Below are 144,179 nucleotides of genomic sequence, written 5' to 3'. Positions count from 1 at the left end.
TTGGCAGGCATCGCCAAGAGTGTGTGCCCTGGCCTCACTCCTAGAACAGTGTTCACTTCCTAGTTTATCCTGGGAGGATAACAGCAAATGATGGCTTTTTTTTTGTCCTCTTAATTGTATATATCATTATAATTTCACAGGAGGGTGCTACCTCTTTTCAAATCCAGGTCTGTTTTTACATATACCTTCCAGAGATGGCTGTTTATATATATATATAGAGAGAGAGAGAGAAAGAGAGAGAGAGAGAGAGAGAGAAAGAGATGTAAAAAGCTAAAAAAAATGGTATGGGATTTGTGTTGCAAACAGTACGAGGAGAGACTTGCCAACCTGAACATGTATACCTTGGAGGAAAGGAGAAACAGGGGAGATATGATACAGACGTTCAAATACTGGAAAGGCATTAATCTGCAAACAAACCCTTTCCGGAGACGGGAAGGCGGTAGAACTAGTGGACATGAATTGAGGTTGAAGCGGGGCAGACTCAGGACTAATGTCAGGAAGTATTTTTTCACAGAGAGGGTGGTGGATATGTGGAATGCCCTCCCACGGGAGGTAATGGAATTCAAACATGCGTGGGATAAACACAAAGGAATCCTGTTAGAAGGAATGGTTCCGTGGAATCTGAGCGGAGATTGGGTGGCAACGTCGGTAATTGGTATGCATATGTATGTGTGGGCATATGCATTTGTGTGTGTGTGTGCGCATGTGTGGGCTTGTGCATGTCTGTGTGTATGCATGTATGCACACATATGTTTTGTGTTAATGTGTGTGCCTGTGTGTGTGTGTATTATATGTGTGCCTGTGTGAATATTTATATGCATGTGTGTGCGTGCATGTTGTGCATTTGTTTCTGTATGTGTGGGCTTGTGCATGTGTGTGTTTTGTGTGAATGTCTGGTGCACATATGTGCAAGTGTGTGCATGTCTGCAGACATGTACATGTATGAGCCTGTGCATGTGTGTGCTCATATGTTTTGTGTGCATGTATGTGTGTATGTGCATACATGTGCATTTGTGTGTGTGTGCATGTGTACCTATGTATGTGTGTATGCATATGTGTATGTGCATGTTGTGCATTTGTGTTTGTGCGTGTGTGGGCTTGTGCATGTATATGCACATTTGTATGTGCATGTCTGTGTGTATGCATGTATGTGCCTGTGTATGTGCATATGTATTGTGCATTTGTGTGTGCATATGCATGTGTGGCCCCTAGGATCAGGCCAAGGATCATCCATTCAGTCCATGTCATCTGGGTGTGCCCTATTGCATGAATGAATCTGGATTTTTGCATATATGTGTGCATGCATGTGTTCATGTGTGCATATGTATGTGTGCATGTGTGTGTATCTTGTAAATTTGGTAATATGTGTGTGCATTTGTATGTGTATGAGACAGCATGAGTGTTGTGCATTTGTGTGTACGTGTTGTGTATTTCTCTGTATGTGCCTGTGTGTATGTGCATATGTGCCTATGTGTATATGCATGTGTGTGCATGCATGCTGCACATTTGTGCATGTGCATGCATGCATGCATGCATGTATACATGGTGTATGTGTGGCCCCTCGGATCAGGCCAAGGATCATCCATTCAGTCCATGCCATCTGGGTGTGCCCTATTGCATGAATTAATCTGGATTTTTTGCATATATGTGTGCATGCATGTGTTCATGTGTGCATATGTATGTGTGCATGTGTGTGTATCTTGTAAATTTGTGTGTACATGTGTGCATTTGTATGTGTATGAGACAGCATGTGTGTTGTGCATTTGTGTATATGTGTTGTGCTTTTCTCTGTATGTGCCTGTGTGTATGTGCATACGTGTTGTGCAATTGTGTGTGCATATGTGCCTATGTGTATATGCATGTGTTTGCATGCATGTTGCACATTTGTGTATGTGTATGTGTGCGCGCATGCATGGTGTATGTGTGGCTCCTGGGATCAGGCCCAGGATCATCCATTCAGTCCATGCCACTTGTGTGTGCTCCTATGAATGAATCTGGATTTTTGTATACGTGTGTGCATGTGCACATTCGTATGTGCATACATGTGTTCATGTGTGCGCATGTGTGTGACCGTGTGTGTATATGCATATGCATGTGTGTCTTGTATATTTGTGTGTATGTGTGTGCATTTGTGCGTGTGTATGTGATAGCATCTGTGTGCGTCTGTGTGTGTACAAAAGAACTGGGCCTTCAAGATGGTGACAAACGGGAGTCCTTTATTCTTCAAGTCCCGACACGGGTTGTGTTTCGGCACAACAGCGCCTGCCTCAGGGGTCTAATGATAAAACATAATGTGAAACACACATAAAGCACATATAAAATCATCTACATCGAAAAACTACAGAAATAATTGTATACATACAAAAATGAGTACAAGTGCTGGTATCCATAACCATCATATGCAATTGTGTATACCACATGAAAGTACCTAACAATATACTCAAAAAGAAAATTGTAAAGCAAAACACATTAGAAAAAAAAATCATACACATATTTGACAATGATAACTGCATTCAATGCAGTTATGTTAACAATAAGTGACATGTGTACATGTGTATTGATATATGAACATATATTATTATATGATAGTGATACACAATACATGATGTGCATTTGATACATAATATACATGTTGTGTTGTTGATAAATAATATGACTACAATATCGTCAAAGAGGTCTTAAGATAATAATAATAGTATGCAAACAACTGATAAGGAATTGAAAGTGTGAAGTTAAACCATATGCTGTGCAGAGGATATTAAAAGGGTAGATATAAGAATTATCGATTCTGTCTTGCCCAAAATAAAAGCAGTTCTTGAAGGTAAAAACTAAACCTACAAAATATCCTTACGCAATATTGCTGTGGGCAGATGAAATCAGAGTTATGAATCTAATAACTCATTGTGTTTAGTGAAGTGAAAGAACATTCTACACATTAAAGGATGATTCAGAAAGCAAACGTAGTTATAAAATAAATATAAAATCTATGTACTGTAGCTAATCTGTTAAGCATTTTAAGATATCAGACTGGTACGGAAGATGGGGGGGGGGGGGGGATATCTATTTAAAACTTCCAGATGCAAAAATGTACAATTAGTGAGAAAACAATGTATATATAGAAATTAATGTAAAAGCATTTAAAATATCAATCCTTATTTATTCACAGGGCAAAGTGCATGAAAAAAGATACAATTATATCTCTGTAACAAACTTTGTTATTAATCAAAAATTCCTAAAGACGCTTAGATGGGGGAGGGGGTGAACAAAAAGAAACCATAATATCCAGCAAAAATTGTATGGTGAGCTTTTCAAAGAATGGTAATCAGGATAAAATGAGCGAGAAAATCCCTCCAAACACACAGACCTGTAGACTTTTGGGATACTCATGCAATAAATTAAAAGCACGATCACTATATTTTAGCAAATAAAAAACGCAAATGTTTGCGTTAAAGAGTCAACTTCTGTGGAAATGTACTAAACTCAGATGATTGCAGTAGCACGATATTGCGTTAATGCAGTCATCCAGGTCCTGACTCCCGGCACGGACAGAAGCAGGAGAGGACAGACCATGGGAACAGGAAGCAGCTTGCTGGCGCCGGATCCGAGCCCCCTCTTAGAGGCAAACACAGAAGGGTAAGGGGACGAGCGGGTGGGAGCGGTGATGCTCAGGTGGTCTTCCAAAGCCATACAGGAAGTGGCCTTGTTACTGAGTCATGGAAGGATGCCATTCTCTGCAACTTTTCTCACATCCTTTTCTGTGTGTATAACATGGCCTGCTTCCTGAAGTCATTCATCCTGATTGAATGGCAGGAATGTCAGGTATGGTAGACAGGTGTGCCTGTGTCAGAGGTACATCTGCAACTCTACTGAAACAAGGGACATAACTTCATAAGTATTGCCATACTGGGACAGACCAAAGGTCCATCAAGCCCAGCATCCTACTACTACTACAGTGGTGGAAATAAGTATTTGATCCCTTGCTGATTTTGTAAGTTTGCCCACTGACAAAGACATGAGCAGCCCATAATTGAAGGGTAGGTTATTGGTAACAGTGAGAGATAGCACATCACAAATTAAATCCGGAAAATCACATTGTGGAAAGTATATGAATTTATTTGCATTCTGCAGAGGGAAATAAGTATTTAATCCCTCTGGCAAACAAGACCTAATACTTGGTGGCAAAACCCTTGTTGGCAAGCACAGTGGTCAGACGTCTTCTGTAGTTGATGATGAGGTTTGCACACATGTCAGGAGGAATTTTGGTCCACTCCTCTTTGCAGATCACCTCTAAATCATTAAGAGTTCTGGGCTGTCGCTTGGCAACTCGCAGCTTCAGCTCCCTCCATAAGTTTTCAATGGGATTAAGGTCTGGTGACTGGCTAGGCCACTCCATGACCCTAATGTGCTTCTTCCTGAGCCACTCCTTTGTTGCCTTGGCTGTATGTTTTGGGTCATTGTCGTGCTGGAAGACCCAGCCACGACCCATTTTTAAGGCCCTGGCGGAGGGAAGGAGGTTGTCACTCAGAATTGTACGGTACATGGCCCCATCCATTCTCCCATTGATGCGGTGAAGTAGTCCTGTGCCCTTAGCAGAGAAACACCCCCAAAACATAACATTTCCACCTCCATGCTTGACAGTGGGGACGGTGTTCTTTGGGTCATAGGCAGCATTTCTCTTCCTCCAAACACGGCGAGTTGAGTTCATGCCAAAGAGCTCAATTTTTGTCTCATCTGACCACAGCACCTTCTCCCAATCACTCTCGGCATCATCCAGGTGTTCACTGGCAAACTTCAGACGGGCCGTCACATGTGCCTTCCGGAGCAGGGGGACCTTGCGGGCACTGCAGGATTGCAATCCGTTATGTCGTAATGTGTTACCAATGGTTTTCGTGGTGACAGTGGTCCCAGCTGCCTTGAGATCATTGACAAGTTCCCCCCTTGTAGTTGTAGGCTGATTTCTAACCTTCCTCATGATCAAGGATACCCCACGAGGTGAGATTTTGAGTGGAGCCCCAGATCTTTGTCGATTGACAGTCATTTTGTACTTCTTCCATTTTCTTACTATGGCACCAACAGTTGTCTCCTTCTCGCCCAGCGTCTTACTGATGGTTTTGTAGCCCATTCCAGCCTTGTGCAGGTGTATGATCTTGTCCCTGACATCCTTAGACAGCTCCTTGCTCTTGGCCATTTTGTAGAGGTTAGAGTCTGACTGATTCACTGAGTCTGTGGACAGGTGTCTTTCATACAGGTGACCATTGCCGACAGCTGTCTGTCATGCAGGTAACGAGTTGATTTGGAGCATCTACCTGGTCTGTAGGGGCCAGATCTCTTACTGTTTGGTGGGGGATCAAATACTTATTTCCCTCTGCAGAATGCAAATAAATTCATATACTTTCCACAATGTGATTTTCCGGATTTAATTTGTGATGTGCTATCTCTCACTGTTACCAATAACCTACCCTTCAATTATGGGCTGCTCATGTCTTTGTCAGTGGGCAAACTTACAAAATCAGCAAGGGATCAAATACTTATTTCCACCACTGTACTTAACATTTCTAGAACGTACTACAGTTGCCAATCCAGGTCACAAATACCTGGCAAGATCCCAAAAAAGTACAAAACATTTTATGCTGTTTATCCCAGAAATAAGCAGTGGATTTTCCCCAAGCTTTATGAACTTTTCCTTTAGGAAGCTGTCCAAACCTTTTTTAAACCCTGCTAATCTAACTGCCTTTACCACGTTCTCTGGCAACGAATTCCAGAGTTTAATTACACATTGAGTGAAGAAAAATTTTCTCTGACTCATTTTAATCTTTCTACTTTGTAGCTTCATTGAAGCTAGTCCTAGTCCTGTGCCTGATGTGAATAGGTTAATCCTTTTTCTCCCCAGGGTCAGTCCCTTCTGGTGGCATAACAGTATGCAAATTTCTAGGAGAACTTTGTAGTCCCTCCTGGGGAAACCTGGAGTCTTTGCAGGCCGTGAAACCTGTCGTTTGGCTAACAGAAGAGTTCTCCACCGAGGTATCAGGATTTCCAGATCAGGTCGGTGTGAGGAAGGGACCAGTGCACCCCCTACATCTCTCAAGAATTCTTAACGTTTTCAGGTGTCTTAGGTGAACCTTCAGGCTTATGCCCCCCCCCCCCCCATTGAGATTATGATAATTAATTAGACCTACCAAAATTACTCCAAGGGTGCACCTACAACTCATCTAGGAAGTCTACAAAACCTGAGTGGTGTAGAATAGAATTAAATCAATATTTTACTCGTTCCAAAAGTACAAAGACTAGGGGACACTTGAAGAAGTTACATGGAAATACCTTTAAAACAAATAAGAGGAATTATTTTTTCACTCAACGAATAAGTAAGCTCTGGAACTCTTTGCTGGAGGATGTGGTAACAGCGATGAGTATATCTGGGTTTAAAAAAAGGTTTGGACAAATTCCTGGAGGAAAAATCCATAGTCTGCTACTGAGACAGACATGAGAAGCAACTGCTTGCCCTGGGATTTGTAGTATTGGATTCCGGAATCTTGTTACTCTTTGGGGTTCTGGAATGTTGCCACAATTTGGGTTTCTGCCAGGTACTTGTGACCTGGCTTGGACACTGTTTGGAAAACAGGATACTGGACTAGATGGACCATTGGCCTGATCTAGTATGGCTACTCATATGTTCTTAAACTCAACAAAATGCATAATCAGACATTATTCTTTTAAATATAAACTTTTGCTTTTTGCTCACTCTCCCTCTAGATTAAAAAAAAAATGTTTATTTATTTATTTGTTACATTAGTATCCCACATTTTTCCACCTATTTGTAGGCTCAATGTGGCTTACATAGTGCCAGAGTGCTGTTTTCATCAGGACCTATCGTTTTGCTTTGACTGCTACTGTTTTTGACACCCCTCAGAAGCTGCCACCCTAGATACCCTGCCTAGTCTCGCCTAACGGTTAAGCCAGCCCTGTTCTACTCTCATCCCAATACGGGGGCCAGAACTGAAAAGACTCTGGGATTCTCCAAGTCTAAGATGGCCACAGGAGTTACATCGTCCATGTTATGTACTTTTTGCTGATAGGTTGCCACCTCACCCAGGTCAACCCAAACAGGTCGATCTAGTCCCAGTTTAGAGCTGCAGTTCTGATTTACCTTTGAAAAGTAGGAATTACATTTCTCTCCATGCACTGAGCTCATTGGCAATGCTACTCACATAGAGTGTACTGTAGACTCCATGTCATTCAGTAGCATAGCCAGACTTCAATTTTTGGATGGGTCTAGGGGTGGACTAGGTGGGCATGACCCACACATTTCTTCTCTGCCCTCACCCCCCCCCCCCCCCGAAGCAGTAAAGATGAATACCTTGGCTGGTGGGAATCCCCAGCCCCTGCCAGCTGAAGAGTCCTTTCTGGAGTCCCCCAAAGCCCGAGCAGTCTCATCCCCACAGCAGTCAGCAGTGCGTTTCCAGCCACCGACATTGGCACTGCCCCCCCCCCCCCATGCATGTTCAGTTCAACCAGCATCCCCCGTGTACATATGCACAGGATACCAATTGAACTGAGCATGTACGGGAGGTAGGGAGGAGTGTTGGCATCGGCAGCTGGAAACGCGTTGCTGACTGCCGCAGGGATGAGACTGCTCAGGGGATTCCAGAAAGTACTTTCCAGCTGGAGGGGCCTGGGAATTCCCGCCAGCTACACCAACAATGTGTGCATCGCCACTGGGTGGGTCTGAAATGACCCTGCCCACCTATGGCTACGCCACTGCTGAACCAGTCCTAGCTTTTTATCACTGTATGCATGGAGTTCAAGCCTGACAGCTACATCTCCTAGCATGCAATGGGGTCAAAGCCAGGACAAGTTCAGTCTGTCTTATGTAATGAGTCATCATTTTCTAGATCTATCTGTTCCTGGAACTCGTATGCTTAACACAGTTATGGTGTTCTAGATGTTTTCATCCAAGAATTTGATTACCCAACCTTACTCATCCACAACCTCTTGAACCTCATCCTCTCCAATGGCCTTACGAAGTCGGGCCCAGAATAGGGGTTGCTCTTGCACATCCTCTGTCCATTCTAGGTAGGTCTTCTTCTTGACAAGCCGGGCCATCTGGTGGTAGCGGGAGAGTCTCCTCGTGGATATTTTCTCTAGAAAGACTATGATTAGCGTATTCTCCCTCTCAGCAATGAGGCGGTAGGTGGCCATGCGCATCTCCATGGAACACCAGTGGCTTCGGAGAAAGTGGTGGCTGACCAGGCAGATGGTCCGGCGGCTACGGTAAATGCTGTCCACGATGTTATCTAGAATGTCCTTTCCTAGTTCAAAGTCCCTGCCGTGTAGACAGACCTTGAAGAACGGTGGCCCCTGCTCTTCCAGGTTGGGTAGGAACTCATTAACCACCCAGCATTCATCGTGGCTGCTATAGGAAACAAAGGCATCAAAGTCATAGCACTGGCGTCCATCCCGCCTGCCTCGATAGTTCCACCAAGTTCTCAGCATATGCAGCAGGTAGCGGAGGTACAAGCGGACTTTATGGTACAGGAGGGCAGCCAGGATGAAGATAGCATGGAAAGAGAATGTTCCAATGAATAAGTAGTACTGATACTGGGGGCTGCAGTGCTTCTCAAGGAAGTTCAGCCAATTCATCTTCAAGGAGCCAAGGGAGCAGTTAATGGCATTTGTTTTAGGACTTCTGACTTTGGTGTGGGTGGCCAACCAGCCACTAATCCATGCTTGGTCACAACTACAATCCAGATGGACATCCGTCAGGTAGAGGTATTTCAGCCTATCCATACCATCAAACAATCCCTCCTGCAAGGTCTTCATCTCCTGGGATTTGATGATCAAGAGCTCGAGGGAGCTAAGGTCTGAAAAGATGGAGGATGAGAAGTGTTCAATGCCAGAGTCCTCCAAGATAAGGCTTGAAAGGCTTGTAAGGTTATGAAAGAGCAGGTCTGGGATGAGGAAACCATTCTCAAAGTCCTTTCTCAGGTTTATGAGGTGGAGGTGGCGGAGGTTGGGGAGATAAGATAGGGTGTCTTTCAAGGGGCTGGATACCTTGGTGAGGGGCAATTCTGCAGAGGAGCTGTAAAGTACCCTCTGCACATTAGGAAAAGATCGGAGTCCCTTTGTATAGCAGTCAGTGGTTCCCAATGGTAAGCAAATAACTTCATGGTTGTCTTCTAGATGAAGCTCCATCACTGATACAAAGGGAGATGATTTGCAGGTGCTGATATGTACCAGGGGAGCCTTTATTTCTACCTTCTTCATTGTGCTACAGTTCTGCAAGCATCCAGTTTCAATGTTGTAGCCCTCTAGTTGGAGCTTGGTCAAGTGAGGGTGTGGAGCATAAAATGTCCCCATGTCTTCAAAGCTTAAGGAGAGTTCTTCTAACTGGGTCAGAACATTAAAGGACTGGTTGTGGTTCTTTAGCTGGTTACCTTTCAGGCCCAGGACCTTGAGGGTTGGAAGATGCTCAAAGTAGAAGTTCTCTAGTATGAAAAGCCCATTGGATTCCAGATTTAGGACTTCTAATCTGTCTAGACCCAGGAACGCACTGTTTTTGAGGTCCACAATGTGATTTGAGCTTAGGTCCAAGGAGAGCAGGGCAGGGACACAGGAGAGCTGCTGGGTGCCAAGGTCAGTAATCCGATTGAGGGAGAGATCCAGGTGGATGAGGTTTCTGAGAAGGACAGAGCCTGATCCAGACTGACACAGATCCAGAGTCTTTATCTTGTTGTGAGACAGAAGTAGAAACATAATGCTTGGCAGTTTCTGCACCAGGTGGCCAGAGAAACTTCGCAAAATATTGTCTGACAAGTTGAGGGATAGCAGGCCAGAGCATCCTTCCAAGGACTTGGGGTCAATTTGCCCAATGAAATTTTGGGCTGCAGTCAGGTTCCTCACCTTGAGATGTTCCACCACCTTGCAGACATTCAGCATGCTGATATAATCAATATTTTTCATGGCATTCAGAGACAGGGCCTCAACCTCTTCAATCCCAGACTGGAGAAGCTCCTCCACTTTCAGAAAAGTGGCATCTACCTTGAAGACTTTGAGGTGCTTGAAGTTGCATAAGGAGCCATACTCCACTTTATGTAGGCCATTGCTGGTTAAGTCTAGGGTGGAAATGACTGGGGAGAACCCCATAGGTTGTGAAGGAGTCTGGGACTCAATACAATCTCCCTCTCTGGTGGCAAGGATGCCATTCCTATTCACTACTAGGATCTCCAGTGCTGTGAGGGATGCCAAAGTTCTGGTTAAAAAGTACAACCTATGGATTTCATTCTGAAAGAAGAATGCAGCTTGGAGAGCCTTCAGTGGCTTGAATACATTGGGCTGAATGGTGACATCAATAAAGACCTTATCCAGTTTGAGGTGGGTCAAAGCCTCCAGCCCTTGAAAGACTCCATTGTCCAGTTTTACATAGTTATAGATGTTCCATCCTCCCATAATCACCAAATACCTCAGACTAATGAGTTCACGGAAAGCTCCTCCCCAAACAAAGAAGCTGCCTTGTAGGTACAGGGCTGTGAGATTGTCCAAACCCAAAAAGATGCCTTCAGAGATGTTCTTCACCGACAACCCAATGAAACACAATGTTTCTACGTTTCTTGGCACCTCCTTTAGAGCAATTTCCAAGTGATTTACATTAGTGCATCTAGCCAGGAGCCCTGAGCCTATGGTAGGGAGGCTGGGGCAGGAGGTGTGCAGAGCTCCATCCAAGCCTGGCAGGTCCTGCTGGAAGATGTCACAGCTGGTGGTCACCAAAGCACTGGAGAATGCCATGAAACAGCCAAGAAAGACACAAAGTGAAGCAGTAACCTCCACAGCCATATCATGAAGAATGAGCTGTCAGCTTCAGTTACCTCAGTCTTCATGCTATGTTTAATTCCACTATTTCTTCATTGTTTGTGCTAGTGGGTAAATACAGAAGTGAGAGAAGAAATGGATTGAACAAGGAAGGAAATGGGTTTGTGTCATTAGACTAACTACAAGGATGCTGAGATCTGGGGAGGGGAATGATGCAGGGCTTTGCAGGCTAGTAAGCTATGTTAAGATGTGTGTATGTGTCTATTGATCTGGGAGTGTGTTTAGGGAGAGATGAGACCAGAGGCAGCATCCAGGTCTATGAAATACCGAGTGGAGTGGGACAGGTAGATGTGAATCGCTTGCTTTTTCCAACAATCCAAGGACTAGGGTGCACCCAATGATGCTACTAAGTAGTAACTTTAAAATAAATCATAGAAAATACTTCTTCACCCAATGTGACTCTGGAAATTGTTGCCCGAGAATGTGGTAAAAGTGGTTAGCTTAGCAGGGTTTATGAAAGGTTTAGGGCCCTGTTTACTAAGGTGTGCTAGCGTTTTTAGTGCACAGGGCCGGTGGAACGCGATAAGCAGGGTATGCATGGCAGGGAGGCACCAGAGACTGCCTTGCTTACCCTCCCCCCACCGCCACAGCAATGCTGCCATCCCCCTCCCACGTACTACTACCTTGCCATCTGCCCTGGTGGTGTAGTGGTCTCTGTGGCTGCAGGGGCAGGAAAGAATCCTACTCTTTCCTGCCCACTGCCGCTACTCCGTCTCCGGCGCTCTCCACTTTTCTGTGCCGTGGATGGCCCCGCCATATTTTAAAAATGGCTACCGAAAGTCTCAGCAGCCATTTTAGGAAAACACTGCTGCAGCGCCCGCAGCACAGGAGAGAAAAGTGGAGAGCGCCGGAGACAGAGTAGCGGCAGCGGACAGGAAAGAATAGGATTCTTTCCTGCAGCTGCAGAAGCCACCATACCAGGGTGGGTGGCAAGGTAGAACTCTAGTAGGCTGGAAGGGGGGTGGTGGCATTACAGTGTGGGGGGGGGGGCAGGTTCTGGTAATGTATAAGTCATCACAAGGACAAAATGTAAGGAAACCAATGGACTGCATTAGGGGCTTAAAGCCCATTTAGTTATGTTAAAACAAATGAGAGATCTACATGAAAGAAAATATATTTTTTTATTATTTTGACGTATGAAAACCACTTGTCCCTGAAACACGCTCAAAACAGAATAATGCATTTGTACAAAAGAAATGAGATGAACATGCATGTGCCCCAATGAAAGAAGAATTTAATTTTACTTCCAATCTTTCTAACACCAGGCTTCCCAAGGCAGATTACAACAACAGTTAAGATGAACCCATCAGTAAACAGGACATCCTCACTGAAATTTGGCCATGTGGTACTGTATTGCACAGAACAGTGTAGAAAAATGAGCACAAAATACAGCCTTTATTAGTGCTGTTTTCACCAGCTACAATCATATTTTTAAAGCAGTTTTAGTGATATTCAGTTTTGTTTAATGATATTTATATCTACATATGGGAAGCTTTCAAATAAATTAAAAAGCTGTCAAGTAAAAAAATTTAAAAAAAAACACCTTTTTTTCTTCACCTTTTAAGGCACTGGGCTGAAAAAGGGGGAAGGGAGGAGAAAGAAAGGAGATGCTGGACCGGGGGGGGGGGGGGGGGTGCCAATTGATAGTTTGCAGGGGGCACCAGAGACCCTACCATCAACCCTGTTAGTGCATGCTAAAAATTAGTGTTGAGCATGAAGAAGTACTTCCTCGGCGCTGTTGTGGCGGTAAAACTCCAGTGCTGTTTTATACAGCGCTGGAGTTTTGAGCATCTGGCTGTGGGAGGGAGTTTCCTGTCTGGCCCTGATGCTCAGAAGCAAACAGGGGTGCTAGGAGACCATTAACGCTGGACTAACAGCCACGTTTGCAGGCTCAGAGGGCCCTAGTGCAGCAAATAACAAGCTTGCCTCAGATCAGCGCCAATACCATTTAAAACAAGCATCACATTTTGTTTATAAACTAGTGGAACCATGCCCGTTTCCTCAACAATGAAACGGGCCCTAGGAAGGCTGTCATGTAAACTTTCTTTTCTCTTTCCCCCCTGCCCTCCCCTCCATGTCCAGCGGTTCTTCCCTCCCCTCCATGTCCAGCGATTCTCCTCTTCCCTGCCCTCCCATCCCTGTCCCGTGATTCTCTCCTTTACTGTCCTCCCATCCCATCCATGTCCATCAATTCTCCTCTGCCCTGCCCTGCCCTCCCCTTCCCTTTCCTTCTTCCCTCCCCTCGATGTCCCGTGATTAACTCCTCTACTGTCCTCCCATCCCATTCCATCCATTCTCCTCTCCTCTGCCCTGCCCTCCCCTCTCCTTCCCTTCCCTTCCCTCCCTCCCTTCCCTTGCGATTCTCTCCTCCCCTCGATTTGTACCTGAACGTTCTCTGGCTGGCTGGCGCTGGCTTCCCTTCCCTCTAACTGTTCCGCCCTCTGACGTCATTACATTTTGACGCAAGGGCGGGGCAATGAGTGCTTATGGATGTTACGAACCTAGGCATCCAGATGTACAACAGTGAAAGTGCAAATTATTATATAGGATTACTTTTCTGCAGGCTTGTAAAGCACGATGCAAAATACAGTATATCAAATACAAAGATGATACTTATTTGCACTGTTATGATTATATTAAGTTAGTAATACCGTATATACTTGAATATAAAACAAGGTTTTTGGGCCAACAAAGGGCCCAAAAATGGAGGTATCAGTTTATTATTTATCAATTCCTACCCTAGCTGAGATAATATTTAACCATCTCTCTGACCTCGTGCAACTTTCTTTAAATCAGTCTCACCTTACTTTCTAACTCTTCTTACTCTCTTACCTAGCTATATGTTCCATCTTTGCTTTACCCTTCACTATCAATTATAATGTTCTATTACATATTATGTTGACATTGTAAGTAGTATACTATTGGGCTCATTTTCAAAAGAGAAGGACGCCCATCTTTTGACATAAATCAGAAGATGGACGTCCTTCTCACAGGGTCGTCCAAATCACTATAATAGAAAGTCGATTTTGGACATCCCCAACTGCTTTCCGTCACAGGGACGGCCAAAGTTCAAGGGGGCATGTCGGAGGCGTAGCGAAGGCGGGACTTGGGCGTGCCTAACACTAACACATGGACGTCCTCAATCCATAATGGAAACAAAAGGGTGTCCTTGACGAGCACTTGGACGACTTTACCTGCTCCTGTTTTTCTTACGACCAAGGCACAAAAAGGTGCCCAAAATGACCAGATCACCACCGGAGAGAATCGGGGATGACCTCCCCTTACTCCTCCTGTGGTCACTAACTCCCTCCCACCCTCAAAAAACATCTTTAAAAATATTGATTGCCAGCCTCTATACCAGCCTCAGATGTCATACTCAGGTCCATCACAGCAGTATGCAGGTACCTGGAGCAGTTTTAATGGGTGTAGTGTACTTCAGGCAGGCGGACCCAGGCCCATCCCCCCTACCTGTTACGTTTGTGGAGGAAACAGCGAGCCTTCCAAAACCCACCAGAAACACACTGTACCCATATCTAGGTGCCCCCCTTCACCCATAAGGGCTATGGTAATGGTGTACAGTTGGGGGTAGTGGTTTTTTTTTGGGGGGGGGGTTCAGCACACAAGTTAAGGGAGCTATGTACCTGGGAGCAATTTCTGAAGTCCACTGCAGTGCCCCCTAGGGTGCCCAGTTGGTGTCCTGGCATGTCAGGGGGACCAGTGCACTACAAATGCTGGCTCCTCCCACAACCAAATGGCTTGCATTTGGTTGTTTCTGAGATGGATGTTCTTGGTTTCCATTATCGCCGAAAATCAGAAACGACCAATTCTAGAGATGACCATCTCTAAGGACGACCAAATTTCAGGATTTGGGCGTCCCTGACAGTATTTTTGAAACAAAAGATGGACGTCCATCTTGTTTTGAAAATACGGGTTTCCCCGCCCCTGGGTTGGGACGTTTTGCGATGACGGCCATATCAAAACATGGACATCCCTTTCGAAATTGCCCCTCCACGCCATACTTTGTATTGCTATTTGAATGTTTTTACTGCTGTAATTGTCAATGTCATGTTTGATTTATTCGTACTGTACACCGCCTTGAGTGAATTCCTTCAAAAAGGCGGTAAATAAATCCTAATAAATAAATAAATGCTAGAGAAAACCCATATATTTGTATGAGTGTCTCTAGTGTTTAGCACATGCTAAAAACTTTACTGCGTCTCTAGCATGGCTTAGTAAACAAGGCCCTAAGACAAGTTCTTAAAAGTCCATAAACCATTATTAAGATGGACTTGGGGAAAATCCACAGCTTCTTTCTGGGATCAACAGCATAAAATCTGTTTTACTCATTTGGGATCTCGCCAGGTACTTGTGACCCGGATTGGCCACTGCTGTTACTGGGCTTGATGGACCTCTGGTCTGTCCCAAAATGGTGATGCTTATGTTCTGAACTCTGAAGTAATCTTCAGTGTTGTTCAAAGTACTAGGTCAAAGTACTTAAGTAAAAGTAAAAATCAATGTATATTTCAATACTTAAGTAAAAGTACAGTGAAGAACGCATCACAACATTTACTGAAGTGAAAGTAAAAAAGTTATTGCCTAATATGGTACTTTTTTTTCTCGTTTAAATCTTATTGGTTTTTTTTTTTAAGTAAAGTAACAAAAACATGTATATAAAATTATGTTTCATCAGAGAAATGCATTACATGTTCAATGAATAGAACTATAAAAACAATTATGAAAAAAACAATACTAAAATTCAAATTAGTGCTTGTATACCGCTGATATCCCCTTATCAAGGTTCAGTACGGTTTACATTCTAGATGTAACAGAAGCAAAAAATGTTAAAGTATATGCATGAGACAAAAGGACATTTTAGGACATTCTATTGGATGATATGAGGAGGCAGACTTCAAGAAGGTTTGGGAACAGTCTTTGGGAAGGTTTTTAGCCTCTTCCGGAAGCTAAGGTAGCTGTTATCTGTTCTGATGTCAAAAGGCATGGCAGAAATTTATGGAAAAGAAAAATTATTAGCCACTTGCGAAATAGATCACTCAGGAGTTTACAGACAATTGTCATATCCACGTGGGTGTTGTCTACAGACCCCCGACACAACTGGAGGAACTAGATAGGGATCTAATCGCGGATATTCAAAAGTTAGGAAAGAAGAGAGAGGTGCTGTTGCTGGGAGATTTCAATCTGCTGGATGTAGATTGGAAGGTTCCGTCTGCGGAATCGGAAAGAAGTAGAGGGATCGTGGATGCTTTCCAAAGTGTTTTGCTCAGACAAATGGTGACGGAACCCATGAGGGAGGGAGTGACTCTGGATCTGGTGCTCACAAATGGGGATAGCGTGTCAAATGTCCGAGTGGGTGCCCACCTGGGCAGCAGTGACCATCAAACGGTTTGGTTTGATATAACAGCTAAAGTGGAGAGCGGCCACTCAAAACTCAAAGTCCTGGATTTCAAGCGTGCTGATTTTAGTAAAATGGGGGAATACCTGAGGAAGGAGATGATGGGCTGGGAGGAAGTACGAGAAGTGGAAGCACAGTGGCCCAGGCTGAAAGAAGCTATAAATAGGGCCACGAACCTTTATGTAAGGAAAGTAAATAAAAGCAAGAGAAAAAGGAAACCGATTTGGCTCTCCAAGCAAGTGGCTGAGAAAATAAAGGCTAAAGAGTTGGTGTTCCAGAAACACAGAAAAACTCAAGAAAAGGAACACATGGAGGAATACCGGATGAAACTGAAAGAAGCCAAGAGAGAGATACGACTGGCAAAAGCGCAAGCGGAAGAACAAATGGCTAGAAATGTAAGGAGGGGTGATAAAATTTCTTCAGGTATATTAGTGAAAGGAGAATGACTAAAAAGGGAATTGTGAGACTAAAAGATACTGTGAACCGCTATGTGGAAAATGATGAAGAAAAAGCAAATTTGCTAAATAGATACTTTTGTTCTGTTTTCACAGAAGAAAATCCTGGAGCAGGACTGTGATGGACTGGAAAAAGTACAAATGAAATGGAGCGGATACAGCATCATTAACAGAAGAGAATGTGTATGAACAACTTGTAAAGCTAAAGGTAAACAAAGCCATGGGACCGGACGGGATCCACCCCAGGATATTGAGGAAGCTCAGAGAGTTCTGGCGGGTCCTCTTAAAGATTTGCTTAATAAATCCTTGGAGACGGGAGAGGTTCCGAGGGATTGGAGAACGGCGGAGGTGGTCCCTCTTCACAAAAGTGGTGATAGGGAAGAAGCTGGAAACTACAGGCCGGTAAGCCTCACTTCGGTTATTGGAAAAGTAATGGAAGCGATGCTGAAGGAAAGGATAGTGAATTTCCTGGAAGCCAATAAGTTGCAAGATCCGAGACAACATGGTTTTACCAAAGGGAAATCGTGCCAAACGAATCTAATTGAGTTCTTTGATTGGGTGATAGGAGAATTGAATCAGGGACGAGCTATGGACGTAATCTACTTAGATTTCAGCAAAGCTTTTGACACGGTTCCCCACAGAAGGCTTTTAAATAAACTGGATGGGCTGCAGATGGGACCCGAAGTGGTGAACTGGATTAGGAACTGGTTGACGGACAGACGCCAGAGGGTGGTGGTGAATGGAGTTCGCTCGGAGGAGGGAAAGGTGAGTAGTGGAGTGCCTCAAGGATCGGTGCTGGGGCCGATTCTGTTCAATATATTTGTGAGTGACCTTGCCGAAGGGCTAGAAGGTAAAGTTTGCCTATTTGCGGATGATACTAAGATCTGTAACAGAGTGGACACCCCGAAGGGAGTGGAAAACATGAAAAAGGATCTGAAGAAACTAGAAGACTGGTCTAAGGTATGGCAATTAAAATTCAATGCCAAGAAATGCAAAGTGATGCACTTAGGGAATAGAAATCCATGGGAGATGTATGTGTTAGGCGGCGAGAGTCTGATAGGTACGGACGGGGAGAGGGATCTTGGGGTGATAGTATCTGAGGATTTGAAAGTGACGAAACAGTGTGACAAGGCGGTGGCCGTGGCTAGAAGGTTGTTGGGCTGTATAGAGAGAGGTGTGACCAGCAGAAGAAAGGGAGTGTTGATGCCCCTGTATAAAAATCCAAAATTCCAGGAATAACATGTATAGAATGTTTGTACATTTGGGAAGCTTGCCAGGTGCCCTTGGCCTGGATTGGCCGCTGTCGTGGACAGGATGCTGGGCTCGATGGACCTTTGGTCTTTTCCCAGTATGGCATTACTTATGTACTTATAAGTTGTTGGTGAGGCCCCATCTGGAGTATTGTGTTCAGTTTTGGAGGCTGTATCTTGCTAAGGATGTAAAAAGAATCGAAGCGGTGCAAAGAAAAACTACGAGAATACAAGACGTATGAGGAGAGACTTGCTGAGCTGAACATGTATACCCTGGAGGAAAGGAGAAACAGGGGTGATATGATACAGACGTTCAAATATTTGAAAGGTATTAATCCGCAAACGAACCTTTTCCGGAGATATGAAGGCGGTAGAACGAGAGGACATGAAATGAGATTGAAGGGGGCAGACTGAAGAAAAATGTCAGGAAGTATTTTCTCACGGAGAGAGTGGTGGATGCTTGGAATGCCCTCCCGCGGGAGGTGGTGGAGATGAAAACGGTAACGGAATTCAAACATGCGTGAGATAAACATAAAGGAATCCTGTTCAGAAGAAATGGATCCTCAGGAGCTTAGCCGAGATTGGATAACAGAGCCGGTAGTGGGAGGCGGGGCTGGTGGTTGGGAGGCGGGGATAGTGCTGGGCAGACTTATACGGTCTGTGCCAGAGCCGATGGTGGGAGGCGGGAATAGTGCTGGGCAGACTTGTACGGTCTGTGCCCTGAAAAAGACAGGTACAAATCAAGGTAAGGTATACACAAAAAAGTGGCACATTTCTTGGGCAGACTGGATGGACCGTGCAGGTCTTTTTCTGCCGTCATCTACTATGTTACTATATCACTCATCAGCCATCTCTTCTCCAAGCTTCAACTCTTGGCAGCCATTTTGAATCGGCGGCGGGACCATCAGCATTGCAAGAGGAACAGAATGCAGGGCTCTTTCCTGCCCCGAAGAGGTCGCTAGACCACCAGGGCAGTAGAGTAAGGGTAGGGGAGGATAGGACACCCTTAGGGGGGTGTGACGGGGGGGGGTGAAAGGGGTGGGATGATATATGACGGGGCAGGGTGAGGTGTGTGAAAGGGGGCAGGGGTGTGGCAGGGGCGAGCCGGGCCCGGGGCCCTGCCCCTGCCACCCTCGCCGCCCCGCCCCACGAGGTTGCTGCTGCCACTCCGCCCCCCACCCCGAGGTCACCACCGCTCCCCCCCGAGATCGTCGCCGCCACCGCTCCCCCCTCCACCCCCCCTGAGGTCGCCGCCACCACTCCCCCCCTCCGTCTGCCACCTGGCCGGGCCCCCTGCATTGAAATTGCAGTCTCACCTCAGTGAAGGCAGCGCTGCAGGCAGCAGAACGCCTCCCTTCGGCCCTCCTTCCCTCCTTGTTTCCCGCCCTCACAGAAGTTACATCAGACGAGGGCGGGACACAGGGAGGGAAGGAGGACCAAAAGGAGGCATTCTGCTGCCTGCAGTGCTGCTTTCATGGAGGTGAGACTGCGATTTCAATGCAGGGGGCAGACGGTCGATGACGGAAGGCGGGTGGGACTGCGGCGCCGGGCCCCCCTTGGAGGCCCGGGGAATTTTGTCCCCCCTGCCCCCCTTCTCAGCAGCTATGGGGGCGAGGCATGTGTCCTCTTTTTGGGGGGACCAAATATGATAACCCCATGTGGCGACCAGAATTGTGCACAATATTTAAGGTACAGTAGCACCAAGGAACAATTCTGAGGCACTATGATATTTTTTGCTCTATTCTCTATCCCTTTGCTGATAATTCCTAATGTTCTCTTTGCTGTTTTGGCCACTGCTGCAGACATAATTCTAAAATACTAAAATAAATAAATAAGACAAAAAAATACTAAAAAAAAAAAAAAGAGGAGAAATGCGATATAGAATCATAGGGGGCCTTTTACAAAGCAGCGGTAAGGGATAGGGAGAAGAACATTTCACCCTGGAAACTCAAACCATAAGGCAGGCCAGCATGGTTAAAAGGTGAGTCAAAAGAACTTCTTTCAAAAAATGGAACGAGGATCTGAAAGAAGAAAACAGGAAGTAGCATAAGCACTGGGAAGTTAGATGGAGAGTATTGGGAGAGTATTGATAAAGAAGGGTAAAAGAGAATTTGCAAAGAGGTTTCCTGTAGAGAAAGAAAACCTCCATAGTTAAAAATATTTTCAGGTACATTAGAAGCAGGAAGCCTATGAGGGAGTAAGTGGGATCATCAGAGTCAAAGTATTCAGGGAGGACAAGGCCATAGGGGAGAGAGTGAGGGGTCTTTTTACTAAGCCACGGTAAAAAGAGCCCTGCGCTAGCAGCAGCTGCCCATCTTTGCCAGGCGTTGTGGCCCTTTTGACCGCAGCGGGTAAAAATGCCTGAAAATAGCCATGGCAATGCGGTAAGATTGATTTTCAAAGTATACACAGAAGAAACAAAATCTCCGCAAAAGTAAGTAATGTAGAACAAAACAGCAAAGATGACTCAAATGTAATGGACGATGCACCAGAAGAAAAAAATGTTTATTAAGGATGATAAAGACGCAACACAGCTGCGTTTCGGCAGACTAGGCCTGCATCAGGAGTCTCTTGTGTTCGCTAAGATCATCCATTAAGAATATTTGTCGCCGTCAGTGTAATAAAGCAACAAATTGTACAAACTTAGATTGTGAGCCCTCCTGGGACAGAGAAATATCCAGTGTACCTGAATGTAACTCACCTTGAGCTACTACTGAAAAAGGTGTGAGCAAAATCTAAATGGGAAAATGTGGGATACAAATGTAACAAACAAATATATATATATTTGAGATTCTACATGGAATGTTGCTAGTGGAGGAGTAGCCTAGTGGTTAGAACACCGCTCTTGCAATCCAGAGGTGGCTGGTTCAAATCCCACTGCTGCTCCTTGTGATCTTGGGCAAGTCACTTAACTCTCTATTGCCTCAGGTACAAACTTAGATTGTGAGCTCTCCTGGGACAGAGAAATATCCAGTGTACCTGAATGTAACTCACCTTGAGCTACTACTGAAAAAGGTGTGAGCAAAATCTAAATAAAAATTGGTGTGCTCTGTGGCTGGCTCTTCCTCTCTGCTGGCTGAGAGTTTTTGCAATGATCAGACTACATATGTAGAGGGGATTAAGGCAAAAAATCAGTGGGTATCACTAGTTCTGGTGGAGTCGAAAAAAACAGGAGAAAGATGGAAGGTATACACTCCAGGGGCAGAGAAATGCCAACTCACCTGAATGTATCCCACTTCGATGACTTGCAGGCAGTATATTAGAAATTAAAATACAATAAAAAATTAATTTAAAAAACTGCAGCTTGATCTGCCCAGGGTGATGTGGAGTGATCATAATTGTTGAATGTAATTATCAAAGTCTGGTGGGGAGAGGGGGCTGTGGGTGAGGTGATGCAGGCACGCTGAAAAATGGACCTGCACGCCCCCAATACATGCATCTACACCAGCGCAAGCCATTTTTCGGCGCACCTTAGTAAAAGGACCCCTTAATTGGTTACTGGTCTTCAGCCAAACTGAATAGTGATGGGTCAGCTTGAAGTGGAGATGAAGCTGAAGCTGGTTACTATTCTTGGTGAACAGACATATGTGTCTATCACAACAGACTTCTGGTCATCCCATGGCAAATTCTACATTGGGGTAACTGTCCACTGGTCTGATAGAGTCTTTAGAGAGGAGGGTCTGCTCGTCTGGCCTTCAGACTGAAGGGTTCCCATACATCAGTGGCGTTCCTGGCCTGGATGGCACCCGGGGCGGAGCGCCAATGCGCCCCCCCCCTGGGTGCAGCACCCCCCCGCTAGATGACACCTCCCCCCTCCGGCGAAATGACACCCCCCCCGGGTGCACGCCACTGGGGGGGGTGCCGCGGCGCACGCCTGCTCCTCCGAGTTTGCTAAACTTTGTTCATTCGCTGCAGCTCCCTCTGCCCCGGAACAGGAACCTGATCCGGGGCAGAGGGAGCTGCAGCGAACGAACTAAGTTTAGCGAACTCGGAGTAGCAGGCGTGCGCCGCGGCACCCCCCCCCAGCGGCGTGCACTCGGGGCGGACCACCCCCACCGCCTCCCCCTTGGTACACCACTGCCATACATTTGACATTCTTGCATCAGTTCTCAAAGATATTCAAACAGAGTTTCCCATCAGACGAAAAATTGTGAGAACAGCAATGATTTCAACTTTGTGAAAGCCTTCTCTGTAATTGGACAGTGTGACGATGATAACGAAGATGAAGAGGTAAGTGATGAGTTACACCGTACTACTTCTATTTCAGATAATGGCCATGATGATGATAATATATTCGCTCTACGGATGTCAAGTGTTTCGCACAGAGATTCCCTTGATCAACGCCTGCAAACCCTGTCAGAAGACATCAGTAGTTTTTTCAGCCTGGTCTGATTTGAAGGAACTCACAGTACAGCTGTTGAACACCTTTAAAGCAGTGCTGGATTAATGACTCACAAGTGCATTCATGTGAGTAACAGTCATTTTCAAAATTTAGTTTTACTAAAAGCAAAGTGGACTGAGTTGTAGATCAGTAAAGTTATTGGGATAAAAACGCTAACAATAGTTGAATTCAATGAAGTTGCGGTACTGTACTTTTACTTTTTACTCTAAAAGTATTATAGGCAGTACCTCTTTTACTTTCACTTAAGTACATTTTTTAATGTGTTCTTCACTGTACTTTTACTTAAGTATTAAAATATACATTTATTTTTACTTTTACTTACAGTAAGTACTTTGACCTAGTACTTTGAACAACACTAGGTAGGTTCATCTAACCAGTGAGAGATGCCAGCTCTTATCTCATAAGATACATCCCTCGGAGGACCTATTTTCTTTATAGAATGCATATGACCCACCAGTCTGAGAAGAGACATCTTATACAATAAGTGATACCATTAGAAAGAGCCTGTGTACTTCAACCTCACATCATTACCCTTGGTGTCATGAAGTCAATGTTCTCTCACTGAAGCCTTGGGGACAGAACTTAGAAATGAATTATTTACAGCACCATCTGCTGTACTGCCTCGAGTTATGGAGAATTTGGATTAGTTAAACAGTGGCTCAGGGTGGGCACAAGGATATTGAACATATCACTATTATAGCACTAGAGATGGAGGGCTCAGAGGATGGGCACAGAGACAGAGAGACCCTTACCTCTAAGACACTGGGGACTTGGAGACTCAGGGGATGGACATAGGGATACAGAGTCTTTCACCCGTAAGACACTGGGGAATGGAGGGACATGGGATGGACACGGAGATACAGAGCCTGTCACCTCTAGGACACTAGGATCTGGAGGATTCAGGGGATGGACACGGAGGTACAGAGCCTGTCACCTCTAGGACTCTGGGGACTGGAGGGTTCATGGGATGGACACAGAGATACAGAAACAGAAGTGCTCAGGGAATGGGGACAGGGTCAAAGATGCATCATCTCAAGGACAGTGGGGACTGGAGGGCTCAGTTGATAGCAGCCTATCACCTCTAATGTCACCACCAGCAGGCTGGTAGAGGCTGGACGCTGTCCCCACTCCTCTGATCTGCCATTACTTTGATACTGTATCTACATATTTTCTGCAGTTCATTGACTACTGCGGAATGCAACTGATCTGACACTGTGACCTCCAGTGCTAACAACTGGACCTCATGATTACAATTTGGAGAAACAGGCTTTTTATTAAAAAGTGCTGAAATCTGGGCTTAATGTGCTCCAAGACAGGATTTTCCTGCACCCTAAGCCCAGAGTTAATGCAACACTCTATTTGGCTTTTTTTAAATTTGCAGGTTGTGTGCTAATGCTTTCATCAGCGCAAGACCTACATAAAATTAAGGCGGGAACATTTACTGCCTCCGATTTAGGGGCGCTAATTGCTCCGATGTTAATTCTACGTTATCTGGTTAGCGCAGACTAACCATAATGTGCTAACACAGATAATACAGAAACGCCCACTCTCCACCCATGACACCCCCCCTCAAAAATGTTAATATTTAGAGTGTGGAAACAGTCACAATGTATTAAAATGTTTTGTGGTAGTCTGTTTTCTTTTGCTAACACTGAAAACGTGGGCCTAGAAGCCGGAGTGGCCTAGTGGTTAGAGCGAGCACCAGTTTTGCAATCCAGAGGTGGCTGGTTCAAATCCCACTGCTGCTCCTTGTGATCTTGGGCAAGTCACTTAACCCTCCATTGCCTCAGGTACAAACTTAGATTGTGAGCCCTCCTGGGACATAGAAATATCCAGAGTACCTGAATGTAGCTCACCTTGAGCTACTACTGAAAAAGGTGTGAGCAAAATCCAAATAAATTAGCACTTCACCAGCACCCACATCCACCTGCACAGAATGCTCTGAGGGGTCTTGCACAGCAGATGAGAAGTGTGCCAGGCCTTAGCATAGAGAGCATGCAAATGCAGTCAAGCCAGGTCAGAGCAGGAGTTAGGGTGTTGGGAGAGAGGATGTCCCATGATTCTCAAGCTTCTCATGATTCTTTCTGCAAAATTTACCGGTTTTGACTGCTTTTGGAAGCAGAAGGAAGCCCCTGCAACCCCCTTAAGCGCTAGTGTCTGTTTCCTGTGTTTAAATTTAAAGTGTCCATGCTAAAATAAAAAAAATTTAAAATGCTTATATTTAGGCCACAGAAAACAGACGCCAATGCGTGCTTCACGCTTAGGTTTTACCAGGTGTATGTGCACAGGAGCCGAGCTTACCACGGAATTCTTTTGCACATGCGCCAAGCTTCTGTGTTTGCTGCCTGTGGTGTCAGTTCTGTTTTACGAAAAGCACCAGTCACCATAAAAATCCATCTACGTTGCACGTTTTCCAGCCGGCGTGAATGGGATGAAGGAAGAAATAGATTGTTTTAGAAAGGACAAAGTTTCTGCAAATAGTTCAGCGATTGTTGTTTGCTTTTAATCTTTTTTTTATTGTTGTTTTAATTCAACAAGGTTTTTTTTTTATTGAAAAACAACAGAGCAATACAAGGGAAAAGCATTCAACTGACAAATCACACAAAAACAGCAGCATATAATCACAAAGCAGAAAAATACAGTCCACTAGAGAAAATGACAGAATAAAACAGAACAATCTTTTACTTTTATTAAAAAAAAAAAAGAAGAAACCCTCCCATCTCAAACCCTCCCCTCCCCCAGGAAAGGGAAAAGGGAAATGGTTGATACCAAGAAAGAAGGTAGTAATCACTAAAACGAGAAGTAGGAAAGGAGAAAACCCCACAATACAGGAACATTAGGAGCCTAATGAGGCAAAGGGCTTCCACATTGTAATATTTTTATAAACGTTTTAATTTCACCATTTTAAATGTCACCATTTGAACGTAAAGTGCCTGTTAATTAGTTAAAGAATTGCAGTTTTGATTTCCTTTGCCAACAAGAAAAGTATCCGATGTCAATCGTGCCTTTACAAAGGCACAGTAGGGTTACCGCAGGGGTACATAAGTATTACCATACTAGGACAGACCGAAGGTCCATCCAGCCCAGCATCCTGTTTCTAACCATGGCCAATCCAGGTTACAAATACCTAGCAAGATCCCCAAAAAGTACAATACATTTTATGCTGCTTATCTCAGAACTAAGCAGTGGATTTTCCCCAAGTCCACCTTAATAATGGTCTTCGGACTATCCCTTTAGGAAGCCATCCAAACCTTTTTTAAACCCTGCTAAGCTAACTGCTTTTACTACATTCTCTGGCAACGAATTCCAGAGTTTAATTACACATTGAATGAAGAAAGATTTTCTCTGATTCATTTTAAATTTACTACTTTGTAGCTTCATCGCATGGCCCCTAGTCCTGGTATTTTTAGAAAGAGTAAACGATTGATTCACGTCTACCTGCTCCACTCCACTCATTATTTTAAAGATCCCTATCACATCTCTCCTCAGCTGTCTTTTTCTCCAAGCTGAAGAACCCTAGCTGCTTCAGTCTTTCCTCATAGGGAAATCTTCCCAACCCCTTTATCATTTTTGTTGCTCTTCTCTGTACCTTTTCTAATTCCGCTATATCGTTTTTTTGAGATACGGCACTAAACTGGCCCTACCGCTGGGGTAGCGCAGGAGCTTGCGGTAGTTCCGAAGTTGGCGTGTGTAGTTTCCTAGGTAGAAAATAATTTTATATTTTCAACTACGGGGGATGTTCCCAGCGGTAATCGGCAGTGAGGCCACAATGCTGTGCGCTGCCCGATTACCGCGGGGTTAGCGCGTAAGCCCTTACTGCCAAGTAAATAGCAGGTGTATGTAGATGCCATGTATCATTTGATAGAGCCAGGTAATTGGTCTCTTTTTTTCCTGATGTCATATTAATAGTTGCAACTAGGACAACTTTATAAAATGTATTGTTTTTACAATAAGTTTTCTTTGTAAAAAAAAATAATTATCTCTTCCATTCGGGGGTCCTGCCAGGGTTGAGGGAAGGGACTGCAAAGGCAGCATTGATTACCCTTGTGGGGGTTGTGCGGGGATGGGGGAGTTATGATCATGTCTCAGGTGTGACACCTAGTGGCCGAATTAAGGACCTTCTGGTCCAGCATAGTTGCTGCAAACACCAGGAACGTTGGACTTCTGATTGAGTTGAAGGTCCAAACGGGCAGGAGGAAACTTCCTGAGGTATCTGAAAAATAAATGATCTCCTCTCTCCTTCACCTGCTTCATCCTGGGATAACGTCTCAGATCCACTCCTATCTTTTCATTTCTCCAGGCCCCCTTGTGACTTTTCTGTCTCCCTGCATGGGGGCGATGTCGGATAGGAACAGGAAGCAAAGCTGATAACAGCAAACAACATTTTATTTTCCAGCCTAGGTACAGAGCTTGCAAGTTACCCAGTTCTAGGAGGGAGATTCTGGGCCAGTACTGGATTTCTGACAACCCTATCCTTTTGCATTATAGAACCTGAAGTGCTGATTTCAATGGATAGAATCAGGGACTACAACTACCATCCTGCTTCAGGATGTAAATTCAAAACCAGGCCTGGCCTAAAAGTCTCCCTGCTGGAACTGGGTTACTTAGCAGCTTTGTAGGTAAATCTATAGAGGGCACCTTGATGTTACTGTCCTGCTCCTTGGTCTCTCTCTCTCTCTCTCTCTCTGTTTTCTGGTTTAGATTCAGAAATGTTCTTGATCAAAGAGAGTTCAGAGATTATCCAGTTTAGCAGAGAAGGGCAGGTATCCTTTAATCCCAAACAATACTGCTTCTAGCCTGAGGAAAGAGAAGGTCTCTTTTGACCCTCTCACACATACTGATTCCATCACGGGTTTTCCAGAAAGTTGTTCTTGCATTGCAGAGTTGTTCTTCACTTGAGAAGATACAGGCGTTCTACACAACCAAGGATTACATAAGAACGTAAGAGTAGCCAGGGCCGTGCCTAGGGTCTCCGGCGCCCCCTGCAGTTGGCCTCTCCGGCGCCCCCCCTCCCCGAAAACGAGCGCTACACTACCCGCGCTCTTCTCCCCAGATCCTTTTTTTGTTTAAATTTACCTCTCCGGCGCTTGCAGCGTAGGCAGCGTTAATGAGAAGGAGGCGGCGCTCCCCCGCCTCTTGCCTTCGCTGTGTCCCGCCTTCTTCTGACGTCAGAAATGACGTCAGAAGAAGGCGGAACCGAGCGAAGGGAAGACACGTCGGGGCGGCCGGGGGAGCGCCGCCTCCTTCTCACTTACGCTGCCGCGCGCCGGAGAGGTAAATTTAAACCAAAAAAAAAAGGATCTGGGGAGAAGAGGGCGAGGTAAGCATGGTGCGGCGGGGCGCCCCCCAGAGGATGGCGCCCTCCTGCCATGCTTACCTCGCTTACCGCATCGGCACGGCCCTGAGAGTAGCCATACTGGGTCAGACCAATGGTCCAGCTAGCCAAGTATCCTGCTTCCAGCAGTGGCCAATCCAGGTCACAAGTACCTGGCAGAAACCTGCGTGGAAATAAAATTTAGGCATTCTTTAGAGAATACGCCTATGCATATTATTTTTATCGCGTGGATTTTTCAGGCGCCATATAGATGAATCTAGCCCTATATGCCAGTTAAAAGTATTCATGAGCAATAAAATAGTAGCTCACCTTAATAACTCTACTTGTAAAGCAAGAAATCTACATCAAATAACCAGATGCATTTGAGCAGTAGGACAGAACCATCTTTACTAAAGTTTGCTGAAGTGTCTCAGACTGGAAGATGCTGGACTGAGCCTCTGAGTCACTGCTTAAGAAAATCTGGCCTAAAATGCAATCCAGAGGGTTCTTGTGTTTATCATCGTATCCTGAGGGAGGTACATTTAGCTTTGTCATGTCATAGAACCAAGCTTTGTGAAAGAGAATGAAGGAACACTTCTAGAGTACATAAATTAAACCATTATCTTGGATAGGTTAAGTTAAACTGCTCCCAAGATAATAGCATGACACATCTCTTTTGAGAAAAGCCTCTTTTCTCCTCCATGTAACAGGCTTGTTTGACCCCCTGAGGTAGGCTTTTGTGCTGAAACACGGCCGTGTCGGGTCGTTTCTATGACTTTTTACAATTAAGATTTTGACATCCTTAATGAGCCGTTTCTACGACTTTTCACAATAAAGTTTGTATTTTTTTAACACATTTTGACATCCTCCTTGGATTTCCCTCACTCTTTTGTTTTGCGAAACCCTAATTAAGGCCATTTAGCAGCCAAGCTGATTGGTTTATAAAGAAATTAAGCTGTGCGTGCAAATCGACTACACGCACTGGTTTGAGCATGCAACTTTGGTCGCCACTGATAGAGTCCGGGGGTAATTGTGCGCCTGGGTCATAAAATAGTAGTGATTGGTGTTGGCCATAAGTCTTTGGTGTTATTTTATGTTTAAATCTTTTTTATTGGTAATCCAATACATATATTGCAGGTACATATCTCAACATAGAAATAACACGTGTGTGCTTCAAGATGTCACATGTTTAAGGATTATAACAAATTTCGCATTCCCCATTTTCTCCCCCCCCCCCCCTCCTGTACCAGCAACCTGACAAACTAAACAAGTAGAACTTTAAGAAAACCATTTACACTTTATAAGTCAAGGACTAGTGTCCGCACGTAAGACCAGAGGCTTTGGTTCTTATAGCCTCCAGCCCACTTCCCCGACCACTTAACATGGGGGGTAGGACCCTCACAAACGATCTAACCAGATGTATACGCCCCCAATATCGGGCCAAACTCCCCTGACCCACTGTCAATGAGTAGAGCCGACTGCTCTGGCGTTCCAGTTATCTCCTCCCTCTCCCCTTCACTAATCTAGTATAGCACAGAAACCCACTCCCTCTATCCCATCCCACCCAACTCCCCCCCTCCTACCCACCCTCCCTTCATGTGTGCTGTTTAAATGTTTAAGATGTAACTTCTCCCTTTAGGTGGCAAGGTGGTCCACACAGGTTCCCACATCTCTCTAAACCTTGTGCCCAGAACACTATCCATGTTATGCACCCCACACCTATCTATTCTCATTTGATGGATTAACTGAGATCTCCACCTCCAGATGTGGGGGCCCTGTGGCATCATCCAAGCTGTCAAGATGGCGTGGATGCCGCAAAAAATTGCTAGTTGCACGAATCTCTTACACCCCGCCGGAGGTTGTGTTGTAAATTTAAAGCTATTAAATAGCAACAAGGGGTCACAAGTAAGAGTACATCCCCACCACAAATCTATAGTCTGTAGCACTGCTCCCCAGAAACTCTGTACCTCCGGGCAAAGCCAGAACATGTGCCCTAAGGAGGCCATAACCGCCCCACATTTTGGGCAGACCCCCGAACTGGAAATTTTTGCCTTAAATGCCCGCAGGGGAGAGATGTGCAGTCTTAACAAAAATCTATATAGTTTTTCGCGCTGTACTACTGACAAACGCCGCGCATATAATTGTTTTAAGTATGCTTTGCACATCTCAGTCACCTCACAGTTTAAATCTTTGGACCAGTCTGCTGCCAAGGACGCATAATGTAGCTCTACGGTCGTGTCCTTTAATTGCTGGTGATGAAATCTTAATGGCACACACAGCTGAGCACCCAACGTATAAGCCTCAGAGAGAATGTCGGACACATCCTCCGTCAGGTCCGTCCAGGGTAAAGTCTTGGCATAATGTCTTAATTGGAGATACGCAAAAAAATGTCTCGCTGGGATCCCATACTGTTGTTGCAAGGTGGCAAAAGGCCGGATCTTACCCTCCTCGTCTATGATGTGCACCAAATATATTATACCCTTCTTTTCCCATTGTTGGAACACACTGGTTCCCTGACCCGGTGGGAAATCCGGATTGTTGCAGATTGAGAGGTATGGCGTCACTTTAGCGGAAAGCTGATGACGACGGCAAAGCCACCTCCAGGTCGCTCGTAGGGATCCCAGCAATGGGTGGCGTTTCAACGCCGCCTGTGGTAAGTTACCCCCAGTATGTAACAGGTGACTGAACTGGATCTCCGGAAAAATAGAGGTCTCTATAGCCGTCAGGGAGAAATCCGAAGAGCCTCGGAACCAATCACTTATGTGGCGCATAGAACATGCTACTGTTAACGAGCGAAGGTTTAACATTCCCATACCCCCATATTCTCTAGGTGTCGAGATCATAGAGAGTTTTAGTCTGGGGCGTTTCCCTTTCCATAAATATGTTTGCAACATTTTCCCCAGTTTATTCTCATCCCTTTTTTTTAGAAAGAGCGGGAGCTGCTGAAAAACATATACCCAATTCGGCACTACCAGCATATTGAACAGCGCTATCCTTCCCCACAGAGATAATGGCAGGGCCTGCCAGAGCAGCAACTGTTTTTTCGTCATCTCCATAAGTGTTCTGATGTTTTGTTCGTATAAAAGTGTTAAATCTCTAGGTATAAAAATCCCTAAGTATTTTAGCGCTACATCTTCCCGACGTAGCGGAAATTGACCTCTCCACTCTTGGAACGTATCATCATCCGGTGCCATCGCACATGACTTTTGAAGATTAAGGGAAAACCCGGACACCGCACCATATTGTTCCACTACCTTTAAAACATATTCTAAAGAGGCTTGGGGATCCGCGAGCAAAAGCATGATGTCATCCGCGTACGCCAGTGCACGAAGCTCCTCCCCCCCTACATTAATGCCCTGAATCTTACGTGTATTATTAAGTATCCGCAGCAAGGGCTCTAAAGAAAGGTCAAATAGAAGCGGGGACAATGGGCAGCCCTGCCGCGTGCCGCGTTGCACTTCAAAAGGTGCCGACCTACTCCCATTCGCTGCAATCTGCGCCAACATGCCTGAGTAGAGCGCCTTAACTGCTCTCAAAAACCCCTCAGGGAGCCCCACCCATTCCAAGACATGGAACAAATATTTCCAGTCCACCTGGTCAAAAGCCCTAGCAGCATCTAGGCTTGCCACTAGTAACGGTGACTGTGTATATTTGCTCTGTGCCATAGCCAGTAGGATTCTGCGGACATGCAATACTGATTGTCTGCGAGGAATGAAGCCCACTTGTGCCACATCCACCAACTCTGCAATCCGGGCAGCCAGTCTATTGGCCATTACCTTTGCAAGGAGTTTGATGTCCACATTAATCAATGAGATAGGCCTATACGATGCCGGATCTTCGGGTGGCCTACCCGGTTTTAATATGAGTGAAATGAGGGCTGTATTTTCCCTACCCGGAATCGCGCCCTCCTGTACGATTGCCTGCAGATAATCAAGCAATGCTCCCCCCATAGGAGCCTGCATCAATTTAAAGAACTCTCCCGAGAAGCCGTCTTCACCTGGAGCTGTTAACGGCCGCAATCCCTTAATTGCTTTCTGTAACTCTCTCATCTGTAGCGGCATGTCCAACTCCATTACCCCTTGATCTGACAATCTGGGTATATCCGCCCGATTTAAAAGGTCATTCATTGAATTCCTATCTGCCCGATATCCCCCTCTGTAAACTGCCTGGAAGTGATCTTGTAATATCTGCAGCAAACGCTCCGGTCGGTTTACCACCACTCCTGTACTATCTTTCAAAGCCGTGATAGTCCGCGTACCCCGTTTGCTCTTAACCAAACGAGCTAATAGCCAGCCTGTGCAGTTCCAGAATCTATGAAAGCGGAACTTTTGAAATAACCACCTACGCTGTGTGTGCTCATGCAGCAAAGTATTAATAGACACTTGCAATGCTACATATGCGTCCTTATTAGCTTGGGTCGGGGAGTGAAGACTTAAGAGTTTAGCCTTTCTCAATTGTCTTTGTAAATTTACAAGGCTCGCGGCCGTCTTCTTTCGACGAGCCGCCGTATATGATATTATCTCCCCTCTCAGTACAGCCTTCGCAGCACACCAAAATAATTGGGGGTTAGTTTGATGCTGCTCATTGTGGGACACATACTCCTCACATCGACCCCTCAGAAATTCCTGAAAATCTTTATCCTTAATTAAATATCCTGGGAATCTCCAGGTCGAGACAGGTTTAAAGCTCCCCGGCGGTTCCAATTCTATCCAAACAGGTGCATGGTCTGCAACTACCACCTCCTCTATATGGGATGCTAGTACACAGGGGAAGAGCACTGATGATACAAATATATAATCTAGTCTGGACCAGGATCCATGGGCCCGGGACCTGTGAGAAAAGTCTCGCTCCCCAAGATGTAATACCCTCCAAGTGTCTACCAAATCCAGTGAGATTGTAAACTCCTCCAGCACCCCCTGCGCTGTTCTTCCTGCATTCCCGTCACTACGGAATCCTGTGCAGTCAATCTCAGGATCTATTAAGAGGTTCATATCACCTGCAAGAATAAGGTTTTTACCTTGATATGGTACCAAAGCCCTTAATAGCTCAGGGAAAAAACTCCTATCATAGGGCGTGGGGGTGTATATTGATAATAGATATATCTCTCTACCTTGCAGCAACATCTTTATCAATATATATCTGCCTAAAGGGTCCTGTAAGAGTACCTCGGAAGTGGCCATCAACCTCTTGTGAAGCAAAATAGCCACACCGCTCCGTCTCCCTTCCGATGATACCGAATAAACCTGGCCCACCCAGGATTTGCACAGCTTTGCATGCTCTTCCTCTGACAATCTTGTCTCCTGAAGACATGCTATATCTGCCTTAAGGCGCCTCAGGTGAGCCAAGATTTTTGTTCTTTTGATCGGGGATGTGATTCCCCCCACATTCCAAGTTACCAATCTACAATTAGACATCCCATCCCAAAGTATGTCGCAAACCAAGGTTTCCCGCTGCTGTGAATCCAGGGGCCCAGCCTCCCCCCGGATCCCATATGTAGCACACTTGCCTACCAAAGCTGCCACAAGAATTGACATATATAACATCCCCTTGAGAAGCACAATACACACATGATTCTCCCCCCTCCCCCCAACCCCGCATATCAATCTCCCACATCCTCAATGTTAAGATACCATTATTCCCTACCCCAAGTTCCCCTCTCCCCCCTCCCATCCACCCTTCTTCCCTTCCACCCCCTCCCCCCAGCTTCCCCCTGTTGTTACCCTTAACTTGAGTGGAACTTTGTCCTTCTCAGAGGTAGTCACTAGATGCTGAGGCCCCCACTCCACCGTCCATCACTCTGTTCTCCAGCCGGTATCAAATGCTCAACAGTTAAACTTAATGCAGTCAGTGTGTTTCCCACCATCTGCACAAAACAGCAAATCCTCTAGAACAATCTTCTGCCTCACTTATCTGCTGAGAGCGCCACCTTCCCATTGCGATTCAGGAACTCCGTTGCCCCTTGTATCGAATCAAATGAAAACCATGTTCCCTCATGCAATACCTTCAGCGTGGCAGGATACAATAGCATGAATCGTATTTTCTTTTCTACTAGAGACGTGCAGAGCGGGTGAAAACGGCGTCTCCTCTCTTGTACCCCCGCAGAGTAGTCTTGGAAAATCCGAATCTGCGCACCATCATATTTTAGGGTGTCTCTCTTTGCGCGGTACCCAAGCAATATTTCCTCTTTGTGGGAATAATTATGAATTTTAATAATGACAACACGTGGCTTTTGGTTCTCCGGTTTCAGCCGGCCCAGCCTGTGAGCCCGTTCAATGCACAGGGGGCCATAGCTATCAGACAAGGCAAATTCCGTATTAAACCACTGCTCAAGCAGGAAACTTAAGTTCTTTTCCGGCAACTTTTCCGGCAGGCCTACAATACGTAGATTACTCCTGCGTGCCCGGTTCTCTAGATCTTCAATCTTGTCTTGTTGTACTCGCACAGTCTCTTTTAGTTGGTCGAGCTCTGGTGCCACGTGGTTCCACGTGTCTTCCATGTCTGAAACTCTCCGCTCTGTCTCTGTCAGCTGCTTGTTGGAATCCAGCAGTAAGGCATCTAATTTTTCAAACCGCCCATTCAATTCAATAAATTTGGGCTCCAGTGCCGCTCCCATCGCGGCTGTAATCTGATTCATTTGCTTGGCGGAGAATTCTTCATCCGCGCTCGGCGCTCCGCCCGCCATCTTGGATTCACCGCTCGTCGGCGTCACCTTTTCCTTCTCCGCTTTCGCAGTCTTTTTGGAGCTCCCTGCCGGCATCGAGATAAGATATTGTTCCATACACTGTTCCCACAACGTATCACAGGTAAATTTCCTGCCGATATGGCTGGTAGACTGTCACAATTAACGGTATGTAAAGCAGGGGCCTCGGAGCGACGCTGCAACGCACCCTTCACTCACAGCGCATCACGTGACTCCTTTGGTGTTATTTTATATTCCAGTACATCTCGACCTGGTCCTCGGGGCACTCCAAGCAGTCGGGTTTTCAGGATATCCACAATGAATATCCAAGAGATAGATTTGCATGCCGAGGAGGCAGTGCATGCAAATCTATCTCATGCATATTCATTGTGGATATCCTGAACACATGACACATCAGGCTATGTCCGAGCTTTGGCATTGAATTTACAGGTTTGCAGAGCTGGTTAAGTGTGATCTTCAGCATTTAACTGGCTATGGAGCATAAAGATAGGACTGACTTTTATGTGGTCCTTTTTATGCGGTTACCCTGGCTGGTTAAATGCTGTGTATCGGACAACTGCACCCCCAGGACACCCCCCAAAATAGCTGGTTTTCAGTTCGACGCTGACTGGTTATTTCCAGCGGTACTAACCGGTTAAGTGCTACTGAAAATTAATGGTTAGCCCTGAGCAGGTGATCTAACCAGCCTGGAGTCATTTCTGGCCAGTTAAATCACTTTGAATAGTGACCCAAGTGTGCCTAAGTTATTTAATGGGCAACTGTCAGGGGACACATGGGTGTGTTGCATAGCAATGTGTCTAATTTATAGAACACTCTCAGTTGTCTAGCTTTCACCAGTCGTAAGTAGGCTTAACTTTGGGCTCCCCAATGTGACTTTGTGTTAATCAGGGGCGTAGCCAGACCTCGGCGGGGGGGGGGGGGGGGGGGTCCAGAGCCTGAGGTGGGGCACCACATTTTAGCCCGCCTCCCCCAGCTGCCTCCCCCCACACACTTTTGACTCCCCCTTCCGCCGCCGCTGACCCTCCCCGTTTCCGCCACCGCCAAGTACCTTTGCTGGCGGGGTCCCCAACCCCCGCTAGCTGAAGTCTTCTTCAGCGCCGGTCTCCGGCACGTTTGCTGATCTGTTTCTGTGGTGGCAGTGGCAGGGGAGGGTCAAAAGTAGAGGGGGCCAGGGCTAAATCTGTGGGCCCATGCCCCTGTGGCCCCACCTAGCTACGCCCCTGGTGCTAATATTCCTATAACCCTGGATTCTATATATGGCACCTAAAATCTTTGTGGAAACTGAAGTGTATTCTATAACAATACATAACTTAATTGGTTAACTAGCTAATCAGTGGTGTTAATTGGATGTTAACAAGCAATGCATGCTTATTAGATATTTCATTAGTATTATGCAAACATTGTATTATATTTCTGGTATTTGAATTCCAGTGCGGTTAAATGTGTATATTTTTGATCTTGTTTCACGGTAGTTCTATTATTAGGTTTCAATTTACTGTTTTCAAGTTTACCTCATTTATTGTATTTATGTTTATTCTTGGTTATTTTACTATTGTTATGCTGTTAACAACTATTCTTATGCTGTTAACAAAATTGTATTAAACTGTACCTTCTGGGTGAATCTCTTCATAAAGGCGATGAATAAATCCAAATAAATAATTTATCAGCACTAAATGGCATTGAGATTTACACGCACAACTCGCTAAGTGTATTCTATAATGTGGTGCGTCTAGATTCTAAGTCGCATAGTTGAAAAGGGGGTGTGGCCATGGGCGGGGCATGGGCATTTCTAACATCTATGTGCGTTACTATAGAATACACCCGATCTGCACCTAATTTAGGTGTCTGGATTTATAACAAATAAAATGTGACCTAAATGGACGTGACCAAATGTAGTTGTGTGGTGAGCCACTTTGTGTATTCTGTATACTGCACAGAAACTGAAGTCTATTCTATAAAATACAGACGTACTTTAGAGAATAAGCCTAGGTGTAATTTTTTTCCACACGGATTTTTCAGGCAGGCACCATATATACAGTCAAGCCCATTATGACTTAAGAATGCAATACCCTTACAACATTATAGAACTGCCACCTAAGTGGGTCCCTAAGCCAGTAGGCACTACAGCTGCTTACCCAAGCCCACAGGGCCCATTGGTGACAGAAGCAACCTGTATTTTATCATTCGCACTTTTGTTATTCCCTCATCTCTTATTTGTCCTCTTTGTCCTAATTATATTGTAAGCTCTGTCGAGCAGGGACTTTCTCTTCATGTTCAAGTGTACAGTGCTGTGTACGTCTTGTAGCACTATAGAAATGATAAGTAGTAGTAGTAGTCTTTGGGATTCCAGAATCTTGCTACTCCTTGGGATTCCACACAGAATCTTGCTACAATGGGATTCCGGAATCTTGCTACTCTTGGGGATTCTGCATGGAATCTTGCTACTCTTTGTCCTTATCCCTTGTTTGTCCTGTTTTTGTCTGTGTTGATTAGATTGTAAGGTCTGTCGAGCAGGGATTGTCTCTTCATGTTCAAGTGTACAGCACTGCGTACGTCTAGTAGCGCTATAGAAATGAAAAGTAGTAGTAGTAGTCTTTGGGATTCCAGAATCTTGCTACTCTTTGGGATTCCGGAATTTTGCGACTCTTTGGGATTCCGGAATCTTGCGACTCTTTGTCCTTATCCCTTATTTGTCCTGTTTGTCCTGATTAGATTGTAAGCTCTGTTGAGCAAGGATTGTCTCTTCATGTTTAAGTGTACAGGCTGTGTACGTCTTGTAGCGCTATAGAAATGATAAGTAATAGTAGTAGCAACTTATCAAATGCCAATAAATAAACCTGTGTGTACATCTGAGGCCCCCCTCCCCCCCCAGCCTGAGCTTGAGTTCCAGAACCAAATGGTTCTCCAGGCTCTGCCCTCCACCTCTGCAAGGGATCACTTTTCAGGACCACACCACGGCACCAGTGACCTTAGAATGAGGATGCGTAAAAGGACATTCAAAAGAATTGGGGAACTCGGAGGCTTTAAAGTTAAAATGGAACTGACAAAAGAGCAAACAAAGACTGGAACTTCCCAACTCATCATGGGGGTCCTTTTACTAAGATGTGCTAACAGATTTAGGGGTATGTTTACTAAGGTGTGTTAGTGTTTCTAATGCACCTACTGTATACATTTCTATGGGCACATTAGGGTTTAACATGTGTAAACCTTTTATGTGCGTTAAAAACGCTAACACACTTTAGTAAACATAGGTGTTAGTTTGCACACTAAGTGATAAGACGCCCATGGGAATATAATGGGCCTCTTATCATTTAGTGCACACTAAAGCCGTTTTATTTATTTAGATTTTGCTCACACCTTTTTCAATAGTAGCTCAAGGTGAGTTATATTCAGGTACTCCTGATATTTCTCTGTCCCAGGAGGGCTCACAATCTAAGTTTGTACCTGAGGCAATGGAGGGTTAAGTGACTTGACCAAGATCACAAGGAGCAGCAGCAGGATTTGAACTGGCCTCCTCTGGATTGCAAGACCAGTGCTCTAACCACTAGGCCACTCCTCCACTAATGAGATATCGCACTCTCCAGTCACCCAGCTCTGAGCTACTTCTACCTGTTCAACTATTTTCTCACCTCTGCAATAAAGCTGCCTTTCTTCAGATTTCTGCCTCAAACCACTGATACAGCTCTCAGAATTATGGAGTCTCTGTGCCCTGGGGCAACACTTCTGAACATCTGACTGTGAGTAAATTATCTGTGTTTATTCAATAAAGGAAACTTCAGAAAATAAAGAGACTTCAGGTGTGTGCTGGTGTACCAAGGTTATACTTCAAGATATTGAGACTTTACAGTTAACAAGTCTTAAGAGGCTTGACAGTAGCTTAGTAAAAGGACCCCCATGAGGCATAAATTTCCACTGCCTGTCACCTTCTGATCTCTCTAAGTCATCAAACCCACCCCCTCCTTCCCCTTTCGCTTTTAGACTATTACTGGAAAGCATCTCATGATTCATTTATATTTTTTCACAACATCATCTTGAACTCTTCAAGTTCCAGTTTTGCTTTGAAACTTTTTTTCCAAGATTTGCAAAACAATAAATCATAACAAACCTGAAACGTGCCTTGAAAGCAATAATCCCACCAAGATATGCAAACCTCACTCTTCCTAGTGGGTCCTTTTACCAAGCTGCGGTAAAAAAATGGCCGCACTGCAGCCTTACCTGTGTCCTTTCCACCCACAGGCCATTTTTACCGCTGCCAGAAAATGGCTGGTTTTCCATTTTCTGAATTAGGGGCCACACATTAGAAGTAGTGAGGTATAACTCATCACGTCTTCATCTTCATTATCATCGTCTCGCTGTCCAATTACAGAGAAGGCTTTCACAAGGTTGAAATCATTGCTGTTCTCACAATTTTTCATCTGATGGGAAACTCTGTTTGAACATCTTCGAGAACTGATGCAAGAACGTCAAATGTATGGGAGCCCTTCAGTCTGAAGGCCAGACGAGCAGACCCTCCTCTCTAAAGAATCTATCAAACCAGTGGACAGTTACCCCAATGTAGAATTTTCCACGGGATGACCAGCAGTCTGTTGTGATAGACACATTTGTCTGTTCATCAAGAATTGTAACCAGCTTCAGCTTCATCTCTAAAGTGACCCCATCACGGTTCAGTTTGGCGGAAGACAAGTATCCAAGTCGACAAACACAAGCAATTCCACTGTTCTCCGAGGCTTGATTCACTAAACAGCTAAATTTAAGATGAGATGATCCACTGTTTGCGTGACGAGGTTGCCATTAGGGAGCAGCCAATACAAAAAATAGGGGTTCTTTTACTAAGCTGCGATAAAATGGGGCCTGCGTGGCACTGCCTGATTACCACTGGGTAAGCACTGGCACTACAAAAATTGAAAATATTTTTGTAACGCCGAAAAAGGCTCACGCTGGGGGTGGGAACTTGCATTAGCCTGGCAGTAGTCCCGGATTGGCACACGGCAATCTGTGGCCGTGCTCTAACCCTTCAATAAAAGGACTCCTCAGCACGTGATCCCTCACCACCACCTATTTTGTAGGCGATAAGGACTCGTGCACTAATCACATCAGTTGGTGCAGAAAAATGTAGCTGCGCTAACTGATTTGCGCGGTCACGCCCGCTCTCCACCCCCAGACATTGACCCCTCTGAGATAAAACTCCCCAAACTGATTTAGCGTGAAATAACTAACTTCCGCAAATCTCTGAAGACATATCTGTTCCACAAGGCCTACAAAGAGAACCCATAGCCTTACATACTAAACCATAGCCTTACAAAACTTCCTTACCAATCCACACAGTTATTACAGTCCACCTTCTATCCTGCCTAACACCTTCTTTCTTTCTTCCCTTACCTAATCTCTGAACATTACTAATTGTATCTGACTCACAACCAAACTCTGTAAGCCACATTGAGCCTGCAAATAGGTGGGAAAATGTGGGATACAAATGCAATAAATAAATAATAATAATTCAGAACTTACCGCAGGATGCCTCAGCGTATCCCGCAGTAAGCTCTTTTAAGCTGCGGTAAGCACGTGCCAGCGGTGACCGCAGCTTGGTAAAACAAGCCCTAAGGGTTAGATTCTATATTTGACATCTAAAAATTCCACGCAGAAAAAAAAATACGCCTAGGCAATTTGAGAATCCAGAATTTATGCATCCTATACGACTGTGGTTACGTACTTCCATAGCTAAAGTGGTTTTAAATATCAACCTTCAGGTATTTACTTCAGAGGCAAAACACTCAAGGAGGGTTAGCACAGATAGCTATTCTCCATAAACACAGCTAGGCCCAAGCTCCACCTCTCCTTCCCTTCATGTTCTAATCAAACCCCAGGTGGTGCACAGGACATTTTCAAAAGCACCATTGCAGAGCTGCCAAGGTATCCATTCCCGGAGGGAGACTTTTTAGCCAGTCCTGGATTTCTGCCAACCTCATCCCGGTGCATTATGGGACCTGCAGCACTGATTTCAATGGATAGAATCATGGACCAGAAATACTACAGTGCTTTGGGATGTAAAGTTTAAAGCCAGGACTGACCAAAAAGTCTCCCTCCTGGAATGGGTAACTTGACAGCTCTGCCATTGGCTCTGTAGCTTTTCTGACTGAGGAAGGGGGTGCCAGCTCCCAAAAGCTAGTCAAGAAATGTATTAAATTAGTCTAATAAAAAGGTATCACTTTTTAAAGTTAGTTTACCCTTTATTTTTAAGCTTCTTGACAACCCCAAAATCATATTGTAGATATAGGCATCCAATTCTATAAGTGAAAGCATGTCCTACTCTTTTATGTGGCTCTGTACAAGATGTAACTATTATGGAAAAAAAATGGGTGTGGAATTACAAATCTAGCAACAACACACAGTAATCCACAAACTATCACAGTATGAAACTTCAACATAGCAAACTTGTAAAGAAAACAAGGAAGGAAAAGCCTCAAAGTAGCTCAAGACCAGAAAAAAAAAAGGTTTTACAGATGCCAAGTTGCCCCGGGGGGGGGGGGGGGGGGGGGGGGGGGGGGGTGGAGGGTAACTTTGCATCTTTAAATTTTCACCAAATGTGGTTTGGGTGCTTCATTTAAGCCATGAGATAAGTGATTTTTCTTTGAGCACTGACATTATGCACAGATTGTATTTTAAATGAAGTCACTTTAGGGGTGATTTACGTAGGCGCGCTGGCGTTATTAGCGCGTGTTAAAAATGGACGCGTGCTCAACGCTAAAGACGCCAATGTATTCCTATGGGCGCCTTTAGCGTTTACCGGGCACCTGTTTTTCATGCGCACTAAAAACGCCAGTGCGCCTACGTAAAAGGCCACCCTTTATTTTTGGGAAGGTGTTTGCGATGATGAAATAAGGATCTATCTAGATCGATATAGCTCTGTAAAACCTTTTTTTTCTGGTCTTGAGCTACTTTGAGGCTTTTCCTTCCTTGTTTTCTTTACAAGTTTGCTATATTGAAGTTTCATACTGTGATATTTTGTGGGTTACTGTGTGTTGTTACAAGATGTTACTATCACAATATGAGCTGAAACCATCGGTCCCCCATTTTGCATCCTTTTCCCTGTACATAATACCTAACCTTGATCACACATGCAAAGCATAGATGGATCCTGACCAAAGGCAGAACACGTGACCCACAGACTAGAAAAAGAATGAGACAAACAAAATCTGAAGTGGAAACCCCAGAATCCAGACTCTAATGCAATAGTGACAGAAATACATTTCCTGTTGCACTGCGGAAAATGCAAAGACCTCAGAGGTGCACATTTCCCAGAACTACGAGAAAATCGAAGACTTCCCACAAAAGAAAAAGCAGGAAAAATCTCTAAAGTCCTGGGGGAAAGAGAGGAGAAACAGCAGCTTCAACAGCAAAATCTATAGTATCCTGCCACCAGGCGAGAAATGTGACTTGTCCAGGGATAATATGGACCAGCACCAGAACCTGGGAATTGTTCTTTCTATTGCCCCTCTCTATACACTGAAATTTTATTTAACTGTTATTTTGTTAAATTATCTCCTTCAATCTTTTTTTCTTTCTCTTTATATACCAGTAAATGTATTACTTTGGCGACGCATGTCAGAATTGTCCTGCCACTAAAGTTATCTGAGTCTTTCCCTTTCTCCATCTCTCACCCTTTCCACCATTTTACCATATCCCCCCCCCCCCCCTTTATTTCCCTGCCTCCATCTGCCAGCTTCTGCTTCTCCTCCGCAGTTGGCAGCTGGCAAGGATTAAGGAGTCTTGTGCCAACCCTGCTGCCCTGCCAGCAGCTTCTTCCTCCTCTGTTCAGTTCAGGGGGGGAGGGGAAGACCGGGGCAGCCATGCCAGCCCCAAAGCACCATCTGCCAGCTCCTGCCAGTGTTCATTGGCTCCCCCACTGCTGCTCTATCACTAGTGTCTACTGCCACCTTGTGGCTCCCATGGGTATTTCTGCACCTGATTTCACATGTCCCCAAGTATGGTAAGATAGAACAGGGAGCTGTAAGTAGAGGGTGATGGGAAGCAGCCCAGGGTGCTAAGCCATGTGTTGGGGGGGGGGGGGGAGGGGGAAGTTGTGGAAGAAATGACAGAATTGCAGGTCTAGGCAAGCAGAAGATGAGAAGCCAGGAAAGCTGCTGCTTTCCTCCTACTATCTGAGTTGTGAGCAGGGGTGAACTTCTTCATGGCCAGAACTAGCTGAGCAGGAAGTGGCTTTGTGGTTAGAACAATGGGTCCCAGAATTGGGGAAGGTAGGGTTCAAATCCTGTTTCTGCCACTAACACACCTTGAGGGTTGTTCTATAGTAGAGGAGTGGCCTAGTGGTTAGAGCACCAGTGTTGCAATCCAGAGGTGGCCGGTTCAAATCCCACTGCTGCTCCTTGTGATCTTGGGCAACTCACTTAACCCTCCCCCCCCCCCTATTGCCTCAGGTACAAAATTAGATTGTGAGCCCTCCTGGGACAGAGAAATACCCAGAGTACCTGAACATAACTCACCTTGAGCTACTATTGAAAAAGGTGTGAGCAAAATCCAAATTAATAAAATATAACTAGGGTAAAGTGGGGTCCAAATCCTGCTTCTGCCACTAACACAACTTAAGGGCAGTTCTATAACTAGGGTTCAAATCTTGCCTTTGCCACTAGCGCACTTTAAGGGCAGTTCAATAATTAGGTGTGCACAGGTATACACTCTTTTGCACTTGTAAGTGTGAAGAAAATTAGCACTTATGAACCTAAGGGCACATGTGTGAAAATGCAAGGGGTGTACTCATGGGTGAGGCTCCAAGTTACGTAGGTAATTTAACAGAGTACTGAAAGTTTTGCATGCTCTTGCCACATTTAAGTGTCTGCAGTTCTGCCAGGCCCTTGGCCGATGCAAGTGTGCACTGCTCACCTCAACGTAAGACACGCTGATGCAGGGTTACTCTAGTATTCTCTAGAGCAGTGATGGCGAATCTTTCAGAGACCGAGTGCCCAAACAGCAACCCAAAATCTAATTATTTATCACAAAGTGCTGGTACTCATTATGGGCGGGGGTCACCACATATGACTCAACCCCTATGATAGCCACACCCCTTACACCAGCCATGGCGCATATAAACAGACATCATTGAAAATATTATACTAGTATAGGAGAAAAAAATAACATGATTTATAAATCATTTCTGTAAGCTGCTACAGCTCCAGTATACCCAGTGCAAAATAAGCCAGCAGATGTAAATTCTCAAATTGGACATATTCCAAACACTAAAATGAAAATAAAATGATTTTTTTCTACCTTTGTTGTCTGGTGATTTTGTTTTTCTATCCATATTGGTCCTAGTCGCTGATTCTGTTGCTCTCTATCTGTTCTCTTAACTCCATTTCCAGGGCTTCTTTTCCATGTATTTCTTTACTTTCCTCCTTTCTTCTTCATTTCTTGCCCTCTATCCATGTCCAGCAACCCTCCTCTCCCCTCCAGCCACAAATGTCTAGCCACCCTCCTCTCCCCCCTGCCCTCCCCTCCAGCCACCCTCCTCCCCCCCTGCCCTCCCTCCCAGCACCAGGCATCCCTCCCTTCCACCAAGCATCAGCCCTCCCTCCCACCCAGCATCAGGCCTCCCTCCCTCCCACCCAGCACCAAGCACCAGGCCTCCCTCCCACCTAGCACCCAGCATCAGGCAGGCATCCCTCCCACCCAGCACCAGGCCTGCCTCCCTCCCTCTTCCAACCAACCAAACAAGCATCAGGCTGCCTACCCATCCTCCCTCCCTCCCAGCACCAGGGCCCCCCCCCTCCTCCTCCTCTGAAATTTAAAAGGCGTACCTCGGGGTTAAGATGGTGTCAGCAGCGGCAGCGAAAAGCGTGTTCTTTGCTCGGTGCGCCTTCGGCCTTCCGTTCTGTCTCTCAAGCTCTGGTCCCACCTATGAGAGTGGGACCAGAGCTTGAGAGACAGAAGGGAAGGCCAAAGGCGCGCTGACAAAAGAACACGCTTTTCGCTGCTGCTGCCAACACCACCTTAACCCCGAGGTACGCCTTTTAAATTTTGGAGGAGGGGGGGCCCTGGTGCCGGGAGGGAGGGAGGGCAGGTGGCCTGGTGCTTGGTGGGAGGGATGGAGGCCGGCCTGGTGCTCAGAGGGAGGGAGAGTGGGCGGACCAGGGACGTCGTGCGTGCCAAAGGAGAGGGCTCTGCGTGCCCTCTCTGGCACACGTGCCATAGGTTCGCCATCACTGCTCTAGAGTATGTTGGTTATAGAGTAGATGATTGCAGCGCTGCATTGGAGCACCTAAAAGGCAGCGTTCGCCCCCCTTGTGACCTTGGGCACATTACTTTATCTTCTCTGCCTCAAGTTCATATTTTATTCAGCTGTGCATTTGGTATATTTCCTTGCCAGGCTTTGCTACATGAAATGCACCATGTGCTTTCCCAGCTGCTCTTCTCTGCCTTGTGCTGAGCCCCTGAACATGTGTCATGGGGAGGGGGGAGAGCAAAGGGGCTGCAGAGGAGAGGAGACACTGGAGGGAGAGCAATCCCTAACCCAGCTGAAGCCCTCACAGCTTCAGGAGAAAGAGAAATCTCTTGAGCCCTGCAGAGGCGTCAGATACTAGGCTGGTGTGTATTTGGGTGTTGTTCATTTGTTCATATGTGTATCTGTATGTGTGTGTGTGCCTAGATCCATGTTTCCTTGTGCCTGTGTGTGTGTTCTTGCGTGTGGAGATATTAGAAGACCTTCTCCCTCCCCCCTCACGTTATTAATGGTGACAGAAGGCCCAGGGCTGAGGATCTCAGCTGTTAGACACCCTGCCCCTGCCACTCACTGCTGAATTATTCACAGGGCAGCCTCACTGTTCCATACACCAGAGCCCCTCATCCCCTGAATAATTAACAGCTTTCACACCATTAAGACAGAAGGGAAAGAGTGAGAGGAGGGGGGAGAGGCAGAGGGAGAGATTCAGCCCATGAGAATTCTGCAGGATACGTGTGGTCAAAGTCATTGGCAGTATTCATGTGGTTAAGATAAAAAGAAAATTGAAAATAAAACCCAAACAGAAATAACGTACAATTTTATAGTAAAACAAAATTCAGAAACTCTCCATGTCTAAAATGCAAACAGAAATCATTTACACAATAGCAAATTATAACATTCAAAAACTCTCCAGGTCCAACAGTTTGTCCATGTCTTGCCCAAGAAATATAAAAATCGGTAAAAGGAAAAAAAAAATGACAGCACAGAAAATGGAGTCTCTAGTTCCCACTGTTATGGTTTCGATTTTGCTGCTCTAGTTGCTGTTTCTGCTCCTTCCCCCAGGATTACAGATTTCTTCCTGCTGACTCTTTTATGGGAAGGCCTTGATTTTTCTCTCTTTCGCTTTTTCGAAATGGGCATCTCTGAAAGAAAATGCATTTTTGTTTCTATTTTTCAGTGCTGCACTGCACACGGAGTTGGGCTTTTATGGGGTTTCCAGTTTGAATAATTTGTGATCCCTTATTCCGTATTTGGTAATCCAGGTGTGTTATTCTGCTAGCGTTTAGGAATCTGTGTAGGAATCTGAAGCAGTCCAGTTCTGGTTTTCCAGTGGGAGGTGTTCTGGGGTTCTAGGGCCCAGTGTAATGTTTGCAGTGCTGCCCTTTTTTAAGGTAGGGTTGTTGTTGTTGTTTGGGTTCTGGGTGTTAATGTTGGTTTGGTAGGGCAGGTTTGCTGTGTATGTGTTAACTGTTTTGTTTTTGTTTTTTTTTAACAGGGTTTTGTGTTGCATCACGTGAAGGGTACTTCAATAACAGGGCCATGCCACTCATGCACTTTCATGGGTAAGTGGAAACATACATGTGTAAGTCTTAGCTGGATGCTTAAGCTCTATTTTGTAAGGGCTAAATTCAGTAAATGTTGCTAAAATTTGGGCGCTGTAAGAAATGAATGCTAACCCCAGATTCTATATAGCGCGCCCAGAGATCCACGCCAAAATCCAAGTGGATTCTATAACAGTGCACGTAACTTAATTGGCTTAACAAGGTAACAAGGTAACAAGATAACAGCACTTAAGCAATAATGAGCACTAATTGGTAATAATTAGAATTTACATGCACAGCTTGCTAAGCGTATTCTGTAATGCACTGCACCTAATTTCTAACGCGCGCAGACAAAAAGGGGTGTGGTTATGGGTGGGGAAATGGGCATTTCGTGGGCATTCTGAAATTTACGTGTGCAGTTATAGAATGTGGCCCTCTGCGCCTAAACCTATGTGCCAGGATTTATGCCATGTTTTCATCGGTGTAAATGGATGCGCGTAGATTTAGGTGCTATAATTGCTGCCTAAGTGTATTCTATATACCACGCCTAAATCTAGGCGCAGCTTAGGGAATACGCTTAGGCAGAAATGTTTTCTGCATGGATTTTTTAGGTGCCTTATATAGAATACCCCCTAAGCACTATTCAATAAACAATCCTCCAAGTTGGTTCACCGTTTACAGAATAGCGCTCAGTGCCAGGATCCACGCCCAATTTTGGGTGTGAGGATTCAGACCAATTGAAACCTGCTGTATTCTGTAATACTGCATGCAAATTCTAGGAACGCCATTGACCCGCCCATACGCCTCCTGTGGCCATGCCCCCTCTTTGGAGCCAAGCTGAAATATTTAGGTGTGCATCTTTATCCAATACCAACTAAAAAGATGTGTGCGTAAATTCAAACTGTTGCCAATTATTGACGCTAATTGGCTCATTCTTCAATTAAATTATGCACGCAAATTGTGCATGCCCAAATTTGCATGCACAGTTTTAACCGCCATCTATAAATTTTGGGGGTGTGAGGGAGTGGATGGTATAGGGAAGAGCACTCCCTCACTGAGGATACAGTTCAGTCACCTTGCAGCAGGTGGTGCTAGTCTGCCAAGGCGGAGGCTGAGGCAGAGGGGCGGGGCTCAGGCCAGGAGGCCCTTAAATGCCCTGAGTCAGTCAGAGAGAGGGAGGTCCAGAGAGGAGAGGACTCCACTGCAAGCTGAGCTGTAGTACCTGAGGAGACAACCAGGGAAATGGTGAGGCTCAGGCTTCTTTGACTGGCAAGGTAGGTGACACCTTGATTTACGTTCAGAAAGTACTGTTTTGATGTGAATAGACAATGGGTTGGGCTAGGCTGGGAGTAGCCCTAATTGGAGACTGGACTTGTGCTGGATGAAAAAGCCTGTGAAGTAACAGGGGCACATGATGTGTCAAGTAATACAATATTTTCCCTTTTTCTTGCAAACCCTGTGTGTGCCCAATCCAAGCCCACCCATGACCACACTGTCACAGGGGGCTAATGTGTTAATGCAAGGGGGCATTTACATGGATGGAACATGGGTAGGTCTCTCACTTACTTGCATAATTTACACAATACTGTAAGTTTTCACGTGTCCTCGCCGTATTTATGTGACTACAGTTTCACCAGACCTATGCCTGCTGTGACGGCAGGGGGGGGGGGGGTTCATAGATGTGTGGCATGATGATACTGAGTTCTGCTAATACTTTAAAACAAAATTCAGACACCCAGATGCTGTTATCAAAAAGGTTTTCACCACACAACATTGGTGCATCACTTACAGAGTTGCCTCATAGCGCCTGACGGTGGAGGGAGGTTTTGTTGCTGTTACTGAAATGACACTAAAATGTGTGTATTCTCTTTTGTATTATGAGTCGTTCTCTTCGGCGTCCTTATTGAGAGTTTTTGGGTGGATGCGGAGTAGTGAGGTTCAGGATTTCTACTGGGGGTCTGCCCCAATCGGTAACATTTGGGTTTATGATAGATCCTGCACTTTGCTCCTGTCTAAAAGGATGGGTTGGAGACAGGATAAGTACATAAGTACGTAAGTGTTGCCACACTGGGACAGACCAAAGGTCCATCAAACCCAGCATCCTGTTTCCAACAGTGGCCAATCCAGGTCACAAATACCTGGCAAGATCCCGAAAAAGTTCAATACATTTTATGCTGCTTATCCCAGAAATAAGCAGTGGATTTTCCCCAAGTCAATTTAATAATGGTCTATGGACTTTTCCTTTAGGAAGTTGCCCAGACCATTTTAAAACCCCGCTAAGCTAACCGCCTTTACCACATTCTCTGGCAACGAATTCCAGAGTTTAATTACACGTTGAGTGAAGAAATATTTTCTCAGATTCGTTTTAAATGTACTACATTGTAGCTTCATCCCATGCCCTCTAGTCCTAGTATTTTTGGAACGTGTAAACAGACGCTTCACATCTACCCTTTCAACTCCACTCATTATTTTATAGACCTCTATCATATCTCCCCTCAGCCGCCTTTTCTCCAAGCTGAAGAGCCATAGACGCTTCAGCCATTCCTCATGCTACTTAACAACTATCTTAATAGTTTTACTGGAGAAACTGAGCAGGCCCAGGCTTGTTTTACTGAAAGCATAAAATGCTCTGTCTTTCTCAGGCTGAGATGATTTTTTTGGAACTGGTCTCTCCTGAATCCTGCACTGATGTTGTGAAAACAGAAATGTCTATACTTGTCCTTAACCAGACATTTTATGTAACGCTGGATCTGTGTTACTCTGAGCAATATACAAACACACTCCCAAATACAGATTAAGGCAGTGTTTCCCAAGTCCAGTCCTCGAATACCCCTTGCCAGTCAAGTTTTCAGGATATCCACAATGAATATTCATGAACTTGATTTGCATACACTGCCTCCATTAAATACAAATCTCTTTCATGCATATTCATTTCTACCCTTATCCTACTCTGTATTGCTCACTAGAAACTGTAGTCCCATCCCCGGAGACTTAGCCTCATTGGGATTATTTCTCTCTATATGCTACTATATATTCGTCCCAGAGCTGTATTCTCTTTTCCGGAACCTTATCAGCTTCCTTGCACCTACTGTTACTCTATTTTCCACTCTGTATATATTCCCGGAGTTGGTACTCTCCTCTCAGGAACCTGTAAACCACATTGAGCCTACTGCTAAGCGGGAAAATGTGGGATACAAATGTAATAAACAAACAAACAAACACTGGTTTAAAGGATCCTTACCCTCATGTCACTAGGGGCTGGCACAGAGGACAAACCCCATCACCTATAGGGTCCCAGTCACTTGAGGGCTAAGGGGATAGATGCAGGGGCACTGACCCTGTCATATCTAGGACACTGGGGATTGGAGGGTTTAGGGGATGGGCATAGGGATACAGAGTTTCTCATCTCTGAGGAACTCTGTATAAGAAAGCTAGGGGGATGGGCACAGACACAGAGCCTATACAGAAGCCTGGATTTGGGGCCATAGGAACAACTGATCTTCTCTCTCACACTGACCTGTGGCATTTCATACCATGCAGCAAGATCTAACAGACCAATACTGACTGCTGAGTGCAAATCCCAGGGCAGGCCAAGAGATTGTGACCCTTCAGGGGCAAGGAAATATCTACTGTACCTGAATGTAACTCACCCTGAGCTAGTACTGAAAAAGGGTGAGCTAAGGATGAATAAATGTAAAAGTCAGCCCGACCCACACAGTCCTGGCAGGGTGTGTTACAAGGACACTCAGCCCCCTTGCACAGTCCCTGCTGCTATTCCTTGGCAAGGTGTGTTACAGGGACACTCAGCCCCCCCCCCCCCCCCCCGCACAGTCCCTGCTGCTGATTCCTGGCAGGGTGTGTTACAGTGACCCTCTGCCCCCTTGCACAGTTCCTGCTGCTTTTTCATGGTAGGGTGTGTTACAGGGACACTCAGGGGCTGATGCACTAAAGTCCCCGGAATGGACTGCCTGCTATCTCCACCCTGGTAAAAATTACCGACGTGGAAAGAGCGAGCGATGCACTAAAGACCCGGATAACCGCAGCAATCACTTCTGGCAATCTCATCTAAAGCAGGTTGTGTTTCGACAGGGGATGGCCATTAGAAGATATTTCTCCCGTTCCTGCCGTCAACTTCCATAGCGAATGAAACACATTCTCTGCCAAAATGCAGTCCACGTTGAATGACGTTGCCATGTGCGCTTGTGGTTCATGGCTCCTGGTGGATGCAGGGAGGGAAAAGGATGCTTTGTCTTCAGGTCCATTTTAGGAAGTCTGTTTTTTTTTTGAGTTAAGATTATAACTTACAATTGACAGCCATCTTTGGTTAGTCTGTCTTGTCAGTTGTATCTTTCTAGTTAATTCTTTTACACTTTTCGGATTTTTCTTTAAATAAACCAATTGCAAGGATAGTGCTTTGGCAGAAAGGGGCTTTTTTCTAGAAATGTACACCAGAAAACTTTTTCCCTGACGAAATTTCAGGGCACAAAAAAATGTGCACAAGCATAAAATGTCTGCAAAACATTTCGCTTTCATGATGAAGGTTCCCCCCCCCCCCCCCCCATGTTTCCACCTGGGTGGAGAGGAGAAGGATTTCTGCTTCCCTCAATGGGAAGCCTTTGTTTTCAGCACCCTGTAAGGCAGCCCCTGCAGAAAACTGAAATCTTTGTGGGCTTAGGCTTCAGTTCCTGTGCTTAAGTCCTTTGCTGTACTAGTTTTGTAAACACTCATCAGTTCCTGCCTGTTAATGGCGACAGGGGGATGATGGTTTCCAACTCTTCCTTGGTTAGGAATCCTGAAGCGAGCTGGGGCTTGCTGTGATTAGCTTGTGTTTCATTCAGTGGTCCGGTGGGAAGACTCTGGTACTTCTCTCCTGGGTGCGTTAGGCCACTGAGTGTATGCCAGGAGCCCAGATGGGCATAGGGAGGGTAGAAGGGATGGGATCTCAGGCATGGACCGCTGGTGCTGTTTGGACCTGCGCTACTTGCAGACAATTACAGCAGTGACGAGCTCAGATCCAGCCTCATGAAGAGAACCAGGGCCAGGCCATCCCATTCTCTGAAGCTAATGATGGGCTCCTGAGATGTATCAAGCTGTAACTGTGGCAGTGTTATAATAGCAAAGAGGAAATGGAAGTGCTGGTGGAGGGCTCTTAAAAGACTACATTTTATGAGCTCCATTGTCTGTCAGTACATCCTCTGTGCAACTACTGATTGACCCCTGATGAAGGTTTTTTTAAAAACCGAAACACGGACCGTGTTGGGTCCCTAATAAAGTTTTTCTGGAGCATCTCACCCCTTGTCTTGGATTGATCTCTTGAAGTTGTTCTTCCACCTGTTTCTTTTTTGTGTTGGACTTTTGTGGAAATTTTTGGACCTCTTTTGTTTTCCACAGTATCATTTGAGCATAATATCACAAAAGTTTATATGTCGAATATGATGATGGTTTCATAGGCTGTTTTAAATTCTGCCCAGTGAGACACTGAGCCAGTATATTATAGAAGCTTTATCCCCACTTCCCCCTCCCCTCCCCCTCCCCCAGCTGTTTTTCTTTTTTTTTTTTTAAATGGTATGTTGGTAGAAATGTTTTAATCTTTATTTATAGTGAGATAAACATAAAGGAATCCTGTTCAGAAGGAAAGGATCCTCAGAAGCTTAGCTGAGATTGGGTGGCAGTATAGCGCTGCGTGAATCTGGTAGCACTTTGGAAATGTTGAGTAGTAGAGCCAGTGGGGGGAGGCGGGGCTGGTGGTTGGGAGGCAGGGCTAGTGTTGGGCAGACTTATATGGTCTGTGCCCTGACAATGGCAGATAAAAATCAAGGTAAGGTATACACAAAACGTAGCACATATGAGTTTATCTTGTTGGGCAGACTGGATGGACCGTGCAGGTATTTTTCTGCCGTCATCTACTACGTTACTATCCGCCTTATTTTCGAAAGCGAAAGACGCCCATATTTCGACCCAAATCGGGAGATGGGCGTCTTTCTCCCGTGGGCGGCCAAATTGGCATAATTGAAAGCCGTCTTCAACTGCACTCCGTTGCGGAAACGGCCAAAGTTGACGGGGGCGTGTCAGAGGCGTGGTGAAGGCGGGACTGGGGCGTGGTTATCGGCCAAACAGAAATGGGCGGCTTTCGCCGATAATGGAAAAAAAATAGCCGTTTTTAGCGAGAATTTAGGTCACTTTTTTTGGACCTTTTTTTGTCACGAACAAGTCCCAAAAAAGTGCCCTAAATGATCAGATGACCACCGGAGGGAATCGGGGATGACCTCCCCTGACTCCCCCAGTGGTCACTAACCCCCTCCCACCAAAACAAAAGAACTTTAACAACTTTTTTTCCCAGCCTGTATGCCAGTCTCAAGTGTCATACCCAGCTCCATCACAGCAGTATGCAGGTTTCTGGAGCAGTTGTTAGTGGGTGCAGTGGACTTCAGGCAGGCGGACCCAGGCCCACCCCCCCCTACCTGTTACACTTGTGCTGGTTAATGCTGAGCCCTCCAAAAAAAACCAAAACCCACTGTACCCACATGTAGGTGCCCCCCTTCACCCCTTAGGGCTATGGTAATGGTGTAGACTTATGGGCAGTGGGTTTTGGGGGATTTGGGGGGCTCAGTATACAAGGGAAGGGTGCTATGCACCTGGGAGCTCTTTTACTGTTTTTGTTAATTTGTAAAAGTGTCCCCTAGGGTGCCCAGTTGGTGTCGTGGCATGTAAGGGGGACCAGTGCACTACGAATCCTGGCCCCTCCCACGACCCAATGCCTTGGATTTGTTCGTTTTTGAGATGGACGCCTTCGTTTTCCATTATCGCTGAAAACCGATAGCGCCCAGCTGAAAAACGGCCAACTCCTAGGCATTTGCCCCACACAACCCGTATTATCGGGAAAAAGATGGGCGCCCATCTTTTTTTGAAAATACGGGTTGTCCCGTTCACGGAAATAGGCAACCACGGATATAGGCGCCCATGGAGATGGGCGTTCGCGTTCGATTATGCCCCTCCACGTAAATATTAAGGCCTCCTGTAACTTAACCATTTTCAGAAACACACACTGTCTTCTCATGCCAGGTCTGTCCCTGCCCTAGAGAGCTTAGAACCTGACCCTGACTTGTCTGTACATTGTTGTAATTCCAAAGTGCAGGTTCCTTCTGGGACTTCCCTTACAGTCCCCTCCTTCCCTGTTCCCAGCCTGAAATGCTCCTGTGTCTAAGGAGATATGGAGGGGAAGAAATAAATGATTAACTCACTGGCTGGCCTGAAACAATGAGCTGATCCTGCTGTTATCAGCTGGGAGGTTTAATCAATAATTAAACTTCTTTCTTTGCTGTGACTCTCCTTCCCCATGGTTCTAACTTTCTGTGGCAGTCACTTGGGGTCTGGGTTCATTTCTACAGACCTAGGGAGACTGTATCAGTGGTGGAACTGGAACCTGGATCTGCAGGTATCCTAACACTAGGCTGTCTCGCTCTGGAGTCCTGTTACTAAGCCGTGTAAGCATCTACGCGCGCCAAAATGGAGTTACCGCCCGGCTACTGCGTGGCTCTTGCGGTAATTTCATTTTTGTTGCGCGTCTGGAAAATATTTTTCATTCCCACCTACGCGTAGCGAACGCGTGCAAAGCAGCATTTGACGCACGTAGGTCATTACCGCCCGGTTACCGTGTGAGACTTTACCGCTAGATCAATAGCTGGCGATAAGGTCTCAGACCCAAAATGGATGCGCGGCAATTTTCATTTTGCCATACGTCCATTTTACAGGCGCGCTGAAAAATTGATCGGCATGCGCCCAAAACCCGCGCCTACACTACCGCAAGCCAATTTTCAGCACGCCTTTGGAAAAGGAGAGCTGGTTATCAGGGGCGTGGCCAGACTTTGGCGGGAGGGGGATCCAGAGCCCGAGGTGAGGGGGCACATTTTAGCCCCCTCCAGTGCCGCCAACCCCCCAGCCATTTTTGACCCCCCCCAACCGCCGCCGCTGCCACCACCACTACCAACTTTGACCCCCCCCCCGCTGATGACCCTCTCGACCCCCCTCCCACTGCCAACCCTTCCCCTCCCCTGCCGGCGTCGGCTACCTTTGCTGGCGGGGGACCCCAACCCCCGCCAACTGAGGTCCTCTTCTTCCGGCGCAAGGCTTCGTTCTGTTTCTGTGAGTCTGATGTCCTACAGAAACAGAATGAAGCCTTGCGCCGGAAGAAGAGGACCTCGGCTGGCGGGGGTTGGGGTTCCCCGCCAGCAAAGGTAGCCGATGGCAGCGGAGGAGGGTTGGTGGCGGGAGGGGGGGTCGAGAGGGTCGTCGGCAGGGGGGGGTCTAGGGCCAAATCTACAGGGGTCCAGGCCCCCGTGGCCACACGTAGCTATGCCACTGTTGGTTATAATGATGGGACCGTAGCCAGGGTCTGCAGGCGTCACAGCTCTGGGCTGTCAGCACTGTGTTATTAAGCATAGTCAGAGCTTTTGGACGTTGTGATGCCAGGATCTATCTGTAAGTAACACAGCTCTGGGCTTATGCCAGCAACAGTAGGGTTGACGCTTAGGGGCTGCAGGTGTCACAGCCCAGCGCTCTCTCAACACAGGACAGTAGGAACAGAGCAGCTGAATTTCCATGCAGCAGTCTCTTGGGAGACAGCTGAAAGCCTGTGGGTAGACTTAGGCTGGCTGGCTCCAGAAACAGGGAAAGGTTGAAGAGACAAGGGGAGGCGGGGCTATGGCCAGCCATTACCCAGCAGCCTCTGCTGCATTCATTATGCAAATGAAGGGGAGAGTGTCTGGGAAGCAGCTCAGTACCAGAGCAGGTCTGTCCAAGCCCTGTAGTCAGCTGGTCTCGCTTCTTATTTCATTTTTCCCCTGGTGTCTTTTCCTCGCTTTGGGACTTCGGGGCGAGCTGCGACTCCACCTTACAAAAGTTAAGAGGTTTTTCCAAACTTTGCGAGCTGGTCCTGGATCTATTGACACTACCCTAACTTTAAAATCAGTCGGGATTACCTTGGTTCCTGTGGCTCTTTGGACTTTGTAGGTAAGTGTTAATGGCTTCTCTTTGCATTTTCAAGTGTTCCTATTTTAATTTTGTGTGGTTTTCCATTTCGATTGAGTGTAGCTGGCAGCGCTGTTGATTTGGAGATAAACTTTTTTCGGAGGTTTTGTCCTTTCTTTCCCCCTCCCGCTGGGAATAGGGACTCATTGTTAAAAGTCTTTTCATACGCTTCCCTGACTCCAAAACAGGGATTAAAAAGAGAAGGAAGGGCAGCTCTGAAACCGTTGCTGTTAAAATACACTTATTGTTACTATAAATTCAAATGTATGTAGCTTCTTTTACAAAGCAGCCCCTGCTCTACCCTTAGTTCTCACCACCCTCTCATCAGTTCTTGTATTCGGGGTCTTGCCCCCTACTTGTCCCCTCACAGTTCCTGTATCTGTTTGTTGGCCCTGCTTTTCCCCTTCCATCTCCCCTGAAAGTTCCTATGTCTGGGTCATACCCCTGGGAGATCTGTACAGGTTTTCAGGTTATTGCCCCTGCTCTCCCCCTCCTGCCCCCTCTCTCTTTCCTGCAAAGTTTGGTTATTGCCCCAACGACCCTTCTCTGCCTGCCCCCTTCCCCCTCTCTCTGGCTGGGAAGGGGTGCTGAAGGGGGTTGTGGTAGTAGGGTAGGAGCATTAGGAAGGGATTAATGGGGTGTCCAGACGTGTATATTAAAAGGGTGGTAAGGGGTATCAGAATTTAAGGGTTTTAAGGAGAAGGTAAAGTCATCTGAGACCCCCCCCCCCATGTAATTTGCTTTCTCTCCTCCTGATGCCGTAGTGTAAGGACAGGCGCCAATTTTGATAGCAGCTTGAAGCTGTGCAATTTCTGAAATTAAAACATTTTAATTCTACCCAAGGCGTTGGAATAATTACAGGAAACTTGAGTCTTAGTACTTGAAATGGGCTGTTGCAGCATGTCCCCTGCTCCGGGCAGGTAACTATTTACGCGTTTGAAACCGTAGCCACCAATGTTTCAAATTTTTTGAGGGTGCCAAACACAACACAAGTCACCCCTCTCTGGGTCCAGTGAAGGAGCTTGCCAATATTGGGGTGCTTAGCTCCCACAGAGCTGGCATCTCTGGCTGAATGTACAATGTTTCAACTACAAAATTGCTTCCCTCTCCCAAGGTGCTCTTTTGCAGATTCTTCTAACTGTTGTGCCCTCCTCCTGGTGACAGAATCCATGTCCTTGCCCCAGCATGTTGGAAAACTTTTTTTTTTTTTATTCTGTGTGGCACTGGCAGAATGGGAGGTCAGGGTGGTAGGATTTTTTTTTGTTTTTAAACCAACAGCATGTTTGGACAATGGCGGGGTTGGATGCCAGTGATGCTGGTTGACAGGCACAATGGTGTTGGCATCAGAACACAGCTTGAGCTTTGTGCTCCAGTGCCGCTCTGCAGTAACTGAGCGTCATCTGTAGCAAAATCTGAGCTGGGGCATCCAGGATCAGCCACATTCAAACCCAGGCAGCAGCTGAATGGATCATTTACACACCGGGACATTAGCTCCAGAGGAAAAACTCATCTTGAGCTGTTTACTCCAGTGTCACTCCACAGCAACTAAGCACTTTAATAATGGGTATCTTCAGCTCACCAAAGGTTCCCAAAACTGAATGACAGAATTTATTAAAATATGTTTCTTAGGCTTTTCCTATGGTGTTCTAGGACCAATCCGTTACAATGAGACCTTCTGGTTTTCAGTGATTTTACTTTAAATTCATGTAGTCTAAGGCAGGCAAGCGAGCTCCAATCTGCTGACATTACTGATTTCTTGTGGCTGCCAATGCAGTGGTGCCCATGATTCTTGCAAAGTAGCCAAAAACACAAGGAGCCTTCAAGAATAGGGGGGGGGGGGCATCAGATAAATACTTTATTGAACAGACCCTCCGTGTCGTTGCTACAGATCTTAGCAGCTAGAAGAAATTGGTTCTACCTGCAGCTTCTCCCACCCCCCCAGGCCCTGTGGACTATGAAATTAAAAATCCCTGAAAATGGGAGAAGTTTTGGATCACTCGGCTCCCTACAGGGTCTCTTCCCCCCCCCCCTCCCTAAACTGGTCCCTCCAAATACTCAACCCCCAACACTTTGTCTCCTCTGCATGCTCATCCTCTTCTAAAATCCTTCCCCATCCACCCAAATTTTACCCTCCTCCCCAACTATTGGTGTGTATAGGGATACAATCTGGTCCCCATCCCCCACCTGTTCCCAGTTAATTCTTTTCCATCTCATCATATGTATTTATTTTATTTATTTGGATTTATTTACTGCCTTTTGAAGGAATTCACTCAAGGCAGTGTACAGTAAGAATAAATCAAAACATAAGCAATAGACAAAGCAGTAAAAATATTCAAATAACAATACAAAGTAGGGCCTAGTATACTACTTCCAAAGTCAACACAATACGTAATAGAACATTTTCATATTTGTACCATCCCCTCAGTTTTCTTTCCCATCCCTGTATCCAACCTGCATTTAAATGATCTTGTAAGTTCAACAAAGCATATTATTAACATTTTATGATAAGCAAGTAAGTAACAACCTTAAGCAAACAAGTAACTACTGGTAAGTAAGCTGTTTTCTTAAATATCAAAGTTCATAATTTTCTCGCTGTTCCACAGAGTTGACACCAGAGGCATGCATGGAGACATAATTTGGTTCCCATCCACACACACCCCCCAGTCAGTTTGGATTTATCCCCACCCCATTCCCAGTCGATTCTTTTTCCTCTCCACACTATCCCCTGCATAAACAGATCTTTTGTCAACAATACTGCAGGTTCCCCTTTGGTCCTCACCCCTGTCCTCACCTCTACCCCCAGAAAATGGCCGCCTCCTTCCTCCAACTCATCTTGCCGCAAAATTCTGCTCTCCCCCCCCCCTCCCCGCTTTTCCTGTCCAACACACTCCTCTCCCTTACCTCCAGCTGCGCCCGCCCCAGCCAATCTGTACCTTCACCTCCCACCTGTCAGGTCCCCCACCCCCCCTCCCTTTATAACTGGTGATTTTCAGCCATGTCACATCAGGTCCCTGACCTGGATCCCATTTTCGACCTGCTCTTTTTCCATCATTGAAACGGGAAGTGAGGGATGTCGCGGACTGCCACTGGCCATTGGTTTTTCAAGTATGTGAAATTTGGGGGGAAACACAAATGCAGAAAAAGTCATAGGAAATGAGGGAGTGAAGATTTGGTAGAACTTCAGACAGACTTCACATTTAGAAGATAATAAACAATAACGGGGGAAAAAAAGGTTTGTATGGTTCTCAGAATGTTCTATTACGTATTGTGTTGACATTGCAAATAGTATATACCGTGCCATACATTGTATTGTTTTTGAATATTTTTACTGCTGTAATTGACTATTGCTCGTTTGATCTATTCTTACTGTACACCGCCTTGAGTGAATTCCTTCAAAATGGCGGTAAATAAATCCTAATAAATAAATAATAAACTACTGATTACCGCCAGGAACGCCCCCGAGATAGAAAATTATTTTGTACTGCGGGATTTGGCGCATGCCAAACTCAGAATTACCAGCAGGCGAAGGTGCTAGCCCGGCAGCAGTGACGATTTGGCGAATGCTACTCGCACGTTAACTGTCCCACACCTTAGTGAAAGGGACCCTTAACCAGCTACGTTGCACTGCATAAAGATAGGACTGACTTTCATGAGGTCGGCCAGTTAAGTGCTGGATAATATCAGCACTTCTGGCCAAGTGCTTACCCCACCTCCGGAATGACCCCAAAATAACTGGTTTTGAGTTCGCCACTTAAGCACTGTCAAAAAATGACCAGTTAGACCCAAGCAGGCGACTTAACCGGCCAGGAGCCATTTCTGGCCAATTAAATCGTTCTGAATATCAACTTCTAAATAGAGTTACAAACTCCACAGTGTACAAAAATAAATACTTTTGTTTTCAAAACTGTGTATGGCTTAACCCCTGATTATATGCAACCTTTAATTGATCTCCTCCTTTTTAATGCTCTCCCTGGTTCAAGAGATTATCTAACCCTCCACTGTCCCACTTGCAAAAATGTCATCTACAAGTCAACCTACATGTCAGGATTCCCCTACCTCTGTACCAAATGGTGGAATTCCCTCCCGAAATTCATCAGATGTGAACCTAATTACTTGATATTCCGGAAATATGTTGAGTATAGAGGTGTGGTAGCTGTGTTAGTCCCCAGCTTAGGCTGCCCCCAACAACTCGCCGCCAGCGAACTGAGGCAGCCCGTGAGTGACTAGGGCACCGGTGGCTTACCCACTCCTGCCGGGAGGAAGGGGCGAGGGATGAAACCTGGACACTGGCCCTACTACGCTCGGACAGCAGATCCCACAGCGACTGTCCCGCCTCCGGCAGCATCTCAGCTGACAGTTTACCCCTGAATATGCACCCATGAGAAAGTACCCAGAAACTGAGGATACAGGGCTCTAACTCCCTACAATCAGGGAAATCCTGGGCTGCTCAGCAGCCTGATCACAGCTCAAAAAAACCCAAACATAACATTGCATTTTTGTTCAGAAATGCATTTAAAAAATACCAGCATCAGCATTTAAAATAATAATCAACAGGGTGGCCAGCAATTAAGCTTAAAATTATCCTGCAAATGGGGCTACAGTTTCAAAAGCAGAAAACATGTGAACATTCAACAAACTCCCCAAACAGTCCCAAACCTTTCACCACCACATGACACAATATCTCTGCCTTACAATAATATTCCTCAGAGTCCTGCAGAGGGGAGATTCCTGGGAAGGACAAGTCAGTGGAATTCTCAGTCTAATGCCACATACACAGAAGCAGAGTGTTTTGGTTTAGGTGACCCAAATGACATCACACACACAGACAATGTGTCTTGGTCTCACACGCTCTCTGTGTCTGAACGACACACAATCACTTTCTCTGTCTCACCAACACACACACTCTTTCTCTCACACACACACAGTTTCAAACATACACACTCTGAGGAAAACCTTGCGCCCGTTAATTTGTTTCAGAAACGGGCCTTTTTTTTTTAAAACTATTAATAACATAAAACAAAAGGAGGAGAAGTGAAAGGAGCCGAGATTAAGACACTGAATCTACAAGGACTTGAACTGCCAGTGCATAAAACCAGTCACAACTTCGAAAAGCAACTCCAGCATCAAAGAATCAGTTTATTCTATCTTTAGAAGATTACTACTGTCCCCCACTTTCACATCTCTTGGGCCTATAGGGCTGTATGACAGAGCTGGGTGACAGAGCTTTATAATTAATGAAGAGATACAAGACCCATCACCCGCCTTTTGTCAGATATAATTATAACATACAATTAACTGTAATACCAATCAATACATCAATGATTGAGACCAACAATTTTCTTTGGCATAAAACAGGCCATAGCTTTGTTTATTGGTGACATATAGAACCCGAGCTATTCAGGATAGCCACTATAAATATTCATGAGATTGATTTACATACAATGCCTCCTTGATGTGCAAATCTATTTTATATATATTCATTGTGGATATCCTGAAAACCTGAGTAGGTGGGGTCCCTCCCAGGACAGGTTACTGTGATAGAGCTTTACAATGTGTGTCTGAGGCTCCCTCCAGCTATATGATAAAGTTTTATGATGTGTGTCTGAGTCTCTCCACCTGAAAGCCCTTATAATTTTGGTTAAGGGGTGGGGCACCAGTTGTAAACACACATCAGTCCCTGGAAACAGCCCTGTGTAGGGACAGTCAATGATGAAATATGTCTCCCTTGGCTCCAGGACAAACGGCACATCCGGGTCTGCATTTGCTGAAGTTTAACAGGTGCTGGAGGGAGGTAGGGGGAGAAGCTGGGGGAGGGGGGGGGGGTAGGAGTAGGAGCCAGAGTCAGGCTGTCTTGTCCAAGTGCTGAGTAAAGAAGGGAGCTTGTGTTTGTCGGAGCAGCTGTCTGAGGATGGCAAACTGGAGGGACAGCACGGGTGGCTGTAGCAGAGCAATGGTTTTGTATATGAGAAGACCCTGCCACCCTGTCCCTCTGCCAGGCCCCTGTCCTGTGCAAGACCAGTGTTACAATAGCAGCATTCTAGAGAGCCGTGTTCCATTCCCACCACCAATTTCACTTGGTAGATTTAAACTGAGCACTAATCTAAAATTAAGCTCTACGGACCAGGAAGCCCTGCATTCACTATATTTATATCACTTTGTAAAGTGATATGTCGGGTAGGCTCTGTAAGCAGCCTCCCCCCAACCCTGTGTTCGGCAGGAGAGTGGGTGAGTTAGACTAGGTGTTCGTGTTTAAGGGATATGACAGAGTTGGGGGGGGGTACAGTCTGCGGTCTTTTTATATCCACGGAGGTGTGCTGGAGACAGGCATGTCGCCGAGTTGCCGCCATGGCCTTAAAAATACCCTGTAAGTAACAAGATGACCTTTTTGGAAGGCCTTAGTAGGGGCTCGGAAGGGTGTCCTCTGACTCCCGTGTAGTGGACCCAGGAGAATCTTTTCATTTATTTTTAATCATCTCTGCAGAGGAGGCTCAGTTCTCGCTGGACGGCAGGCAAAAGACATTTAAAATAAAAACTAATAACGTTTCCACTGGATTTACAAAGAGAATTTGCTCCTTGATGGGTTCCAGACTCTCTCTTTCCGCCCTGGGCCTCCTTGTTGGCTCAGTATCCGCCTTGCTTCCCTCCCCTTTGCCCCCCATCCCCAAAGTGCCAATTGCTTGCAACATATAAAAACTGTAATTAGGTGTTCACTTCCTAAACAGTGCTTTCCTGTTAGACATTTGTCTGCATCTTATTGGATGCACACAGTGTTGATCCTGTATTGTCAACTGACAAGGGATTACCATCCTGACGCAGGCACACTCGCTGAAACACGACCATGTCGAGTCTTCCCACAATAGGCTTTCAGAAGTGATTATCAATAAAAACTTTAGTCGCAACGTCTTGATATCCTCATCTTTTATCATCTCATTCTTTTTTTTTTTTTTTTCTTCTTCCACACCCTTTGAGGATTGGACTTTTCTTTTTTGTGTGGTTTCATCTCTCCACCTGGCATATCTTTTTTTCCATATTGGATTTCACCACCAAGATAGAGGGAACATGGACAGACTTTGTCCAAAATCATACAGCATTAATGCAAAACAGGGGCGTAACCAGACCTCGAGGTGGAAGGGGGCCAGAGCCCAAGGTGGGGGGGGCACTTTTTGGTCACCGCTCCCCTTCTTCCCCCCCTTTCCACTGTAACATCTTGGCTGGCGGGGGTGCCTAACCCCCGCTAGCTGAAGCACCGCCGCCACAAATACCTTAGCTGGTGGGGGTTGGGGACCCCCGCCAGGCAATCAGGGGCATAGAGCAAATTTTTTTTGGGGGGGGCCCACCTAACTACGCCACTGATGCAAAACACTTTTTTATGTTTGTGGAGGGTGGGAGAAGGGTTTGGCATCCTTTTAACACTGTGGAGAAGTTTGTGATTTCTGTTTCACCAGCAGCTTTCTGTGAAATGATATTCGATATGAAATTAATAATAATAAAAAAAAGCACCTTAAGAGTTCTGTTGACTTTATTTAAATAGTAAAGCAGCATGGCAGATGGATTGGTCCACTTGCCTTTCTGTGCCGTCAGATTCTAGGTGTGTAAGATTTCCCCCTCCCCTCAAACATTATTATGAGAAATAAATGATTTTTGGAAAATTTTAATGTGGAGCTTTGCTTTTATAACTTTTTTTGTGTGTGGAAAGTGGGGTCATGTAAATGTCACACAAGTTTTGGCACGGTGAGTGATGTTTGTGGGGTTCAGCCTAATGGTGGTAGGGTTTAAGTTCCAGAGATTAAGGAAGGTTGAGGCCTAGTTCAGCTTTTAGAGGAATGCAGAGCTCCTAAAACTATGGATGGTGCCTAGAAATTGTGATGGGATAGATCCAGGCCCGTCTGCAGTTTCCTTACACATGATCACCTGATGGTAGCCAAACCAAAGGCCTATTAGGGAGATGTAATTGGGGGTGAACAGGGATGCTTTTACCTATGTTCCCCAGATTCAATGCTGATTTTCCCTCAAATTGACAGGTAGTACTGCTACCACTAGTTTGACTGAGAGTTGAGGCTAAAGGGGGTCTAGCCCCCTGATCCATCAGTTTCCTTCCTTCCTTACCCCCCTCCCCATGCCAGTCCCACTGCTTCCCAGCCAAAAGAAGCAGCCTAAAGGCACAGAGCTGCTGTCTAGTCTGTGCCACTGATGGCTGTGAAGCAAAAAAAAAAAAAAGGTGGGCGTGTCCAAAACAGGAAGAAATAAAGTGCGACTTTACTCACAAATGTATAAAAATATACAGTCCTAAATAGAAATGGTCCCAACCCTGGCCGTGTTTTGGCTTACAAGCCTTCATCAGGGGTCCTCTGACATATGTTATACAGACCGTGTCCAAATTGGGCCCATAGGAGCCAACTTTTCAAAATTATTGGGGGTGCTAAGCCCAATGGAAATAACCTCTCCATGGACACATACAAGGAATTTTCTCAGAGTCGGCTCCAATGATTGGGCCAATATTATAGTGATAAACCAATTTAAAAAGCTGCCACATCTTAGTAATCCATTGGTGTCTTCAATATTGATTGCTAAGACGTGACAGCTTTTTAAATTGGTTTATCGCTATAATATTGGCCCAATTTGGACATGGTCTGTGTAACATATGTCAGAGGACCCCTGATGAAGGCTTGCGAGTCTAAACACAGCCCGGGTTGAGTCTATTTCTATTCGAGACTGTGTATTTATACATTTGTGAGTGAAGTCACACTTTATTTCTTCCTGGAATGTATTTTGATTTGGTCACACCCACCATTTTTTTTTTTTTTTGCCATCGGGGATGCAAACTGAACAGCGGCTCTGTAGCTTTGTGCTGCATTTCTTTCGCTGGGAAGTGGTTTGGTTGATGGAGGAAGCTGATGGACTGTTAGAGGTGGGAAGGGAAGAAAGCTGCCAGACTGATGGGGGAGGGGCGTTTAAAGGGTGCCTATTCTCAAAAGTTTGCTCAGGGACCCATATGTGGCTAAAGCATCCCTGGGGGATGGAAGCAACCACATTCCTGCTTGGTCCTCCAATCCCTCCCCAGATAGTCAAACCCTTCCCTCTCAGTGTCACATCTGTGTCTGTGTCTATGTCCATGCCCCCCCCCCCCCATCTCAGTGGGCTCCAATTTAGGAGCAATGAATGAGATGGTCATATTTGCAGATGACACAAAAGTATTCCAGTTTGTCAAAACACAGGCAGACTGTGAAGAAATGCAAGAGGACCTTGTGGGAATGGGGGACTGAGCATTAAAAATGGCAGATGAAATAGAAATGTGGACAGGTGCAAAGTGATGCAGGGAAGAAGAATTCTGAAGGAACAGGCCTCATCCTCTCCCTTGAAGTGTTGTCCCACAGCTTGTGAAGGAGGGTCAGGAGGCTGGTACTTGTAGCTTTTACATATGCCTGCCAAGATGGGGAGGCATACCCCCTCCCCCTCTGCGTCTGATGTAGATGCTGGATAGAAAAGATATGGCTGAAAACAACGAAAAAGCCCCCTCCGCACCTCTCTGAGCCCCCATGAGGCCCCCTGCCTTTGCCAGCTGCAGGGCTTTCTCTCTCTGTATCCCTCTGTCGCCCATTCTTATCATTCCCGGCACATTTTTGGCATTCCTCAGTGTATTCTCCTAGAGATTCTTGTGTCTGTGTGGGAGACAAGGCCTACAGACAAAAACAGAGCCTGGAGAGAGAAAAATCCTAGTCTCTTGGTGGCAGAATGATATACTCGTGGGACTGTGGGTGAGGAGTGAGGGGTTGACGAATGAGTTATCGTCTTGGCATGCTGACTACCTCCAGAGCCCAAGAACTGTCTCAGAAATCCTTTCCGGAGTACCCCATGTCGTCTAGTTTGACCGCGCCAGGCCTATGTTGCTCTCACCAATGCATTGTTTTGTTGCTCTAAGAAAATCCAAGAACATGCAATTGGGGGGAGCCGGGATCAATCTTTTGACCCCCCCACCCCTGACTCCAGACGATGCTGCGTCCTGATTCCCTATGATGTAATCAGAGAAGATTGATGCACACAGGTTGCAAAAAAAATCTCTGCATGTCCTGAATACGAACCGCCATTGTTATTGCATAATGTAATGTGTTATATAGAACTAGTAAAACATGCCCATTTCTGGAGCAAATGAAACGGGTGCTAGCAAGGTTTTCCTCCTGAAACCCCCCTCCCTACCCACCCCCTTCGGCGTTGTGAAGCCACTGACCGCCATTGCTCCGCACCTCGTCAACGCACTCCACCTTCATCTCCTGAGTCATGAAGCCACTGACGCCATTGCTCTGCCCTTGCTCTGTGACGCCATTGCTCCGCCCTCGACATCACATTTGACGCGAGGGCGGGGCCCAGAGACAGTGATTTTTGGTGGCTTCACCACCATGAACCCGAAGGAAGTGACACTGACGTTGATTTCCTCAGAACGTTGAGGGTGAGTTTTATTATATAGGATTTTATAACATTACATTAGCATAAGGTAATATGATCCAATAATATCTGTTATCTTTACTTGCTAGTGTGACTTGGCACTGCCCCTCAATTTATTTATTTATTTATTGCATTTGTGTCCCACATTTTCCCACCTATTTGCAGGCTCAATGTGGCTTACAGAGTTTTGTTAGGACATAGTCATTACGTGATATCAGATACAATTAGTAATGTACAAAGAATAAGTAAGGGAAGAGAGAAGGAAGGTGTTATGCAGGATGGTATAGAAGGTGGACTTTAATAACTGGGTGGATTGGTGAGGTAGTTTTGTAAGGCTAACCTAACCTTTCGAGAATTATAGTATGCCCTATCAGATTGACTCTACACTTGTCTTTAGATTGTAAGCTCCTTGAGCAGGGACTGTCCTTCCATGTTAAATTGTACAGCGCTGCGTAACCCTAGTAGCGCTTTAGAAATGTTAAATAGTAGTAGTAAGGCTATGGGTTCTCTCTTTAGGCCTTGTTGAAGAGTTGTGTTTTCAATGATTTGCGGAAGTTAGTTATTTCCCACCTGAAGTGTACATTTCTGAACCTGGGAACAGAAGGTGAACGGGTTCCGGTATTCTGGAGTGGGGGAAGGAGTGCTATATTTAATAATGATCCTATTGAGGTTGGGGGAGGAGGAATGAACAGTAGGAGGTAGTTTTAGGATGAGTTTACAATTAATGGTCTATGGTTAAGTAAATTTACTGCTAGGCTTATCAGAGCAGAGTGTTTTATCATAAAACCAAAAATAATTTCAGAAAAAAAAAACAACATCAATAAGATAGGATAGAAGACCCACATCAAGTCTCATATATAGCAAACAATATAAAATCTTAATCATCATAAGCATTGCCATATTGGGACAGACCAGACGTCCATCGAGCCCAGTATCCTGTTTACAACAGAGACAATTCAGGTCACAAGTACCTGAGAAGATCCCAGAAAAGTAAAACAGATTTTATGCTACTTATCCTAGAAATAAGCAATGGATATTCCCAAGTCCATCTTAATAATAGCTTATGGACTTTTCTTTTAGGAAATTATCCAAACCTTTTTTAAACCCTTCTAAGCAAACTGCTTTTAGCACATTCTCTGGCAACGAATTCCAGAGTTTAATTACCAGTATATCTTGAATGAAGAAATATTTTTCCTGTTTGTTTTAAATGTACTTCTTAGTAGCTTCAAAACAAACAAAAACAAAAAGATTATGAAATATGATCCAATATATTCCCTAGGGGGCTGTGCTCTGAATGCAATGATAAAAATCATCAGTGTTCCAATACTGGTGAGATGCACTCTTATTGATGTAAGAGTACATCATAGGAAGCTATGCCCTCTTCGGCCCCAATCTAAAACATTTCATGTCTAGATGGTTTCTGTTGGGGAAAGCAGGATGCAGGAGCGGCATGGGGCTCAGGAGCAGAGGTGTGGTCCTTCAGGGATTATCCTGTTTAAGCTTTACAGAATGGAGATGGAGGAGCTGGAATTTGGCCATAGCTCTGGTCTGGCTGTGTTTTGCACTAGTGGCGTCTGATCCGATGTTTCACAGAGGTTTCTAGGTTGTGTGAGAGGTGTGGTAGCCCTGTTAGTCCACTCTTAAGGTTATCAATAGAAATCAAACAAAATAAAACATGGAAAAGAAAATAAGATGATACCTTTTTTATTGGACATAACTTAATACATTTCTTGATTAGCTTTCGAAGGTTGCCCTTCTTCCTCAGATCGGAAATAAGCAAATGAGGTAGCAGATATTATATATGAGAGAAACATCAAAGCATTACTTTGACTGTCTGACAGAGTGGGGGGTGGGGGTATGCATGGGGACATCAAAGCATTTCATTGATATTCTAACAGAATGGGTGTTGGTAGGTGAGAGGAGGGTAATAAACAGAGAAATATAGCTTTATGTTTTATAATGAGTTAGAAAACCCAGATCCTTATTAAGTCCTGTTTGTTGGGTGTCAAAATATTCAATCATTCTTATTTCAAAGGTCTTACATTCCTGTATTGTTTTAAAATTACCTTTCAGTATTCTTACTGTGAAATCACTGGTGCAGTGTTCTGGTCTTGTGAAGTGTTGGCCCACAGGGGTGGGGGCCTGACTGGCACCGGCTATTTTCATGTGATGTCTGTGTAGATTGAATCTTGTGTTAAGCATCTGGCCTGTTTCTCCAATATAGCATCCTTCGTTACATTTCTTACACTGAATGATATATACCACATTGGAAGATGAGCATGTAAAATAGTCCTTTATGTTGAATATTTTTCCTTTGTGAATGACTGTGGGGTCTTGTGAAATGTTTTGGCATAGTTTGCAGCTGGCTGTGTTACACGGGAACGTGCCCTTTTCTTTTTCCGTCTGTGTTGGAAGTTTACTTCTGATCCGCTTGTGTTTTAAATTTGGTGGCTGTTTGAAGGCCAGCACTGGTGGGGATGGGAATATCTCTTAGGTTGTGTGAAGAAGTCTGATGGCAACATGAGGGATTCAGGAGGCTCATAGGTTCTAATCCCCAGCTTTGCCATTTTGTTTGTCTCTGATCTTGGGCTAACTTGGTTAATCCCCCTGACCCAAATTAACTTTCTACTTCCTGTGACACAAAAAAACTATGGACCATATTGGATTTCTATCACCACCCCCTCTTTATTTCTTTGTTGCTCTATACTTATGTTTCTTTCAAGTTGATTTAACTATATTGTGTATTTGTATTTTATCGAACTGGAGCCTGCCTCTCCGATGTTGTGTAAGCCACATTGAGCCTGTAACTAATTGGGAAAATGTGGGATATAAATGTGTTAAATAAATATCTTCCCGGGTCTTAATTGTAATCCCAAGATTTGTCTCCCTACCACCCACTAAAGCAGGGGGAAATGCCAACCCAGCATATCAGCGCTTTGCACCATAAACCAGTGGCTTATTTTTGTCACTTGCTGGCCACAGAGTTTAAAACAATATATATGTTTAACACCACTGTACAGATAGGAGGCAGCATGGGGATAATTCTGTAACTGTGCAGATATGTAGGCACATAGTCTTTGAGGTTCTGCCTGAAATCTCGCCGCTCTGTGAGTTTCTGCCTGGAATCTTGCCGCTCTGTGAGGTGGGTAAGTACTGTGGATTGCACCAAGTTCCGGAATGTTTTCAGGGGGAGATATGGATTTACGCGTTTCAGTATCCACATCATGTTGAACATTTTCTTTGTAGTGGATTTTGCGTGATCTTCGAGCGAGAGATGGTTATCTAATGTCACTCCAAGGATTTTTAAGTTGTCAGATATGGGGATTGTGGTGCCAGAGATGTTCAAACTGGTAGGGAGGGGCATGAAGTGCTGGGATGAGAGGATTAGGCATTGCGGTTTTTTTTGTTCATTTTCATCCTAAAGGCGTTGGCCCAAGAGGTTAAGATGTTCATGCTGAAGGATATTTTGTCAGAAATTTCAGTTAGATTAGATTTGAAGGGAATAAATATGGTGACGTCATATATGAAAGGGTTGAGGCCATGTCTGAATAGAGCTTTTGCTAGGGGGATCATCATAAGATTAAAAAGGATCGGGGATAGAGGGGAACCTTGAGGTACACCACAGTTTGGTGACCAGGAAGATGAGATAGTTGAGGATGGTTTAACTTGGTTCTGCCTGGAATCTTGCCGCTCTGTGAGGTTCTGCCTGGAATCTCGCCGCTCTGTGAGGTTCTGCCTGGAATCTCGCCGCTCTGTGAGGTTCTGCCTGGAATCTCGCCGCTGTGAGGTTCTGCCTGGAATCTCGCCGCTCTGTGAGGTTCTGCCTGGAATCTCGCCGCTCTTTGAGGTTCTGCCTGGAATCTCGCCGCTCTTTGAGGTTCTGCATGGAATCTTGCTGCTGTTTGGGATTTTGCCTGGAATCTTGTTATTCTTTGGGATCTTGCCATTCTTGTGAGGTTCTGCCTGGAATCTCGTCGCTCTTTGGGGTTCTGCCTGGGATCTTGCCGCTCTTTGAGATTCTGACAGTTGCTTGTAACCAACTGGGCTAGATGGATCATTGGTCTGTCCCAGTATGGCTATTCTTATTTTCTTATGTAAAGTCGCGCACAAAAAGATGTGCCCACAATGCAACAGCAACACCACATAAATAGAACCATGATTTTATGTGCAGTTAAATTGTGATATTAAATGGAAAACTTGTTACTAATGGGGGGGGGGGGGGGGAGGAATGTTCCTGACACATGTGCATAGAGGTGTTAGTGTGGCTCTTGTGGACACGCCCAGGTGAAAACCAGAAGCATCAGCACACATCGGTGCTTTTTCTTCAGCAACTAAATATGAGCCTTACAAATATTACTAACGCATGGAATTTTTGCAAGGCTCGTATTCAGGCGCTGACGTGTTCTTTTTCTTTGTTATGCTCAGACACGCACACGTTTGTTACTTTCCATCTGTCCTTGAAGGAGCCTCCTCCTGCTTGTGAAAGAAGACAAAACCAGCAGTTCAGTGTGAAAAGTTGACCATAAATGCTCTCCTCAAAACCAGCTATGCCGCTCCTGACCTGGCAAAAACTTTTCGGCCATCGTTTCCTTCCGTGCATCGCAAAGGAATATCTAATGGCCTCGTTAACATCCATTTTAATCCATTTCAATACAATTTGTGGCCAGATGTACCGAGCACGTTAATACTCGCGCTCGAGTCCTCTGAGCTTCAGCGAACAATAACGGATGCACACACCCGGCGTTAACTGCACGCTTACGCTCGTGGTGGCTTTGAGCATCAGGGCTTATGTTCCTTGAGTGATTATTTTTCTTCTTTTTGTATTTGCGTTATTCCTGTGAGTTTTTGTTTGGTTTATGGTTATGAAAATTTGTGCTTAAAATGCACTATGTAAAATATGCAAATATATGCAGAATGGTGCATAGGTGGAATTTCAACATATATGTACCTATGTGCTATATTCCTAAACATTGATGCATATAAGTTTTGGCATCTCTCTATAGAAATATCCCCGTCTTGCCACTGAAAATCCAGGTAGGGACTTTATGTCCAATGGTAGCCAGTAAACATTTAAGTCCCTTTCAATATTGGCTTGTAGGACCTCAATGAATGGTACTTGTAGCAATGCTGGAAAGGCCTTCAGGAAACACCCCCTCCGCCACACACGACGCCAGTCTCCAGGCCCCCTGCCTAGCTGCTTCCAGAACTTAGAAAAGGTGCTGGAGCTGTGCCCAAAGCTGGGGGAGGGTGGGGAGCATCTCTGTTCCTATCTAAAGGATCACACGACCTTTGGTTTAAATATAGTTCCTGCTGTCATCGTTTTCTTTTCTTGGCAGGCGCCTGGGTCCACTGAGGTGGCTGCATCATACAGCTGATGTATATACAGGGTTTGCCTGCATGCTTTATTTTTTTTATTAGGAGGGGGGCGGTTTAAGGAGCAATGACCCAGTGATTGAAGCAAGGGGCTGAGTCTCTTATCACTGCAAGTGCTGACTTTAGTATGTAAGCTCATGAAGGCAGGGACTGATACATAAGTACATAAGTAATGCCACACTGGGGAAAAGACCAAGGGTCCATCGAGCCCAGCATCTTGTCCACGACAGCGGCCAATCCAGGCCAAGGGCACCTGGCAAGCTTCCCAAACATACAAACATTCTATACGTGTTATTCCTGGAATTGTGGATTTTTCCCAAGTCCATTTAGTAGTGGTTTATGGACTTGTCCTTTAGGAAACTGTCTAACCCCTTTTTAAACTCTGCCAAGTTAACCGCCTTCACCATGTTCTCCGGCAACGAATTCCAGAGTTTAATTATGCATTGGGTGAAGAAAACTTTTCTCCGATTTGTTTTAAATGTACTACACTGTAGTTTCATCGCATGCCCCCCTAGTCCTAGTATTTTTGGAAAGCGTGAACAGACGCTTCACATCCACTTGTTCCACTCCACTCATTATTTTATATACCTCTATCATGTCTCCCCTCAGCCGTCTCTTCTCCAAGCTGAAAAGCCCTAGCCTCCTTAGTCTTTCTTCATAGGGAAGTCGTCCCATCCCCGCTATCATTTTAGTCGCCCTTCACTGCACCTTTTCCAATTTTACTATATCTTTCTTGAGATGCAGCGACCAGAATTGAACACAATACTCAAGGTGCGGTCGCACCATGGAGCAATACAACAGCATTATAACATGCTCACACCTGTTTTCCATACCTTTCCTAATAATACCCAACATTCTATTTGCTTTCCTAGCTGCAGCAGCACACTGAGCAGAAGGTTTCAGTGTATTATCGACGACGACACCCAGATCCCTTTCTTGGTCCGTAACTCCTAACGTGGAACCTTGATGCCACATTCTAGTACTGAGCGTTGGAAAAACTAGGCTTAAAAAAAAATGATTATTATGAAAAGGAGGGTGGGTAATTCTTGTGACCCAGCCCTTCTGCTGTTTTTTGTCAGTGTTGGAGGAAAGCTGGGCACAGCTGCCAGAGAGAGGGAGGGGATGGATGGATGGAAGATTGAGGGGGGGGGGGGGGGAACTCTGCATGTTGTCAAGTGTTCTAGGAGTGAATGCCAGTGGTAATCTGTGGTGCAAATCTTCCACTTACTAGGTATGTTGCCCCCCCCCCCCCCCCCCCGTGCTGTCTAGTTGCATGTAGGAAGCAAGGCCCTCCCTTCTAGAAAAGTGGGTGTCAGGGGACAAGGGCGACTGGTCGATTCAGGCCTCCCATCCCATCCTTTCTGCTCCCTTTAGAAAATTTGGAAAGATATGTTCCAGAGTAAACGGGTGAGGATAAACCCCCAAACCAGCTTAGTTTGTTCCCAAGGACCCTACTGGACATACCACGTCCCCAAGGTGCAGAGAGGAGGGGGGGCAGTGTTTGCTCAAGCTCTTCAAGGAATCTCACAGAGCGATGAGACAGAAAAAGGGGGAGATCGAATTAGCCATAGACAGACAGGCTGCAGGATTGTTAAAAATATAAAACCACCTTAGCTTTTAACCTGTCAAGGGCAAAGGGAAAGACAGGAGTTTGGATTGGGAATGGTACACGAGTTACACTGTGTCACTTTATGTTAAGAATAAAACTCCCTTTCCCTTGGCTGAAAACGTGTTTTTTTTCCTTAGGGGATTTTTAGAATCTGATAACTTTCACCACGGTCATTCTTTTCCTATATAGTAATTTGTACTGCTTCCTTTCCCTCGGAAGCCTGTTCTTCGCTGCAGGAAACATTAGTCAGTGCTATAAGAGTTTCTGCTACTTGTGCTCCCCCTGTACAGTGTCAGTCTGTGATTTCACAGGGGCCAGCAAGCTTTTAAAAACATTCCTCCAGTATTTGACCTGTGTAATTCCTGCCTCAAGTGTGTGTGTGTGCATTTCCCCTGCTGTGAGTCAGACAACTCCAGTCAGGAGAGAAAACTGCATGAGCCACTAAGAGGGGAGGGGGCTCAGGTGTCAGTGCATCCTGTTTAACCAGAATTTCAGGTAATTCTTTCCCTAAAATCTTCCTGTCAATCTGTAGTAGGCTGTTGGCTTGTGAGAGATGGTGGAAGCAGTGGGATTGACCTCTTTCTGTTAGGAGGAACTGTAGCCCTGGCCCCTGACAGAGGTGATGTTGTCGCTTCCTTTGGCTTCCTGGGGTTTTAGCTCATGCTGGGCTTGTGGGCTTTCAGCTTGGGAGTGGAGCAGTGGTCTAGGGGGTTAAAGCAGCAGGCGGAGAATTAGGGAAGTCGCTGTGCAAATTCAACTTCTTCCCATCGATTCTCTTTGCAACCATGAGTAAACCACTGCTCCATTATCTCAGGATTATAATATCTACCTTCCCTGTACTGTAATTCATTTGGAGCTGAGGTTTGGCAAGGTGAGTAATTCTATCTAAAATCCATATGAGACGGGATTGGCAGAGCCCAGGATTTCAGGTATTAACTTAAGTGGACTAACGTGGCTACCACACCATTTTATCCGAAGTGACACTGTTAAAACTTGATCCAAGAGAGTTACAGGGAGCCAAACAAATTTTAAAAATAACAGAGTGTTGTAGGTGATCTGAAAAATCTCTGTTGGTCTTGAAGCGCTTTGGAAATATTTTCTCTGCATGTGGACATCATTTTGGAACAAAAAGTAGTTCCAGATCTTTGAAGCTTGGGAGCAGCTGCAGATGGCTCCAGTCCGGTGTGTAACATAGTAGATGACGGCAGAAAAAGACCTGCACGGGCCATCCAGTCTGCCCGACAAGATAAACTCATATGTGCTACTTTTTGTGTATACCTTACCTTGATTTGTATCTGTCATTTTCAGGGCACAGACTGTAAAAGTCTGCCCAGCACTATCCCCGCCTCCCAACCACCAGCCCCGCCTCCCACCACCGGTTCTGGCACAGACCGTATAAGTCTGCCCAGCACTATTCCCGCCTCCCAACCAGCCCCAGGTCCATTCTAGTACCGGTTGCCTCACTGGAAGGAACTACATATCCCATAGTGCACTTTGGTGGGGGAAGCAGTGACATCCAAAACCAGGACAGGACTGAGATGGACCTTCGTGTGCAGTAGAGTGAAATCCAAGATTCGGCTTAGTCTGTTGCAGTTCACCTGAAATAAGGGGGCAGCAGTAGTTTGCATGTTCTTACTCACTGGAGGGATATGAACAATCCCTGGAATTTGAGAGGGGAGGACAAGGAGGAAGTCTGGCAGGGCTGGTGCAACCCACTGTGCAAACCAGGCACAGATTCCAGCATGACTCCCACACGCACTGAACTTTACAAAGTGGGGCTTCCTGCTGGTAAGGGGAAAAACTGGTGCTGGCACTGCTCAATCCTCCTGCTGGGGTGGCATTAAAGGTGATAAGTTGGGTCTCCCTGCTGCTGCTAAAACCATTGTCCACCTCAGTTCTGCCTGGTCACTGCCTGCACCCCTCCCCTTACCACCACCACCATGGTCAGCAATTAAAATTTTCAGGGAAAGAGGCTCTGGGGGAAGCCAGGAACGGGGTCTGGTGAGAATGTAAGGAGATCTTTGGGTGAGAGGAGAATGAGGGAAGAAACTTCCAGGGATGAAGGGGGTACTGAGAGACCTTTCTGGTAATGGAGAAGGGCCTTCTGCGGTTGGGAAGGTGGGGGGAGTGGGGATAGCTTTCTGAAGCTGGGATGGGAGCAGAGGTTGAAGGGGAGGGAGAAAGGGGGCTTATAGATGCTGAGAGAGAAAGGAAAGGCTGGTGAGGGTCAAAGAGAATCCAAGGGGATGAGAGAAAGGTGGAAAATGGGAATTCAAGGTAATGATAAGAGGAGGGAGCATCGGAAGAAGCAAAGGAGGAGAGAAGCAGAAAGATAGATAAGAGACAGGGCAGACTGTTTGAGAAACCTGAACACCCACACTCAAAAAAATTGGAAAATAACTGAGGAAGAGAATATGTTAAAAAAAACAAAACAATGTATCCTTTCTGAAGAAAACAGATCTCAAACAGAAAAAGGCCACCAGAGAGAGAGAGAGAGAGAGAGAAAAGGAAAGAGAAAAGACCAGAGAATGAGGAAGAGACACTGAGCCAGAAAATGAAGCCTGAGAAACCAGAAGCTGAAAACGATTTCATTACCTGAGACCAGAATATTAATACCCCGAGACTCAGTTCAAAGCCTCTTGACTGAAGGGAAGATTGTGGTGGGGTCTGGGAAAGCTTAGCCCCCTGAACCCTCATATACGGGGTGTCTATGGGCAGCAGGACTGGGCCTGTGCATATGGTTGCTTTTACATATGAGGCCCCTGTTAAGCTGGGCCCAAGTTGCTGCCCCTTTTGCCCAGAGATAACAGCAGCCCTAAATGGGACCTGTCTCCCACTCCGAATTTACATGTTGATAACATCTGGAGTTTGTTGGTCTGGTGCATAACCTATCTGTATGTAGGATGTACCTGCCAGCCTTGAGGCCTTGATTGAGTCTGAAGGATTTAGAGATACCTGAAAACATTTTCTTTTTAAATTTTGTTGTTTTAATAGTAGATTGCAAGTCCACCAAACAGCTACTCCCCCCCCCCCCCCCGGCACTATGGGAAACAAGTGTCCCAGATTAAGAGGTGGAAGTTTTGCCATAACCCTCCCCACATGCAGAAATGGTGTTGATACTCATCAAGTTATTGTTGGGGTGGGGGCGAAAAGAGAAACCTGTGAAGAACTCCATTAAAATCCTTTTTTTTTTTTTTTGGGGGGGGGGGGGTGAGCATAGTTATTGTGGTGCCGGCCCTGGAGTTTCAGGGTGGGGGAGAAGGGCCGTAAGATGGCTCCAGGTCAGTTGCTTCTGGTTTTGTCCTATTGCATTGTGGGACTTGTAGTTCTGAGTCCCTTGCATGGAGCAGGGGTTCTCAGCCCAGTCCTCAGGACACACCAAGCCAGTCAGGTTTTCAGGATATCCACAGTGAATATGCATGAGATAGGTTTGCATGGAATGAAGGTATGTAGCAGAACAGCGAAGATGAGTCAAGAATCAGCGTATGACGCTCCGGATAATAAAACAGTTTATTAAAGGATGAACGAGACTTGACACAGCTGTGTTTCGGCTGACTAGGCCTGCATCAGGAGTTTGTCATTGTTAATGTATAAAAACAGCAAGTCAGTTTTGGCGGTGTGGGAACCCTATATACAATCCTTGTCACATAAAGCTCGTAGTTTAATATTTAACAAGCTCTGAAAGGAAAGATGTGTGTGTGTGGTTTTTTTTTTTTTTTTAATGTTTTGGCCTTTTGATGGTAAGGCGAATAGTCAGGGAGGGTTAGGACACAGGAAATGGGAATATGCATTAATAGCTAGGGATTGGACAGGGTCATGGGGGGTGGGGGGGTTATTAGACGGTTACTTAATTAGGGTGGGGTGTCATCAGAGTTCAGGCACTCTGCTAGAGCAGTGATTTTTTTAAATACTGCTGTGATAGTTGAAGGTTCCACTATTTATGTTTTTGATGCAGCATTGCAATATAGTTTTTATTCTAGATGGTCATAAATGGATTTCAATACAATGAGTGGAGCGGTGTATGAGGGACTTTTGGGAGGGGGGAGGAGAATGTTGGGAGAAATGTTTGATGGTAGATTGTACTATTCTGTTAGAGTTGCACACACATTTGAACTGTGTATTTTATTTCCATTTGTTACTTGGAAATGTTCTTTCTGAATTACCATCAATAAAACTGTTGAAACTTTCAGGGGGGGGGGAGGGGGAGGAAGGGGGGGAAGAAATTGTAAAATGATCTTGGAGAGTGAAGTTATTCTTTCTTTTTCTCTGTGTTAGCTTGCAAAATGGAAGTTGTCTCTTCAATAAAATATATTTATGTTTGAATTTGTTTATTAGAGAAAGAACAGTACAAGTTACAGGGCTATTTCCAAAAATACAACTGAAAGACTTTGCTATACAGTCAGTAGCCTCTAACAAGTTTTAACATTTTCCCTTTATGCTGAGATTCCCCCTCCCGCCCAACCAACCCCCTCCCCCCCCCCCTCCCTACCCCAAGTTTCATTATGGATGTGAAGTCAGATTGTTACTAATCAGCCCTGCAGCTTATGCAATTATACAACATTCAGCTCATTTCTCAGCCAGAAGACCTGTTCATGTCTTCCAGTCAAGCTACTTCGGTTCTCCTTCATTGATCATCTCATATTGCTACTCCTAGTCACCTGGGTCTCTAGGATACTTAGGTCAATACTTCATTGGCTTTTGGTTTATCTCCTACAGCTTATCACGAGACCCTATCAACTCCCCTCCCTCGTCGCCGCACCAGGGCAAACCATCCATTCAACCGTTAAGAATTCAAAATTCTACTTCTAGCTACCTCCGTTAAGGAGTCCCAAAAGGGGGCCCATGTCAGGCAAAATAACTCCCCTCTAGGTGAGGCCAGATCACCCACTGCTCTACGTTCTAAAGAGCATAAAAAGATCATTCTCGCTCGCCATTGAGACAAACTCGGCGAGTCTGGTGTAATCCATAGGTGTAAGATGACTTTCTTACCCAGTAAAACCGTTTTTTTTAGGAATGGGCGCAACCCCTTAGGTGGTTTTTGGGCCAAATGAAATTTATGGAATAGCAGTTGCGGCTTCCTCCGCCAAGTGATCTTCCACATTTCTGACACATGCTCAACCACCTGTGTCCAAAATCGGGTTATTCTGGGGCAAGTCCAGAACATGTGTCCAATCCCTGCCGGGGAGTGGCCACACTTCAGGCATCTGTCATCTTGGCTCATGTGAGCCCTCCATGCTCTATGTGGGGAAAAAAACATTTGAGACAGGAATTTATATGCCGTCTCCTGCAGCGCCACACTCTCCGAAATTCTGGAGATGTCTAGAAAGCATGCCCTCAAATATTCAGCTTGAATGTTCACTGTCAGTTCTTTATTCCATTGTGCAGCCAGGTGTTCATAATCGTTCTCACCTAGTTGTTCCCGTATTTCCGAATGGTAATATTTTAATGGGACAGACCCCTGAGCATCCAAAGCCAAAAGAGACATCAGTCGGCTCCATATTTGGGGACTCAATTGCGCGGGAGGGAGTGACCGTAAATAGTGTCGTAATTGAAAGGAGGCAAAGAAGTCTCTACTAAGGGGACCATATTCTCTATCTAATTCCTCCATGGATTTTAAAATACCTTCGTCTGAGTATAATTGGTAAATGTATCTTATACCACGTGTTTCCCAGTCTGAGAAAATTCTGGCTGTGTTTCCTGGGGGGAATTGACTGTTGCCTCGTATCGGTAGTAGCGGTGTACAAGTCGCCAGAAAGCCAAACTTGCGGCCCAGCCAACGCCAAGTCTGTCTCAACGGAGACACCACTGATGTGAAATATCTAGGTGTATTTACTGTCCCTGGAGTAGCATGTAACCAAGAACTGAAGTGACGGGGGAAAAACACTTTGGTCTCCATGCTAGTACATGAGAAGTAACTCGTGTTACGAAACCAATCTGAAAGGTGTCGCATGTTACTGGCCACAGAGAAGAGCTTTAAGTTTAAAAGTCCCAACCCCCCTTTAACTCTGGGGAGATATAATTTAGAGATTGGTAATCTTGGTTTTTTCCCGTTCCATATATATTTGGTGACCACCCTCGTCAACATCAGGTCTTCCTTATGTTTCAAAAACAAGGGTAACACCTGCAAGACATAAACCCATTTTGGGACTAGGATCATGTTGTAGAGGGCTATCCGCCCCATCAAGGAGAGGGGCAGAGTTGACCACGTCTGCAACGTCTGTCTAGTTTTCAGCTTAAGAAGTTCTATGTTCAGTTTGTATAAAGAGTTCACGTCAGCTGTTAGCCATATGCCCAGGTACTTCAGTTTACCCTCCGCCCAAGATAACGGAAATTCACCCTCCCAAGCAGTGCGGGTCTGTATCTGAACTGGCAATGCCATGGATTTACTCATATTCAGAGAAAGACCCGAGTATGAGCCAAATTCTTCAAGAGTGCCAAATAAGTGGGATATAGAAGATTGAGGCCTTGTCAAGGTTAACAGCATGTCATCTGCAAATGCTAAAGTTTTAAGCTCTTGTAGTTGAAATCTAACCCCCCTTATATCTGGATCCCTTTGAATAGTGCACAATAGGGGTTCAAGGTATAACAAAAATAAGATTGGTGAAAGTGGGCAACCCTGCCTCGTGCCGCATGATATAGAAAAGGAGCTTGATCTCAAACCATTGACCAATAATGAAGCCTTTGGGTTTGCGTATAGAGTTTCCATAGCATTGAGTATCCACCCCTGAAGGCCAATGTATTTAAGAACAGAAAAGAGATAATCCCATCGGACCTTATCAAAAGCCTTTTCCGCGTCAAGGCTAACCAGCAACAGTGGTTCATTCTGGGCAAGACTCTGTGCGATAGCCAAACATGCCTTCCTTACATTGTGGCAAGGGTGCCTACCCCGTACAAACCCCACCTGACTCTCTCCCACTAAACTTGGCATCAAAGGGGACAGACGCTCAGAGAGGACTTTCGCTAGAATCTTGAGATCCACATTTATAAGTGATATAGGCCTGTATGAACTTGGGTTTTCTGGGGGTTTGCCTTCTTTTGGTATTAGGGTTATCAAGGCTTCATTTGATTCTCGCCTAAATTCCCCACATTCAATGGATTCATCAAAAAAATCCAGAAGTGGACCACACATTTGTGGAAATAGCAACTGGTAATATTCAGACCCAAACCCATCCGGGCCCGGGGCCGATCCTCGTTTTAGTGATTTCACTACTTTTTGCAGCTCCTTGGCCTGTATGGGCATATTTAATTTCTCTAGTATCTCAGGGTTCAGGCGCGGCATTCCCGAATCTGCCAAATAATCTTCTATGGGTGGGCCCAAAAGTGGTTCTGGGGCTGCGTATAGGTTTGTATAGTACTGTTCCAGTAACCGCACTACCTCCTCCGGGTTATTCACCTGTTTGCCTTCTACGTCTCGGAGTGTTGGTATAAACCTGTTCCCTCCCCAGGTTTTGTTAAGGCGAGCCAACAGTTTCCCAGACTTATTACCATGTTTATGAAAAGAGAAGGCCCTATGGAAGAATTGTTTCTTTGTTTTCTCATGAATCATTGTATTCAGAGCTGCCAAGGAGGCTAGCATAACCTCCCTGGTCTCTTGTGAGGGGTGCGCTATGTGTGCCCGCTTCGTTGCTTGATATGCGGATTCTAAGTGTTTCACTCCCTGAGCCAGTCACTTCGAACGGGCACACATATAGGCAATTATATCCCCTCGAATCACCGCTTTGGAAGTCTCCCAGAACAACCTCGCTTCATTCATATGGCCCCCATTAGTGTCTAAGAAGTGGGACCACCTTTGTTTCAGGTGATCTTGAAAATCCGTATCGTCTATCAAATATCTGGGAAACCTCCATACATGATGGCGCAACCTAGTTACTCCCAACTCCAGTTCAATCCAGATCATTGCATGATCTGAAACCTCCATCACTCCTATCTCTGCACGTGGTATTTGGGGGAACAGAGTTGAGGATATCAGTATGTAGTCTATTCTAGACCATGAACTATGTGCTCTTGATAAGTGTGTGTAATCTGTAGATGTAGGATGCGTTAACCTCCATGGGTCTATGAGATCCAAGGCAGTAGTCAGATATCCCAATCCCTTTCCGGATCCATACGCTGAGCTTACCTGCGGCCCCGAGCGATCTTGTGACCCATCCATGACTTGGTTAAAATCCCCGGCAACTATCCATGGGGCGTGACCGTATTGGATTCCTAGCCGGACCATGTGTTGGAAAAAAGAATGGTCATATACGTTAGGGCCATAGACATTAAGCAGAAAAACTTCCTGCCCCATTATATTTAATTGTAAGAGTATGTATCTGCCATCTTTATCTTTGCAAATTAGCTTTGATGTGCATTGCAAATGTTTATGTATTAGGATTGCCACTCCTCCTCTTTTACCACCGGAGGACGCAAAGTGACACTCTCCCACCCAGCGCTGTTTAAGCTTTTGATGCTCTGCGTCTGTTAATTTGGTTTCTTGAAGGCATGCTATTCCAGCCTGGTGGCGCTGCAACGCTGTCAAGATTTTTGTGCGTTTTATGGGGGAAGAGATACCAGACACATTCCACGATATCAATCTGGGGGCTGGTAGCTTAGCCATCACCTAAATCAACCCGGTTACATAAATGGTGTAATTCTTGTTTTCTTAGGACCCCCGGGTGCCCAGCCTTCACCCAGCAGTCCTGTGTCTGTAACAACAATGGCCTTTGATTAGCTCTCCCTAGTCTCACATTCTTACCTACCCTGGCACGGCAACAAAGTGTACCCAATGTTTGCTCTCCCACAGGGCCTCGTTGTGGAAATGGCACCTGCTCCTTCCCACTGAACTCCATCACCCAATTTAAATAACAATTAAGTTTGTATCTTTCCCCTATTCCCTCCCCATCCCATAATACAGATCTTATCTCAGCTCGTCCCTTCCCTCCTTCTTCTCCCAACCCCCCCCTCTAGCCCAACCCTCTTCCCTACATTATTCCCCATTTAATCGTACCTAGGCCTCCTTCACCAGACGCAACCTGAAATAAGTCGCGCCTGGTGTGGGATCAATGGATGCCAGTAAAGCCCCGCTCTCCGTCAAACCTAATTAACTTTAACAAATTTCCGAACTTCCCTCCACCCACTCCAAGCACTCAACCAACCAGGTAATACATCTCTTGTCTAGCTCGGTGTGTCTGCGAGCTAGGTGTCTCTAATGTACACCTTTTTATTGTTCCAGTCCTGGTTTTGGCTCTCAATTATCTGAGTGCTTCCAGTCTTACATATTGTGCCAATTCTCTCCAAAAAAGACTTGTCTGTTCAAACCAGTGTTACAGCTGCTCAACAAAGTTCCAACAGATAACTTTTCATTCTCGAATGGTATAATCCCACATATACTTGCGTGTTCCTCTGACCTCTCCATACAGACCCGCAGCAAAAGATGTTTTGGTCAGTCCGCTGGCCCTGTAACTTGTTTATTCAGCCATTCCGCAGCTACCTCTGGTTTAGTGAAGACTTTCCAAACCCCATTTTCCATTATTTTTAAAGTAGCTGGGTACTGCAACATAAATCTGTATTTCTTGTCCACCAGGCCTGTGCAAACTGTCGAGAATGCCCGTCGCTGCGCTGCCAGGGCCGCTGAGTAATCCTGGAAAACGCGAATTAAAGCGCCATCATATTTAGTGGTACAGTGGGGGAAATAAGTATTTGATCCCTTGCTGATTTTGTAAGTTTGCCCACTGACAAAGACATGAGCAGCCCATAATTGAAGGGTAGGTTATTGGTAACAGTGAGAGATAGCACATCACAAATTAAATCCGGAAAATCACATTGTGGAAAGTATATGAATTTATTTGCATTCTGCAGAGGGAAATAAGTATTTGATCCCTCTGGCAAACAAGACCTAATACTTGGTGGCAAAACCCTTGTTGGCAAGCACAGCGGTCAGACGTCTTCTGTAGTTGATGATGAGGTTTGCACACATGTCAGGAGGAATTTTGGTCCACTCCTCTTTGCAGATCATCTCTAAATCATTAAGAGTTCTGGGCTGTCGCTTGGCAACTCGCAGCTTCAGCTCCCTCCATAAGTTTTCAATGGGATTAAGGTCTGGTGACTGGCTAGGCCACTCCATGACCCTAATGTGCTTCTTCCTGAGCCACTCCTTTGTTGCCTTGGCTGTATGTTTTGGGTCATTGTCGTGCTGGAAGACCCAGCCACGACCCATTTTTAAGGCCCTGGCGGAGGGAAGGAGGTTGTCACTCAGAATTGTACGGTACATGGCCCCATCCATTCTCCCATTGATGCGGTGAAGTAGTCCTGTGCCCTTAGCAGAGAAACACCCCCAAAACATAACATTTCCACCTCCATGCTTGACAGTGGGGACGGTGTTCTTTGGGTCATAGGCAGCATTTCTCTTCCTCCAAACACGGCGAGTTGAGTTCATGCCAAAGAGCTCAATTTTTGTCTCATCTGACCACAGCACCTTCTCCCAATCACTCTCGGCATCATCCAGGTGTTCACTGGCAAACTTCAGACGGGCCGTCACATGTGCCTTCCGGAGCAGGGGGACCTTGCGGGCACTGCAGGATTGCAATCCGTTATGTCGTAATGTGTTACCAATGGTTTTCGTGGTGACAGTGGTCCCAGCTGCCTTGAGATCATTGACAAGTTCCCCCCTTGTAGTTGTAGGCTGATTTCTAACCTTCCTCATGATCAAGGATACCCCACGAGGTGAGATTTTGCGTGGAGCCCCAGATCTTTGTCGATTGACAGTCATTTTGTACTTCTTCCATTTTCTTACTATGGCACCAACAGTTGTCTCCTTCTCGCCCAGCGTCTTACTGATGGTTTTGTAGCCCATTCCAGCCTTGTGCAGGTGTATGATCTTGTCCCTGACATCCTTAGACAGCTCCTTGCTCTTGGCCATTTTGTAGAGGTTAGAGTCTGACTGATTCACTGAGTCTGTGGACAGGTGTCTTTCATACAGGTGACCATTGCCGACAGCTGTCTGTCATGCAGGTAACGAGTTGATTTGGAGCATCTACCTGGTCTGTAGGGGCCAGATCTCTTACTGGTTGGTGGGGGATCAAATACTTATTTCCCTCTGCAGAATGCAAATAAATTCATATACTTTCCACAATGTGATTTTCCGGATTTAATTTGTGATGTGCTATCTCTCACTGTTACCAATAACCTACCCTTCAATTATGGGCTGCTCATGTCTTTGTCAGTGGGCAAACTTACAAAATCAGCAAGGGATCAAATACTTATTTCCCCCACTGTATCTCTGCTCCCTTTGTATGTTCGTAAAACGGCAGCCTTCTGTGAGTAGTCATGAAATTTTGCTATGACTACCCTAGGGCGTTGCTCTCTCACTGGTCTAGGCCCCACTCGATGGACTCGCTCCAGTCGGATCGGTCTCCCTTCTCCCGCTTCAGGAAAGGTCGCCTGTAGCCAAGTTTCAAGCGTAGGCTTTAGATTGGCATCTGACAAGGATTCTGCGAAGCCCACAAAGCGAAGGTTGTCTCGCCTGGATCGGTTCTCCAAATCCTCTATTCTTTCTGAGTATTCGTGCACCATGCGGGTCAGGCGTTCCAGCTCACCAGAATGTTCCTGGTGCCCCTCCTCCACCTCAGCCACTCGGGCCTCCAGCTCCCCCGTGCGTCGCGAAAGCTCTGAGGTCACCGCCGCTATGCCCGCTATTTGTGTTGATAGTTGGTCAAATTGTGGAGCTAATGCCCGCACAACCGCCTCTGTGAGTTCCGGAATGAGCGCTTCTGCATTCTGGCAGGGGGGAGAAGGCGTCGGCGAAACCGGCGCCATATTGGATTCGCTAGCTCTTACTTTATCCTCCTTTTTCTTTCCACTTTTCGCCGTTTGAGCCATCAAAGATCTCGTAATATACTTGTCCATATGATAAGAAGATGCTTTTGTGCAGTTTTAGGTGTTCTCAAGGGTGGAGGTCGCCGAGGAAGTTGATTTTCGAGCGAGGCTTTGAGCAGCTAGAGTGAAACACGTCCTCTGCCGCTCACTGCATCACGTGACCTTCAATAAAATATATTTAAACATAAAAACAGCAAGTCAAGTGCTCCGTGTGCCAAAATAAAATGAAGGCATTTGAAAGCAGTAAAACTTTGAGAGTGAGCTTGTAGTTTGAAACCGAAACACTCTCGAACTTTTACTGCTCGCAAAAGCCTTTGTTCTATTTCGGTGCACGGAGCATTTGACTTGCTTTTATATATTGATGATGACAAATTCCTGATGCAGGCCTAGTCGGCTGAAACACAGCTGTGTCAAGTCTTGTTCATCCTTTAATAAACTGTTTTATTATCCGGAGCGTCGTCCTCTGATTCTTGAGTTACCTTCGCTGATCTGCTAGGTACTGTACATTCTTGCGGAGATTTGTTTCTTCTGTGTATACATCGACCTTCCCTTTGGAATGAAGGTTCTGCATGTTATCTCATGCATATTCATTGTGGTTATCAGGGGCGTAGCCAGACGACAGATTTTGGGTGGTCCAGGGCAAGAAGTGGGTGGGCACCAAGTGTTCTCCCCCCCCTCCACTGCCAAAAAAATATCTCAGCTGGCGGGGAAAACGCTTCTTTCCACCTTGGCAGTCTGCAGCAGGCATGTGCTGAATACTGAGCATGTGCAGGTGCCGGTATCGTGGGGAGTAGCGTTTTCGTTACCATCAGGGGGAAGTTTTCAGCTGGCGGAGCTTGGGATCCCCACCAGCTACTGCTAAATGTGTGCTACTGTTGGGTGGGCCTGAGCCCTAAGTGGGCGGACCCCTGCCCACCCAGGCCCACCAGTGGCTACGCCACTGGTGGGTATCTTGAAAATCCACATAAGAGTATCCCTAGTGGGTCCATCTTGCCCAGTATCCTGCTTGTGGCAAGATTTCATTCTACTATCTCAGGGATACAAAGGGCTAGGGCAGACCCCAGGACTGGGTTGAGAATCGTTGACCTAAAGGGAAACACTGGAAGTACTTCCTAGACTGATTTCAACCGAGTTTGGCTAAGCAGAATGACCTTTCAAAGTTGTTTCTAAACACTTCCTCAAAATACCAGTGAATTAGTGTTCATTAACTCTCTAACCAACTACTTATGTATTTATGTAAAGCAGAAAACAAGACCTCGTAAAACTGTGGCAAAAAAACAACAACAAAGGACTTGTTAAATCACAGTAGTCCAGAGATAACCTTGTGCAGAGCTAAAACAGTAATCGTTGGTCAGAAAACCCTCCATACTGTGTAAAGTGTCAGAAAGTCATAAAGCAAAGCAATCTTCATAACGTTAAGCATAGTGCTGTGCAAAAAATAATGAAAGACGCGTATCTTGATAGAAGTGCTTAGTCGAATGTCGAGTCACGCAATTTTAGCGGAAAAAAGTAACAGTGGTCCCGACGGGGACCCATTTCGCTTCCAGCTCCTTCCTGGAGACACACCGCGTTACCAATCTGTAAATAAAAGTTCAACATCCATTTTGGTACGCTGATGTTGACTGGATGTTGAACTTTTATTTACAGATTGGTAACGCGGTGTGTCTCCAGGAAGAAGCTGGAAGCGAAGTGGGTCCCCGTCGGGACCACTGTTACTTTTTTCCGCTAAAATTGCGTGACTCGACATTCGACTAAGCACTTCTATCAAGATACGCGTCTTTCATTATTTTTTGCACAGCACTATGCTTAACATTATGAAGATTGCTTTGCTTTATAACTTTCTGACTCGTTATACAATATGGAGGTTTTTTTGACCAACCATTACTGTTTTAGCTCTGCTCAAGGTTGTCTCTGGACTATTGTGATTTAACAAGTCCTTTGTTTTTTTGCCACAGTTTTATGAGGTCTTGTTTACTCCTTTACATAAATACATAAGTAGTTGGCTAGAGAGTTTACGAACACTAATTCACTGGTATTTTGTGGCAGTTTTACCTATTTTTTTTTAAGTGACTTGGATCTGGGTTTTGCATATTGCATTGTTTCTAAACACTTAACATTTTCTTTCAGACTGCCCTTCAGTGTAATTTGTGTGAATTAATGAGTCCCTTTCTGTCCTTTCTTGCTTGCAGAGATGGTGACACTGGCTCTGGGCTCTCACACCCTCTGAAAAAGGGAGGCACCATAGGATCCAGCATGCTCTCCTCCTCCTCCTTGCTCTTCATTCTTACCTTCCTTGTTCCTGCAAGAGTTGGTGGGGAGGAGCCCGAAGAGCCGCACTTTGATCCTGGTGAGTTGGTGGCAGTAGTGGGATTGGACTCTGGGGTCTGCGGGTGTCAGAACGTTTTGAGTTTTATTTATTTATTTATTTGTAGCATTTATACCCCACTCTTTCCCGCTCAATAGCAAGTTCAGTGCGGCTTACAATGTATTTGTACAAAGTATAATAGAGATAACACTGTGTATGGGTACAAAGTATCCTAGAGGTAACATAATGAATGGGTACAGAGTTACACATAGATAACACAATTGTATAGGGAAGGGTAAGAGGGAGAGATGTGAGGGGAAGGAATGAATTATGGTAGTATTAGTGGTGTAGTTTAGATTTGTGAATTAAGTTGGGTCGTTTGGGTAAGCTTGTTGGAAGAGGTATGTTTTCAACAGCTTTCGGAATGGTAGATGTTCGTTGGTTGTTCGGATGTGTCTTGGTATGGCGTTCCAGAGTTGGCTGCCTATTACGGAGAAGTTGGACGCGTAGTAGGTTTTGTATTTGAGACCTTTGCAGTTGGGAAGGTGAAGATTGAGATATGTACGAGAAGATTTGGACCCGTTCCTGGCTGGCAGGTCGATTAGATTGGTCATGTAACTTGGAGGATCTTGTAGATCATTGTGTGGACTTTGAAGTTTATTCGCTCTTTGATAGGGAGCCAGTGGAGTTTTTCACGGAGTGGAGTTGCACTTTCAAATCGTGATTTACCAAAAATGAGTCTGGTTGCCGTGTTTTGGGCGGTTTGGAGTTCCTTCAAGATTTGGGCTGTGCAACCAATGAAGATGCTATTGCAGTAGTCAGCGTGGGTGAGTACTGTGGATTGTACCAGATTGTGGAATGTTGTTTGGGGGAGGAATGGTTTTACTCTTTTCAGTACCCACATCATGTTGAACATCTTCTTCTTCATGTTAGCACTAGGCTGTCTACATAGGAAAATGTGGTGGAAGTGGTGGAATTTGAACCTGGATGGCCCTGGAACTGTGGGTTTCATAGCTCTGGGCTACTACTACTACTATTTAGCATTCTCGATACGAAGCTGTGACAAGGAGACAGTTTGAGGCAGCAGTAGGATTGGACTCTGTGTCTGTGAGAGTGTTGTTAGCACAAGGTTATTGCACAGAGAAAGTTTGTGGAGGTGGTGGGATTGGAACCTGGATGTGGGCATGTCGTAGTTCTGGGCTTGTGATGCTAGGCTGTGAGATGGAGACAATTTGAGGTGCCAGTGAGATTGAACCCTGTGTCTGCAAGTGTGAGAGCATCGAGTCGTTAGCACTGATCTGTTGCACAGAGAAAGTTGGCGGAGGTGGTGGGATTGGAACCTGGATGTGCAGGTTTCGCAGCTCTGGGCTTGCAATGCTAGTTTATGACACAGAATTTGAGATAGAACATTGAGAGCTGGTGAGAAATTGAATTAGAACCTGGGTCTGTGACTCACTGTTCTTTGTCACTGATCAGAAGGTTCTTTGTTTTATCCTCAGCTGATTTAATAAGATTAAAAGAAGTATTGTGTAATATTTCCATACATATTTTTCTAGGGCCAGAAATGTGGGTTAGTACATAAGTACATAAGTACATAAGTAGTGCCATACTGGGAAAGACCAAAGGTCCATCTAGCCCAGCATCCTGTCACCGACAGTGGCCAATCCAGGTCAAGGGCACCTGGCACGCTCCCCAAACGTAAAAACATTCCAGACAAGTTATACCTAAAATGAGGAATTTTTCCAGTCCATTTAATAGCGGTCTATGGACTTGTCCTTTAGGAATCTATCTAACCCCTTTTTAAACTCCGTCAAGCTAACCGCCCGTACCACGTTCTCCGGCAATGAATTCCAGAGTCTAATTACACGTTGGGTGAAGAAAAATTTTCTCCGATTCGTTTTAAATTTACCACACTGTAGCTTCAACTCATGCCCTCTAGTCCTAGTATTTTTGGATAGCGTGAACAGTCGCTTCACATCCACCCGATCCATTCCACTCATTATTTTATACACTTCTATCATATCTCCCCTCAGCCGTCTCTTCTCCAAGCTGAAAAGCCCTAGCCTTCTCAGCCTCTCTTCATAGGAAAGTCGTCCCATCCCCACTATCATTTTCGTCGCCCTTCGCTGTACCTTTTCCAATTCTACTATATCTTTTTTGAGATACGGAGACCAGTACTGAACACAATACTCCAGGTGCGGTCGCACCATGGAGCGATACAACGGCATTATAACATCCGCACACCTGGACTCCATACCCTTCTTAATAACACCCAACATTCTATTCGCTTTCCTAGCCGCAGCAGCACACTGAGCAGAAGGTTTCAGCGTATCATCGATGACGACACCCAGATCCCTTTCTTGATCCGTAACTCCTAACGCGGAACCTTGCAAGACGTAGCTATAATTCGGGTTCCTCTTACCCACATACATCACTTTGCACTTGTCAACATTGAACTTCATCTGCCACTTGCACGCCCATTCTCCCAGTCTCGCAAGGTCCTCCTGTAATCGTTCACATTCCTCCTGCGACTTGACGACCCTGAATAATTTTGTGTCATCGGCGAATTTAATTACCTCACTAGTTATTCCCATCTCTAGGTCATTTATAAATACATTAAAAAGCAACGGACCCAGCACAGACCCCTGCGGGACCCCACTAACTACCCTCCTCCACTGAGAATACTGGCCACGCAATCCTACTCTCTGCTTCCTATCTTTCAACCAGTTTCTGAATTTATTTATTTATTTTACAAATTTGAACCCGCTTACTCCTAGGCAGTTTACATAATAAAACGTACACAATATTTAAAAACATGCAAACTTCTAATACAGCCTTAAAATAACAGGGCCAATATCACCCATCCAGCTCTCATCAGAGACACACCACCCATCACGCTCTGCATTCCCCTTGCTCCTTTCCCCAGTCTGTGGTGCCACCGTTCTGCCCCCAAGCCCGGTCCAGACACAGAGAGCCCCTTCATTAGGTCTCTGTTTGCGTTCCCTTGCAGCAATGTGGGGGTTAAGTCAATGGCCTCAGCTTGGAGGAATGCTCTCCCTTTCTTCCCATCCCCACTGCAGCTGTGACAGGTGGGTGTGAGTGTGATTCCTAAGGCCCATCCTCTCTAAACTGTGAAAGAAGAGGCTTGGGGAGATCCCAGGACTGGGCACTGGGCTGGCAGGTAGAGGGAGAGAGGGAATGGGGGGAGGGGGATAGGGGTAGGATGCTCCCAGAGAAATAGACACAATGCAGACAGCTACACAAACACAGGCCATCAGGCACATGTGCAAGCATAGAAATTAGCAAAAACTGACTGGACTAGTGAGCTATACACAAACACATGAGACCGTCCCTGCTGAATTGAGCTTACATTCTAGTCAAGACAGACCAACAGGACTAATAAGGGATTGGAGCATTTTATTTATTACTAGCCGTTGAGCCCGTTAAAACGGGCTAATGGGTTGCCGACGCCGGCCTGTCTCTTCGCTATTCAACTTACATCTCTGGAGCAGGCAGATCAGCTGAGCTCCCGTCGGCCTTCCTTCTCTGCCTGTGTCCCGCCCTCGTGTGACGTAACGTCGGCGAGGGCGGGACACAGGCAGGGAAGGAAGGCCAACGGCAGCTCAGCTGATCTGCCTGCTCCGGAGATGTAAGTTGAATAGCGAAGAGATGGGCCGGGTGGAGGGGTGGTGGCGGCGGCGACTCTGGGGGGGGGGGGGGGACCAGTGGCGGCGACCTCGGGGGGGGGAGGGGGAGCGGTGGTGACCGCGGCGGTTCCATCCCCTTCACGCAGTTTCCCTCTCTGTCCCATCCCCCGTCATCACGTATTGACGCGGGGGGCGGGACAGAGAGGGAAGTGTACTGCGCATTTGCGAGTACGGTCACTCGCCGTTTATATGTTTGATGTGTATTAAACAGGTGAATAGGGGTTAAGAGTTAAAAGGTGGGCTTTTAGCTTGGATTTGAATAGGACCAGGGATGGAGCATGACGTACCGATTTGGGGAAGTCTATTCCAGGTGTACGGCGCTGCCAGAGGGAAGGAACGGGGTCTGGAGTTGGCAGTGGAGGAGAAGGGTACAGATAAGAGAGACTTGTCAAATGAGCGGAGTTTTTGGAGAGAGGTGTAGGGAGAGATGAGAGGTACTTCCTCGGGAAGTCATTAAGAGGAGTTTGAACTGTATACAGAAATGGATAGGGAGCCAATGGAGCGCAGGGCTGCTGAGGGGGGGGGGGGGGGCAGGGGGGACAAAATTCCCCAGGCCCGGGCCTCCAAGGGGGGCCTGGTGCCGGGGTCAGGCCTCCGGTGCTGCAGTCCCCGGTCTCACCTGCCTGCCCTCGTCTCCGTCCGCCACCGGGCCTCCTGCATTTAAAATAGCAGCACCTTAGCTCCGTTTGGATAGACAGATCGCCTCCCTTCGGGCCTTCCCTCACTGTGTCCTGCCATCGTCTGATGTAACTTCCGGTTCCCGTGTCGGCGGGGGGGTGATGGCGTTGTTGTGGGCGGCCTTGCCCCAAGCCCGGCTTAGTCTCTCGGCGGCCCTGATGGAGCGACTTGAGGAGAGGGGTTATGTGAGTTTGGCGACACTGGCAGAAGAGCAATCGCATAAGGGAGGGGAGGTGGAAAAGGTACAGTGTGATAAACTCATGACACCGCCCCCCCCCCCCCCACCTTTTCTCTCTGTCTGGCAGCCCTCTGCCGCTATGCCCTGGGAATGCAGGACCGGACGATCCTGGATGACGACATCATAGCCTCTAGTGCCTGGTCCGACTCCACCGAAGCCAAACACAGCAGGTAGGAGGAAATGGAATGGGAGGGGGAAGGGGGGAGAGGGAGGATTAAGGAAATCGAGGAAATGAGGATGTTGCCATAATAATCAGCAGTGGGGGCGGGTTTGGTTGGGTCTTCTTCCTGCAGGTTGGACAGCAGTGATGGAGATGGAGCCTGGTGCCCTGCGAGTCCTGTTTTTCCCTACAACACTGAGTTCCTCCAGATTGATCTACGGCGTCTCCACTTTATCACGCTGGTGGGGACCCAGGGCCGGCACGCGGGGGGCCATGGCAAGGAGTTTGCTCGCACGTACCAGCTGAAGTACAGTCGGGATGGTATGAAATGGATGAACTGGAAGGATCGTTGGGGAAATGAGGTAAGGAGGGGAGGAGGCGGGGATAAGGTGTGAAGTAGCTGTTAATAGGGAAACAGCACCACCTAGTGGTAGCATAGAGCACTGTCAACACTGTTAGTGTATTTACCACCTAATACTCATATATGGCAGTCGGCATTTGATTAAACACCGTCTGCCGTGGGTTTTTTATACTTGGATATTCAGCAGCAGTATCCAGATATATAGATGAATGCTACCACTGTTTACTTAGTGATGATTTTCAGTCTGCTAACCAGATAGCTAGCCAGTTAAAACAAGTCCCATTTGGAGGTGTACTTATGTACCTATGCTTGCTAAAAGGGAAGTACTGCCAGGCTACCATAGTAGTTCCCTACCCCAGTGTGCGTCATTTCTGGTGCTGCAAAAATATTTCAATTTTTGTAACGCCGGTGTGTACCCAGCGGTAATTGGGCAGTGCTGTGTGCTGCCCAGTTACTACTACTACTACTACTACTATTTAAGATTTCTAAAGCGCTACCAGGGTTACGCAGCGCTGTACAATTCAAACATAGAAGGACAGTCCCTGCTCAAGGAGCTTACAATCTAAAAGAATTGAAAATACTGGGTATTGTGATGGATAACCATCTGTCCCCGGAAAAGCATTCACAATTAGTGATTAAAAGGATATTTGGTGTATTAAAAAGTTAGGCAAATTTGCCATTGCTTTAATAAGGATAATTTGAGATTGATGATGCAATCCTTTGTTTTATCTCAGTTAGATTATTTCAATTTATTTATTAAGATTTATTTACCGCTTTTTTGAAGAAATTCACTTAAGCTGGTGTACAATAAGAATAAATCAAACATGAGCAAAAGACAATTACAGCAGTAAAAATATTCAAATAGCAATACAAAGTATGGCATGGTATATTACAAACAATGGAAAAACAAAAAGGAGGTGAAATCCCTCACAAAAACGTGAGATATAAGGCAAAAAAGTGAGGAGAATGAATGAGGATACCAAGAAAATTGTTTATTCGCATAAAAAATGGTATCCTCATTCATTCTCCTCACTTTTTTGCCTTATATTACAAACAATGCCAACATAATACAACATTTTAATTGATAATGAAGGGTAAAGCAAAGATGTAACATATAAGGGGCCCTTTTAATGAGCTGCGTAGGCTCCTACATGCGCCCAATGAGTTACCACCCGGCTAACTGCATGGCCCTTGTGGTAATTTCATTTTTGACGCGTGTCCGCTACGTGCGCCGGAAAATATTTTTATTTTCTGGCGAGCAGGCGGTAATTGGCATTTTTTACGCACATAGACCATTACCGCCCGGTTACCAAGTGAGACCTTACTGCTAGGTCATGACTTTTGGTAAGGTCTCAGACCCAAAATGGATGCGCGGCAATTTTCATTTTGCTGCACGTCCATTTTCGCCACAAAAATTTTAAAAAGGCATTTTTTTAGAGGTGCGCTGAAAAATGATTCTGTGCGTGCCCAAAACACGTGTCTACACTACCGCAGGCCATTTTTCAGCCCACCTTTGTAAAAGGGTTCCATAGATACAGTAGGTAAGAGAGTAAGAGAAGTTAGAAAATAAGGTGATTGATCTAAAGAAAGTTGCACATGAGGTCAGAGAGATGGTTAAATGTTATCTCAGCAAGGGTAGGAGTGGATAAACATGTTTTTTTTTTTTTAATTTATTGCATAGACATGTTTATTTAATGCATTTGGACCCCACATTTTCCATCCTTGTGGTAGGTTCAATGTGGCTTAACAGTTTACATGTTACCAGGGGCGTAGCCAGACCTCAGTGGGAGGGGGGTCCAGAGCCCAAGGTGGGGGGGCACATTTTAGCCCGGCAACCCCCCCCCCCCCCCCCCCCCCCGCCGCCATAACGTGCAGGACGTCAGGACTCACAGCACAGATCAGCGATCGCGCCGGAGACCGGCGCTGAAGAAGACTAAGGTTGGCGGGGGTTGGGGACCCCCGTCAGCAAAGGTACCTTGCAGCAGCGGGTCAAAAGTGTAGAGAGCGAGGACTAAATCTGTGGGGGCCCATGCCCCCGTGGTCCCACCTAGCTATGCCCCTGCATGTTACTGATTGCACCAGTATGGTAAAGAAGAGGTTACAGACTGCTGAAAATATAGCAGCTAGATTGATTTTATCCAAATCTAAGTACGAAAGAGTGACCCCACTGTATGTCGAATCACATTGGTTTCCGGTTGAAGCGAGGGGAATTTTTAAACTATATACTTTTGATTTTATTTGCTATTATATGGAATAGTACCTGAATATCGGAATTTTATTTCCATTTTTATAGAAGGTTGGTAGGAAAAAGTTCAGATTGGACGTTCCCTTCTCCAAGAGGGGCGCGATATAAGATGCTATAAGCTGCTGCCTTACCATATTTGTCAGCCAAACGGTGGAATTGTTATACCAATCCAAAGATGTTTTGTATTTGAGAGAGGTTTTGGGTAAAAACTGATGAACTGGCACTTTCTGTTATTTCTAAATGGTAATTTCCTGGTACGTCCAGCTTTCTTGCTATGTAAATCACACTGAACTCTTTTGGGTATGTTGCGATTCACAGGAAGTAAATCAAAGCGGCTGATGGTGGCTGGACAGGAGTGACTGTAGCTGGGAATGGCTGGTCACACCGGGCCAGTACTATGACTGTTGTTTCTGACTGTGGCCCGGATGTGACACACCCCACCTCCAGTATTTCACAGTTGTCTTATGACCTCTTATAACACCTTCTTGAAACACCTTTCCAGGTCATCGCAGGCAATGACAATACACACGAGGTGGTGCTGAAGGACCTGGGCCCTCCCATCATCGCCCGCTATGTTCGTTTCTACCCCATGGCGGACCGGTTGATGAGTGTCTGTCTTCGGGTGGAACTCTACGGCTGTTTGTGGCAAGGTGAGGACTCCTCCCTGGGAAACTATCCTGAGTGTCTTGTCTCCCTCGGAACCTGGCTTAGCTCTGTGATAATACTTGTGACAGTGACTCTGAATATGAAAGTTTTGTTTTTTTTATTAACTTTTATTTTACATTCAGTCGTTACAACTAAATTGTCAGAAAAAAGCAAATATCATAAAGTGAATTCACAATTTAAGGAAATAAATCATATTCTTTTAGACCACAATATAAAGTCGAGGCAAGATACAAGGAAAAATTTTTTAAGGAGTATATATAACAAATAATGTCCTAGGAGCGGTGGCACGCAATATTCTTACAGCTGGATATCAGTGATAAACCTATTGAACATTCAGGTTTGAGTTCCACTATTCTCTCTAGAGCTAATGAAAAGTTTCATTTTGAGGGGATCAAGAAACATATAAGTTACTGAATCAAAAGATACAATGCAGCGACATGGAAATTTTAACACAAATAAAGCACCTAAAGCCACTACTCTAGGCCTAAGCCTCATAAATTCTCGTCTCCGCAATTGAGTCTCTTTATTTAAATCCGGGTAAATACGAACTTGTTCCCCCAGAAATTTTTCATTTAAATGTCTAAAATACAGTTTGAAAACATAATTTCTATCAAGTTCCATCGCAAATGAAACCAAAAGGGTTGTTCTTTCTGTCACAGTGTCCAATGAATTCTCCAAAAGGTCCGTCTGAATATGAAAGTTACTGTGCATTTGTGCGAGAGAGAGTGTGAAGTCTTTTTTTTTTTTTTTTTTTTTTTTTTTGTCTGTGTGTGTGTGTTTTTTCTTGTATCTGACACTCTCTTCTCCTATTTCTTTCCTCCCCCTCCTCGGTCTTAGATGGTCTTCAGGCATACACCTCCCCAGTAGGCCAAATCATGAAGCTATCCTCTGAGTCCATCAATCTGAATGACTCCACCTATGACGGATTCACCGTCTCCACGTAAGAGCTGTCTGCCTCCCCTTACCTGCACTGGCCCCTCCCCCTCACTTGTATCTGTTTCCCCCTGTTGGCAGTGACGTGACCTGTGATTCACCCCTTACCGCTCTTCCCCCTCCTACCCCAGGCTGCAGTATGGTGGCCTGGGCCAGCTGACAGACGGCATTGTGGGCGCGGACAACTTTATGCACATGAAAGAACAGCGGGTGTGGCCGGGTTACGACTACGTGGGTTGGAGAAATGACAGCTTTGGAAAGGGCTTCCTAGAAATGGAATTTGCCTTCGACCAACTGAGGGAATTCACCTACATGAAGGTAAGTGAGTGGCTGGTTGCATGCCTTCATCCGCATGTGTGTCTTTATGTACAGGCCAACGCAAAATAAATTAGGGGAATTTTCAGCAATCGCAAAAGACTTTGATTATCAAACAACAAAAGAAAGCTGACAATCAATTATAAATTTATCTAACAGCACAATGACTGTTAAAAAGCATATCGCTATCTGTGATAACATAATACGCCATTTTGCGTGCAAGAAAATTGCTAAAAATTAAATATATGGTAACTTGCAGATTTTTAGCTCTTTAACAGCATCACAGTTCCTCTGAAGAAGCTTGAAATAAGTGAAACGGAGATCTCCGTCAGGACTTTGAGATTCAAGCTAAGCTCCTGCTTTTTTTTTTAATATGTTATGAAGATGATTTGGAAGTCTTCATAAAAAATTGTTTTTGGTGTACATTACTTATTAAAAACAATTAAGGAAGGTTTTTTTAATGACCAATGATGATAGGATAAGTACATAAAAGTGTTGCCATACTAGGACAGACCAAAGGCCGATCAAGCCCAGTATCCTGTTTCCAACAGTGGCCAATCCGGGTTCCCAAAACAGTAAAATAGATTTGGCAAGATCCCAGAACAGTAAAATAGATTTTATACTGCTTATCCTAGAAATAAGCAGTGGATTTTCCCCAAGTCCATCTTAATATTGGTGTATGGACTTTGCTTTTAGGAAGTTATCCAAACCTTTTTTTCAAAACCCTGCTAAGCTAACTGCTTTTACCACATTCTCCAGGAACTAATTCCAGAGTTTAATTACAGTCATTTCTGACACAATGCAATAATCAAAGTGTCATAGCAGATTTTTGAGGTCTTTTTCCTGCTTATTTATGTTAAACAGATTTTTAATAGTCATTGTACTGTTAGATAAATTTGTAACTGATTTTCAGCTTTGTTTTGGTCTTTATGTACAGAGCATTGTGTTTCTTTCTTGGTATGTTTGTGAATCTGTGGGATCTCACTTTATCGAGGTGGCTGTTTCATGGGTAGTGTCCCTCTATGCGCATACCATGACAGTAATGGACCTAAACCAAGATATGTGGGGTATGATCTCAATCTTTCAAATTTACTGCTAACGCTTGCCATCATACTTGCATTATGCCAAAGAGAGTTTCCTTCTTGAGTAATATGTGTAGGTAACCTATCCAGGTGTGTTTTCAAATTCTTTTTGATCAAGACAGTGGCACCTAAAACAATGGGCAAAAAAAGAGGTGGAAAGGTCCCTCACACAAATGTGAGCAACAAACAAAAAAGTGAGGTGAACTCAAGGAGGATGTCAAGAAGTCTTTAATTGTAATTAGCATAAAACCAATCCGACACGGCCGTGTTTCGGTACAAAAGGCCTGCCACAGGGGTCAAGTGAATCTCTTGTGTTGTGACGACAAAATTTAACCATCCTGGTTGTCAAACCTCTGTGAGATCCACTTGACCCCTGTGGCAGGCCTTTTGTGCCGAAACACGGCCTTGTCGGGTCGGTTTTATGTTTCTTAGAAATAAAGACTTCTTGACATCCTCCTTGAGTTCACCTCACTTTTTTGTTTGTTACCCAAAACAATGGGAAATATTTTTGTATCTCTATGCCACGTTTTCTTGCTTTCTCTTTGCATTTTCTGGTACTTGAGGGTCTTCCCTCTCGCCATATGATCCACAGAGAATAATAACTTCATATTGGGAACTATGTTCAATGCAGTTCTTGTGTTGTTTTTCTTTTCCCCCCCCCCCCCCTCTTCCCACTGTGTCTGGGTTTCTTGCATTGAGCTTATTATTGGTCAGCATATGACTGTTTAGATGATCACAACTTCATTTTCCACAATTCTGTCAGGGTCGGGATCCCATTGTTTTTCTACTGTTGCAGTGTTCTGTCCTCATAACATGTTCACATGCATTACTAGTCAGCCAGCTAAAGCAGCCACCCAACTTTCTCGAGGAAGGCTCTGTTTTTCTTGAATTTCAATTGTCTATTGCAAGATTAGCTGGAACTCGGAAAGTTGTGTGTGAAGAATGTGTTGATTTTGTTGCACAGATGGAACAATGTAGAGAATAAAACTGAAGAAGCTAATAAGTTTGTTTATTTAAAACACGTATAGACCGCTTTATCCTAAGTGGTGTAAAGGGGAAGTGAGGTGAACAGAGAGTCCACTTTCCAAGAGAGGAAAAGAGGCAGAGCTGGATGGCAAGTACTGAACTAAAATGGAGATTTCTGGGGGGGGGGGGGGGGGGGGGGGTGCAAGAAGATGACCAAGGAGATTCGTTTAACAGGGGATGGCAGGAGCATGCTTGGCCTATTATCTGGTCTGAAGCCAGTAGGTGGAGCTTGTTGCCATATCAATTATATTGTTTTGGGTGTACCAAGATGGCAGCTGCTGCATTGGTGAGAATGAAAACCTCCTCTGGTGGAGTGGCTTCAGCCTTGTGATGTCACACTGTCTCCTGTTAATCAAACCTCCTTGAAGAAGACCCACAAAGCTACCGGGCAAGGAAAGGGACCAACAGGATCGGTCCTTGGGCTTAAGGCACTGTGCATGTCACTAAGGGCGCTGACACAAGCATCTGCCAGGACTCCAGTGGGTTACATGCAGGGGCCAATCTGTGAAAGCACAGATTGTAAGGACCCTCAGCTCAAGCAGTGACAGCCAGCTTAGGCAACATGCTGGAATTTCAAATATAAAAACAAATGGAGATTATATACACGTTACTGTGTGGGACTGAACAAGCAATGCTGAGTTTACATACTTTCCAGTGGATAAGCTTTGCTGCCTTGTGCCTTTATGTACAAAGATTTTCTGGCAGCAGCATACCACATGTATTTCTCGTTATGTGTTTTGACTGTCTCATTCTCTCTCTCTCTCTCTCTCTCTCTCTCTCTCTCTTTTTCTAGAGCTCTTACAGGTTGGTAACCCATTTCCCTGTTTGGTTCTCCACCTGCAGGTGCATTGCAATAATATTCACACTCACGGGGTGCAGGCTTTCCGCCACGTGGACTGTTTCTTCAGACGCGGCCTTCATTTGCCTTGGGAGCTTGATCCTATAGGATTCCCACTGGTGCTCGACACCCGGGACCCCAGTGCTCGCACCATCACTGTTCCGCTGCAGGGGAGGAGCGGCCGCTTCCTTCGCTGTCACTTTTATTTCTCGGATGCTTGGCTGCTCTTCAGCGAGATCTCCTTCCTGTCAGGTGATGTTATGGCAGGAGACCTGCCTTTGTTTCAGGCACTGTTAAAGGAGACCTGTCCTGTCCTAGGCTAAAGGTTACTTTTAACTCTTTCTGCAGATGTGGTTGGCTCTTCTGATGTGACCGAGACTAGCCAGTGGCTCCCTCGGCCAACACTTGGGGAAAACTTGAACCCTCCACGACTGGTGGAGCCTGGATCCACACAGGGCATGGAAGTAGAAGATCACGCTGGTGGCTCGAACCTCACAGGCTCTGGTGAGGGGTGGGGAGCAGAGTATTATGCCTGGAAGGGGATGAGAGTTGAGCTGATGATTTTACTCAGAGATCAGAAATGGAAGATCTTATTAAGAAGCAAAGCTTTTTTTGTGTGCGTTCTGGCACTTATTTTTCCCCTCTTCCCCATCTCCCGCCTCTCTCCTGTGGCCACGCTGCTTTTCCTAATGAGCAGAAGCAGTGCCACGGGCACAGCAAGGAGTAGCAGGTACGGGGCTGCAGCGCTAGGACACGCCTTGTCGTCTCTGCCAATCCCCTGCCCCGGAACAGGAAGTTGACGTCAGAAGGGCAGGGGATCGGCAGAGCCGACAATGCGTGTCTGAGCCGTATGGCCTTGCGCCTTTTACTTCTTGATTTTCCTGCTGCTGCTGCTGGTTGGGAGAAGCAGCAGTGGCTCTAGGAGAGTTACTGGGTGGGGAGGAGAGGGGACAAGGGGAGAAATCAAATACTGGATGAGGAGAGAGGGGGGACAAGGGGAGAAATACTGGATGAGGAGAGGGGGGGGGGACAAGGAGAGAAATACTGGATGAGGAGAGAGGGGGGACAAGGGGAGAAATGCTGATGGGGAGAGAATGAGGCAAGGAGAGAGATGCTGGATGGAGAGCGAGGGCAAAGAGACATGCTGGATGGGGGAAGAGGGGACAAAGGGGAGAAATACTGGATGGGGGGAGAGGGGACAAGGAGAGAAATTCTGGAAGTTTGGATAGTAAGAAAGACCTAATTTTGGCTAAAGGCAGACAATAAAAGCAAAGAAAGCTGAAAGGAAAAGGAAAGAAAACTGACAAACAAGAAATCCTGGCAATAGAGTTAAGAGAAGATTAGGAAAGTAGAAACCAGAGACTTGGACTAACACAAATGAAAAGAAGTACATGGCCAGACAACAAAGGTAGAAAAAAGAATTTTATTTTTATTTTAAGATAAAATCGTGCGGTAGCTGTGCTAATATTTTTGTTTGTTTTATTTGTAGTTGTTAATTTGTAATGTAGTGAATGGAATATTTGAAATGTATGTGTATTTTTATAGCAAGAGGGAAATATTTTTGTTTCTCTGGTGTTATCCTACATGCCAGAGTCTGGTTTGGGGTGGGGGGGTTCAGCTGATTTTTTTTTTTTTGTCTACATATTAGTTTATGGTCAAGCTTATGGGTTCTTTTGTTGGGCCTAAGGACTTGTGTACTATTTTCAATGATACCTATTTACATGCTCCATGGCTGGTAAAATGGGTGTGGCTACTGTGGATGTGGCTACTGTAGGGGTGGAGCCATAGATAGTAACCCTGCCTTTAAGGTTGGCACTGTATGAGTATTGGCACCTTTTTCCTACAAAAAAAGCATCGGTAAGAAGTACCATGGAGCATATTGACCATGGAAAGAACGCAACATATACCAGTCTTCCCACTCATAATATGGGCCCCAGGCAGTGGCGTTTCAACGCTGGCTGACACCCCGGGCTGATCGCCGATGTGCCCCCCCCCCCGGGGGCAGCGCCGCTGGGGGGGGGGGGGGGGGTGCTGCGGCGCGTGCCTGTTGCCTCCGAGTTCGCATGTGTTCACTGCTCCCTCTGCCCCGGAACAGAAAGTAACCTGTTCCGGGGCAGAGGGAGCAGTGAACACATGCGAACTCAGAGACAGGGCGACAGGCGCGCGCCGCGGCACCCCCCCAGTGGCGTGCACCCAGGGCAGACCGCCCCCACCGCCCCCCCCCCCCTTGGTACGCCACTGGCCCCAGGTCAGCAGGAGCAGGCCAAGCCCAGTTTCTACAAGTCTCTATAAGAAGAAAGAGAAACCACAAGCTCCAATGTGCACTGGGACAGAACCAAGGCCAGAGCCATCTGCTCCTGCTGGTCTGAGCCCATTCATCTACCTTTCCTCTGACTGTTGTGATGTTGCAGCCAAATTAGTACTTGGGGGAGGTTGGGCAGATTGGGTTACCGCATATTGGGCAAAACTACTCTTGGTGAAGGTCAGCCTCACTTGTATTTAAGAACCTAAATGGTTTGGCTCATGAATATTGAAATCATGTTGTAAGCTGTTGCATTCCGTCGGTAAATGAACATTTTTCGTCATTGCCTACGGCTTCCTTTATCAATTTCAGAGTAGAGAATGACACAGGGACAAAGTTTGTCCCCGTCCCTGTGGGTTCTGTCTCCGTCCTCGCCCCGTCCCCACAGGTTCTGTTCCTGTCCCTGCCCCGTGGGCTCTGTCCTCATCTACAGAAGCCTTGAACACTTATGATATTATATTTAAATCTTTTTATTAAAGTATAAAAAGGAACAACCTGCTGTATAATTGTTGTGTATAAATTACAAATAGAAAACAGAAATAACAGTGAGCAGCTATAATAACCCTCCTTCCCACCACCACCCTCTACCCTTCCAACTAGAAAATGACACGGGGACAGTTTGTTCCCGTTCATGTGGGCTCTGTCCCCAGCCCTGCCCCATCCCCGCGGTTACTGCAGTTCCTCGTTCCCGTGTCATTCTCTTTTTCAGAGCACAAGAAAGCGGTTGGAATTCTTTCCCATGTATAGTGAGGGATATTAATTCTTCTAGAGAATTCCAAAAGGTTTTCAAAACCTGGCTTACCTGCCAATATCCATTAGAATGACTCTGAGATTGTAGTATTTTTAAAATCTGAAATAAGTTCTTGAATTAAGATACAATAACTGTGGCTTGTTAGTTTTCATTGGATTATTGTGGAGATCATCTGATCTGCTTTGAACCAGAGTTTAATTTAATTTAAATTAAAATGGGGAACTGATGGTTGGGACTGGAAGACCTTTTGCCGTTGCTCTGTCTTTATGTTGTTCAATCAACCCGCAGATCTGGACCCCAAGGTCAACCTTCCCATAGCCAAGGATGAGAGCAGCAACACCTCTATCCTGATTGGCTGCTTGGTGCTAATAATCCTGCTCCTATTGGTGGTGATCTTCCTCATCCTTTGGAGACAATACTGGAGGAACCTGCTGGGGAAGGTAAATGGTTAAAGGGGGGGGGGAGGGACAAGTTTAGCACTAATAGATGTGTGTAGGGGGATATAGGTACCAGCATAGCAGAAAGTGTGGCAGAGCAGGAGTGAGGTGCATTAGCATGACTGGGAATGTGAGTTGTAGCCCTAGAATAGCAAGAGGTGCAGCAGGGCAGGAATGTGGTGCATTCACAGAGCGCTATGTGAGTATCTCAGTACTGGAATAGCAGGGAGTGTTGTGGGGCAAGAATGAGGTGCATTGGCAAATTGTTAGTGGGGATCTCGGTACTGGAATAGAGAGAGGTGCTATGGGGCAAGAATGAGGTGCATTGGCAAATGGGATGTGGGATTTTAGTACCAAAACAGAAGGGGGTGCTGTAGAACACGAATGAGGTGTGTTGCCTGGCAAAAGGGCGTGAGTTTCAGTGGTTGAATAGTGGAGTACGTTGTGGGGAAGGAGTGAGATGCATTGATACAGTGGTGGAAATAAGTATTTGATCCCTTGCTGATTTTGTAAGTTTGCCCACTGACAAAGACATGAGCAGCCCATAATTGAAGGGTAGGTTATTGGTAACAGTGAGAGATAGCACATCACAAATTAAATCCGGAAAATCACATTGTGGAAAGTATATGAATTTATTTGCATTCTGCAGAGGGAAATAAGTATTTGATCCCCCACCAACCAGTAAGAGATCTGGCCCCTACAGACCAGGTAGATGCTCCAAATCAACTCGTTACCTGCATGACAGACAGCTGTCGGCAATGGTCACCTGTATGAAAGACACCTGTCCACAGACTCAGTGAATCAGTCAGACTCTAACCTCTACAAAATGGCCAAGAGCAAGGAGCTGTCTAAGGATGTCAGGGACAAGATCATACACCTGCACAAGGCTGGAATGGGCTACAAAACCATCAGTAAGACGCTGGGCGAGAAGGAGACAACTGTTGGTGCCATAGTAAGAAAATGGAAGAAGTACAAATGACTGTCAATCGACAAAGATCTGGGGCTCCACGCAAAATCTCACCTCGTGGGGTATCCTTGATCATGAGGAAGGTTAGAAATCAGCCTACAACTACAAGGGGGGAACTTGTCAATGATCTCAAGGCAGCTGGGACCACTGTCACCACGAAAACCATTGGTAACACATTACGACATAACGGATTGCAATCCTGCAGTGCCCGCAAGGTCCCCCTGCTCCGGAAGGCACATGTGACGGCCCGTCTGAAGTTTGCCAGTGAACACCTGGATGATGCCGAGAGTGATTGGGAGAAGGTGCTGTGGTCAGATGAGACAAAAATTGAGCTCTTTGGCATGAACTCAACTCGCCGTGTATGGAGGAAGAGAAATGCTGCCTATGACCCAAAGAACACCGTCCCCACTGTCAAGCATGGAGGTGGAAATGTTATGTTTTGGGGGTGTTTCTCTGCTAAGGGCACAGGACTACTTCACCGCATCAATGGGAGAATGGATGGGGCCATGTACCGTACAATTCTGAGTGACAACCTCCTTCCCTCCGCCAGGGCCTTAAAAATGGGTCGTGGCTGGGTCTTCCAGCACGACAATGACCCAAAACATACAGCCAAGGCAACAAAGGAGTGGCTCAGGAAGAAGCACATTAGGGTCATGGAGTGGCCTAGCCAGTCACCAGACCTTAATCCCATTGAAAACTTATGGAGGGAGCTGAAGCTGCGAGTTGCCAAGCGACAGCCCAGAACTCTTAATGATTTAGAGATGATCTGCAAAGAGGAGTGGACCAAAATTCCTCCTGACATGTGTGCAAACCTCATCATCAACTACAGAAGACGTCTGACCGCTGTGCTTGCCAACAAGGGTTTTGCCACCAAGTATTAGGTCTTGTTTGCCAGAGGGATTAAATACTTATTTCCCTCTGCAGAATGCAAATAAATTCATATACTTTCCACAATGTGATTTTCCGGATTTAATTTGTGATGTGCTATCTCTCACTGTTACCAATAACCTACCCTTCAATTATGGGCTGCTCATGTCTTTGTCAGTGGGCAAACTTACAAAATCAGCAAGGGATCAAATACTTATTTCCACCACTGTATATCTGGGGGTGTACTCGGTATGACAATAATGGGGGGGGGGTACTTGGGTCATTTATCCCTTCATGCCAGCTCATCTCTTCCCATCTTGAAGGCCCAACGTCGTATGTCTGAGGAAGATCTGACTGTCCACCTCTCTGTCCCTGGGGACACCATTGTCATCAACAATACCCAGAATTCCCTGGGCCATGTCCGACCCTCCAACCGCTACGAGCGTATTAGCTGTGGGGAAACGGAGTACCAGGAACCCAGCCGAGCCCGCATGAAGTTGCCTGAGCTCCCTACTGGTTCAGAGAATTCAGGTAAGGGGACGGGGGGGAGAGATGGGGCTGAGGCCGGTGCCTTTAGCAAAAGCAGGAGTTACAGATCTGTAGATGCAACAGGGTAAAACCAAGGCTGACTTGGACTGTCCCAGCTGACCTGGAGTCAGCTGCTGACTTTACAGGTGTTTTTCCCACATCCATCACCCCTTTCTGTCCACCCCAATCATTTCCTTTCGTCCTCTCATGTATGTTTGTGTGCGTGTGTGTGTTTATGGATGGGATAATGTAAACATGCAACATTTTCCATGTTAGCTTGTTGGTATGTGCATCTGTTCATCATATAGAATGTTCATGTGCATTTGCACAGGTTTGTGTGCAAATGCTGAGTTGTGGATTTGCACGTGTACCCGTGTGTGTGTGTGCATGCGTGTGGTGGTCTCATCCATCTGTTTGTCTTCCCTCGTCTCCCACAGCTCTCCTGCTAACCAACCCAGCCTATCGGCTCCTCCTCTCAGCATACTCTCAGCCAATGGGAGGCCTCGGCTGGCCACAGGACCAAGCTAAGCCAATCAACACCCAGGGTAAGAGCGGGCCACAGTCAGCAGAGAGGGAGAGAGAGAAAGAGAGACACGGAAATGTTCTTTCCCAGAAGCTCCTCACACTTTCCTCTGAACCAGGTTTCTCTGCAGGGAATAATCCTAAGACTCCTGTTTCGGAGCAATCTTAGCCACTCCAGGATTTACTCTGAGTCATATTAGGCACTGTCTGAGGTTTTTTATTTTTTTTGATTTGCAGACTTGCTCTTGACTTGTTTTGGTGAGGCTGCTTGTGCTCGGAGTAAAACCCAGACTGGCTTAATCCGCTATGCATCTGGAGCTTTATTTCAACCCTTTTCTCTGCACTTAAATTAGTTCCTGGCTCTGGGAAGTTTCAGTGGCGAGCTTTAAAGACCCCTCCCAATCCCCTCCTTGAATCCCGGGCATGTGAGTAGAAAACAAAGCTAGATTTCCGTAGTTTTCACCCATCTCTGATTTTTAACCCACACTTGTTTGCTGATCCTTCTCTCTCCCTCTCTGGCTCTGATAAGACTGCTCTTTCTTAGCTCCTGGCTGTTCCTCCCTTCCTATAACACCACCTCCTTATGGAAAAAAAAAAACAGCAACTCGGTAGGGATCTAATAAAGAGGGAACAGAAACACTGTCCTTGTGGCTGCATCTGTCTCTCCCCACCCCCCCCCTCCCCCCGACTGCTTTTGACCTCCAGTTTCGACCCTTCTTTTCTTCTGCAGAGGTGATTTGTTTTCAGTTTCTATTTTATTACTGGACTATTTTGTGTCTATCTCCCCTCCCCATTTCCTCCTTTTCTCTCTGGTCTAGTTCGTGGACCCGATTACACGGAACCGGATCCCCTGAAGGTAGCGGCGGCAGCTGCCCCTCCCCTGCCCCCACCAAACAACGTCCCGCACTATGCCGAGGCCGACATCATCAACCTGCAGGGGGTAACTGGAAACAACACCTATGCCGTGCCTGCCCTGGCTGTTGATGCCCTTTCTGGCAAGGATATTGCCGTAGGGGAGTTCCCCCGTGCCCGACTGAGGTTTAAGGAGAAGCTGGGGGAGGGGCAGTTTGGAGAGGTAGGTCATGGGGAGGGGGGGTCAGATATTTGAAAACTGCAGGTGGAGGGAGCAGTTGTGTGTGGGAATGGATGTGGTGGGAGGAGGGAGGAAGTTGTTTCTGTTTTCTGCTCACCTATGTTGGGGTAAGGGAGCTCCTAAGAGGGTGATGCGGGGTAGCATTTTATAGAGCTTGAAATCAAGGGGAGTCTCCATCCTGTGAGTCGAGACACTCCCTCCTCTCCCCGTTAGCTTTTTCTTTCTGTGTGTATCGTTTTAGCTTTATACCAGATGTTAATGATCGGGCAATAATCAACAGATAAATCAATAGATAAACTGCATTAAGTAACAGTAATTAATTAGCAAGGGATAGATTTTAAAAATTTGTGTTGAGTAGCAAACAAGAGTCCTCCACACTCTGCACACAGCAAGCAAGCAAAAAAAACAACAGCAGAGTCGACGAGAATGGCTTGGAGAACTTTAATCTGAGAACTGAGTGGAGGAGTATCCTAGTGGTTAGTGCAGCGGACTTTGATCCTGGGGAACTGGGTTCGATTCCCACTGCAGCTCCTTGTGACTCCGGGCAAGTCACTTAACCAGGGCCGTGCCTAGGGTCTCTGGTGCCCCCCTGCATACTATCAGTTGGCGCCCCCCCGTGGCATCTCCTTTCTCTCTTCTCGCACCCAGCGGTCTCACTCTCTGTCACAAACACACACTCGCACATTCACTCTCTCACACACAGTCACTCAAACATACACACTCTGAGGAAAACCTTGCTTGCGCCTGTTTCATTTGTGTCAGAAACGGGCCTGTTTTACTAGTAAATAAATAAACAGCCCTATCAGACACCCCCTTTATAGGAGATTGAGAGTAAGTAACACCAGACATCCCCTGCTTATAATAGACAATTCATTAAGTCTCCAGATGTTTGCACACTAACCTAGCTCTAAGGTCCCTGGGTGTGCCAGACCTTTCCAGAAGTCCCTGCCCTCTCCCCCACAGAAGAATGTTAACTTGGTGCTGACAGGTACAGCAGTCTCAACAGTGCTCTGTCCCTATGTACAGTTCCAGCTTTTTCAATGATGATGTGCCTGTACTTTTGTATCTCTACTCTACCCCATGGCTTTCTTCAGTGGCTTTCCTGTACCCCACAGCAGGTCTTTGTTATTATTCACTACTAGAAAGCTCGGAAGCATAGGCGCCCCGTATAAGAGGCTTGGGGAGGCTAAGCCTCCCCAGCCCAGCTGTGACCTTCCCCGCGGCCCCGCCTACCTCCTTCTCTAAATGCAGCCCGAGACGACTCCCGAGTTCAAATCTTCTGCTGCTGCTGCTTCTGTTGAGCAGCGCAGCGGCAGCCAGGAACGAGACGTACAGCCAGCATAACAGAAGAAGAAAAAGAAGCGCGGGGCCGCAGCAGCGTTCAGACATGCACTGTTGGCTCTGACGGTCTCTGCCCCGTGACGTCAATTTCCCGTTCCGGGGGCAGAGGACCGGCAGAGCCGACAGCGCATGTCTGAACGCTGCTGCGGCCCCGCGCTTCTTTTTCTTCTTATGTCAGCGCTGCAGCAAAGAGGCCCTGGCCGGAGGGAGCAAAGAGAACGTGGTCACTGGCGGGAAATGGTAGGAGGAGAGAGAGGGAGAGCAGAGGAGAGCCAGGGGGCATGGATAAGAGCAGTGGAGAGCCAGAGAGCGATAGGGAGAGAAAGAGGGGCCATGGAAAAGAGCAGGGGAGAGCCAGGGACATAGAAAAAAGCAGGAGAGGGAGAGAAAGAGGGGCCATGGAAAGGAGCAGGGGAGAGCCAGGGACATGGAAAAAAGCAGGGGAGAGCCAGAAAGAGATGGGGAGATAAAGAGGGGCCATGGAAAAGAGCAGGGGAGAGCCAGGGACATGGAAAAAAGCAGGGGAGAGCCAGAAAGAGAGGGGAGAGAAAGAGGGGCCATGAAAAAGAGCAGGGGAGAGCCAGGGACATGGAATAACGCAGGAGAGAGCCAGAAAGAGATGGGGAGAGAAAGAGGGGACATGGGCAGGAGAGAGAGAAGCTGCTGGGGAGAAACTGGGGGGAGACCCTAGCTGTCAGACTGAGAAATGCTGGCTGGATGAAAGGAGGGAGAAAGAGGAAAAATGATGGAAGGAGGGGGCAGAATGAGGGAAGACACTGGTAGGGAGGGAAAGAGGAAAGACACTGGAACGATGGTGTGAGAGAGGACATGCTGAATGGAAAAGGGTCAAGAGAGAGAACTGTCTAGAAGGAAGGGGAGATAGAGGGAGACAATGGACGGAAGGATTGGGAGAGGGTAATGGGTGGAAGGATGGAGAGAGAAAGAGGGATGACACTGGATGGAAGGGTAGGAGAGAAAGAAGGAAGGTGCTGGGCATGGATGGAGGGAGGGAAGTATATGCACATGGATGGAGGGACGTGAGGAGAAATGCTGGATATGGATGGAGGGGAAACTGTTGAATTTAAGAGCTGGATCGGGATACTGAAGGATAGGGAAAGGGCTACAGATGGTAGATAGGATGCATAAGGACACAGGAGGATGGAGGACACTGCAGAGAAAAAAATATCAAATGGAAAGAAGACACTGCATAAAACAGAAGACACTGGGACCAAAGCAAATAGAAAAACTAAATGATCAGACAACAAAGGTAGGAAAAAGTCAGAATTTATTAACTGCAATATGTCAGCTTTTGGAAATGTGCATCTGTGATGTTTTGCATGTAAGTTTCAATTTTTCTAGTATTTCTGCATGCTGAGGTGACTTGAGGTAACTTTCCAGTTCAGTATTTTGCCTTCATATCTGTTGTGTCATGTGTTTTTCATGTGATCAAGGTGCAGTATTCTGCTAGCGTGTAGTATTTTCAGCCCTTTTTGGGGTTTTTTGTTTCACTAGGTTGTGCACTGCTGTTTTAGAGCCTGGTGTAATTACAGTGCTGCCTTTCCATGCATAAGGTTGTAGCTTGCCCTGTCCTTGGAATTAGTACTGTTATGGTTTGGTAAGGTTATGAGTGTGCTTTTGCACAAGTTTGTGTATAGTGTTTTGCAGTGGAGAGATTGTGTATTGGTCTTACTGAGGTGGCACCAAATCATCAGAAAGAGTTTTAGAGCCAAAATCATGACACACTACCTCTTGAAGGATCTACATATAGTCATTCATAAAAGGAGCTAATTGTGAACACTTTCCACCCTAAAAGGGTGTTTTGTGGCTCTACATGAGAATTGTGATATTATGATCCCTTGTTTCATATTGTTGACGGTCTGCATTTTCCGTATGGGTGGTATATTGGTTTATTAGGGTCTGCCCAGTGTTATGGTACAGTAAGGTTTATGAGTGTGTTTTTGCACAAATTTGTGCATAGTGTTTTGCAGTTGAGCAATTGTGGTTAGTATATGCTTTGAGCAACCACTTTATTTTTTGACATACAATACATATTTAATATCTAAATTTAATAAAAGGTATTAATTGTGACTTATTTTTTACTTTTTTTTTTCTATGTTGTCAGACAATTATGAATGTAAGCCCCGCCCCTGGCCCCACCCCCTTTACCCTCCCCAAACAGTTGGGCCACCGACCGCCTATGCTCGGAAGGTTTCAGTATGGGGTCAGAGAGCTTTCCTTCAGTGATAAAGCCACTGTGGGCCTCAGCTCTGCAACTCCCAGCTCAGATTTGCAGAGGACAAGGGTAATTTGCAGCCCATCACTGAAACCCTCAGCATAAAAAGTTATTTTGCTTTCATTTCACTTAATTTGTGTAATGTATTCCTGTTCTAATTAAAAAAAAAATCAGACTCTACAAACACTATTTGCCCTTGCCCGGGATAAATCTGAGGTGCTTATCTCCGCAATTGGATCTCTGGCCCTATAGCTCTGTAAAGCTTCCTGTTTAGATAAAGCAATTAAGTGATTGAGCTCACACACAAACAAAAAGCAACCGCCTAGGGCTATTTCCCAAATCAGTCAAGAAGAGAAACAAAATGAGAGAGAGGAAAAGACAACAGCTGAAATCTTCGGGAAATGTGGAGCAATTTGCAGCTAAATCTACTTTAACGAGGAGAGTTAGGGGACGCCCAGAGTTAGCCCTCCTCGGGAGCCCATTGAGCACTAAGCGGCAGCAATAGGTCTGGGCCGGCTCAGAAAAAGAAGACGGAGAAGGAGGAGTACAGTGTGACACCTACCTTAAAAAAAAATGTTGTGAAGCCGAGTTGCAGGCAGCGCCTCACCTCTGCCCTGCTTGTAAAACAAGTAAATCTCTTCTCCTCATCATCATCATCGGCTCTCACTGTGTCCCCCGCCCAGGGTTGCCAGGTGGAAAATTTTTTTCCAGCCCACTGGAGCCCAAAAAACAGCCCAAAAACCGCCCAAACACAAACCCCGCCCCTGACACCCCCACCCCCGCGTCATCACCCCCGCCCCCGCCGTCACCGGCCCCGCCTCCCACGTCACCGGCCCCGCCTCCCCGTCATCGGCCCCGCCTCCCACGTCATCGGCCCCGCCTCCCACGTCACTAACCCCGCCCAAAACGTCATTAACCCCACCCAAAAATGTCACTAACCCCGCCCCCCCGCGGCCGAAAAAACCGCCCGAAGCACAAAAACCAGCCCAAAAAACCGCAACCCGCCGCGGGCAAAAATTTCCCGCGGCGGGTCGCGGAAAACCGCCCAATTGGGCGGTAAAACCGCCCACCTGGCAACACTGCCCCCGCCCTCGCGGAAATAGGAAGTGACCTCAAAGGAGGGCGGGACACAGTGAGGCCCGACGATGACGAGGAGAAGAGATTTACTTGTTTTACAAGCAGGGCAGAGGTGAGGCGCTGCCTGCAACTCTGCTTCACAATATTTTTTTAAAAGGTAGGCGTGGGAGGCGGAGCAGCACCGCAGCGGCGCCCTTGAAGGCAGGCGCCCCCCTGCGGTGCTTACCGCGCTTACCGTGTTGGCACGGCCCTGCACTTAACCCTCCATTGCCGCAGGTACAAAATAAGTACTTGTATGTATGTAAACCGCTTTGAATGTAGTTGCAAAATACCACAAAAAGGCGGTATATCAAGTTCCATTTCCCTCTCCCTTTCCTTTAATCACAATTCCTTAATCTGACTCAACATGGACCATGTTTCGACGATAGGGCCTGTGTCAGAAGTCTTACAAGTATATAAAAAAACAACAGTATACACCCATGTGTATCATATAAGTATAGTAAGAATATAAAAATGCTGAAACATAAGAACAACTCTACCCAAATATTATGGTGTATAAGTACTCTAAAAATATGAAAATACTTATCTTGAAAGGAATATACATCTAAAAACAAATGTAGTTATGCCATAATTAAAATACTCAATCAATATAAGCGCATACCAAAATGTAAAAATGTGCTTCAACAGAAAGTATAACATAATGATTGAACGCATATGAAAATAGATGAAAAAGGACCGTATAGTAAAATAATACATGTATAAAAATAAAAAGTAAACATTTTGAAATTAAAAAGTAAGTCGCATACAGTTGTGTGCAATGGACATCAGCAAATACCTGCTGCTCTCACAAAGAGAATATAGGTCTAGAATCAAACGAGACCTTTATCCATTGAGATGTCAACCTGTTCAAATACATGGTACCCATTGAGACGAGAAAATTCAGGAAATTAAACAATTTAAAAGAGAATTGAAGACCTTTCTCTTTATAAAGGCACTAGTAAAAAAGGCCCGTTTCTGACAAAAATGAAATGGGCGCTAGCAAGGTGTTCCTTGGAGTGTGTATGTTTGAGAGCGTGTATGTGAGAGTGAGTGTGTGTGTGTGTGTGAGAGAGAGAGTGAATGTGTGTGTGTGTGCTCCTCCTCAGAAAAAAAAAAAACGTCTGTGTGCTTGGTTTTGAGTGTATGGGAATGATGGCTGTGTTGGGGAATGGAAACAGAGATTAACCAATGGGCTTCCTTGCTCGTGTGTAGTAATCGTCGTGCACCATGGCCGGAGTTGGAGAGGAGAGGGAGGGCGGTGGAACGGTGAGCGAGCGGCTGCGGGAGGGTGGGTGAGGGGGACTGTGGGGGGGGGGGGGGAACGGGGTCCAGCGCCGATGTTGGTTGGTTTTGAGTGTATGGGAATGACAGCTGCATTGGGGAGTGGAAACAGAGATTACCGAATGACAATCCGATTTGTTGTGTCATTGCTCCGCCCTCAACGTCATCACATTGTGACGCAGGGGTGGGCAGACACTCATGGGATCTTGCAACTACAAATTTAGAATGTTGGAGGTGCCTTTTATATATAGAGATATGGGTCAGATAATGATGTGAGCTGATAAAACATAGCCACCAGGAGGGGAAACAAAATTCCCTGGGCCCGGGCCTCCAAGGGGGGTCTGGAACCGCAGTCCCACCTGGGCCAGGCCCCCTGCATTGAAATCACAGTGCCTCTCTCCGTGTGAAAGCGCAGCAGGGCAGCAGATCGCCTCCCTTCGGGCCTCCTTCGCTCCCTGTGTCCTACCCTCATCTGACTTAACTTCCGTGAGGGCGGGACACAAGGAGGGTCGAAGGGAGGCGATCTGCTGCCCTGCTGCCTGCAGCGCTTTCACACGGAGGTGAGAGGCGCTGTGATTTCAATGCAGGGGGCCCGGCCCGGTGGAGGGGGGAGCGGCAGCAGTGACCTCGGGGGGGGGGGGGGGGAGTGGTGGGGGGGCGGCGGCGGTGACCTTGGGGGGGGGGTGGAGGGGGAGCGGCGGCGGCAACCTCGGGGGGGGGGGGGGGGGGGGGAGGCCTCGGTGGCAGCCCTGCCCCGGGCCCAGACCAATCTCGGCGGCCATGGATAAAGATATAATTTAGTAAATCAAATCTTATTATGGAAGCCTGATTTTTATGTTAGTAATGTTAGTGTTTGGTTATGTGAATGTAAATCTGTACACCGCTGAGAACCTTGGGATTGTGTTGTATATAAAAGAAATTTTAATAAAATTCAGATGGTGTCAACAGAGGAGAATGTGCAATAAATAAAATAGTGAGAACATTACATAGAATGACATCCATGTCTCATCTACATACTTCATGAATCCATGAAGCAGACAAAAAGATGCTTCCCACTTTCTGGGAACTAATAGGTTATCAATAGAAATCAAACAAAATAAAACATGGAAAAGAAAATAAGATGATACCTTTTTTATTGGACATAACTTAATACATTTCTTGATTAGCTTTCGAAGGTTGCCCTTCTTCGTCAGATCGGAAAAACTAATAAAAATATAAAGAAACAGAAATAAAAAAAAAACTGCAAATAAAGACATTTAAAGCTATTAAGAAACTACAAAATACAGACAGACCTTCCAAGGCCTGGAAATCAATTGGAGGCTGCAGCCGTCCTAAACTGCTAACACAGCTAATGTAAACAATACATCTGTTGGAAAGTGAGGGGCATACTTCTTGAACAATAAACAATTCCAAAAAAGAATAACTAAATCTTACTTTTCATGAAAAAAGGGGAACATAATAGAGCAGTGTATGTAAAAATGGAGATATACAATGAGACTGGGACTAAATATGCTGCCACTCTGATGCTGACTCAGGTCCATATTAGGCAGAAACTAAATAGAACAAAATGTTAGTAATGCCAAACCATTGAATTACCATCAGAAGGTAATTTTCATTGACTAACCAGCTGGCTTCTGGGCTGAGTACCTGGGCTTAATCTACCTGGACAAAATTTAGGCCTGCTGTTTTTTTTTTTTGCTTAAAGTTGTGCAGATAAATGACTGACTGGGCCAGTTCTGACTCCAGGCCTAAACATACCGCAGGAGTGGAGGAGTAGCCTAGTGGTTAGTGCAGTGGACTTTGATCCTGGGGAACTGAGTTCAATTCCCACTGCAGCTCCTTGTGACTCTGGGCAAGTCACTTAACCCTCCATTGCCCCTGATACAAAAATAAGCACCTGAATATACTATGTAAACCGCTTTGAATGTAGTTGCAAAAACCTCAGAAAGGCAGTATATCAAGTCCCATTTTCCTTCCCCTTCCCTTGCACCCTTTGTTAATTGGCTAAATTTGTACACCTTGTGGCTCTATCTGCAGAACTTTCGCTGGTAGAGGGGGTAACGGGGATGATTTTTAATCAAATGTGACCATCTCTGGGGAAAAATGACTGAAGTCACCAGAAATATAAAATGAGGTTTTAATGAATTCTGTTAGAGCAAACAATTTGTAATACAACAGTCCAAACCCCATCCTTTTATGTGGAAAAAATAAAAATGTTACAGAAGTTCAGACATGTTGCTTTTTTAGACTGCTTATGGACCCATGGCATGAAACATTGGCCATTCTCAACGTTTTGGATCTGAGACTTCAGTTACCTATAGCTTTATTTGGCTAAGGGCCCCTTTTATGAAACTGCGGGGAAAAGAGGGGCCTGTGCCAGCTTTGGCGCGTGCTTAGGCTCCCTTTTACTGCATCAGGTAAAAGGCAGGTCTTTCTTTATTTCAGGAAATGGCCATGTGGCAAATGAAGCACTTGCCGTGCAGCCATGTTGTAGCACCGGATATGACGTACGCTAGGGGTGGGAATTATCACCATGCTGCTCCGGTAGCCCAGTCAGAACTTCCCTTGTAGCGAGCAGTAAGCCCATATTGGGCTTACCACTGCTTTGTAAAACGATCGCTAAGTGAACAAAACGTTAGTCTTTGTTGGGAATGTGTGTGTGTTTGGGGGGGGGGGGGGGGGAGGAAGGGGTGTGTGTGAAGAATAGGATTTTGATTTTATAACCAGGGGTGACTTCTTACTAGTTTTTGGAGAATCTTGAGCCGTGTGTGTGTATCTGTTTAAATTTACTAGGGCCGAGTGCCTAAATGAATACTCAACATTTCACTAATTTCCTAAATTTAGGAGCATAATAAGTGGTGGTATCAGGGGCAGATTTAGGGTAGGGAGAAAGAGTTAGGAGTTTAGTACAGATTTTCAGGACTAGGCTCATAAATTAGGCTCATGAATCTTGGCACATGAATGGCATGCCTAAATTTATACGCCTAACTTTTAAGATCCTAAATTAAGATGAATTTTCAGTGGAAATCTTAAGTATCCTGGCTGAAAATAGAACACAAATTTAGGAGTTCAGTTTTGCCTAAACAGTTTGCCGGTGATTTGTCACGCATGGAATGTTGTCGCCATCTACTGGCTGTGCTGCAGATTGTAGTTCTGTGTATTTTTCAATGAGCATAGGAGCATAAAAAAAGCCGTGCTGATTCAGACCAAGATCCGTTTAGCCCAGCAGCCTGTTTCTTGACAGTGGCCAGTCCAGATCACAAATACCCTTCAGATCCTAAAAGGTAGATCTGTTTCTCATAGCTCATTTACAGGCATAAGCAATGGCTCTGTCAAATCCACATGGCTAATAATTTTTACTGGACTTTTCCTTCAGGAACTTGTCCAATCCTCTTTTGAACTTTGCTTTATGAGTCTCTGTGACCACATTCTTCAGCAACTGATCCCACAGCTTAATTATTAACAAGCAAATAATTTTGAGTCCTTAGTCCCATGTTCCCTCTTCTGGAAACAATTCTATCCAGTCTGGTTTTCAGAATAGCTCCCGTGAATATGTATGAGGTAGATTTGCATACACTAAGGGGGTAGTTACTAAGCTGTGGTAAAATATCACGTTTTACTGCAGCTTAATTTACCTCAGCATTGCAGGTTAGTAATTCCCACTGTAATGAATAATACAACTTGGCATGAACCATGCAGGCTGTGTTTTATTCTTCATCCCAAGAGCATCAGACCACTAACATGCAGCTTGATGGTGAAACGAGTGGTGGATGGTGTGGGGGAGTAGGGGAGGGAGTGTCTCCAGGAGGTCAAAAGAAATCCAGACCCCTGGAGGAGAAAGCTGGGAGACAATTTTGGTTTTGGGGTGGGAGGGGGGAGAATATATTAAAAATGTTTGACAAGTTTGTTCATTGCTTTTTGCTTTTGTATTAGCAATAAAAAGTTTGAACATAGACATGCAGCTCGATGCTCCCAGGTTGTTGCCTTAAAGTGGCTGGTGCTTTAGAAATTTAAAGCAAAGATTCCCTCCCCCCCCCCCCCCCCCCCCCCCCCAGCCAAGACGCTTCCTGGACCCTTTGGTTCCAAGTTCAAAATGGAATCTATCATCCCCTAGTGGTAGTCTCACAGTATTACTGCTAGATGACAAAATTCTAAATAAGGACTTTCAGTATATCCACTATGAATATGCATGAGCTTAATTAGCATATTATACTGGGTTTCTACAGTGGGCAATTTTTATTTTCATGCATAGTCATTGTTGATTTATTGAAAACCCGAATGGGTGTGGGAGGAAAGCCCTAGGTTAATTTTGGGGCACTTGATGCTTCACTCCTCTTCAGTGAGATTTTTCCACTGCTTGCTTTCTGTTCCAGGTGCACCTGTGTGAGATCGACAACCCCCAGGACCTGCCGAGCCTAGAGTTTCCATTTAACATTCGGAAGGGGCGCCCACTCATGGTGGCTGTGAAGATCCTACGCTCCGATGCCACCAAAAATGCCAGGTGAGGACAGCAATCTGGAGTGAGAATTCAGGGACACAGAGCTCTCAGAAGTGCTTACCCCAAAGAGCTTACACTTAAAATTTAAGAGTATAAAACACCCAACATGGCCATGTTTCACCCAAATGTCTGCTTCAGGGGTAAAACATATACCTGTAAAACAAACAACACAAATTCAAAGCAATAAAGCATAAAACTAGCTATAAACCAATAACCACAATTACAAATATCCATGAACAAATTAAAACAGCTCAACAGTTGAACATTAAAAAAATGTATAAAAAGAAACATTTTTTTGATGTTGAAATGTTGAATTACTTGTATATATTGTTGATTTTTCTGTTCATTTATGTAGTTATAAAAGTGTTTTTACCTTTTTCTTTTGTTTTTTTTCAGACTATTCTGCTTGTCTTCCAGGTCTCTCTCCACAGATTAAATGTTTTGTTTCCTGCCTGATGAATTTTTTTTCCCATTCTCCATTCTGGCCCCTAGGAATGATTTCCTGAAGGAAGTGAAGGTGATGTCACGGCTGAAGGACTCCAACATCATCCAGCTGCTGGGGGTCTGCGTGCGAGATGACCCCCTCTGCATGATTACAGAGTACATGGAGAATGGGGACCTGAACCAATTCCTCAGCAGCCATGAGTTAGAGGACAAGGTTGGAGGTGCAGACAGCAATACACACAGCATCAGGTGAGTCCCAGAGGCATCTAGAGGGCAGGGGCCGTTACCACCATGTTTAATCAAAGGTTATTATTACAGTATTCTTCCGTTCCAGTGCACCTCACTGGAAGAGAGAACACCTCTCTCACATTATCGCTTTTCTAGCTGGTAATATACTTCTGGACAAGTCCAGCCCTCTTCTATAAAAAGGGTTACTAGAAGCCTCGATGCTGCTTAAGATCAGCTGATTCAGTCCTGGTATAACCCTCATTGCTGGGCTGGTCTTCTAATTTGGGTTTCCCTAAGAAAAGCAATGATAAACTGTATCTCCAGGTCTGGCTCAGGAATACCTGACACCCTATGTGAACCATCAGCCTCGCACCCCTGCCCCCCCCCCCCCCCCCCCAGCCTATAGTCCAGCATCTCCCCTTCATCCCAGTTGTTCAGCATCTCTCTCCTTTCCTTTCCCACACCTAAAATGTCCACCATCTCCCCCCTCTTTCCCTCCATCTGCTGCCACAGCCATCGTCAAACCCAAGCCAGCAGCTGAGCCTGCAGTGTCAGACCTTTGAGCAGCCACATACACACAAGGCCTGCCACACCCCAATCCAACCCCTCAGACAGAGAGCACAGGAAGTGGGAGTCCTTAATCACTCATTCAAGGCCTCCTGTTGACAGTGGATTTAAAGGACTGCCTTTTGCTGTCTTTGCTGGCTATGCTAGTGATGGGATGGCTCTAATACCGAAACAAACAAGAGGGAATGAGCTACACAAACCAAGCAACAAAAAAGAAAAGTGCGGTGGGCCACGGATGGGACTGAAAGGGAAGCCTTGAGTTAGGGGAAGCAAAGGACCAGATATGGCCCATGTTTTGGCAAGGAGCCTGTGTCAAGGGTCTATACATACAGATAAAACAATTACAATAGATTAATATTCATGCAATAAAAATTACAACATAAAAAAAGTACACAGATAAATCGCTTCCTGTATGCTTAAATCATCATGAAATAAACTGTAAAATATAAAAGTTAACAATTAATAAAACTCAATATATATTCATACAACAGAGTATATTGAAAAATAAATACATTTGAAACCATAAATAAAGGAAATTTCTTGATGCAATTAACGACAAATTGTCAAACTTGCTGCGACTTACCTTTTAAGGGCCTAAAAAGGTACAATGGGCAGCACCAGAATTTACATGGATAATAATGATAGGTAGCTTTCAGGCTTGCAGGAGGTATAAAAGAAAGAAATAATCTGGGTAGCAGGTCTTGTTTTGAATATTGGGGTTATATTTTATATATATTTAAATCTTTTTTTTTTTTTGTTAATAGCAGCAACCAAGTTCCATAAGAAAGGCAGCTGCGCAAAATTTTACATACCTCAGTGGTCCTTTTACTAAGCTGCGGTCAGCTCTACGTGCATGCAGTGCATGCCCAAATGAGACTACCGCCAGGCCAGCGTGCCCTCCTGGCGGTAATTTCAGATTTGGCGAGTGCCCATAACGCATCGATGATTTATTTATTTATTTATTTCCTCCTATGTGCGCCGGTTCCGGAATATTGCTACTCTTTGGGGTTCAACATGGAATCTTGCTATTCTTGGGGATTCCGGAATGTTGCTACTGTTGGTGGAGGTGTATAGAGACTCTGGAGGTGCGGCACGAAAAGGCACAAACACTACTCTTTGGGGTTCTGCATGGAATCTTGGTATTCTTGGGGATTCTGGAATCTTGTTACTCGTTGGACTTCTGGAATGTTGCTAATTGGGTTTCTGCCAGGTACTTGTGACCTGGATTAGCCACTGTTGGAAACAGGATACTGGGTTAGATGGACTATTGGTCGGACCCAGTGTGGCTATTCTTATGTTCTTATATCCTAACTGGAGCCAATTAGCTACCATAATTGGTTGTTTGTACCCAATTATTGCTAGTTATCAGCTTGTTCAATTAAATTGTCCACAAAATTTTGGGTGCCATATATAGAATTTTGGGGTAGATGTGAGATCAATTACATGGAGTTTCAGAAACTTTAGTTTCCCTGTATTTCCTAGAACTGTTCCAGCTTTTTTTTTGTAAACCACATAGAAGGTAACACTGGGGATTACTGTCTAAAAGAGCTATATTGTATTGTGTCATATTGCATTGTAAGTGTTTTTGTTTAAATATTTCTCAACACCAGTTACCCGAATCTGATCCACGTGGCTACTCAGATCGCCTCAGGAATGACCTATTTGGCTTCCCTAAACTTTGTACACCGGGATCTGGCTACGAGGAACTGTCTTGTGGGGGAGAATTACACCATTAAGATTGCTGACTTTGGCATGAGCCGGAATCTGTACTCTGGAGACTACTATCGCATCCAGGGCCGGGCTGTTCTGCCCATCCGCTGGATGGCCTGGGAGTGTATCCTTATGGTGAGAATCTGCCCTTCTCGAAAGCATAAATGACGGCAGTAAAATTGACCCCCTTTTCCATTTACAGGTTAAAAAGCACTTGTTTTTCTGGCATTAGTTCTGCAGAGCAGCAGTGGATTGGGAAGTTCAAGATGTGTTTTCCTTTTTGTGATCTCAACAAATTCTCTTCACTTGTTAGTAAACCCTATCTCACACTTATTATCTGTTAGTAAGAACTTTGGTAAAATTATTGGGGAAAGATCAGTGAAAATGTTTAAGAGCAGGTTCGACACATCTCTCTCTGGGATCCATGTCAGAGCATTACAAGGATTACCCTCTTCCCCTGGAGTATTGTAGGGAGCATTGCTTCCACATTGATATTACACGTATGACATCTAATTATCTGATCCATCCGTTCATTGCAGGGCAAGTTTACAACAGCCAGTGATGTGTGGGCTTTTGGGGTGACACTCTGGGAGATCCTGATGCTGTGCAAGGAGCAGCCATACAGCCAGCTGACTGACGAACATGTGATAGAGAATGCGGGAGAGTTTTTCAGAGACCAGGGCAAGCAGGTGAGAGTGGGAGCTGCATCCTGAGCCTTTCCTTTCTAACATACTGGGAGACCCTGCACTGTAGCAGATAAACAGTAAGCCGGGGAGCCTATTATTATTATATCCAAGGTCACTGCAGGAAGGACTGAGGTGAATTGGCAAAGCTGTGTGTGATGGTCTCTACTAGAATAGTTGAGGGTGATACAGGACAAAATGAGGTGCACTGGCAGAACTACAATTGTGAGGTCATAGGCCTGGAACACAAGGAGGAGCAAAGCTGGAATGAGGTGGGTTAGGTTGGGGAAAATTTTAGCTTTGGAACAGTAGGGTGCTGCAGGGCAGGAATGAGGTGCCTTAGCACAGGCGATCATTTATTTTATTTTCTCCTCACTGGCAGATATACCTCACACGTCCACCTGTGTGCCCTCAGATGCTCTATGATGTGATGCAGCGTTGTTGGTGTCGGGATTCAAAGGACCGGCCCTCCTTCCAGAACCTTCATCGCTTCTTGATGGAGGATGCATTAAACATGGTGTAGCTGGGGCTTTCCTCCTCTTGGTGCAAACGCCCCGAGGACATTCAGTGGAAACAGGACCTGGTCTTTACTAGGGAGGGAGGGGTGCTGGAGGCATTTTCTATTTCATCCTCTGAAACCCCCTCTATCTTCTGCTGAACTCCGTGCAAGCTGTCTCCTGGCACCAGTCCTTCACCACCCCTATCGCCGTTTCCTCGGGGATTCCTGCCAGCTCCTGAGTCTTGCCAGATGTGGCCTCAGGAAGACTGGGAATAGTGTTGGAGAATAGATGCACCTGTTGGAAATTTTTCCAGGAATAGTGGAAGGCGCTTCAAGCTCCCTGGGACAGGCAGTGTTGGAAAGATACTTGTGCTGAAATATGAAAACAGCGACAACTGCCACTGCCCTCAGGTCCTTGTGCTATAACTGGAATTAAAATAACTGGAATCACTGGATCATATGTTAAGGACACTGGAGCATCTTGACTTTCCCCTCTCCTTATTGATCTTGCTTTTTTCTCCTCTGCCTGGAGTCCAGCTGTGCAGATAGAGGTTCATCAGAGCCTCCACATCTGTCCTCTGTCACCCTGGGATGGACTGAGCATGCTCAGACCTAGCAAATGGCAGAAAGAAGCCCCACTAGTGCTCATTTCTGATTGGCTCCTTCAAGCCTAGTCTTGATGTGAGGAACAGACCTGAGGCTCTGTGAGTTTCCTCTTATGGTTATTTTTAGTCTGGCTCCTTGCCTATTCTTTCATTTGTCTCATGACCTCATCAGATACAATTAAAAATGAGGTCATACTCAGCTGCTGGCACCACAAGAGGCGAGATCCGGACCTGGAACTTTGACTGGAACCTGTCTCATTTGGAGGGGGGGGGGGGGGTTAACCCTGTTGCTGGCAATGGGGCTGCACCGAGGTGGCAGGAATTGGGTTATTACACTTTTTTTTTTATTTTTTGCATTTTTCTCACTGGGAACAAGATGGGATTGAATTATCACAACTTTTTATTTTGTCTTGTGGATCAGAACCAACTCTTTGACCTCAGCAATCTTTGGACTTACTGTCTAGCTGCTGGATGTTAGCTCTACTTCTGTAGGGGTCTGTTGTGTTAACACTGAAGCTGATGTATCCTACTACCCCCCCCCCCACCTCATACCCTACACTAACACTGGATGCTTCCCCTTATCCAAAGAATTTCACCAGCCTATAAAACCGCTCTGCCCTTTTAACTGTAGCAACCTGATATTTTTAATGTAGATAGTTTAAGCTGACACTCTGTAAAGAGTGATGGATTTCAAGGTTATAAATATTGTGCCGATAGTCTCTCTCTCTCTATATATATATATTTAGGTGACTTGCTGCTCTGCGTGTGTGTTTTAGGGAGGGGGCACCAAGCTTGTCCCTGCCTTGAGCAGTGCATTCACTGCCCTCCTCTGCAATAATCTGAGATTTGTATATATTGGGCAAAAGTAGCACAAAAAGTGAGATTTTTACACTAATATATAGAACTGTTTATAGATGGGTTGTATTTGCCTCCCACTTAGATTGTTAATAAAATTCTGCATTCTTTCTGTGCAATCATGTTAATTTATTCACTGGGTCTCATCTAGCAAAACATACACAAATCAATCAGCTTTAGTTGAATTTAAAATCTTTATTATATAAAATTTCTAATCCACCGCACAAAGGTTTTTAAACAGATTGCAATCCTGGATGTTTTGATTAAAACTTTTAATATGCCTGAAGTGTCAGATTTATCACCTTTGCTGTGTGAACTTAGGGAAAGGCAGACAACCAAGTGAGTTTTCAGAACATGTTTGAATGCTGCAAGGGAGGGTTGATTCCTAAGGTCATTCCATAGGTTGGAGCCAACGTACCTGAAAGAGTCATGGGCAAGAGTAAGAAGGTTGTGATAAGCAAAGGAAGAGTAGCAGGGTGTATGGAATGAGCAGATTGAGGTAAATGGGCAGGAGGTATTTGAGACTTTTAGAGCAGGAAGTAGGGTTTTCTATGTTTGATGGGAGCTGGAACAGGTTAACCAGTGTAGAGAATGACATAGGGACAAAATTTGGCCCTGTCCTGGCTCCATCCCCGCTCCAACACTTATGATTTTATATTTAAATTGTTATTAAAGTATAACAAGGAACAATATGCTGTGCAACTGTTGTGTATAAATTACAAATGGAACATGATAACCGTCCTCCACCCTTCCAACCCTAACAATAGCTGACTTCTACTACCCCAAGGAATCCTGTTAAAATGTCCAGGGGTACAAAATAGAACCTGTTCTGTATGCCCTAGAGGGGAGAAACATGCCTCATGAAGCACTTCTAAGAAGTTATCAATACTCAGGATTCAGTCTAGCTCTCCTGTCTTCCACAGTCCTTTCTGCAATGGAAGATGTCTTCTTAGTAGATGTGCTGGTAGCAGGATGTACAGGATCCCCCATGCAAATTTTGCTTGTTGTGGCCAGCATGTTTGCTTGTTTAAAAAAAAAAAAAAATCAAAATATTGTCATCTGCATCAAACATAAATAACAGTCCAGTTCATTAACAGGCTTCAAAGTAGAAAGTGACACAGGGACAAAGTTTGTCCCCATCCCATTCTCTAAACCAGTGTTCCGTAGAGAAGAGGGTTGTGACATGGTCAAAATGATATGCATTGTGAAGGAGCTTGACAGCAGTTTTGAGAGCGTGAAGAGGTAGACCAGTGTAAAGGGAGTTGCAATAATCAAGGTGTGTTATGACAAGGGTGAAAATGTGTAGAAGAAAGGGGTGAACATCACAAATGCAGTGTAATGCAAAAACGTTAGGGGCAAAGGGTGTCCCAGGCAGTGGTGTAGCAAGGGCGGGGCAGGGGGGCGGTCCGCCCCTGGTGTCAATGGGTGGGGGGTGCTCCGCTCCGTCCATCCACACCCCCCCCTTGGCATGGAACCGCTCCCCCCCCAGTCCCCACCTGCCAACCAGGTTCCAGCTCCGTCCACCCCCCCCCCCCAGCGTGGTGCCACCTTCCCCCCCCCCCCCACGCAGTCCCCACCTGCCAACCAGGTTCCAGCTCCGTCCACCCCAGTGTGGCGCCTCGCATCTGCAGCGCTGCTGTAAAAAGAAGAAAATCGCCTCCTTGGCCCTTCCCTCACTGTGTCCCCGCCCTCTGACATAATTTCTTATTTCCTCGAGGGCGGGACACAGAGGGAAGGGCCGACGAGGAGGGGGCAATTTTCTTCTTTTTACAGCAGCGCTGCAGATGCGAGGCGCCACGCTGGGGTGGACGGAGCTGGAACTTGGAAGGCAGGTGGGGACTGCGTCAGGGGGGGGGGGTGCGCCGTGTTGCCCTGCACCTGGGGGGGGGGGTGCACAGCGGCGATCCGCCCTGGGTGTCAGGCAACCACGGAACACCACTGGTCCCAGGGTCAGGAGTGCTGCTTCAGAAGCTTGCTGGGACAAGTTTACAAGATTTTCTGCACTGGGGTACCCTGTAACAAGGCCAGCCAGGACTGCAGAAAGACTGACCAGGTGCCAGTGGCAGGGTCCCCTGGGCTGAGACTATGCTTGAGGATGTCTGCAATAAACAGCCCCTTCCCCCTACTTTCATAAGGGGCTTCTGGGCTATAGGTGTGAGGGCACAGGTTCCAAGTCCTTTATCCAGTATACCAGCCCAAAGGGCCCCCGCTTTTCTACTTTTTAATCTAGTGGATAGAGGATGCTAGTTATGCAAACTTCAGTAGTTGAAGTGTGCAAAAAGATGATAGTTATAAGACTTCCTTTTACTTTTCCTATACAGTGGCGTACTAAGGGGGTGGGGGCGTTCTGCCCCGGGTGCACACCGCTTGGGGGGGGGGGGGGGGGTGCCGCGCGTCTGTCGGCAACGCTCGTTCTCTGCTCCCTCTGGCCCCGGAATGGGTTATTTCCTGTAACGGGGCAGAGGGAGCAGGGAGCGAGCGTTGCTGACAGACGCGCGCCACCCCCCCCCCCCCAGCAGGTAAAGATGCACTGGGGGGGGGTCGTTTCGCTGGGGGGAGCTGCCCCTTTCACGTCCCCTGTCCCGCCCCTTCCACGTCCTCACCTCCCCTGTCCCGCCCCTTCCACGTCCTCACCTCCCCTCCCCCCTCCTTACTCTGCTATCCCTGGTGGTCTAGAGCTACCTCTTCGGGGCAGGAAAGAGCCCCCTCTTTCCTGCCCTGCATTCTGTCCTGTGGTAAGTCCAGCTCTCGGTGTTTCAAAATGGCCACCTTGTTGAAGTCTCGCGAGGCTGCTTCAACTCTCGGCGGCCATTTTGAAACGCCGAGAGCCGGACTCACCACAGGACAGGATGCAGGGCAGCTAGCAGCAGCGCTCCGGCAGGAAAGATGGGGCTCTTTCCTGCCCCGAAGACGAAGAGGTACCTCTAGACCACCAGGGATAGCAGAGTAAGGGGAGGGGGGATAGTCCCGCCCCCATGTTGGTGTCCGTCATTTTGCCGGGGGGGGGGGGGTCGCGCTGCACCCAGGGGTGGGGGGCGGTGCATCGGCGATCCGCCCCAGGTGTCAGCCCCCCTAGGAACGCCACTGTTCCTATATGGTGTAGGGTAACTTAACATACTAGCTAAAAACTATATTAACTTATAGTAATTTATTCAGCTTTATTAACAATCTTTATATTTATACAAGGTAGCACTTAGTTACATTATATTAAGTAGTAATATGACTAAATGTAAAGCATAGTTAGAGTATTCATAATATAAATAGGATTAGTGGCAGCAGAACACAATTCAAATCCAATGCACCAAGCAACATAGAACATTCATTTAAAAGGAAATGACACAATGTCAATGCAACTTAGCCCAAATATCAGGCACTAGACTAGGGTTTCCCAGACTCTGGGATGTGAGGCCATAAAATCCAGTGTTTTTGGGGGGGGGGGGGGGGGGGGGGGGGTTATGCCTTCCATAGCAGTGGCATCAAGCATGGGGGAAGGGAGAGGGGTGATGTGCTTTGTGGCAAGTGCTGCACTAGACTTTTCATAGAGACTTAATTCACACTCCTGCCATGAGAAATTGCAATAAAAAAGGGCCCTAGTATCTCCATGTGAGCTGCAGCAGCCTCCCCACAGGTACTGTTAGAGTCTGCTGCAGTTGCAGAGATGCTTTGACTTTCCTTCCTCTACTTCCCCTCCTGTTCCAGCTTCATTCTGAGGCAGGGATCTAGGAGTCTGTGCCCTGCCTGCTAGATTTCCATCTGACAAGGACCACCACATCCAACACTGAGGCTGAACAGTAGCAGCAGCGATTAAGTAGCTGTGGGACCTGAAAAGAGTGGAATAAAGTTGTGTATCCCAGTTTTAAGCACCGATTTCTCAGCACCTCTTGCACTGCGACCTCAGATGAGCCAAAGATCCACTGTACTGGGTCAGAATATCCATTGAGCCCTGCATACCATTTAACAGTGGCCAATCCAGGCCCAGATACCCAGCAGGATGTCAAGATGTAGATCCATTCCCTGTTACTCAGACAAGCGGTGGCTTTCCCACTTTACAGACTGAATGGTGATTTTGATGAGATCTCTGTACATGGATGTGGCTGCAGTGCCACCAATGAAAGGTCAGCACAGGATATTATAAATATAAGCTGGGAACAGCTTCTGTCAATACCCGAGGGCCATACTGCTACTTAAAGTTTGTGGATTTGCTCACCTCTAACCCTTATGACAGGGGTTAACCTTGGGAAACTATACCTGAGCCCATAAGCCTACAATTTCTGGCCTAGAGTGACCTAAAGCAAAGCCTCTCTTAACATGACTACTCATACTGGGTTTGCAGTCCATCAAGCCTACTATACTGCTTCCAACAGTGGCCAATCCAGTAGCAAAGCCAGTTAGCAAGTGTTGGGTGGGCCTAAGGGGACATTGGGTGGCACTAGATGTGCTCTCCACTCTCCACTGCCCCCTGACTCAAGGTTTAAAAGAAATTATACCGTATTTTTCGGACTATAAGACGCACTTTTTTCCCCCCAAATTTGGGAGGAAAATGGGGGGTGCGTCTTATAGTCCGAAGGTAGCAATTTCCCTTCCTCCCGCCCTCCCCCCGAGTTCGGGATCGCCCTCCCCCCGGCCCTGTCACCACTTCTCCCTACTCACGTCATGCGATCTTCCCTGGTGGTCTAGTGACATCGGGGCAGGAAAGAGCCCCCTCTTTCCTGCCCAGCGCGCTGCTCTCCGTCCTCCTTTATGCAGCCTGACGGTCTCGGCGAGATTCAAAATGGCCGCCGAGACTTCAATTCTCGGCGGCCATTTTGAATCTCGCCGAGACCGTCAGGCAGCATACAGGAGGACGGAGAGCAGCGCGCTGGGCAGGAAAGAGGGGGCTCTTTCCTGCCCCGACGTCACTAGACCACCAGGGAAGATCGCGTGTTGTGAGTAGGGAGAAGTGGTGACAGGGCCGGGGGGCGGGCGATCCCGAACTCGGACAAGACGCACCAGAGCACCTAGGTTTTAGAGGAGGGAAAAAGGAACATTTTTTTTTCCTATTTCCCTCCTCTAAAACCTAGGTGCGTCTTATGGTCCGGTGCGTCTTATAGTCCGAAAAATAGGGTAAGTACCTGAGCTGGCAGCATGGGTGTAGTTTGACTGTTTCATTTGGGGGGGGGGGGGCAGAGCATATTAGCATATTCATTTGCCTGAGCCTACTGTGAATAGATGGTTCACAGTAGGCTCATGCAGACTTCGTCATGTGACACAGAGGCATACACCCTCACAAGTGTTACCCCTACAGAATTCTTTTGCTCCATTAGAGCTCTGTGAGGTTCCTAAAAATAGAACTGAGCCAGAAGAAAAAGCAAAAGAAATTAAGGTGGAACAAAAAGATATGGAGGGACCCAAAGACAGAAAATACACCAAAATATCAAATGTTGAAACACATACCAGGAAATGTAAATGGAAAGTGATGACCACAAATGCTCGCAGTCTTGGCAACAAAGTTCATGACCTTCAAGCCCTGATGTTGGAGGCAGACTTAGACGTTGTTGCAATCACAGAGACATGGCTCAATGGTTCCCATGAATGGGATGCAAACATACCAGGCTATAATCTATTTAGGAAGGATAGAGAGGGTTGTAAAGGTGGAGGAGTAGCTCTATATGTGAGAAATGATATCACAGGAACCGAAATGACAGGGACCTGGGGTAAGGAAGAAGCGATATGGATCACCTTAAAAAGAGATGATAGAACCTCTGTCCACGTGGGTGTTGTCTACAGCCCTCCAACACAATTGGAAGAATTAGATAAAGATCTGATCGCAGATATTCAAAAGTTGGGAAAGAAGAGAGAGGTGCTGTTGCTGGGAGATTTCAATCTGCCGGATGTAGATTGGAAGATTCCGTCTGCGGAATCGGAAAGAAGTAGAGAGATTGTGGATGCTTTCCAAAGTGCTCTGCTCAGACAAATGGTCATGGAACCCACGAGGGAGGGAGCGACGCTGGATCTGGTGCTCACAAATGCGGATAGCGTGTCAAATGTCCGAGTGGGTGCCCACCTGGGCGGCAGTGACCATCAAACGGTTTGGTTTGATATGATGGCTGAAGAGGAGGGTTGCCACTCAAAACTCAAAGTCCTGGTGTCAGGTTCTCAGGTTCAGAGCCTGCGGGGCCGGGCTCTGGAACAAACGTGAGCCCTTGGGCTGCTGCCGAGGAGCGACAGCAGCAGGCAAAACCCACCAACCAACGCTGGGCAAGCACACTGGCAGGGACTGCAGGCACTGCCCAGCGAACTGGAACACGTGGACTGGAATCCCCCGGACTGGAGGACACAGGACTGGAACACACACCGGACCGGAACACACTGGACTGGAGCGCACCAGACTGGAACACACACCAGACCGGGACACACTGGACTGGAGCATACTGGACTGGAGGACACAGGACTGGAACCCCGGACTGGAATTCCCCGGACTGGAATACTGGGCTGGAACCCCCCGGACTGGAAGACACAGGACTGGAACACTGGACTGGAGCACCGGACTGGTCCACACAGCTTCACCTGCACTTAGCTACTAAGCCCCCCAGGAGTTGAGCTCCTGGGTTCGAGTAGCCGACAGGACTTACTGGATGACACAGGGACCAGGACTAGAACAAGCTGTAACTGAAGTGCACCTAACTCCTAAAGTGACCAAAAGTGTTCCTAAGCCCAGCACCAACAGAAAAGCTCCTAAGCCCTCCACTAACAGCAGTGCTCCTAACAGAAACTAAAAGGGGTGCCCCTACGCCCTACACTAACAGAAGTGCAGGGAAACCACAAGGGAAAAGGAAGGGAAGACAAATGCCAGACCTAACACTGGTACTCCCTAAGCACCAAGCTGCAGCAGCTAAACATGGGTTCTCACCCTGGTGCTTCCTAAGCACCCAGCTACAGCAGCTAAACACAGGTCACGAGGAAAAGCGAGGAAAGCACAAGGAAACAAGCAGGAAAGCTAAATACCCAAACAACAAAGGGTGCTTCCTAAACACTTACTAACAAGGGTGCTCCCAGCACCAAACTCCAGCACTGCACTAACAGCAGTGCTACACACCGTAGCAAAAGGGAAAAACAGGGAAGTCAAACGCACAAGACACAAGTGCACACTGACTGCACTCACTAAACTAACCTGGACCTAAAGCAAGTAGCCAGAAGCAAACATTGCGAAGGCCCTGAAGGAAAGAACCCACTTCTTTATCAAGGCCCTCCCAGATGATGTCACTCTCCCTAGAGCCAGGCAGAACACATTGAAACCCCGAGAGACCCAACCCACATCAATGCAACACCGTGAAACACTTGAAGCCAGTACACCCAAAGAGAGTTAGAGCAACTCAGACCACACCCACAGCTGTAGTGAAGTGAGACAATTAACCCCATGCTGCTGGAAGCTGCCAGCTCAGAAAGGACAGAGAAAAGAAACAGAAGCCAGCTAAAAAGCTGACTCCCAGGAAAGAGGTAAGTTTGAGAGGGGTTCTGACCCCAATCATAACACCTGGATTTCAAGCGTGCTGACTTTAGTAAAATGGGGGAATACCTAAGGAAGGAGCTGATGGGCTGGGAGGACGTACGAGAAGTGGAAGGACAGTGGTCCAGGCTGAAAGAAGCTATAAATAGGGCCACAAACCTTTATGTAAGGAAAGTAAATAAAAGCAAGAGAAAAAGGAAACCGCTACGGTTCTCCAAGCAAGTGGCTGAGAAAATAAAGGCTAAAGAGTTCGCATTCCAGAAATACAAAAAAACTCAGGACGAGGAACACGGGGAGGAATACCGGAGGAAACTGAAAGAAGCCAAGAGAGAGGTACGTCTTGCGAAAGCGGAAGAACAAATGGCTAGAAAGGTAAGGAGGGGTGACAAAAATTTCTTCAGGTATATTAGTGAAAGGAGAATGACTAAAAAGGGAATTGTGAGACTAAAAGATACTGCAAACTGCTATGTAGATAATGATGAAGAAAAGGCAAATTTGCTAAATAGATACTTTGTTCTGTTTTTACTGAAGAAAATCTGGGAGAAGGACCACGATGGACTGGCAAAAGTTCATTTGAGAATGGAGTGGATATAGCACCGTTCACGGAAGAGAGTGTGTATCAACAACTAGAAAAACTAAAGGTGGACAAAGCCATCGGACCGGATGGGATCCACCCCAGGATATTGAGGGAGCTCAGAGAGGTTCTGGTGGGTCCTCTTAAAGATTTGTTTAATAAATCCTTAGAAATGGGAGAGGTTCCGAGGGATTGGAGAACGGCGGAGCTGGTCCCTCTTCACAAAAGTGGTGATAGGGAAGAAGCTGGAAACTACAGGCTGCTAAGCCTCACTTCGATTATTGGAAAAGTAATGGAAGCGATGCTGAAGGAAAGGATAGTGAATTTCCTGGAAGAAAATGAGTTGCAAGATCCGAGACAACATGGTTTTACCAAAGGGAAATCGTGCCAAACGAATCTCATTGAATTCTTTGATTGGGTGACCGGAGAATTGAACCATGGACGTGCTATAGATGTAATCTACTTAGATTTCAGCAAGGCTTTTGAGACGGTTCCCCACAGGAGGCTCTTAAATAAACTGGATGGGCTGAAGATAGGACCCAAAGTGGTGAACTGGATTAGGAACTGGTTGACGGACAGGCGCCAGAGGGTGGTGGTGAATGGAGTTTGCTCGGAGGAAGGAAAGGTGAGTAGTGGAGTGCCTCAGGGATTGGTGCTTGGGGCTGATTCTGTTCAATATATTTGTGAGTGACATTGCCGAAGGGTTAGAAGGTAAAGTTTGCCTATTTGCGGATGATACTAAGATTTGTAACACAGTGGACACCCCGGAGGGAGTGGAAAACATGAAAAAGGATCTGAAAAAGCTAGAAGAATGGTCTAAGGTTTGGCAATTAAAATTCAATGCGAAGAAATGCAAAGTGATGCACTTAGGGAGTAGAAATCCAAGAGAGGCGTATGTGTTAGGCGGTGAGAGTCTGCTAGGTACGGATGGGGAGAGGGATCTTACGGTGATAGTATCTGAGGATCTGAAGGCGATGAAACAGTGTGACAAGGCGGTGGCCGTAGCTAGAAGGTTACTAGGCTGTATAGAGAGAGGTGTGACCAGCAGAAGAAAAGAGGTGTTGATGCCCCTGTATAAGTCGTTGGTGAGGCCCCACCTGGAGTATTGTATTCAGTTTTGGAGGCCGTATCTTGCTAAGGATGCAAAAAGAATTGAAGCGGTGCAAAGAAAAGCCACGAGGATGGTATGGGATTTGCGTTACAAGACGTATGAGGAGAGACTTGCGGACCTGAACATGTATACCCTGGAGGAAAGGAGGAACAGGGGTGATATGATACAGATGTTCAAATATTTGAAAGGTATTAATCCGCAAACAAACCTTTTCCGGAGATGGGAAGGTGGTAGAACGAGAGGGCATGAAATGAGATTGAAGGGGGGCAGACTCAAGAAGAATGTCAGGAAGTATTTTTTCACGGAGAGGGTGGTGGATACTTGGAATGCCCTCCCGCGGGAGGTGGTGGAGATGAAAACGGTAACGGAATTCAAACATGCATGGGATAAACATAAAGGAATCCTGTGCAGAAGGAAGGGATCCTCAGGAGCTTAGCCTAGAATGGGTGGCAGAGCTGGTGGTTGGGAGGCGGGGATAGGGCTGGCCAGACTTATACGGTCTGTGCACTGAAGAGGACAGTACAAATAAAAAAGTAGCACATATGAATTTAGCTTCTTGGGCAGACTGGATGGACCGTGCAGGTCTTTTTCTGCCGTCATCTACTATATTACTATGAATATATACACACACACACACACACATATATATATATATATATATATATATATATACATACACACACACACACATATATATATATATATACACACACACACATATACATATATATATATACATACACACACACACACACACACACATATATATATACAGTGGGGGAAATAAGTATTTGATCCCTTGCTGATTTTGTAAGTTTGCCCACTGACAAAGACATGAGCAGCCCATAATTGAAGGGTAGGTTATTGGTAACAGTGAGAGATAGCACATCACAAATTAAATCCGGAAAATCACATTGTGGAAAGTATATGAATTTATTTGCATTCTGCAGAGGGAAATAAGTATTTGATCCCCCACCAACCAGTAAGAGATCTGGCCCCTACAGACCAGGTAGATGCTCCAAATCAACTCGTTACCTGCATGACAGACAGCTGTCGGCAATGGTCACCTGTATGAAAGACACCTGTCCACAGACTCAGTGAATCAGTCAGACTCTAACCTCTACAAAATGGCCAAGAGCAAGGAGCTGTCTAAGGATGTCAGGGACAAGATCATACACCTGCACAAGGCTGGAATGGGCTACAAAACCATCAGTAAGACGCTGGGCGAGAAGGAGACAACTGTTGGTGCCATAGTAAGAAAATGGAAGAAGTACAAAATGACTGTCAATCGACAAAGATCTGGGGCTCCACGCAAATCTCACCTCGTGGGGTATCCTTGATCATGAGGAAGGTTAGAAATCAGCCTACAACTACAAGGGGGTGAACTTGTCAATGATCTCAGGCAGCTGGGACCACTGTCACCACGAAAACCATTGGTAACACATTACGACATAACGGATTGCAATCCTGCAGTGCCCGCAAGGTCCCCCTGCTCCGGAAGGCACATGTGACGGCCCGTCTGAAGTTTGCCAGTGAACACCTGGATGATGCCGAGAGTGATTGGGAGAAGGTGCTGTGGTCAGATGAGACAAAAATTGAGCTCTTTGGCATGAACTCAACTCGCCGTGTTTGGAGGAAGAGAAATGCTGCCTATGACCCAAAGAACACCGTCCCCACTGTCAAGCATGGAGGTGGAAATGTTATGTTTTGGGGGTGTTTCTCTGCTAAGGGCACAGGACTACTTCACCGCATCAATGGGAGAATGGATGGGGCCATGTACCGTACAATTCTGAGTGACAACCTCCTTCCCTCTACCAGGGCCTTAAAAATGGGTCGTGGCTGGGTCTTCCAGCACGACAATGACCCAAAACATACAGCCAAGGCAACAAAGGAGTGGCTCAGGAAGAAGCACATTAGGGTCATGGAGTGGCCTAGCCAGTCACCAGACCTTAATCCCATTGAAAACTTATGGAGGGAGCTGAAGCTGCGAGTTGCCAAGCGACAGCCCAGAACTCTTAATGATTTAGAGATGATCTGCAAAGAGGAGTGGACCAAAATTCCTCCTGACATGTGTGCAAACCTCATCATCAACTACAGAAGACGTCTGACCGCTGTGCTTGCCAACAAGGGTTTTGCCACCAAGTATTAGGTCTTGTTTGCCAGAGGGATTAAATACTTATTTCCCTCTGCAGAATGCAAATAAATTCATATACTTTCCACAATGTGATTTTCCGGATTTAATTTGTGATGTGCTATCTCTCACTGTTACCAATAACCTACCCTTCAATTATGGGCTGCTCATGTCTTTGTCAGTGGGCAAACTTACAAAATCAGCAAGGGATCAAATACTTATTTCCCCCACTGTATGCACACACACACACACATATATATATATGCACACACACACCCTTGGCTAAGCTATTATCGAATCAGAATCTAAACCCACACATATATGCTGATGATGTAACAATCTTTATCCCTTTCAAACACGATCTAAGAGAAATCTCTGACGAAATCAACCAAAGCCTACACACTATGAACTCCTGGGCTGATGCATTTCGACTGAAACTAAACGCCGAAAAAGCCCAATGCCTAGTACTCACCTTGCAATACAACAAGAAGGAATTCACCACCATCAACACACCTAATCTAAGTCTACCAGTCTCTGACACCCTAAAAATCTTTGGAGTCACCATTGACCGACACCTAACACTTGAGAACCATGCAAAAAACACAACTAAAAAGATGTTCCATGCAATGTGGAAACTAAAACGAGTCAGACCATTTTTCCCAAGGAACGTCTTCCGATACCTGGTACAATCGCTGGTACTTAGTCATCTGGACTATTGTAATTCACTCTACGCCGGCTGCAAAGAGCAAATACTCAAAAAAACTCCAAACAGCCCAGAACACAGCAGCCAGACTTATATTCGGCAAACCAACATACGAAAGTGCAACACCCCTTCGCAAAAAACTACACTGGCTCCCACTCAAAGAACGCATCACGTCCAAACTCTGTACCTTGGTCCATAAAATCATCCATGGCGACGCCCCAGCCTACATGTCGGACCTAATAGAACTACCACCCAGAAATGCAAAAAAATCCTCCTGCACATTCCTCAATCTCCATCCTCCCAAATGTAAAGGCTTGAAATACAAATCAGTGCATTTATCAACCTTTTCCTATACAAGCACACAGCTCTGGAATTCACTGCCACGTAACCTGAAATCGATCTACGAAATGACCAATTTCTGCAAACTCCTGAAAACTTATCTCTTCGACAAAATATATCATAAAGAACAACACGCGTAACTCTACTTTCTTTAAGTTACCCAGGAATGTTCCTTAATGTCTTCTGCTTTCACACTATCATGCACCTAATTGTCTATGGCTTTAACACTATCATGTATTCTACCATCATGTAATCAAAACTTCTGCTAAAACAAATATATACTCTTTTCTACTTCTAATATTATGTATTTCACCATCATGTACCCAAAACTCGCTGTTAAACCAAATGTACATTCTTTTCTATTTCCAGTATCCACGATGAATTGTAAGCCACATTGAGCCTGCAAAAAGGTGGGATAATGTGGGATACAAATGCAATAATAATAATATATATATACACACACACACACACACATATATACACACACACGTATATATATATACACGTATATATACGTATACGTGTATACAGTGGGGGAAATAAGTATTTGATCCCTTGCTGATTTTGTAAGTTTGCCCACTGACAAAGACATGAGCAGCCCATAATTGAAGGGTAGGTTATTGGTAACAGTGAGAGATAGCACATCACAAATTAAATCCGGAAAATCACATTGTGGAAAGTATATGAATTTATTTGCATTCTGCAGAGGGAAATAAGTATTTAATCCCTTTGGCAAACAAGACCTAATACTTGGTGGCAAAACCCTTGTTGGCAAGCACAGCAGTCAGACGTCTTCTGTAGTTGATGATGAGGTTTGCACACATGTCAGGAGGAATTTTGGTCCACTCCTCTTTGCAGATCATCTCTAAATCATTAAGAGTTCTGGGCTGTCGCTTGGCAACTCGCATCTTCAGCTCCCTCCATAAGTTTTCAATGGGATTAAGGTCTGGTGACTGGCTAGGCCACTCCATGACCCTAATGTGCTTCTTCCTGAGCCACTCCTTTGTTGCCTTGGCTGTATGTTTTGGGTCATTGTCGTGCTGGAAGACCCAGCCACGACCCATTTAAAGGCCCTGGCGGAGGGAAGGAGGTTGTCACTCAGAATTGTACGGTACATGGCCCCATCCATTCTCCCATTGATGCGGTGAAGTAGTCCTGTGCCCTTAGCAGAGAAACACCCCCAAAACATAACATTTCCACCTCCATGCTTGACAGTGGGGACGGTGTTCTTTGGGTCATAGGCAGCATTTCTCTTCCTCCAAACACGGCGAGTTGAGTTCATGCCAAAGAGCTCAATTTTTGTCTCATCTGACCACAGCACCTTCTCCCAATCACTCTCGGCATCATCCAGGTGTTCACTGGCAAACTTCAGACAGGCCGTCACATGTGCCTTCCGGAGCAGGGGGACCTTGCGGGCACTGCAGGATTGCAATCCGTTATGTCGTAATGTGTTACCAATGGTTTTCGTGGTGACAGTGGTCCCAGCTGCCTTGAGATCATTGACAAGTTCCCCCCTTGTAGTTGTAGGCTGATTTCTAACCTTCCTCATGATCAAGGATACCCCACGAGGTGAGATTTTGCGTGGAGCCCCAGATCTTTGTCGATTGACAGTCATTTTGTACTTCTTCCATTTTCTTACTATGGCACCAACAGTTGTCTCCTTCTCGCCCAGCGTCTTACTGATGGTTTTGTAGCCCATTCCAGCCTTGTGCAGGTGTATGATCTTGTCCCTGACATCCTTAGACAGCTCCTTGCTCTTGGCCATTTTGTAGAGGTTAGAGTCTGACTGATTCACTGAGTCTGTGGACAGGTGTCTTTCATACAGGTGACCATTGCCGACAGCTGTCTGTCATGCAGGTAACGAGTTGATTTGGAGCATCTACCTGGTCTGTAGGGGCCAGATCTCTTACTGGTTGGTGGGGGATCAAATACTTATTTCCCTCTGCAGAATGCAAATAAATTCATATACTTTCCACAATGTGATTTTCCGGATTTAATTTGTGATGTGCTATCTCTCACTGTTACCAATAACCTACCCTTCAATTATGGGCTGCTCATGTCTTTGTCAGTGGGCAAACTTACAAAATCAGCAAGGGATCAAATACTTATTTCCCCCACTGTATATGTGTATATATATATACGTGTATATATATATATATATATATATATATATATATACACATACATATATATATATATATATGTTGCGATTTTTGTAATGCACACCCATTTTGTGTTATTTTAGTTGATTCTATGTGTAATATACACACACAACTCATTTATGCACATTAAAAAGTTGTACTGTTCTTAAAAAGATTGTGAAACAGGCTTAAAAAAAACAAAAAAGTTGAGGGGAGTGGCCAAAACTTTTCCATGGTTATTCTCTCTAGCAGATCTTAGTGGCTGTAAGGCTAGAGCAGGAAAAGCTGTTGCTGCAGACTACAAGTGTGTGCTACAGAGTCTGGGAGGTCTCCAGAGAGAGAGAGGGCAGTCCTTGCATCTCTGGTGGGTTCACTTTAAAACGTGCACAGGCAAGACTGGCTTGCTGCAGGAAGAGTGTGTATGTGAGAGAGTGCTGACTGTGCCTCCTACCCATCACACTGTGCTTTGATTGGCTCAGAGACTTCCAGGTCTCTCAGCTGAGTGGAAGCACGGCCAAAAAAGACGTTTTTTATTATTGCGGAGGTGAATGACGGTGAAAACTGACGCCTTTTTTCGATGGCCGGCCTCAACTGCACTTTTGTTTTTATTATTGCGGGGGGGGGGGGGGGGGGGGGGCAGAATGACGGCGAAAACGGCCGGCTTTTTTTGGCGGCCGGCCTCAACTGCACTTTTGTTTTTATTATTGCGGCGGGGGGGGGGGGGGGGGGCGGAATTACTTTTTATAGCGGTTTTTCATCAGTTTTCAATCCCGCGCAGCCCCAACGAGAGGTACAGACCTCTCGTTAGAGTTTCCAGCATTAAGGCAATCGGAAAAGCTTAGTGCATCTCATTACAATAGGGTTTCTACACAATTTGCTCATCTGCATTCCGTTTTCGTTAGCTGCTACCGCCCTCATAAAATGGCTTTTAGTGCATGCCAGGGTTTACAACTTGCTCATTATTGGCTCGTTAGGTTTAGTGCATCTGGCCCAAGGTGTCTTGGTATAATGCATTGCAACTTGTTGAATACGTAAGGGCAAGATTTCTTCCTGGAGATGTACAATGTATGCATCATGTATGTTGTGTGCTATCCCTGTTCACGTTTGCCATTGTTAAATAAAAAGTTATTAAAAAATAAAATCTCCTTTTTAATGTTATGATGCTCAAGACACAACATCTGAAATGAAATTTGTCATTCCCAGCATCACGATTCCTCTTGTTGTTGTCTAGCACTAAATTTAATGAATAATCTTATAACCTTGGGTCATGTATTTAGCCGTAACAGAAGACTGACTGGATGTGCCCTGAGGACAGGGTTGAAAACCTCTGATTTAAAGCTTTACGTCTCTAGTGATCATGACTTAACAGAGCAACTTAGTAGATGACTTTTTGCCTGAACGAATGTGCAGCTAAGCAACCTTCATTAAAGGAAAACTAAGTAAAACTGAAAACGTGTTTGACTGAAGACTATAAAATATGGGAATTTGAGCAGGAAGGTATATATAAAAATGTAAGAGTAGAAGGAGTAATAATTCAGCACAAATACTGAGATCAGCAAAGAATACTACAACAGACTGAAAATGACAATGAAAATTGCTTTAATGGCACAGAATAGAATACAAGCTGTCAAACAGTAATTTCCATAATTCATGCAGCTGTGGAATTTGACTGGCCCCATAAATGTAAGAACAAATAAACTCCTCCATGTATACATATAAAGTATCACATACCATGTAAAATGAGTTTATCTTGTTGGGCAGACTGGATGGACCGTAACGGTCTTTATCTGCTGTCATGTACTATGTTACTATGTCCACAAGATAATCTGTAGGAATCAGAGTATACCAAGATTTATAGATCCCAAAAGCTGAAGGTGGAATAGATATTATACTGTAGCTCTGTTAACACAGGGCCACCAGGTGTTAACAGCATGAACAGATCTAAACACACAAAAAATACACAAAGTAAACATTCACAGTCACTTTCTATCCTAAACTTGAACAAGTATTTTGCTGAACAGAAAAAGAATGAATGAGAATTCACCTATACGTGTGTGGAAAAGAAACAACGATTTTCTAAACAAGAGAAAGCATGTTATTAAAAAAAAAAAATCAGATTAGGGAGCAAGGAAAAACAAGTGGCAAATATCCAAAGCAATTGGAAATACAGTTACTTCAGAAATTAGCAATAGCTCAAAATGTGACCTACTTGATTAGATTTATGTTCACCCCTACTTAAAAATGAGATAGATAATAGCACAGGACAGTGGACTACAGCCATCATATGTACTCCTGGGGGAACTTTGTTCAATGTAGAATTAGCTCAGAATTTTGCAGATAGGTGGGCTGGTCCTAGAAGGATATCTAAATCCCATTGGCTCATTTGAAAGGAGGAAAGGGGAAGGGATTTGATATACAGCCTTTCTGTGGTTACATTCCAGGCTGGTAAGGCTTAGACATGGAGAGGGCAGGAGCAGGATTGGGTCTGGAGGAGGGGCAAAGGTGAAAGGATCAGGTTTTGAGGGGAGAGAGAGAGAGTGAAGAGAATCAGGGCTGGGGTGAGGGGGTCCTGTCCGGGAAGAGTAGAGAAAGGGTTGTTATTGGTAAGGTTTTTCTTTTTCAGGTCATCTCTTTATCCTGGACCCTATGTGACTCTGGGTTTTTGACCCTGATGGGTAGGTGCCTCTTCTCCATATGTAGTTTTCCTATGTCTCTCTGCATTAATCCCACACTCCTGGATTCTTACTGATTTTTGTCCCCCACCACCTCAACTAGGAGCCATTCCAGGCATCCACCACCCTTTCTATACAGAAGTATTTGCTGGTGTTGATTTTAAGCTTAACTTCTTGCAGTTTCATGTCATTTCATATCCTCTAGTTCTATAGCTTTCCCATCTTTGATTTGTTTCTTTACTAATATCATTCACGTATTTATCACCCCTGTCTATTCAGTGTTCATACCTGGTGGGGAACAATGTTCAAAATAGAGGTGTGCACGGGGACATAATCTGTTCCCTATCGCCAGTCAATTCTTTTCCGTCCTCAGCATGTCATATTGGTACCATCCTCACAGTTTTCTTTCCCATCCCATCTCTCTGTTGCACATGTATTCACTCCATGCTTATATCCTGTGAGAATCAGAGAAGCCACAGAGCCCAGAATGCAGGGGGGAAGAGAGAAAAGCCAGAGTGGAAAAACTACAGATCCCAGAATGCATTGCGGGAGGGGAGGCGGCAGGAGTGTAGAGAACACAGATTTCAGACTGCCTGGAAGAATAGGAGAGAGGAGGACAAACGAGTACCTGAGCCACAGGAGAGGAAAGGAGAGGGGGCTGATTGGGAGATGGAATCAGCTGAGGAGAGGGTGGAACACCTGAGGGAGGGGGTGGAGAATGAGGGGATGGAATGGGAGGAGTTGGAGCAGGTAGGAGGAGAAGGTGTGGAAGAGGAAATGGAAGTGGGAGAGGAAGTGGCTGGGGAAGAAGAGTGACTTCTAGAGGAGCCCAAAAGTATCAGAGAAGAATAATAGTTAGGAGAGATCCGGCGGGTGGTTGTCAAGAGGTAAAGTGTTGACAAGTGAGGGTGGTGGATCTTTAAAAGCCTGGCTAAGCTGTGCTGGGGAAAAAAGCCTAGCTAAGCTGAAAGGTTTTGAGGCCTTGCTGAAGAGGGCATTGTTGGAAAGCCTGGCTAGCCGAACTGTGTTTGAAGCCTGGCTAGCAGAACTGGGTTTAAAGTCTGACTAGCTGAACTTTGTTTAAAAGACTGGCAAGCTGAACTGTGTTGCACCGCCTTGCTAGCAGAACTGTGTGGCAGTGAGAACGAACTGCACGGACGAGTGTGGAGTCGGAAGCGGACAGCACGGATAAGTGAGAGAGACAATTACGCGGCCGGAAGGAGCGGCTGACATATGGTGGCAGTGGTGGGATATCAGTGAACCTTCACGTGGAGGAGGAGAGGCCTCTGGAAGGCTGAGGGAGTTCCAGACCTGACCCGTCAAGTAACCAGAGCGAGGTGGTGGTGTCCGGGAGATTCCTGAAGCCCGTCGAGGGGGCCAACGCTGACAAAGGCGCATTACTCGCCTACCCAGGTAAAGGGTACCTAGGGAGGAGGCGAGGGAGGATATAATAAACGGGGAGGCACAGTGCCTGGGAATTATAAAAAGATTTTTGTGAAAGTCCGCACTTGGGTGGCTGTTTTTTTTGTTTCCCCTTAGATACCGTGGAGCCAGTGGACAAGATGGATCCCAAAGAACTGTTTGCATTTATGACACACCAATTTCAAAAGCAGCAGGAAATGGCTCATCAACTTTTGGAGGAGTCGTTAGCTGCTTCCCGAGCCCAGCAACAGCCACTTTTGGATTTATTTCAAGAATTGCTGCGTAGTGGAGGCGGACTGCAGGGAGCAGGATTGAACTTGAGGCCCATCCGTGTGGAGGAAGGAGCGGGGACTGCTGTTCTTCCTGGGGTAAACTGGCTGCCTTGGGGTAAGCTAACTGACTCAGACAATATTGAGGATTACTTGAGAGCGTTTGAAAGGGTGGCTACGGCAGCCGGCTGGCCCCAAGAGCAATGGACCATTCGGTTGGCACCAGCCCTATCTGGGAGGGCTCTGGCTGCTTTTCGGGCTCTCCCTACCCTGGAAATAGCTGATTATGCGAAACTGAAAGAAGCTATTCTGGATAGGTATGGGCTAAATCGTCAGACTTATAGGAGACGATTTCGGGAGTGGAGGTGGACAGAGGGGGAGACCAGGGCCGTGCCAACACGGTAAGCGGGGTAAGCACCGCAGGGGGGCGCCTGCCTTCAAGGGCGCTGCTGCGGTGCTGCCCCGCCTCCCACCTACCTTTAAAAAATTTTTTGTGAAGCCGAGTTGCAGGCAGCGCCTCGCGTCTGCCCGGCTGCTTGTAAAACAAGTAAATCTCTTCTCCTCGTCATCGTCGGGCCTCACTGTGTCCCGCCCTCCTCTGAGGTAACTTCCTATTTCCGCGAGGGCGGGAGACAGTGAGGCCCTATGATGACGAGAAGAGTTTTATAAGCAGGGCAGATGCAAGGCGACCTCAGGTATGAGTTTGAGTCCCCACCACCTGATCCATCCTGGGGTCTGCGCTGGTAACCTGAGCCCCGGTGGCAGGATCGGGTTCTTCTGCCTTCCAGAGCAGCTCCCGGAAAATAGGGATTTATTATTACACTCTGAACAGCTTTCCGCGAGCGATCAGAAGTGTTTTAAAAACTGCCATGCAACCCTATGCAACCCCGGCGAACAGCAAAGTAAATATTTGAAGGTTCACGCATTATTTTGGAAGCGAGGGCGCGCTGGGCACTTTCTGAGGTGCTGTTGTTGGTGCGGGGGACGGGTCATCTGTCAGTCAGCAGAATGATAAATCTATCAGTGTGGGAAAGCTCTAGCCAAGTAAACTTTTGTTTCGTACGTGCAGGATGGTTTGATTTTTCACTGTTGAGACAGAAACCCTCGGGAACTTCGTGACCCCAAAGGTTCCTGAGGTTCCAAAATACAATCTTAGTACCGACAACCTAATTCCTTGAAGGTATGGAAAGTAAGAAAAATGTGCACGCAAATTATTAGCACTCTCTGCGTTGCACTTGTTTCATTTTGTCTAGTTAGCACCTGGGCTTTTTCTCATCCTTCTGCCTTCCTTGCAGATCTATAGGGACGCAAGAGTCAACTTTTCAAAATATTTGGGGATGCTAAACTCAATCCTAATAATAAACTAAATCCTAATAATAATAACACAAATGAGCCTTCATAGTCACGATGAGTAAGTTTGATGCCTACTGGGGTGCTACTGCACCTATTGCACCCTCAAAGCTGAGATGCCTATGATGGAGACCCAGACCCTGTTCACCCGTCTGTAGGAAAAACTGTTTGGTGTCTGTCGAGAAGGTGGGTGTGTCCTGCCGAAATTTTTATTAGCTGAAACAGGACATCTATTTAATAGTTATATTACCTTTTTTTTTGTTTGCGTGATAGAGTAGATTCAGACATTTGTACGTATTTGGAATCCATTTGTTCCGAGTATCTGGGGAAACGAGCCGAGACTGTCCACAAATTTGCAGTATTGAGCTACGCATAGTCTGGTGGTGCCTCGAAGTGGAGGTGCACCGACTGCATTTTATGCTAGACGGGGGGGGGGGGGGGCGCCAACTGATAGTCTGCAGGGGGGCGCCACAGACCCTAGGCACGGCCCTGGGGGAGACACCTAGAGCACTGCTGCAAAAACTTTTAGATTTAGCGGGCAAGTGGCTGGAACCAGAGAAGAGATCAGTTAATCAAGTGTTCCAGGATGTAGTATTGGAGCAATTTTTAGAAGCTTTGCCTAATGCTCTTAGGGTGGACCTAGTGAGGAAGGGATGTGGGACCCTGGATGAAGCAGTCAGGAGTATGGAGAATTTCTTAGAGTCCCAGCATTGTGGTGAAAAGGGAGGTCAGTTAGGTGAAAGGAGGCAGTCAAGCTTGGGGTCTAAGCCTTCATCTACTGAGGAGAGGGTGTGTTATAGGTGTGGATGCAAAGGGCACTTGAGAAGGGACTGTGCTTCGAAGTTAGGGCTCACCTCTTATTCTCAGGGTTCAGTGGCTGAGCAGCTTAAACAGACGGTTAGAGATCTTGGGGGTCAAGGTCACTGGTTTGTTAGATTCAGGAGCTGATCAAACGATGCTGTCTCAGGGTTTGTGGGAGAGAATAAAAAGAAAGGGGAAAGGGTGTTTGAACAAGAAGAGGCAAGAGGTAGGCATTCAGTGTGTGCATGGAGAAGTAACTAAGTACCCTTTGCAGCGAGTTAGTATAACAGGGCCTTTGGGTAGACACTGGGTCTGGGTGGCTATCTTACCCCGTCTTCCTCAGGAGCTTATTTTAGGAAGAGATTGGCCTTCTTTTTCTCACTGTTTAAGGGAGAAGGAGGGGTTGGTGGTTACGAGGGCTCAGGAGAGGGAGCAGAAGGATAGAGGGAAGGCATTAGCACAGATATTTCCCTTTCATGATGATGTGTTAGAGAGGCCAGGGAAGACTCGTGGGGAAGGAAGGGTAAAAAAACTAGCGCGTCGGGGGAGAGCGCAGATGTTGGAAGGAATGAGGCACACGGAGGACTTCCCAAAAAGGCCAGGGGAGTTGTTGGAGCAGTTTCCTTCTTTT

The 144,179-nt window shown here is 45.9% G+C and overlaps 2 protein-coding genes across 4 annotated transcripts; one reads left to right on the top strand and one right to left on the bottom strand.

Annotated features, from left to right (window-relative positions):
* Window positions 1-7,609: 7,609 nt before the first annotated feature.
* On the bottom strand, window positions 7,610-10,827 carry LOC115464343 (toll-like receptor 13). The gene has a single exon (XM_030194732.1). It carries the CDS (start codon window positions 10,825-10,827, stop codon window positions 7,972-7,974), a length of 2,856 nt encoding a protein of 951 aa, XP_030050592.1. The 3' UTR covers window positions 7,610-7,971.
* A 44,106-nt stretch (window positions 10,828-54,933) lies between these two features.
* On the top strand, window positions 54,934-123,506 carry DDR1 (discoidin domain receptor tyrosine kinase 1). Of its 3 annotated transcripts, XM_030197410.1 has the most exons (19): window positions 54,934-55,175; window positions 68,906-68,910; window positions 86,660-86,815; window positions 91,464-91,566; window positions 91,690-91,918; window positions 94,665-94,812; window positions 95,666-95,768; window positions 95,893-96,079; window positions 99,028-99,274; window positions 99,371-99,526; window positions 102,364-102,515; window positions 104,670-104,877; window positions 105,312-105,419; window positions 106,215-106,471; window positions 116,834-116,961; window positions 117,451-117,651; window positions 119,808-120,042; window positions 120,447-120,596; window positions 120,973-123,506. In XM_030197410.1, the coding sequence occupies exons 3-19, from the start codon at window positions 86,722-86,724 to the stop codon at window positions 121,111-121,113; spliced, it is 2,847 nt and encodes a 948-aa protein (XP_030053270.1). In that variant the 5' UTR covers window positions 54,934-55,175; window positions 68,906-68,910; window positions 86,660-86,721; the 3' UTR covers window positions 121,114-123,506. The 3 variants fall into 3 exon arrangements, with proteins under 3 accessions (XP_030053270.1, XP_030053269.1, XP_030053271.1); XM_030197409.1 differs by lacking the exon at window positions 68,906-68,910 and having other exon boundaries at window positions 86,658-86,815; XM_030197411.1 differs by lacking the exons at window positions 68,906-68,910; window positions 105,312-105,419 and having other exon boundaries at window positions 86,658-86,815.
* The last annotated feature ends 20,673 nt before the right edge of the window (window positions 123,507-144,179 follow it).

The sequence above is a fragment of the Microcaecilia unicolor genome, chromosome 3 (genome assembly GCF_901765095.1).
Source record: "Microcaecilia unicolor chromosome 3, aMicUni1.1, whole genome shotgun sequence".
Lineage (NCBI taxonomy): Eukaryota > Metazoa > Chordata > Amphibia > Gymnophiona > Siphonopidae > Microcaecilia > Microcaecilia unicolor.
Note: the sequence above shows the minus strand (reverse complement) of the source record. Positions and strands in the feature narration are given on the sequence as shown.

Bases quoted from the DNA above. Each gene is read 5' to 3' on its own strand.
- DDR1 (XM_030197409.1), top strand. From the start codon at position 86,722: ATGCTCTCCTCCTCCTCCTTGCTCTTCATTCTTACCTTCCTTGTTCCT. The intron at 86,816-91,463 runs GTGAGTTGGTGG...TCTGTCTGGCAG, and splicing joins AGAGCCGCACTTTGATCCTG to CCCTCTGCCGCTATGCCCTG. The intron at 95,769-95,892 runs GTAAGAGCTGTC...CTCCTACCCCAG, and splicing joins GACGGATTCACCGTCTCCAC to GCTGCAGTATGGTGGCCTGG.
- LOC115464343 (XM_030194732.1), bottom strand. From the start codon at position 10,827: ATGGCTGTGGAGGTTACTGCTTCACTTTGTGTCTTTCTTGGCTGTTTC.